A 134,450-nucleotide genomic window follows, 5' to 3' on the forward strand; every position below is an offset into this window, starting at 1 on the left:
TAGTACAACTTTGCGGCGTGAGAAATAGGGAGCTAGCTTCGGTGTTCTTTATTTATTTAGTTTGTTCGTTTTAATCCTGATTTACGAGTATGCAAACCAGCACCAACCCTGTGCGCACACACGCAGAGCCTCCGGAACTTGCGGCCGAAGACATCGAAATCATGGATGACAGCGACAAAGTTGAAAGGCCAGAGCAGATGCGCATCAAGTGGAACCCAAACAAGCTCGTAAACAACAACAACACCAACGTCCAGCTTCACCTGTGGGGTTACAAGTGAGTCTGTTTGCTTCATCAAGCAGCAGGACAGACTGCAAGCTCGCATTCTCTGCAGATGCAAAAACCTGCTTGCACGGCTCGCTCTGATGCCATAGGCGCCCTGAATTGCATATCGCGCTAATCAGATGTTGAAATAAGTTGATTCTAGGCTCACTCGGCTGCCTTTCGAAGGTGTTTGAAGTGCTGTCCACCATATGGCGTCCCCCACAACCTTCCGACTTAGAAAGAAATAAGACAAGAAAGGAAGGTACCCTGCTGCTAACATCAAGTGCCTCACAACATTTGCATTAATCAGGAAGTAGCCTAGGAAACCGAGAGCACTTCACGTGTCACTGCGCAATGTGCACATTCGGGACTTGGCTTTGCAAAACTACCAGCGCGACAACACAAGGGACAGCACGCATACAAGGAAGCACAGCACACCAGTGGCGCAGCCAGGAATGTTTTTCCGGAGGGGGGGGGGGGGGGGCACGCACTTGACTGAGGAGGAGTGGGGAGGGGGCTGGGCACATGGGTGTTGTAAGTTGTGTTACGCCAGGTTCCTGGTACAAAGAAATTTCAAGGGTGAAGGGGGGGGGGGGCACATGCTTGGAGCGCCCCCCCCCCGCCCCTTTCCCCTGGCTACGCCCCTGCCCAGCACCGCTATAACGTCCAATGTGTCGTCACCAAAAGCAATAAAAACAAGGAAAAGAGAAGATCTCATAAAGAAGTGCATGGTGCATTGTGTGTGTGCAGTCTCTTCCTCGTCTTCGTCTTTCTGCGCAATGCAATTTCTGCACTACATTGCCCCAGTAACGCTGTACTAACTTGCTAGGAGTGCCAGACTCACACAGGCGCAGCACACTGCATTTGCACGCATTTGACTCTTACACTACTAGTAGTGCATGCCCATACTGTTTTTCTCATTGCAGCGATGACCTGGAGTACCCGCAGCTGATGTACATCGACACACTGGCGAGCGGCATGCGGAACGGTGAGATGCGCTACACGCTGAACATGGAGATGTACCGCGAGCGGTACAACTGGGACAAGCTGCACTTCAAGTTTGGCTTCCTCAGCATAAACCTCACCGATGGCAGCGCCATCGCCAAGGACTACAAGGCCTCGCCGTAAGCTTACGGGAACACTTTGCTTGGCGCACCACTGTATCATCGCTTCCTGAAGAAACGTCATAATGCATGAAACATCTCTCACTCTCAGGCTGTGATAGTGCCGGAATGGAAACGAACTATGAATAGTCTTGTTATGCGAGAAAAAGAAAAAAAAAGAACTAACAAACAAAAACAGACCATGACCATTTCTTGCGCTATGACGCTGAAGGTACACCGAAGAGAAACAATGAAAATTTAGTAGATCGACATGATATACAAAATTCTTATTTTCTTGTCTCTGGCAAAAAACCAAAATAAAAAATAGCACAGGAGATCAATGCAAAACATAAATGTGTTGAATTTTGTACCCAAACCCCAGCGTCGATGACGTCATAGCGACATCACACATTTCATGGTATTTTAGTGTATATACTGGACATTTCCAAAAGGATTACAGAGGCTGGGTCATCACATACTTATTGCAATATGTGATCCTCTATTACTGATAAACATGTAAATACACCGAGTAGATGCTGCAAAAATTTGTGACGCTTCCAGGTGGTGTCGCGCGCGCCACCAGTCTTTCGATCGTTTTGGCCTTCTCTCTAGCTGACCAAGTAATCAGTCACGACAAGGCTGACGCATTTTATGTTTCAAGGGTGTAATCGACCAATTTAGCATAATATTACTCTACTCAATGAACGTTTGTGTCTTCGCCGTCAGTCGCCGCCGTGCTGCTCCGAGTGCATATGCAGCCCGCGGGCTCTGTATTGGAGGTCACATGATCTGTGGTGGGTGCCAGTGGGAAGGGTGAGCTGAGAACGCTGGAGGCCTTCTGGCTTGATGCTTGATGCCTAGTGTTGGTGGTCATGTGATCATCTGCTGAAGTCTGGAGGCGTGGGAAGTTTGAAATGGTGAACAGAGCGGCAGCACGATACATTCACTTTGGCACAAGCACACGTACGCACTCGCCCCTACCGGCGTGACTCGTATCACGCCGAATGTTGGCGTGCGTTTCCTTTTCTAGCATGCAGTCCGCGCGCCATGTTTTCGAGCTAATCTGCTCAGTGTCCAAAGAGTGGGCTTGCCGAGATAGCTTGGCATCACGTGTGCTGTCTTCCCATGCATTTAGTACTGGAGGTTGCCTAATCTGTAGTTTTGGAGGTGCATTGAAGCGAAAGGCAAACGAAGCATTCGCTCCCTGAAGTCATCGCTTTTCATGATAGTGTCGTCCCACAGTGGGCGACACCATCAGTCGTGGGGCCGGAGTGGATGTGAAAGTGTGGCTGGCTTCGCTTTGTACCAATGTGAAGATATCGTTAACACGGCATGAAACTATATCTTTCGTCGCCGACTTACAAGTTCAATAAATGCATTTTTTTCTTATTGAAAGTTGCTTTTTCCGAATGTCCGATAATTCGGAAAATTTTGCGGCCACTTCTGTGTAAGAAAAATCCATCGGCGACTGTACTGATTTGCATAAAAGGTAAAATTTAATAGAATAAAATTTCAATATAACGAAGCGAGTTTATGAATTTACCAATTTTGTTATATCGAGGTTAAACTGTACTTCGCTATCGCTGTCAAGATGCTTCGCCTTTTCGGGCGAAACTGCGATTTTCTGCATTTTCACGGTGGCTTTTCGAGCACTTGTCTGTCAATATTTTGGAGGAGACTCTCTCACATCTCTCTATATATATGTATCTATGTCCCAGGACCATCTGGAGCCGGCCAATGCCGCTGGCCTGGTACTTTGCGCACCAGTGGGACCGTGCGTACGGCTCCAACTGGAAGGACCGCTTCTGCAACGAGTGGTTCGAGCGTGAAAGCAACTCGGACCGGTTCGCGCTGACGCTGTGGCGATGTCCATGCACCATGAAGCAGTCTGACTTTGACCGGGGCCGTTTCGCACCCGACACCAGCTGTAACACGTACACCAAGAAGTGCGACCCGCTGCACAAGGGGGCCCAGCACTGCGTGAGAACTGGAAGGCCCTCGTGAGTGTGTACCAGCACCCTTGGTGACATTCTCGTTGCTAATGATCGACTTGACTTGAAAGTTTATGACTATTAGCAGCCTGAAAGTCGCGCGAGAACGTCACTTACACATCTATGACCACAATGCATGGAAGTTATCAGAGCTCACTGAAAAAGGCTTTACAAGGCTTTATCTTAAATTTTGGGATAAAAGACGGTGATTGTATAACCACTGCAAATTGTCGCGGATGGTCGCGTCACAGGAAATCGTAGTATGTTGTCTTGCTCATTAAGTGTTGACGGCCTGTTGTGTCTTGTGTAGGGTGGGTGGCTCTGGACAGACCTGCTGCTACGACATGGAGGGCGAGCTGATGCTCACAGCTGATACCATGTACGGAGGCCGACCGTCACGAATCTTCAGCTATGGCATCCTGCCCTTCAACAGTCGCATGAAGGTGATGACACTATCGATTGTTAGTACACCAGTGACGCAGATTACGGTGCAGATAAGTTAACACGGAAGAACCATAAATTCCTTGCATTTCCCGTAATCCAGTAAACAGTACAACTGGCATTGAAGTATCACCAGCCTGCAGTCATTATGCAAAATAAGAGACCACCTAAAACCAGTGGAGTACATTAGTCATGCAAGCCGTTTCCACTGATTTAATGGCAAATCATAGTCCAAACATACTTGCACTGAGTAAGTACAGGCGATGCAAATGTTGGTATAGAATGTTTACCTCGGCCTTCTGCGATGCATCTTCTGGGCTGCGGCACGCATCTAACTGTGGTTGTGCTAAGGCTCTGTATGGATGAAGTCGGAATAACTATTCCCCAAATCCGTTTTACAAGGTTACCATATTAATGTGCATGCTAGCTGCGAGCTGTCTGAGTAGTAAAATATGAACGGCACCAAAAGTATGTAGGTGTCTTAGTGCATACAAATACGTTTGTAGCTTTTACAACTTCCATGCAAGTGTTATTTAACAAAATATAGTTCGGGGCGAGTAGGTCTCGTATTATGGTTAAACCACAGGGCAGGAGGAAATGTGCTGTTTTATACGTCACGTCATCCTCACATCAGCTGATTTTGGCTGTACGTGCTCGTAGTACGTGACCACGACTTGTTCGTTGTTTGCTGAACCAGTGGGGCATCTGCTACTTTCTCGGAGCATGGATGGAGGCAGAGAGCAAGTGTAACACACCTTTGTAACAGGAACCTCACTTGCCAGAAGCATAACAAGTGGGAGGGGGGCACACCGATCACGTGCCTGCCCCCGTCAAAATAATTCCTGGCTACACCACTGTCGCTTGCATTCTTGACCTGTCACAGCCAATATAGTGTGGTGAGAATGAGTACAATTATCTGGGTGTGCACGTGTAGGTGCCGTCGCTGTCCAACTGGAACATCGACACGATGCCTTTCTTCTACTGCTGCCACTGGCAGCACACCAAGGACGACTCGACCTCGTGCCAGCAGTACAAGTACTGGCGCACCTCGCAGGACTGCACTGCCTACCAGTCGCCGGGATACGGTACGTCAATACTGCACCTCTCGATGCTGAAGAGGAAGAAGTGACGCAAAATGACTCCGCTTGTTTCCTCAAAGCGTACGTCCTGTTACTCTGTGTTCCTGTTCTTGGCGTGTTGCGCCACTTGTTCCCTTTTGTCATGAATGACCAACTATAGCTCAAAACAAGATTCTGCTCTCGACGCTCTGCATTATATTGGCTGCACCACAAGCAGAAAACTGGGTGACCAGAAGCAAAATCTGCCACTAGAATACGCCACACGAAACTTCGTGCCATTTATTCTCCAAGCAATAGCGAATAACTTCCTTTCGTGAGTGTGTTTACACAACAAGCGAGAGCAATGCCATAACGAACATAACTCAGCTGGATGCTATATACTAGGAGCTAAGGGTAACAGTGCGGCCTCAACACTAGGCGTTCCCAGGTGGTTGCCTGGAAACACTAACCAATCACAATGCTGTTTAGCGTTGGAAATCTGGCAAACACTGGCGCATTCAGCACAGCATGGCCGATGGCCACATTGCTACCCTTCGTTCCGAATTACGTGTGTACTTAGTCTTAACATCCACGATTCTGACTCGAGATTTTAGATGTCCTCTCAATTGATTAAACGTCACATTTACATCCCTTGCATACAAAGTTCGGATGAGCAATCTTCACGTGAATACAGCGCACTGTCTATTAGAATGCATTCTAAGACCTTCAAGCTAAATTTAATTGTTTCTAGTAGAAAAGAGGAAAGGCAATGGAAGCACCTCATTAGCATTTATGAATAGCCTCAGCTACGTGCTTTGGCAGTGTTCAGTTCACAAAGCGCAAGCAGCAGCGAATGCATTTGGTGACAGTCAACTACAGTCGCGTGCAAAAGTATGAAAACTAAATCTTCCAAAGAATTTTTTTTTTTAATCGCAGCCTTAACATGCAGCCTGAAATCAAGTGGTACAGCCTAAGTGCGCCTGTTTGTCTAATGTAAATTCCACATTGCACGGTTGTGCCAGAAGAAAATTAAACTTATTGTTGATGCCGTGGTCTTAGACTTTTGGACACCACTGTACGTGCTTCTTCATGCAGCTGCTGTGTTTGGCGACCCCCACTTCCTGACCTTTGATCGTGCCAACTACACCTTCACGGCGCGCGGTGAGTTCGTGCTGGTGCGGGTTAACGACCCCAAGGGCAAGCTGGAGATCCAGGGCCGCTTCGAGAGCGTGCGCCGGGCAATGCTCACAGGTGAGTTGCACGTTCTTATGCACCTCCCTCCGTATATGTATATGCATTGCGGAGATGAACTCGACTCTGCGCTTTGCTCACAGATAGAATAGACCATCTGCTTATGGTGGTGGTACCACAGCAGCCATCTTGTGAGTAGTTCAAGTTCCCCCACCAGGCAACACGACCCAGTCATCGCCTTTTGAGTACGTTGGAATACTACTCACCCGTTAGAAGGGGTACAGTCACAAGTTCAGTTCAGTTTAGTGAAAAAGAAATGCTCTTTGCCGATGCAGTACAGGCATGATACTTTTGGCGACAGGCAACCTGCCTTGGTTGAAAGGACGCCTCTTCCCGCACACCCACAACCTTTTGCGATGACTGCTGCCTCACACGCCAATTGTCATTTTGTTGCTTGACGCGGTTTCAATACGAATACAACTGAACAATAGCATGACAAATTCCTTGTCACTATGAAGCTTACTGCAGGTCGCCTTTGTAACGCCAGTCGATTAGTGTCTATTTAGGAATCAAAGTAGCATGAAGGAATACGACACAAAAGAAAAGCACGGTCATCTGTCCACCTGAGTGCCTATGCGACAATGGGACATACCCCGAAAAGACCAATGCGACCATGTCCTGTGTTCTTTTTCTCCTTTCCCTGTCTTTGTGGTCGTCTTCTTGACCGCCCTGACGCACTTACCACGTGCAGAGGTCAAGGTGTGGATTTTGTTCGTGGTTGCGAGAACAAAAGGCTCTGTGGTGTTCTGCTGGCCTGACCATGTGGATGGCTGACAGCAGAACGTCAGCCAGCAGGGGCATAGGGTAAATAATAGACAGGATGGCAAGTGATTGAGCAACATAGGGAATAGGGGCTGTTTACAGTGTTTGAATTATTCACAAACTATGTGCAAAGTTCCACACCCGCCAGTGCTATCATCACCAGGTTTTTTAATACATACGTGGGTACAGCTATGTGTGAAGCCACGACTGCTCCAGAAAGCTGCACAGGCTCTGATGAGCTGCGCGGACAGAGGTGTTTGCGGCAGTAACTCAGTGCACTCTCGCATTGCATGGCCAGAGCCATCTTGTTTCACGCGACATGCAATTTTGTCGGGCATGCAGGCCGTGGACACAAGCCCGCAAGTGCGCTTTCGTCTGCTGTTCATTAGCGGATGCTGTTCTTGCATATGTTGAAAATTTGAAGGCACCTCGTCAAAAAGGCACATTCTTGCAGAGCAAATTTTGCTATTTCAGCTTTCTTCCTTTTTTAAAAATTTTTGAAGGCTTTGCTAAAGCAGGCGTTTGTCTTTATTGATATGTGATGTATATGTTTTCACTCTATTTCATTCCTAGGTTACTTAAAGGACATAAAAGCTCACTACAATAAATAGCAGTACAGAAAAGTGACGATAACGGAAGCAAATAAGGACATTCTTTGTCACACTTTCTCGGACACGCATGGTATTGGGCAAAACAAACACATGGGTGGGACACTATACCTAATAACGCTGTATTTCAGTTTACGCCACTATTTAAATGATTTGGGAGGAGGGGGGGGGGTAAGCTACGCAACTATGAAATAGCTTGAAAAAACACAAAATAGATTGTACATTTGCAATAATGCTGAACATGAGGCTCTCTTTTCATTTTTCTTGTCCGCTGGTTTTGGGACCCTCGTCTGCATACTATCTGTGCCTAATCAATGCTTGTTGAATGAATAATAAACTGAAACTAAACCACACTGATATAGTTTTAGTATGTATTCATCATTATCAACATTTTAGCTGCTCTTTCTGTGCACTTCGCCACATGTTCCCTCCTTGGCCTTACTTTTGAGAATGGCAAAGCAATTTGCAAACATTTTTGCAATAGGTTTGTGCTCGACTCTATGCACGATGCGAATTGTGTAGTACTTTCTAGAAGACACGTGGGAACCAGCGACTACTCTGGAACCTTCGACGCGTCATGTATAAAAGACTACGATCAGATTTTCGACGATCGCCGACTGTGTTGCTGCTGTCGTTGTGCATAGAATGCCACTTGCTTTTAGGGGCACAAGTTCGCCCGATAAAGTTAGTTTTGTCATTTACAGTTATGCTACTGTGTTCTGTTCTTGACCATCAGTAAAACATGGCAATATAGCCCATGGTGGGTATGAGCCACGAGTTGAGGAGGAAACAACATATCTGAGAGCTCATATTAGTCTGACTATGTGTCCACTTCCTCTCACCGCCTCCTTTCAGGACTTGGACAGCTTCTATTGCACCGATGTTCGGCAGGGAAGAAGCATTAGCTTCTGAAACGCCGAGAAAATGTTGCTTTAATGGGATGGCGTGAGCACTTACGAGCGCCTTAACGGCACTGGGAGACGGCATGGGTAGTTCAAATAAACTAAAGAAATTAGGCATAACATTTCGCTAAAGCTAGAACGTAAACTTCCAGAAGAAAAGTATAATGAATAACACGACCATTCCCTCGATCATAATAAATCTGTGCATTTCAGTGTGCCAATATAAAAAATATACTTAAAAATCAGTTGACTTTTCATAACGATGGATGGGTGGATATTTTGAGTAACCTCTTTGAAGTGGGGTGGGTTTATGCCACAAAGTTCGTTATTTTTACCTTTCTTCGGTGCTTATTATAGGTCTTTAAGACCTATGGTTCATGTTAACCATTGAACCTGGTAAAAATTTCATGCCCTAAAAGCTATACTTCCTCCCTTTTCACCAGCAATATTCCAGCTATTCTAGCTAAGAACCACAGAGTTCTTACCATTTTTTTAATTTATTATCCTTAGGGCCCAGGGCCTTGCGCAGGGTTACTATGTCAATGCCCTCTAGTGGCCTTTAATCCTCCTTTCTGATTTCAACCACATTGCACACGTACGCTTTTAAGAGAATGGAAGTCATTTTCTTTCCATTATAACATGCACACCCATGCACACATGACTGGATGAACGTGACACGAGTTGCGACTCAAAAAAAAAAAAAAAAAGTTTAATGAGACAAAAAAAAAAAAAAAAAAAAAACTCTACACGCCACATCGAACACTATATCTGAAAAGAAGTGGTGTTCTGATATTCTGGGAGGTAGCCAAACATGGCTAACAATGAAATTAACCTAATGGAGTCTATAAGTGTGCATAACTTTGCAATACTTGCAAGCTTTCAACATGCATTCATCATTGTTTAAGTGCCATGCTGATGCTCACACGCAGACCGCATGGTGAACGGGACCTTCCTAAGTGCTGTTGCAGTCCGTGACAACACGTCCTCGACTGTGGAGATTCACCTGAGACCACTAGCGGCAAGGTTTATCTACCAGCTCTACCTGGTTGTCGACAACGAGTTCATCTACTTTTGGGACGACACCATGCGCATTCAGCAATTCAAGGGTAAGCACGCAATTGTCGCCTGCGAGCACTTTTGAGTCTGGCTGTCCCATTAAAATTGGAATAGAGTCACCAGATAACTCTTCTTTAATATAATGTTCAAAGTTAGGCCATACAGTTGGTTTAATTTGATGAATAGGTGCAAATGGTGGGAAAAAATGAGAAAGCGTGAAGTCAAACTTCATTATTGATGTACGTATCACTATATGCAAGTGCATCACATTAGTACATTACATTACACGAGCACAAATACAGGAAGAGGTCTGATAGAAAAAACACTAATAGTTGTTGTGGTACATGAGGAGTGAAAAAACAGGCACAATGGAAAAGATAATGGGAGATAGCCACTTCCCGTCTTATTCATTTCTCTATCTATATGACAGCTGCAATGCCTTTATAGGTGAGGTGATGTGACAGCAATGAGAAAAATTGAGCTAGGAAAACAAACACTCAAATGAGCAAGCAAGCAATGAAACAAAACAACTGAATGAACAAACAAACAAGGCATGTAAATAGGCTGGTCTGCTTCTGCCATGACTAGCAAGAAACAATGGTGTACACTGTACAGTGTTCACTGCATAATAAAAACGAAAGTATGAAAATGTATGAAAGATTTAAAACACTGTCTAAACATTCATACATTCTTAGGCACCATAGGCCTTTGAAATGCATCAGGGGCGCGATCGGAGATCTTTGTTCAAAACGCGTTCTATTCAGTTGCTGTGACGTCACAAAGTGGCAGTATGCCAAATTTTTTGAGAACAGGAGGGAGAGAGCAGCCAATCGGCAAGCGGTCTGCTCCTAGCAGACGAAGTGCTCGTTATTGAAATGATTGACAGGAGCGTGTTGTCGATTTGACGTCATAAAAACGACGAACTCCTGGACATTTGTTGTCCAGGGAGTCGACCGCTTGCCCATCGGCTGCTCTCTCCCTCCTGTTGTCACAAATTTTGCATACTGCCACTTTGAGACGTTGCAGCAACTGAACAGAATGTGAAACGAACAAAGATCTCCATTCGCACCCCAGCTGAGTACTGTGATTTCACCAGCATCCCTCACCTTCTTTTCAGCAATGCAACGACAGATAAATTGTGCTAGTTAGAAGACAGTATGGAGAAGCTATTGGTTCCCCTCGGAGCTTAACTCATCTATTGAGTTTAACATTGCAAAGCAATACTTGTGTCATGGGAGCCACTTTATTGGAGAGCTCCAGATTAACTTTGGTCACCCAGGGTTCTTTCAGGTGCACCCAAGTTTAGGTACATGGGCATTTTTGCATCTCACCATCATCAAACTTCACAATGGTCACTGATGCAACTTTTGCACTTAGATACTAACACTAACAGAGCAGCTAGTGTGCACAGATAATGGCATTCTATTTTTTCATTGCCGATTTTTTTTTTCTATAACTAGGTGTGACAATCTACCAACCAACTGGTTACTACAACATGTCCAAGATAGTGTGCATGTTTGACTCTGGAGCTGGGGTAGAAGTGTTGGTGAAGGACGAACAGCTGTCTATGAATGTTTTCCTACCTGTGGAGTTCATTGTGAGTACATGCCACGGCAAGGATATCAGTTCAGCATTTTTGGCTTTTATTTTCCAAAAATTTGGTCCATGTTTTTTGGTTATTATTTCCACCCAGAAATTCGTTTTCGGTGTTTAACTTTTCGCATCAAGCTTAGTATCTTTTTCCTTGCGGTGAATATTTGGTTTGCCAATTTTGTTGGTGCTAAAGAGGGCTGCGTCATCACAGATTCTGGTATTCTGCACGGCATTCGCACCTGATACAAAGGAATAACAAAGTTCTAAAGAAGCAATGGCACAACACCGTATAGCAACGTGACTATGCACTTAAGATTTTAACACAGATAGAATCAGACTTCATTCATAACATAATACGGGTACACTGCTCTGATGAAGAAAAAATTACTAATTTGAGACTTTGTCTTAATAGTCACTGCAGAAAAGCAACTAAACATTGAACATTAAAAAGCACAAGGAGAACCAAACTTTGAAATTTTTTTATGTTATGCAGTCCAAGCCTTAAATGTTTCATTAGTCTGGTGGCAGGTTGATGCATGATTTTAAGCCTCCCCAGGCTCTTTGTATCAGATAGCATGTATACTAGCAGCTGTGCACCGATTAGCACCTTAGCTTGCTAATGAATTCGCCTTCACTGACCCTTTTCGCTGAAAACCAAATTCTGAAAAAAAAAAAAAAAAGATTGCCTCTATAATTTTTTCTCGGTTTAAACTGGTAATGCTGAACACTAGATACTGCCAATTCAACTGTCGGTGAAAGTACTAGTCTAAATAGCACTCAGATGTGTATTGCACAAATAGTGGTAGAAAACCAACCAAGTAATTTGTGTTTTCACTGCGCAGGAGTGCTTTGCAATTAGTCCCGCGTTGCAATAATGATGCATATATATATACAAGCAAGGCAAAGGGTGCATCATGTAATAACATGTCATTCTATACTTGATTCAACTACTAGTTATTATTCACATCATTGAGCAAGTAAATAAACTACGAGGGAGCATTACATCATACAGCCAGCCTTCACAAGCCAACTCTCTATGAAGCCATCCACTTCGCCTTTTCTCTATCGAAACGTTGCCGCAAAACATGACCCTGTGCTCGGTTTTAATTACCGCGCATTTGTCAGGATGCCTTGCGAACCGTTCTGTGCACATTTTCTCCCAATATGGTTGTGCAATGTCGGTTATTTATAGCAACGTGTACATTTATTGTCTTCGTTGCAATGTGTGAGTGTGTCAGCCACACATTGCTGTCACACCCGTTGTCTTTTTGGAAGAGAGTGCGCACAGGAGGGCGGTGGTAGGAGACAGTAACACTTACTGCGACACGATCACGTGTTGGGCTGACTTTTCTTGGCTTCAATTTTCTTACGTAATGCTCCCCCCTCGATTTTTCCTCCCTCCATGAAGCACTACATGTATAATTCTCTGAAAGGCTACTGTTGGCAATTTTTTACCTCATCGATATCTGCCAGTGTGTGTACTTATGCTTAAATCTGCATGTCCTTAACCTTCCAGAACATCACAAGAGGATTGCTGGGATACTGGGACAAGCGAAAAGAGAACGATTTTATGCCTCCACATGGAAATGCCTTTGTACCAATTACAGCAACCTTAGAACAGATCTACCATCAGTTTGGCAACCTATGCAAGTATCCACATTGCAAATTTTTCTCACGTTATCGCCAGCATATCAAATTTTAACATACGCAGCAGAGCTTGACAATAACACTACAAAAATTTATTCACAGCTTTGCAACTGATATTAAGAGGAAGCATTACTTAGGAAGATCCTATCTAATACATGGGAAAAAAGAAACTCTTGTTCAGCATCCACTGAACCAATTTTGATGAGGCTTGTTGCATTTAGAAGCAAAAGTTATGATCTACTGACTTTTGAGAGCCACATTTTTTATTTAGGCCATAAAATTTTTTTACAGGACATGCCAAATATTAGAGAACTTCAAGAAAATGAGGCATCAAATTTACGAATATACCTCAGTAATATAGTTGCAATATTACAATTCTGTAAACTACATCTATTGGAATGTCTAAAATGTACAAAATTGACATATTACATCACAATAATATACCACTAAATTACAGTAGGTCTCTTGAAGAAGTTACATAAACAATTTAATAAAATCACGCAAGCACTGTAATTATATGGATCATACTTGTCTGCTTTAAAATATTTAATATAAAATGTTTACAAAAGAGTGATTTTTTTCTTTGGTTCAGAGTCTTGGAGTTGTAAACACTGTTTCATTTTTGTTTTATTTACAAATTTTCATAAATTTTCGTACAAGGTGCAAGTTCTGAAATGAAAATTTTGCTTCCAACAGTGAAGAGAATTCAGCCTTTTCTCCAAACTGTGACACATTTAATTCAAATGGGTTTGCTGGCTGCCTAGAGAAAGCATTTCTGCATTTCAAATGTATATTTGAATAGAGAAATTGGAGTTAGCTCCAAGCTAAAGCTCCTACTTAAGCAGTACTGAACAATAACGGTTTGTTCTTTAACATGCCTAATAACTAATAAATGCAGACAGTTCAATAACAAATGAAAATATTTTAGAATGGAGTGCTAATTCTGTGACATCATAACTATGCATGAGCCAATAGCTCAATTACAACCAGTAAACTAACCTGCAAATTAACTAGCGAGATGAGTTTGTGCATCAAAGAAGAAATGGGCACACACAAATTTAGATGACAGGTTGGCAATGGCTAGCTGGCTGATATTGCTGTGCTTGACTTTCTTACAGGGAGGTTAAATGAATCAAACTCTCTGTTCAACCATGATGTAATGGGCTACAAGTTTGGCCACTACGATGACCAGTCGTTCGTGCCGTACCTTGAAGACCCTCCACGAATACCACAGAATTTTACGTACCGGCCACAGGATGTTCAAGATGTAAGTCCAACAATTTAAATAGTCCTAGGAAAATATCAATGCTCTCAAGCAATGTCATCATGACATAGATATTCAATGTCCAATTGTAGATAAGTTTATGCTGAACACCTAAAAGGAATTCACTTTGTGTTAATGGTTACAATAACTCGCACAAAGTGCTGAGTCATATTGTGAAGACTGGTGCCGCTGTATGGTCACACTAGCCACCTAAAAGCACCAGAAGTGAGTGAGCTTACAAACACAGTCTTTGTACTTGTAATAAGCAACAGTCTTTAATGCCTTGCCTTGATAGAGAATCAGGAATTCCACGGCAATAAACCCTAGAGATGCTTAGAGCACACATTTGAATAAGCAAGCTATATGTGAGCTCAGCTTTATCAAACGAGGTGCTGTCTTTACATTTGAGAATAAAAAATTGAAGCTATTATTGTGTTTACTGTAGCTAGTAAAGTCTAATAATGAAACATGCTGAAGTGAAGGCTAGATGGCAAAAAAAACTAAACAAGGAGATATTATGCGGATCAAATGCACATACTGGAATCTATGTGAAGCGAAGCTTTCGTGGAGTGGTTAATTAAATGCTATAGAACTAAATGTGATGCGTACAATTGTTCTTATTGTCATCATATGCAGCTTGTAACCTCATGCAATGTTCATGCACTACATTGTTCACAAGCTATGCCGAAACGCAAACAGCAGTTTATGTGAATGCATACTGTGAGATGTCAACACAGTGATGCCATGAGGAAGAAGGGAATGTCTGTCGAGGGAAGAGTGGCGAGGATAGGTGTACGCAGACAGAAGTACGATGCGAAACACAGTGCTAAGGTTCAGCTATTTCATTCCTGCATCTGTGGCCTCATAGAAACTGGCACAACTCTTGCACATTATGTGTAAACGTGATTCACATGCGAATCATCTCAAAGAGCTTCTTTGCACTGGCATAAGAGAATTATGCATGCAATTGTGGCCTAATCATTAGAGAATCAGACTGTTACGTAAGGAGGCCGAGGTTCGATCCAACCATCAGACAGGTAACTTTTATTTTCTACGTGCAAATTATTTAGCAAAACAGTAACAGCAGCCGGCAGCAGAAACCATGGTCAGCAGAAGGCCGGGAAGGTTTAAAAAAAAAAAAAAAGCTTTGCTTTCAAAATTACGCAGACTTCACTGTCTTGAGTGCTAAACTGCAATGACTGCGAAACAACTGCAATGCCAATGTTACTGTGATGACAACTTTAAAAATTAAACCAGGTTTCTTTTCTGTTTCCTTTTCAGACGTGTTCGGGGTCAAAGGCCTGCATATACGACTTCATAGTAACAGGAGACAAGAGATATGCTGCCACGACAAAATCTAATGAGGCTGCGGTTTATGCTGCAGCTAACGAAGTCCGTGAGCAAGGTACAGACATTGCTAAGACCAAAATTCTCACATTTACCTGCCAACTTGCACGTCTCCCCTTTCCCAAGTCACTATAATTTACCATAAACACGGTGCCCCATTTTTCTCTGTTGGGTTGTGCTGTTAGTGCTACAAATTGGCACTGAATGTGAAAGTCACGTGATCTAGTAGTCCAACTCACACAGAGGCCATCACCGTGCGCAACCAATTTAGTGGCTGCGAGTTCCTTTAAAAGCTCACAGTGGATAGGGCTGCTTTTATCAGAAAAACTCACGCTGAGATGAGCGCAACCAGTGCGATTCGAGATATTGTTTTCAAACCCTTTGAAAACCACTTCTACCAGTACTGGTGAGTACACTATATGCATTTTTTGCTTATGACATGTTTTTCCTCTAACAAAAATGCAAGTGTAAAAAGGTTCAGCACAGTACATGTTACACTACAGTATCTTGACATTAACTGATGAGCTAGCAGCCAAACCCCATGCAAGCACCGTATTTACTTGTGTAAGGCTAGCACATCTTTTTCTGAATTTTTGCCGGGTGCGGGCTTTACACGAGGCAGGCTCATTGAAGCCTTGAACTGCGCTCAGACTGCTATGCAGACAAATGCAGCCACTGGCAGCTGACTATGAACACAATTACAGTTGCTAACTGATTAACTGGTTTTTTGGACATGGACTAGTGCCATCTTGTAGTGGCTTGAGGGAATTAACGAGCACATGAGTATGCATGCGACACCTAGTGAAACATTTTTTCCCAAATTTTTACACTTCAAAGTGTGAGTGCAAGCCTTACATGAGTGTGGGCCTTACACGAGTAAATGCAGTACTTCACATCAGTACATTTAATAATACAGTTAAACTTTGTTATGTTAATCCCAAGGAATGAGCATAATCGGTTTGAACTTTCTGATGTTCAGATTACAATAAGTGTTTAACACACATGGACACTATGAACTATAGAACAGAAGAAGTAGTTTATTGATAGTAAAATGTAGAGAGGTCGGCCGGAAAATGGAGTATCTGGCCTGCTACTATAGTAAAAGTGGAAGTAAAAGGCAGTGAAAGGCAGAGACCAAAAAAAAAAAAAAATGGAGGAACAGCAGCTGTAGCTGCATGTAAATGTTACGTACAGCTCCCCACAAAATGTTTCAAAATGTGTAAAATGAGAAAAATTTACAATACTTCGGGACCCGACCATGCATCCAGGAATTGTGTGGCATTATAATTTACTGCGCTCTTCAGCACTGAGCCTGCTCTATGCTCTGCAGGTTTTTAATTCCAGTCTTGATGCTTAGTCTGCCATGTATTAAGAGATTTTCAAAGTTTCCAAATGGCTTGCATACTATCGTGGACAAAGGAAATGAATCAAAGGTGGAAGAATTTTGTTCATGGAGCATGCATAAAGGTGCAAGTAGTGTTTATCCAACGAACAGTCAAGCACCATACACTTAAGTTCAGAATAAGCAGAGTACACGCACTGGCACAAGCAGTCTTCCGACTTCAGTGTCTCGATTTAAGATTTCTTGCACAGCTTTTATTTATCGATGACAATGCACCTTTCATCTGTGCATATATTGTCATTTTCTGATAGTACATTTTATGATCACATTTGTTATTGCTGGTGTATAAGAATTTATAAATCCACCTTCATTCCTTTGTTTCTCTAGTGATCCGTTGCCCTGCCATCGACAAGCCTGCCAATGGCCGCAAGAGTGAGATTCGAAACTTTGTGGGACGAACAGTGCGATTTACGTGCAATGAAGGATACCGTCTCGTTGGACATGAGGTGCGACAGTGCAAAGAGTATGGCCTATGGTCCTGGGGTGTCGATGTCATCTGCATCAGTGAGTACTCGGCACTTTGTGCACAGCTAAACACTTCTGCAGCGACACTCACGGTGAAACTGTGCATAATTAGGGATGAAGAGATAAATGTGCCTACTATATATCAGATACCCTGTCAAGCATCATTATGACCAGTAGGCCAGTGTTTTTATGTCAACAAGCATCATCAAGTGAATCTGTCAGCAAACATTTTCTTTACCCCTTATGGCCAAAACTATGCATTGAATGTTCTTGGTGTAACGTTTCCTTGTTTAATGTTTTGTGCAACTTATTAAATGGTTCAATGTAAGCCTACATGAAGCAGATCCATTGGTCTTGTAATATTCTGCAGCTTCCTTCTCTCCTTTCATAAAATTTGCTTCCCTGTCTCCATCTGTATCCCTTCCTTTAAAACCCCGTTTCATTGACATTGCCTAGTAATAAATTATGGTGCCTGCACCTTGTTTTTCTCCCCATATTGGTAATTGATTGTTTTATTGTAAATAAAAAAATGAGTAGTAAATAAACAAACTATTTACCAATCAGTCAATCCAGTTTTCTCCAGAGGTAAAATGATCTTATGTAAAGAACTAACACCTCAAGAGTTCACACGGTAAAATTAATTGGCAGGTAAAGCATGTCCCGCTAACAGTCTTGTTGCCAACAAGAAAATGGGCTAAGTAGGAAACTTCTGCTGTTGTCCATAACATGCATAATTATTAGGCTCTAGCTTAATTAATGGCTGCCAAACAACAGGCATGAGCAGAGTGTGTTCTTGACATTCCATTTTACTGGAACTGAGATGCATGAAACGGGCAGCTCTGGTTGAAGTAGTATGTACATCAACCATAGGAGAGTGATTCAATGATTGCTTTATTTTCCAGGCAATGCCAGCTATGCACGTAAGATAGCTGGCGTAACCCTTGGCATCCTGCTGCCAATTGCGGTCATCTTCTGCATCGTCTTCTTCTGCTTCTTCAAGCGCAACAGACACAAAAACAGCCACTACACAGGCTCCAATGGAGAGTGAGTTTTTATTCTGACAGCATACTCTCTGTGTAGAGCACTGGCAGCTGTGTTACTTCCAGAGGCCTGCAAGCATTAAAGGTGAACTGGCGTGCTAAACTATGTGCCAACTTTGTAAATGATAATGACCAGTTCATCTGGAATCAGTAATGCGAAACACCTTGGGTATCATGAGCTCGCATGTTTTTTAAAGGGGCACTGAAGGTAAATGTCAACTTAACTAAGGTTGATTGATTACACTACTGGAATTGCTAATAGGCCGGTCTTACCATGAGTGGAGGCTTGGTATGCCGGAGAGGACCCTTTTTATTTTCCAAAGAAAGGTTAATGTAGAGCTTTTAAAGAATGTTCTTCCATATTAAAACAACTGAGTCTCTCTTTAGAGTACCTTTCAATTACTCAGCTACTCAATATGTTACCAGACTAGGGCCATGCAGTGGAGCTTGAACTTCATCCCATGCTGTGGGAGGCAAAACATTTGATCCTCAAGCTTCAGTATTAGAGTGCTAAGGATGCCAAATTAGTTCAATCCCACAGGAGTGCAGCAGCTCTGCTCATGAACACAGTGAACGTTAACTTAAATAAGTTGTAGGCAGCTGCATGGTGCTCAACTATCAACTAAGTTCCTTTTGATAAGCACATTTTGTTGAGCTTTCACGGGTCATGTCTGTAACTGCTGTTTAATTGCATTAATTGAAAAGCAGGCTCTTCCATGTATATGTCAGCTTCAAACCAAGCAACTAAGAATGAAATTTCCTTTTTTTTCTTTCTCTCCTGCAAGTTTTAGTAAGTTTCCAGAGCGCAGGGCGAAGACATACCACGGTCCAGCACCAGAGAAAGTCAGCGAGACAGCAACCTGAGCACAGGAAAGCACCACTACTCGGGGACAAGAGAAGAAGAAATAGCATTTTGTACATAAGCACCCTCTCATTTCCCGGGTTGACAGATCATACTTCATGAACCATGCACCTATGCCGATGGTGAAGACTTGGTGACATGTGCTAGTTCATTATAGTTCATTACACACAATTCTAGAGCTGCCACATGGCACAAAGCACATCCAGGAAGATGATGCAGGCGTGTGCGTTAATGTAATCTTGGCTTCAGCTGATGACATTGGTACCTACATTAGCATAATGCATATGTACTCGTACTTAAAGCGAGCATGTGGCTGCTCGTTAACGAAATTATACCTAAAATGTCCAGCAAGCATGTTCATTATTATGTGGTTGCATGTGCACACTGCTACATTATGCATGACGCAAACATTCCTGTGGCCACGAAGACGAAAACACTTGCTGCAACAACCGTGTCAGCTGCAGGGCACCAATTAGTGGTTGTTAGCAACATAAACAGATGTTACAGCACACAAAAGAACGGCTCGTCTCGGTATCTGTAAAGGAACTTTCTCAGCACTAGTTCAAAGAAACAAGGTACTTTGCAGTACTACAAAATATAGAATCAATTGTGGTTATGTGCTGACATCTACAGTCAAGTTCAGTTAGTATTGTCGCTGTATGAACACACATGCCCAAGAACAACTCTTGCTAAGGCCAAGCATGTTTGGGAGACTGCCATGTAGTGTACATAAAAAATAACTGTACAACATAACATGCTAACTTTCACCACACATACACATACTTTTCTTTTTTTTCTTTTTAAATATGTGCATGTAGCCGCCTAAGTGGCAACAATTTTCGCGTGGAATGTCATGTAGTGTTTATGTATTGCAAAATGTCTTCACTTTTTATGACGATGAATAAAGTAGAACACACACCATTTGTTTCAGTTTTGCACGTACATGTACCATGTAAAGGTAAAAAAGACAAAACTAAGCTTAAATCACCATGAGAGGACTCAGCATAGTGAATGTTTGGCTTGTGAGTTTTTACATGAGCTTGCATAATTAATGAAGTGAATGATGAGAGGCTGAGATGCATTAATGAAGTATGTACCAGATTCAAGATAGAAGGTGCCTTACATTTCTACACAACTCTCTAGCTTTCTAAAGCACAAAGAAAGTGAAAAATAAGGGGTAAATTTATCACTTTCATACAAAAAGCAAAAATTTCAAAAGTATCGCATTTTATTTTTTCCAATAGCAGGCTACTTATGTTTATGTGAGCTTGGTATTGATTCAGCTTGAATTCCAGTTTTTAAACATGTGCATGTGACGCTATGAAGTAGCTTGCATCAATTACTGAGCTGTTCATAAATGCTGCATAAGAAATGTAACTGGGTCTGCATAAAGTAAGAGATTATGCAGATCTCAAGCACAGTGGGAATCCGTCAATGTGAAGCTTCTCGACAGCTTCCATCAATACTGAGGTGATGTTGGTCTCACGGTGAAGGTGGAACTGCAGTGTTGGTGCATGTACTGAGAAGTACGAAACATAACGTTTGATGTTTTATGAATCACAACCCTTCAAAAGCCACGATCAATTGTATCTGCCAATCGAGACGTCGGTAAATGGGCGTGAGGGTAATGCTGAACTACACAAAAACCATTTACAACATATGAACCAGTGTCACAATGCAAGTGCTTCCTTTACAAACACCTGCCTGCTAACATCACAGCTGTTCTTCATGCTTTCCCTCTCCTGACACTGACGTTAAACCTGGAGAAAGAGGCAAAGAAGCTAGGTCCACATACTACATTTTGGTACTGTAATGCCATAGCATTTTCAGCATCAACCCACCCATGCCTTTGATTGCGTTGTCGCCAGTTTCAGCCAACACTAAAACCCTTCCAAGGACACATACGGTCTACTGGTGTCAGGATCGACCCACCAAGTCACCACTTTTGATTACACAGTCTCCGGGATTGGCCCAGTTTACTAGGCGAGACAGCCAACATGTTGAACCCTAGGAACGTATGCAAAGAGAGCTTCACTTGTGCAGCAGGTGCACCAGTGCCGTGTCCCTTTCGCAACACTTGATTCATTGCAGTTTTGCACTCGACAGACATTTATATTTCAATTATGAAACAAGCATACTACTATATTTATTTTATTGCGGTAGCAATTCATAAATATGGACACTTCAAGCGGATTTCTGCCGTCGCCGTCGCCGTGAGGTTCCATATAAAGTCCAAGGGCGATAAAATCGTTGCGCTCGCCGTTTGCGTGAGCGAAAGCGCGCGGGGGATGCGCACTATCATGGAGAGCGAACGCACGGCAGAAAGCAAACGCAACCGTCGCGCAAAAGGACGTGGGGGTATGGGAGGGAGGGAGGTGGGGCGACGCTGTTCTGCGGCACCAAATGCGTATCTTGCAACTGGGTGCAAGAGCAACTGGCGACGCAATCTCCCACGCGAAAAGAGCAAAGCGGGAAGGCAGCGTGGGAGGGAGGTGGGGGGGGGGGAGGCTTGTACTCTGCCAACAAATGCGTTCTAGTACTTTGCGCCTGTGCCGGCTGTCGGTGTTGTCGCGCGCACCGTATCTTGAAAGCGATCTCCACATGGCTCTGACCTTTCTATGCGCTGTGCGTACGCCGTTCAGTTTCCGTTGAAGCGATAGACCGCATGTACCTTCGTTTGATGCGGCGGCCGCCCTTCCCGACGCCCGTGTTTTGACAGTGGCTGTCTGCGGTCATCGAGTCTATTCATGTTTGCTTGTGCGCGCTGACACCACGCTTGTTAATTCAGTTAGTAAGCGAATGTGTCTAAGTTTATGCAGCCGATAAAACTACTATCCCTACTCGGAATAGCTCTCTACTAATTTGCTATCGCAATTGATGCTTCGCCTTTCGGGCGAAACTGCAAAATTTTTTAAAGAGGAACTACAAGTACAGGGACACATATTTTTGTTTTGTGTTTTAGGCGTGGCTAAAAGCATAAACCAGTTACCAGCAGCGAGCGAAAGCTCGGGCCCCTGTGGTCAAACAGAAATAATACTGCGGCTAGACTAGACAGACGAAAGTGCTGAATGAAAATGGCACAGCAATGAATGAGACTGCTATATCTGATCACTCCACTTGTAACATACCATAAGACGGCTGTAAAGTTCAAAATCTGTGGAGTCTATGTGCTTGCCAGCCAGATGATACACGTATGCCTTTACTTCAACGCTCAGTTATCCTATTGCCAAGCATAGCTATTGGAATCATTGAATAGGCAAAAAAAAATAGATTTGATAGTTTCACCCAAAGGGCGACGCATTGACAGCAAAATCAAGATTTAGCATTGCGTTTGGACTCCTTGGATGATGCTCTAACTATATGCGGGTGTGACATGTTGGCGTGACGTAGCACGCAACGCAACTCCTGCTGGGTACTATGGGATGCACATTCAGCACAACAAGGAAAGAAAGACTTAGGAAGGAGAGTCATTAAGACTTTCTTTCCTTGTAGCGCTAATGTGCATTCCTTAGTATTCAACCAGTAACAAATTTCACTGTTCTGCGGGGTAGAAGGAACAGCACCCTGGCAGCTACCAGGTATCTCACAACGCTGGCAAGGAGTGCCACCAGTGGCATTGCAGGTGTCGAACCTCGATGGTGCACAAGATGCTTGTGCACCTCGAAGGTGCACAAGCACCTCGATGGCCAATATCGACCATTTTGCTCCAATACCAATATTCCCGATATTCCCGATCCCGATGAAGTAGTTCATCGGGATCGCCAGGAAAAGGGTCAACATAGGCCCCCCTCAGAAAATGCTAGTATATTATTAAAAGAGCTTGAATCCTTCTTGCGTACTGTTCAATCAGTTCCTCTCGTTTTAACTGGAGATTTTAACTTAGATGCTTTATCTCCAACGAGGCCTGCTGTAAATGAATACCTTAACATTATGTCAAGCTGGGGTATTCAACCCACAATACATACCTTTACGCGGGAAGAACATCTTGTTGATAAGCTGGTAGCGTCCTGTATCGATCATGTCAATGTGCGATTGTCATGCGCACGAGTCGTTTCAGCTGTCATCAAGAAAAAGTTTCAGACCACTATTTTATAGGTTGTCATACTTTATTTCTTGGGCATAGTGCATTCTGTTAATGAATCAAAAGTTAGTCGTTCTAGATATCCCAAAATTTGATGGCCTTGTGGTGAGATATGACTGGGGCAGTTTTATTGCGGATGCCATGACAACTAACGTTTATGATAAATTTGTAAAAGTATTTAAGAGGTTGAAAACAGGTGCTCAAAAAACAATAATTGTAAAACTACGCCAGACGAAAAAATCCTAGCGATTAAAGAGAAGCCATTTAAGAGAAGGATGCCCTTTGGTCACGTTGAAAATGATTTTCCAATAATATAGAGGCCTCAAAGATGCTTATAGAACTGTGCAGAACAAGGTAACGGCAATGATGCGGTCGGCGAAGCGTCGTTATTACAACAAATCTTTTTATGAGAACAGGCAATGTCCCAAGAAAACTTGGTCTTCATTTAATGTTTTGTTTGGGCGAAATTCTAAATTGACAGTAGGCAAAATACCCCACCAAAATTTTGGAGATTTAAAAACTGCTGTGTACAATTTCATTGTGCACTTGTCAAAAACCTCGCTACTCATTCAGCCCACTAAACCAGGCGCTCTTAAATACGTCAACAGTAGCTTCCAATCAGCATTCTTGTCTGACATCACTGCAGGAGACCTTTATTGTATTTTATTCAGTTTTAAGCCCCCAAAAAACACCATGCATAGACAACATACATATGCAAGACCTCCAACGCAATTTTCTTGCACTGAAAAATGTTCTTCTATACATGGTTAATGGTTTCATTGACCACAGCATCATGCCTGATAACCTTAAGGCAGCCATAGTTAAACAAACCACTGCACAAAAATATTGAGAACTACAGACCTATTTCCATTTTGCCGGCAATTTGCCTTATTTTATAAAAACACCTATTTTTAGTTATGACAAGTTTTCTTAACATGAACAACAAGCTGTGTAAAGCGCAATATGGTTATAGCTCTGGAAGGAGTACCACAACGCTACTGAAAGACTTCTGCGACCTTATTTACACAGCCTTAGAAAGTATCGAGGTGGCATGTGCTCTTTTTCTGAGCGTAACCAAGGCTTTTGACTCTTCTTCTTTCTGGGGTTTTACGTGCCACAACCAGTGCTGATTACGAGGCACGCCGTAGTGGAGGGCTCCGGATTAATTTTGACCACCTGGGGTTCACGTGCACTACAACGCAAGCACACGGGCGTTTTTGCATTTCGCCTCCATTGAAATGCGGCCGCCGTGGCCAAGGCTTTTGACTCTGTATAACATCAGTTACTGCTGAAAAAATTAGAACTGTTAGGATTTCGTGGTCCCGTTTTGACACTACTTACTTACTTCATTTCTTTCTAATGATACTCAAATTCTTTCTGTCAACAATTACTCCAGCAATAGCATAACTTTGAAGTCTGGAGTTCCACAAGGTTCCGTACTCTCTCCTCTTTTATTTAATCTATACGTTAATGATTTGAGTTCTGTTATAAACAGGTGCTATACATATCAATACGCGGATGATACTATTATTCTTGCTACTGACTCTGTACATCAGAATGCAATTGAAACGCTTTGAACTGATACCATATCAGTTATGGATTGGTTTCACAATAACCTATTATCGATTAACGAATCAAAAATAAAACTTGGTTGTTTTTGAAGCCTGCATAAAAAAGTTGATGAAACCACATCTTGTATTCTGCACAATTTGCGATGCAGTAATTGTTGCTGTACCAAAATACCTTACTTAAGAACAATTAAGTATTTAGGTCTTACTTTTGACCACCATATGACCTGGAATTCACTTATATGCAACAAGCTACATGGTACGTCATGCATTTTATACAACTTGCGTTAATACCATATCCTGTCCGTAAACTTATTGCGCATGCGCTCGTTTAGAGCTCGCTCAAATATAGCATCACTTTGTTCTATAAAATTAACTGCCTCTTGAAGGCTATACTTCGAAGTGTTGCATACAATGTTCACCTTTCCCAGAGTTCGAACCTGTTTTCTAGCACACACCTGCCATCATTTGATGCTCTCTTTTTGCAGACCGTTGTACGTTATCATTACTGGGATAGTGCCCTTTTAATTCAGCATGTGCCTGTTAGACTGTTTCAGTTGAATCTCTGCTTTTCTGTTCCGAGATGCTATACGAGGTATGGCCATTTTACAAGGAATTACTACATACCAAGGATTTTTAACTCGCTGCTGGATTCCCTAATTTTTCTGTCTTCAAAGTGTGAATTGATTCAATACCTTCGTGAAAGCTTTTCCGAAGTGCCCATGCAACATGTTTAATGTTTAGCTATGTAGTATACTCTTTCATGTAATCACATTTTTTCCCCCTCTCTTCTTCTCTTCGTTGCTTAGCGTTTTTGTTTTATAGAAGCAAAAACTGCAACTTGTGCCTGTGCCTGCAAAGTGCCTTGTGCCATGCAACTTGTGCCTTTTTACTGCTGGCTGCCGGGTACGGCCCAAAAAGTCTCCCCCTGACTTGGGCCGACCTGCCAAAATGATCTGCACATCTTAAGGTGAAATAAAATTATTATTATTATGATTACCATTGACAGGAACGCACATCTGGTTTAACCACACTGCGCAATTATGCTCCGACTATACTGTGATATTTTCGTTTCTGTTCAGGTTCTCTTCAACTTGAATGTGGGAATTCACTTCCCAAGTGGAAGTCAGAAGTCGTGTGGTGCAGAAAGATAGCCCTCACCGCATTTAGATAGTCACTGATTTCCAATCTCAACACGGTTTACAAATTCAAAAGTCATGAGGAGGTGGACGATGGCGCTAGGAGTTGCCCCCACACCCACATTCACAGACGTTGTAATGTGACTTTCGATACCTCATGTGGCTACTTCAATGAAAACTAAAAAACTACTACATGGAAACTAAAAAAAAGGTCTGTGAGTGTTTAAAAAGAGGCTGTTATTATTGAACATTTGACCCAAGCACCAGGTCGAAATCACAAGCTTAATTTAATAGTGTGAATTTATTAGTATTTAATTAGTCTAATTAAGTGCAATTCACGGCTACAAGTGCTCCAAAAAAAGTGTTTCTTATTGTCTCATCGCCTGGCAGCAATAACAAGCTTTATGAATAGGTTTTCGATATAATATGTTGGCTTCCTATTCAACATCAAATATGGGTTCATGTCAGAGCAGCTTTTTGCCTCATCTGTAGTGCTGCTGCAAGCGTTATCAGATGTTATGTCTTCCTGTATCATATATTCTTTTTCTGCGGTTCCCTAAAAAATGTGTTGATGAAGGTCTGCTGTACACAGGAAAACGTGTTTGTGGAATTTTGCATAACATCTATTTCTCTTTATGATGAGCAGGCTTGCATGTTAATAGTACTTATTGATGGACTAGCCAGTTCATCTTGAAAAAGAAATTAAAGTCTAGGGTTTGACGTGCCAGACCCACAATATGATTAAGAGCTACGCCGTAGTGGTGGACTCCGGATTAATTTTTACCACCTAGGGTTCTTAAATGTGTACCAAATGCACGGAACAGGAGCGTTTTTGCGTTACTCCTGCATCGGAATGCGGCTGCTGCGGCCAGGATTCAACCTGCTAACTTGTGCTCAGCAGCACAACGTCATAGCCACTGATCGGTGGATTACAGTTCCACCTTCAGGAAATGATGCAAACAACACATAAACACAAGAATATGGCGTTGGCGAAGGCTAGCTGCTACATTTCGAAGTTACAACAGTGCGAAGGATGGGCCAAATACGTAGGTAAGAAGCATGAATGACAATCTTAGATGGATGTCTACGTGTGCAGCTGGGCTACTATACAAACTCTCTTGCACTGAAGTCACCGATTCTTATTCCCTTTCTTGCATTTATATTCCAATCCATGCGCAGCATGAAATAAACTTAAGTTTAAGATCAGCGCCTTATTGCTCGTGCTTCATACCTATTTGTCCTGTCCATCGCGCTGTTGTAACTTCGAAACACAATAAGGACAGACGGAAAAAGTGCTGTGCTTTGACTAACTTTATTTGACGATTAGAGCCCTCAAAGTGCAAGTCAATAGGCATGTACAGTCGTGAAAAGCTTGTGGACTGTGGCATCTGAGAAAATTTGGAATTTCCGAGGAGTTTGCGACTGTAGCCAGTAAAACCATAAAACTTTGTTGTCTCCACATACCGGTAAAGGCTTTCGAAAACCTGAATACCAGGCTATGTGGCGAGGCTGCGTAAGTATCCAGCTTTTTCTCAGATCCTGTAGTCTGTAAACTTTTGATGCTGACTGGGCACCTAGCACAGGGCTAACTTAAAATTTGCTCTGAAGTTGCTTTCTGAGTTCCTTATATTGGGAATCGTTATCTTGCCAAGTTGGTCGCTCACACTTGACCGCATCGCAATGTGTAGGCCCCAAACAAGTTCCTCCATTATTTTTAGCGTCAGCTCAGCACTAACTACCACTTCTTGAACACTTACGTATACCATGACAGAAACATAAAAATGCATGCCTATTTACAGTCTATACAGATACACAAGAGCTGGACATGGTCACCTGCTGCGCAGTGGGGGTTCTGCGTATCGTGCATCTTCAACATTAAGCAGTCCAGCCATGTGTGCTATAAATGCTTGCAGAAAGGCAATCCCTTCACGGGTGACTGAACTGCAACAAATGAATGAAAGAAAAGGTTGTAACTTGTTTGTAGAAGCAGAAAAGACATTGTCTGACATGAGAAATACAGGGTGCTGAAATGTTTTAGGCTGGACTGATTTATGGTGTTTTGGGCAATATTCCTTCATCATATTCAGAAAAAGAACTCTTGTTGTGGCTGTATGCTGATGCATTAATATAAAATTTTTTGTTATCTTTTGAGAGAATTTATGCAGGTGTCACAGCAAAAAATGAACATTTTCGCCATTTTAAACTTTGGGCTATACAGAATTTTTGCAACTAAGTGCGATAAATACAAGTGATTTAGAGCACTTATCCAGTTCTAGACAATCCTGGAAAATATAGCTGCAGACGCAGCCATTGGGGACAGAGAGCATAGGGCACTGATCCTACAAGGAACAGCTTACTGAAGGACCCTGAATAGCTGCTTTGGATTCCTTTCTGTGTGTTACCTTGATTATTTTGCATTGGTTTTTCAAAAAGGAACACGGAAAAAGAGTCTAACAGTCTACTGGCCATAAGAGCAGAGTGCAGCTTTAGCAAAAGGACGAATCCCCAACCTTGCAATAGACATGCCGAGTACCTCAGTATGTTCAGTGTTGCGAGTGGTGAAGTTGCGGGACAATGTGTCAGCTTGCAAGTCTTCAAAAGTTGTTGACTACATTGAAAAAGCCCAGTGCATCAATCATCTGCTACATGATTAGATCTTACTCCATTGAAACAACTGCTTATTCCACATCAAGAAAACAGTAAAGAATGAATTATAACAGGCCATTTTGAGGGGGTTGCCATAGCAGAGCATACCCTGGCAATGACAGGCCTCACGCGAAACATTTTTTTTTCTAAAAATGTTTTTCTGTAGTCCTTATTGTGCTCCTACGTGAAAACATAGCAATGGATATAAGTTGAACTTCCAGTCATGTACACAAATATACAATACATAAGAGAAAATGCAATGTTATGATGTTATAGGAAGAATAGTTAGTACTATAACATTAAATGAACTATTAAAGTATGGTTATAGCATCTTTTAATTAATGAAATGAAAGAGAAAGGGAAGGTTAACAAGAATGAATGACCACTCATATTACCAAGTCCAGTATGATTTTCAGATAATTTTTAGCAGTAGCAACAGAGGTAATGTGATGTGAGGCCGCCTCAAGCCCTTGTCTGCTCACTGAGTTATGAACATAAAATGTTACAAATTGCTTCACTCACCTGACCAAGAATGGCTGAGGGAAGCAAAGCGTTGACATGTATTGGTCCCGCAGCTCTCTTACAAACATAAGGTTCTTGAGTATGGCGGAATTTTTGGCCTTGTCAATTTTGGTAAGGACCAGCTGTCAGAAAAGCACCAAGCATAATATTTAAATGAAGCTGTTATAACAGATAAACTTTTTAAAAAGCAAACCATTATATGCCTCTTATTTAAAAGGACACTAAGGAGTTTATATCAGTTTAAATGGATAAAGTAGTCTTAAAAACTCTATTTTTGTTAATTTCATGGTGATAGATTGATTATTAGAATAGGAGATGAAGGTAGAAGTTTAATTTATTGGATTTCGCTTGAGAACCCCAGCACCGGTACATCATTGTGATGTCACGGATTTCAATGCATTTTATATATTTGGGCCAGTGTGGCTCGGTGAAGGTTCTTGAAACTTGATAAATTCAGTGTTTAGCTCTCACAGAATTGTCAATACAATGCAATCCATTTGCACAGATAAAAATTTAATTAGGCTCTATCAGCTGCCGCCAAAATATGTGACGTCATGGCAGCCTGGTGTGCGAACTTGAAGGTAGTGTCGCCACTAGTCTCTCAATTTCCCATGTTTTCTGGCTTAGCGAGCCTCTTCTCACAGTAAGAGTGACCTTCTTAATAATGTAGAACAGTAATTTACTAATACAAATTAAATTATTTTTCTATTTAGAGTCTAATATCAGACACTCCAGATGTAGGGAAAAGAGGTCTTACAGCATACGGTGATCTTAGTGTTTCCAGCATCTCTATAGCATCTTGGTCATAATCTTGGAATCCTTGTTCAGCATCCATTACAAGAAATGTCCTCTTCAGGCTGTAACATACCACAGTGAATAAAGAAACACACACATCAAGAAAATTATACATATGAAACAAGTGCAGTGTTTGTGATGCAATAAGTGCAATCAAACACCGCATGAAAAGGCCTGTTCAATGTATGAACATCACTTAGCAAATAGGTTCATTGCTCATACAGATATTACAAGATTTAAGAAGCTTACTTTTTTCGACCTGAAAGAAACTGAGATGAAAAGAGGGCAAAGTCCTTTGGCTGTCTGAAACCGTAGCCAGGCATGTCGACCAAGCACAGCTTCTTGCCAACCGCAAAGAAATTCAATGTTTTTGTGTGTCCCTGAAACAGAAGAGTGCTGCTAATTTGAATATACAGATGGATGGTCATTGATGGGCATGAAAACATGAGCAGAACTAAAAAGCACAGGAAAAAAAATGAGATATTAAAGGAGTGAAGAAACAGATTAAGAGCTTTTACAGCAGTGTTGGCATGTTCCTGGAGTGGCATGTTTTGGCAGCTTTTCAGTGATAGGTATTATGGACTTTTTCCCCATTTCAAAATGATTTTGCCATTCTGGTCACTGCTGACATCGCCAACCTCTTCAAATATAAAATTGGATGTCAATGTTGGTGTGCAGGTGCAGAAGTGTAGGCTTCTGCAGTGGTGTCACAAAGTTTACAGTATTAATCAGTCATTACAAGGACACAAGACAAGAACGCAAGTTAAGGACCGCACAAAGAGCGATGGAACGAAAAATGTTTCGCCTAACGTTAAGAGACAGGAAGAGAGCGGTGTGGCTCAGAAAGCAAATGGGGATAACCGATATTCCAGTTGACATTAAGAGGAAAAAATGGAGCTCGACAGGCCATGTAATGCGTAGGATGGATAACCGGTGGACCATTAGAGCTACAGAATGGATACCAATAGAAGGGAAGCGCAGTCGAGGACGGCAGAAAACTAGGTGGGGTGACGAAGTTGGGAAATTTGCAGGCGCAAGTTGGAATCAGCTAGCCCAAGACAGGGGTAATTGGAGATCGCAGGGAGAGGCCTTCTCCTGCAGTGGACATAAATATAGGCTGATGATGATGACAATGACACTATAGCCGATCACAGGTTTATAACAAAATGGATGCAAGATTACACAAGGGTGTTTATTAGGGTGCCACAGTTACCGGTACCGCTGCAATATGGATTCATAGTGTTTTCATTTTTATATTGAGGATACAACTTCAAGAGTTGTAGTAAACAAATTCAGGTGCCATTTTTACATGATGCAATGCTTATTTACAGCTTCATGGAAAACCAGGTTATGAACCCTGTGGTTTCAGACACCTTAGGAACATAGATGCAATGTAGCACAGTTGACAGAAGCATGTAAAGGTTTAGTTGCAGAAATGCAAATGCCAAAAAGAGACAAAGTTCTTGCAAAACCAGAACCATTTTAATATAATCACTTAACAAAATGTACATCTGGATAATGTCTCACTCTCAGTCATGGCATCTGCTGTTAAATCTTACAGTTGTTACCATAACAGGGTTCTGCTTGACAGCATTTGTGGACATTGGCCCATCCTGTCAGTTGACCTGAAGTTACATAAATACTCAAAAAGACACTGTCATAAGCAAATTTTGGTATGTCAAGCACCCAGAATTATTGGGTGTGAGAGACACCGGCACTGGTATTTGGCGTCGTGTGAAAGATCTTATGATGTAAGCCTGCCAAGGCATGTTGAGCTGGACAACCTGGGCTCATATAAAGAAGCAATTCATTTAGCTCAATTCTATTCCTTTCGTATCATCCAATGTTCCTGACCGGCCAATCCTGGTGATGATGTAGATGAAGCACCATTATGAACATTGATGAAGTGTGAAAAGAAAAGGAATTGCAATAGAATAATTGCATTATCTCAGCCTTGGACCACGTCACCTACAAGACTTTAGCTATCTAGTCTAGTACTATAGTAAAAAAATGCGTCCCTGTCACTGAGAAGTGCCCCATGTTGCAGTCAGTAGTGAAAAATGGCTGATTATACCATAATTGGAAGACTGTGTTTATCACACGGTGCTAATGTTAAAAAAAAGTATTATATTGCTTGCCTTCTTTTAAAGTGCGCTTAGCATCTGTCGCCATGTGTTGGTACAAAACTTATATTTGGAGCTTTCTGGGTTGGCAGAGGGCAATGACCAGTTTTTTTTTCTTTTTTTTTTTGTTAGAAACCGTTCTGGATGTTTCGCCAATTTGATTCCACCATTGGCAGATTAAGAGCTGACTAGCTCCAAAGTGGATCATAAAGAAAAAAAAAAATAGAATGGGGAAGGAGGCAGCGGTTTTTAATACTCACAGGAGTTTTCGAGACCTTGACGGTAACTTCAGGCGCTTTAAAAAGATGGCTTTAAGCAGCGAGGACTTCCCCACGTTGCTTATTCCCATAATGGCCACCTGAAAATAAATATTGAGCAGAATGTCACGTGCAAGAGAAAAGGTCGACTCCGACGCTCCCACGCCACTGTCTGGTAATCACCGCGAGCTTAAATGCTTTGAGCGACGTTCTCCTTCTCCTTTGAACGGCATTTGGTGCCCGGCTACGTGAAAACGAGTTCAAGAATTCCTATCACACTGAAAGCAGGAAAGAAATAATAACGGTCTGGAAATATTGAGGAGCGTACAGAGTACGCCCAGTGTCGCGCAAACCTTAGATGAAATCGCAATGCACGCAAACAAAAGAGAAAATGGAAGTACATTTACAAATTGATTAATAATGTGTCACCTCCGGCACGTCGTGTTGAGGGTACTGCTCAGGACGTACAGCTGACGTTATGAAAGAGAGTGAATGTTTGGGCCGGCTGACGAAGAGGTCCTCGGCTGCCTTCATTTCGGTGATACTGGGGACGAAAGGCGCTTCGTTTTCATCAAACAACGGCACCTGCAAATGCTTTTGCAGTTCATTGCACCTGTTCATGTACGGAAGTTCTGTTTTCTTGAGAGCTTGCTTTCCAGAGAAAGACCGGCACAACTTGAAACTGGAGCGCACAAACATGTTGCAAAAATCTGCACGGGCGCAGCCATGTTGGAAAGGTTGCCAGGTGAGATCGCCTTCTGCACTAAACTTAGAGCGTCGTGCCTGGAACGTCGCTGTTTTTCCATGCCATGTGTTGTGACCAGGCGCCGTGCGAGCTAGAGCACTGCACGGGCCTGATTTTTCGGCCCGAGCCCTGCCCGGGCCCGCTTTACGAGGCCCGAGCCCAGCCCGAGCCCGTAATACAAAGCCCGAGCCCGGCCCGGGCCCGGGCGTACATGACCGAGACCAGCCCGGGCCCGGCCCGGGCCGGGCCCGGGCGTTCATTACTAAGCTTAGCTAGGGCCCGCGTGTGCATGACCAGGCCCGGCCTGTAAGAAAAAAATTCTTTTTTTTTTTACTTACAGATTGTACCGTATCTGTCAGCCTCACCTTCTCGAGGTTTAATCAGCTGCAGTATATAAGCAATAAAAGGCCGAAATCTTTGTTTCTCCCACGGGAACATCAGTAATCCGGCCCATTGCCTGTGCTACTATTTTTCTGGTGGTGCACATGCACTTACCTTGATTTGTACGATATGGTTCTATGATGTCATTTAGCATGCAAATATACAGGGCGTTTCATTTTAGCTGAACCAAATTTGTAAAGATTGCCTGTGGCAGATAGCACATTATAATCCTTGATCTAAACTACTCGATGAGGCGGCCATTACTTCCACGAGAAATCAAAACACCTAATTGAAGAATTAACATAATTACGCTAATTAACGTATTAAATAATTATTTTATGGCACATCTTTCAATCTACGAGTTATAGCCGCCGAGTTCGCAAGGCGTATCCACTCGGAACGAATTCTCAGGACTAAACCAGTTTCGAGATAATAATTTTCTAAGTGTCCGACGAAATCAATCAAATCAAATCAATTTATTGTCCAGTTTACATGCTGGACGGTCATTTTGGACTAAAAGTTTCATATGTAGCTTGACGTGACCCAAAAGACCAGGCAAAGCAATAGTACAGCAAACAGTGTGCACAAATGCACAATAATTCACATATTTTTCCAGCTATCGCTGGAATTCCTCTTAGACGAAATAGCTATGAACGGAAAGACAAAGAATATTTGCGTCACGGCGAGTTAACAGAATTGGAAAAAGTTTTAACAGACTGCATTTTAAACAACACTACAATAACAATACTAGCTATACAAAACAACGCAACACCAGCTCTACAACATAGCATGACACTGAATTTTACAAGATCAACATTTGCTAAGGAAACCGAAACATGATTAACATTATATACTCAGAACCGTACACAAAGACAGAATAATAATCACATCAGATGCATTACAAGCGACCAAACTGTCAGCTGAGTTCTTTCTTACTGAAATTACCGCCATTTTTGTATCTGTTCAAACTGAATGGTAAGTAATGTATTAACGACTGATGCTTATAGAGTGTTCTGAAGTATGGAATTGACCATATCTCAGGATTTCTTGTGTTCGCATTAATGCGACGACGCTCTAAGGAGGCTAATTGTTTTATGTAGTTCCAAGCTAATTCTGACATGGATAGCCTATTGGATGGTCAAAACGCCTGATTGAATATTTAACATAATTACACGAATGAACTTTTAAATTAATTATTTCACGGAACATCTTTCAATCTACGAATTATAGCCGCTGAGTTCGCAAGGCGTATCCACTTGGAACGATTTCTAAGGACTGAACTAGTTTCGAGATATTCATTTTCTATGTGTCCGACGAAATGCATGGGCGTTCCAGTTAACTTTTTGAGGAAAACGCTGTTTTATGCATTGAAGCACAAAAGTAACTGGCCTTAGCGATAAAATAATGCCATAGTATCGACAATGGTAATAGTGCGATCGCAAAAGCGGTAACATGGAAATGGTTTGAGGAGTGGTTCTTTGTATAATTTATTTTATTGCGAAGCAATTATATGGACACTCCAAAGCAGATTTCTGCCATCGGCGTCGCCGTCGCCGTCGCCGTTGCCGTGAGGTTCCGTATGACGTCAGTGGAGATGAAATCGTCGCCGCGCGCCGAACGCTGTATGTGCGAGTGAAAGGGCGCGAGGGACGCGCGCTTTCACGAGGAGTGAACGCACGGCGAAGAAAAAACGCGCGTTCTGCGCCGTGCTCCCTTAAGGGCTGCAGAAGTAGGCGTCTCTTTCCTACTTTACAATCACCATATATGTAGAACAAACGCGCCTTCTTCCGACGCGCGAAAGGCCGTGGCGGGGAGGGGGGGGGGGGGGGAGGGAGGCGACGTTTAGCTGCGGCCCCAAGTGCCTATTTATATCAGAGGCTCCGGCAACAGTCACCAACGCCGTACGTATTTTGTGCGAACGCGGGCAAAACGCCGACGGCGTCGACAACAGTTCTGCGTGTTGCCGGTGCTGCTGCATGTCCAAGGGTATACACCTGATAAAGCTACTATCATTACTCCGTATAGCTCTCTACAAATTTGCTATCGCAATTGATGCTTCGCCTTTCAGGTGAAACTGCGACAACTTTTTTCCTTACGCGGAAACAATGTTCGTTTTTGCGGGGAAAAAAAATTAGCGTAGCTTGCACTTGCGGCGCAATGCTAAAGAGACAGCGGAGATGATGGGCACCTAGCTAGTCCTGGCTTTTGGGCTAGGCTAAGCACTACCAAGTCATCCCCAGCATTTCCCGGAATTTATTTGTTATTGATTGATTATCGATTAGCTATTGATTGGCTATCGATTGTCTGTTACAAGATATTGGCCACGTACTTGGAATAGGCTAAGCACTACCAAGTTATCCGAATTTATTGATTATTGGTCCATTATCGACTAGCTATTGATTGGCTGTCGATTGGCTATCGTAAGGTATCGGCCACGTATTTGGGCTAGGCTAAGCACTACCAAGTAATCCCCAGCATTTTCGGAAATTTATTGATTATTGATCGATTATCGACTAGCTATTGAATGTTTATCAATTGCCTATCGATAGACAATTAGTCCCCACCATTCTTAGCTAGACTTATCCAGGCTCAGCTTCGCTAGTTCACAGGTGTTTGTGCCATTGCGCTTGGACCCTTTCTGCACTGCTGCCAGGATCGGCCCACATTTTTTGGATTCAGCGGACACATTAGGCCCGGCTGAAACAGCTCCGCTGTTAACAATGAGAACTTCATCTGTTTTACTATTTTCTTTGATAAGATATAGTCATCTGATAAAATATACAGTCAAGAGAGCGGTGTGGATCTAAGAACAAACGGGGATAACCGATATTCTAGTTGACATTAAGCGGAAAAAAATGGAGCTGGGCAGGCCATGTAATGCGTAGGATGGATAACCGGTGAACCATTATAGCTACAGAATGGATACCAAGAGAAGGGAAGCGCAGTCCAGGACGGCAGAAAAATAGGTGGGGTGATGAAGTTAGGGAATTCGCAGGCGCAAATTGGAATCAGCTACCGCAAGACAGGGTTAATTGGAGATCGCAGGGAGAGGCCGTCGTCCTGCAGTGGGCATAAATATAGGCTGATGATGATGATGACAGTCATCTTGCACGTGTCACTTCAGCTTGGCACAGAATGCATTGAACCATGCAATGCATAACGGTCGCGTGTACTCGAAGGCCTGCTTAGGCCCTTCAATGAGCGGGCCCGAGTCTGGCCCGGGCCCGTGGCTTCAAGCCCGAGTCCGGCCCGGGCCCGTGGCTTTCAGCCTGGGCCCGGCCCGAGCCCGCCGACAAACGCTTCGGACGGCCTGGCCCGTGGGCCGGGCCGGGCCCGGGCTTTCGGGCCGGCCCGGGCCCGTGCAGTGCTCTAGTGCGAGCTACCGCACTAAAGGGGCTTTATACCGCACGACCTACCAACGCCTCCTATAAGAACTATGCCTGTAACGTGAGCCGCGAACTCGCTGCCCTACCCTCGGATTTTTCTTGCGCCTGCCCAAGAGGCGTTCCAGCTCAGATGGCGGCTCTCTACGGAGCCGTCTGCAAAGAGACGAATAATGAACTAATACAAACGTACGCGATAAGCCACCAATGGTAATACAGTTCTTTTTCTGCGGCACAACTTATTTGCGCGAATGTTTGTTGAAAAAGTGTTTCGTGCAACCCATACCCCGCATGCGCGCAATGCAAATTTGACACTGGTGGCGGATGAATTCGGGAAATACCACGATGTGAAAATAAATGTATGTTACATCTTGGTAATCATAGGACACGTACGTATAAAAATTTAATGCACGTAGCTGCTATTTCGGCACACCAAATAACAAAAGGGCAGCATCACCCTTTCTAGAAACTGCATGCCTTGATTCAATTTTGTCACGCACGTGCGTAAACAGGGAACTCGATATAAAGCTTATGCTAGGCGTCTTACCTTGTCGTGATTTACATAAAGGCACGCAGCACTGAGACATTGTTGATTTTGCTCATTTTCTCAGTCGTACAAAGTGCATAGCCGCGCAAACATCGCGGCTTGGCGCGAGTACGGATCTAGCCATCGTAGCGCGAGCAGACGACAGCAAAAGTGCGGCGCAGATGGGGTAACTAGTAGCGCCATAAGGCTAGTAGTGGCAGAAATATGAGCTAGAACAGGCGCGCTGGCGTTTTGCTCACTGGTCAGGTCAGAAGTACAGTAGGTCGTGGGCAGGCGACAAGCAGTTGTAAAGGTTCTGTGGTGTAAACTGGTAAAAAATCGCACACATGGCTAAATCAATTGCTAAATATATTGTGTACAGCAGAGGACAACAACGTCTCAATAACATGGCGTTTAAGTACACAAGTTTTGGCCCAAGGAGGATGAAAAAATGCGTTCCCATCCATTCGCTCAAGTTCTTTAAACAAAATGCAGGCCCTAAATCGAAGTTGTGCTTCCAAGAATCACTAGAATTTAACTTTCTCTTTCAAATGACGGGGGCACCGTGGACCAACGTTTATAGATATACTTCTATAAACGTTGCCGTGGACGGGGGCTCCTATCTAAATACACGTGAAAGGAGAATACGTTTTTCTCGGCACCCACAGCACCAAATTTGACGAGGTTTGTTGCATAAAAAAAAAAAAAAAAACTATAGTGATTGTTGGCTTGGAATTTTGGATTTAGGTCGTCAATTATTTAGTAAAAATTGACAAAAATCGCGAATTTTCAGAAAACGAGACTATCAGGTTTACAACTCTGTAACTCAGTAATGAAAAATGATATCATAATTCTGTGAATTCCATCTAATAGTGCATCTAAAGCGGACAAAATTGATACATTACGCATCAATCTAAAAAAAAAATGTAATGTGGAAATACAGCTTTTCCAGAACTCTTGTACACAACGTAACATATTCATGTAAGATATAAATTGACATATCGAATTTGGCCGCTTGAATGATCTAATGGATGCCGTTTACAAAACCGCGATATCTGATCTTGATGCACATTTATTAATTTATAAACTTTGTGCTTCTATTTCTTTTTTCGAACTTTGGAATTTTTGAAAATTCTTTTAACACAATTCAGGCCCTAAATCGAAATTGCGCTTCCAAGAGTCACTAGAATTGAACTTTCTCTCTCAAATGCAACAAATTTGATTAAAATCGGTCCGCGGGTTATCTCAGATAAGCGTTTCTACGTTTTACATGTATTTGAATAGGACGCGTTGGAGTTGGGCCCGAGCTAAGTATGCGAAGCAGTGGGCGGGGAGCCTACCAAGTTAACGAAACGACCATGAGAACCATGACCCACACTACACGCATGTCATGACATTCATGTCATGAGTCTCATGACCCATCATTTATGTTCGGCATACACTCTTGTCATGCTATGCCAATTTTAGTAGATATCAAGTTAACGAAAGGACCATGAGAGCGCCTAGACGTAGGCGGCTAGATAGATATAGATACTTTCAAAGAGGGAAATGTTCATCAAGAAATGCTTCGCATTTAAAACTCATTGGACGACGGCTACTGATGGTACCACTGTGGAAAGTACAGTTTCCCTTCTCTAAAGTTGGTCTTTATTCTATGGCTATTGGACGACGCCTTATGTGTTTGCGAAAACGTTACCTGACGCACATCGAATGAAAGCAATGAATTAATTAGCGTTACTGGATCTCAATCCTTTACGTCCGTGCCGCAGTACTGTGTTGGGCAACTGACCTGAGTCTATGATTAACTATTTCTGCGTCGAAAACATGTTCAATCAAGGGACTTTGAAGTTCAAAGCTACGTCGTTCATGCACCGGATGCGACAACGAGGGTCTCACTATACCGAGTTAAGTTACACCACTTTTCTCGTTCCCTTTGAAATGCTCTTCCGTTCATGCGAAATTTCGACATTCGCATAAGCCCTCTAAAAAATGAACGGCGCACAGAGGCAGCAGGAGTACAAAGCGGGTTTTCAAAAGGTTGAGAAGCTACAGGATCGGAATACATTTGCGCCTAATGACAATCACTAACATTACGCGAGACGCGTCACAGGTACCGCATGCAGATAAATGAAAACCCCTTTGTCAAAGATGTAGATGCGAAAGGCCACAAACACGATCTGGTATACTCGCAGGAGGATGGTATTATTAGAAATCATTCCACGTTTGTATCAGCACATACTATGTAGTACGTGCTGATACAAACAGGCAGTGCAAGGGCATCATCTGCAGTGGTTAGCAAGATGGCCTACATAGGCCATCTTCAGGCGGACGGACTAAAAAAAAAAAAAAAAAAAAAAAAAAAAAAAAAAAAAAAAGAATTCTCTTTATTTAGTAAGAACGCTAATAATATTCTTACTTAATGTTCAGTAATATTCCAGTCATCGGAGCAGAGACACTCACAAAAGCGAGTTGTGGAAGAATAAGCTTATTTTTTCTTCGCTATAGAACTAAGGCAACAATCGCAAGAAGAGAAAGAAGGAACGAACGCGTTTTAACATGAGTTTGTGCTCTTACGGAGCTTTTGTACTCAAAGCATTCCGGGGGGGGGGGGGGGGGAGGAAATAAAGAAATAAAGAAAGAGTGAAATAACAGAAAACACCCCAAGAATGGTATTCCGATCCATTGCCACCAATGAATGTCAACAATTATGTACCTCTCGGACCGGGTTTTCTTCTGATTTTCTTTTTGTTCATTCCCACCAGTATGAAGACTCACAGGGTGAATAAACTTCATTCAAACGGTCCTTTTCTTTTTATCATTTTCATTTACGACTCGGCTCTTTTCGTTCTTCCTTGTGTTCTCCTGCTCGGATGACTCGTCGTTTTCGTTTCTTTGTCTACTTCTGCATTACAAGCCAATGCGCACGACTTAAGCAACCAATATTGGTTAAATTTCTTTTTTCGCTTGTCCCTCCTCAACTCTGAGGCTGTGAGGCACTCTTGTACCATTATTTAATGCTTTGTTAGAAAGAACACTGGCCACATTTCGTGCAGTCCACGTGTAACCATTGATAATACGTTACTTCAATTCCTTTTTTTTTTCTTGCGCGCGCGTGTATGTTGCGTGCCTGTCAGGGGCTCTGTGAGTGAGTGAAACAACTTTATTGAAACCAGCGGATTGAGACCTGGGCCCAGGCCGCCGCGCCAGGAGCGGTAGAGAGACCCTGTCTCCCAGCCGCCTCTCGAGCTCGCTGGATGGCCCATAGTTGATGTTCAAGATCTGAGCTGATCAGCGCAGCTTTCCACCGCACCCCAAGCTGTTTTGAGAAGACTGTATTTTTATCTTGTACATGTGCGCAATCCCATAGAATATGTTCTAGGGTGGCGTGTTCTGTCCTACCTAATTTACAGAAGTCATCTGGGTACAGTTCGGAGTATATACGATGTAGGTGGACCGGGTTGGGGAAGGTTCTGGTTTGAAGTCGCCTCCGGTCAATCGCCTGAGATCTGTCTAATTTGGAGCTAGGAGGTGGGAATATGCACCTCGACGTTTGGTAGAAGCGGGTAATGTCGCAGAATCTGAACATTCTGTCCCTCTCCTTCCAGGCCCCGTTCCTTCGGGGAAAGCTTCTTCGCGAGCGCGGTAAATGAGACCTCGTGCGACGCGGTGGGCTTCCTCGTTGAGGTTGGGAGCGGGGGACTCACAGGAGGTGTGGGCTAGGAACCAAATGATGTATCTCTCTTCGAATTCCTCTGATTATATGAGCTGGCTTTCCCGTGAAGTACGTTAGCAGCATCGGACGATATTCTTCCTCGCGCGTAGTTTTTTGATGGCTGACTGCGAGTCGCTGATGACATATTTACATTTCAGGGAAATTAAGACCTGAGCGATAGTTACTTCTTCTGCAATTTCAGCTTATTAGAGCTTATCGAGCACGCGCTTGTGGTCGGATCGAGCAAGACTCGTGCTCTGAGTTTATTACTCCGCGACGCAGGAATCATGATCGGGTACTCCGCTGCGTCCACGAACAGCGCCTCCTTGTCTCTACCGTATGCCTTGAGTAGAGCTTTAGCTCTGCTTTCCCTCCTTCCCTGGTGAAGTTCGGGGTGCATGTTTTTGGGCAGATTGGGGACCTGGATCTTTTCCCTGATTGCATTGGGAACCGACACTTTACATTCTTGTTGATTGTGATATATCTTATTCCCTAACTTGCCAAGGATACTCCTGCCCGTGCGCGAACCGGCTAGTCTCTCCAACTGATCGAGCAATCTGTTGAGCCTCTAACGTGTTGTGTATACCCAGTTGCAGTAGTCGCTCGGTGCTGGTACTATCTGGAAGGCCTAGAGCTTGCTTGTACGCCTTTTGTATGAGTGCGTTGATCTTAGCTTTTTCAGCTGAATACCAGTTGAAGTATGCCGCCACGTATATAATGGGACTTATGGCGAAGGAATAGATGAGTCTGACGACGTTAGCTTCCTTCATTCCCTGGTGTTTGTTTGTGACTCTCTTGATTAGCATTATTGCGTTGGTGACTTTAGTTACTAGCCTCTTGACGGTTTCTCCGTTAGTGCCCTTGTATTCGATGATGAGTCCTAGGATTCTGATCTGTTCCACTATGAAGATAGTCGTGCCGTTTTTGGTACGAATTTGGATTTCTTCATAGGCTCGGTCCCGGTTGTAACCATTGGGTGGTCTACCTGTAAGTGTGGGTCGACAGAGGAGGAGTTCTGTGCGTCCATAACTTTTTATCGTTTTCATCTGGAGTACCTATGCTTGGCAATTGACGCCAGGCAAACCTTTCCCGTTGTCTTCTCTCTACCCGTCAACAGGTGTAAGCGACACAAGACAATACATACAATATAATAGATACAAGATAACTGATGTAATCACATGCATAGTCTTGCAAAACTGCGCTGTCATTCAGTGTTATATGTCACAGATGCACGTTGAGTTATTTCTGTCCTTGGCTGCACGCACTGCCATACGGCAGATTACATTAAATGAACGCATGCGGCTCTTCGTGAAGAAACCTCCACGAATGGTCTATAAAATTTATTCAACTGTTCAAAGTTATTGAAGTGAAAAAATAAGCGTTCGTAATCTGTCATGGCGAACTGCCAATGTAGTCCTCATCCCCAAACCCGGAAAACCACTCCATGCAGAGAATCTGAGGCCCATCTCCCTTACGTCGTGCCTCGGGATGCCATCCACAATAGAATTGGAGAGCGCATTGAAGACAACGGCCTATTCCGCCTACAATCTCATAGGCTTCAGAAAATCCCTATCCACGCAAGACGCCATGCTACTCACCAGGAGCGCCGTCATAGACAACAAATACAGGGATGTAAAAGGCATCCTGGCGCTCGACCTAACAAAGGCCTGCGACACGGTCAGGCACGAACACATCCTCAACGAAATCTCCACTTTAGATCTCGGAGTAAATTTCCACAATTTTGTAAGATCGTTTTTGGATAACCGAACGGCCACCATAAACATCGGACAAATCAGAAGCAGAAAGCACATGCTAGGTAAGATCGGCACCCCGCAAGGGTCAGTGCTTTCGCCGCTTCTTTTCAACATCGCAATACACGATCTCGCAAACAAACTCTCGAAAGTCCCGGGGGTAGGGCACGCGATTTACGCGGACGACATCATCATTTGGTCCACGAGCGGCCCGCTAGGCACTCTGGAGCAGAACCTACAGCAAGCGCTGGACACCACGGAAGCTTTCCTTACAAACACGGGACTGAAGCTCTCCCCTAGCAAACCAGAGCTCCTCCTGTGCAAACAAGGCCCCAGGCAGAGACAGCCCCTTAGCTGCCGCCCCGTTCACCTACACACCAGGGACGGAGGAAACATCCCCAGGTGTAACACAATTAAGGTCCTGGGCATGGTCATTGGGGCTTACAGCAATGACAACGCGGAGGCACTAAAGCGCATCACAAAGAGCACCCACAACTTCACCAGGGTCATATCACGGGTCGCCAGCAAAAGGGACGGACTGAAAGAGGACAACCTCATGAAAGCATTTCACGCCTTCCTCATCAGCCACGTAACTTACGCCGCCCCCTTCCTCAACTGGAAGAAGACGGAGCTGAACAAAATCGACACACTAATCAGAACAGGATTGAAAAAGGTCCTAAGCCTACCTAGAAACACTAGCACAGAACGACTCCTCCAATTGGGGCTACACAACACGGCAACAGAACTCTTTGAAGCACAGCGAACCGCCCAAATTAGTCGGCTCTCACTCACAAAGGCGGGCATCGAGATATTACAAGAAGCAGACATACAGCCCCTCTTCATGCCACCAGAGAGGTCGCAACTATGCACAAATGCCAAGAGGTCAATAACCGTTGATCCAATGCCAAGAAACATACACCCGACCCACAACGAAGGGCGGAGAAAAGCGAGAGCGAAGAAAAGCGAGAGCGAAGGCAATCCTTGACAACATCAAGCGTAACGAAACGCAAGTCCTCTTCGTTGACGCGGCCAGATATTGGAATCGAGGCGCATACGCGGTCTCTGTGGTGGACGCCCATGGCTCACTCGTCAACGCAGCCACGGTGGTTATCAACTTCACTCACGAAGCAGAAGAAATGGCCATCGCGGTGGCCCTTCGAAGCTGCAAAGAAGCCTCCGTCATTTACTCGGACTCAAGAACAGCCATCAGAACCTTCTCGGCGGCCCTCGTCTCTAGGAAAGCAGCTACGGTTGTCAACAAAATCTTCCAAGAACCGGGAGGAGACAATCTCACGTCCCCAGACGTCACATGGTTCCCGGCCCACATGGGCAACATTTCCGGACCTCCTGACTGTAATCCGAACGAGCGGGCACACCAACTGGAAGCGAGAACTCACATTCCGCGTCTGCGGTCCGCCCCCTCGCTTCAACCCAGCCTGCAGGGATCTAGACAACAAAGACCCGCTCGTATCATACCACGAAATCACTTCAAATCATAGGTTAGCACGAAGAATTTTTCCTCCTCCTCACCAAAACCTCAAAAAAGCACAGGCCGTCACTTACAGACAGTTGCAGACTAGGACATACATTACACCAACAACACTAAGCAGGAGCAACCCTGACCTTCCTACTGCATGCCCACACTGCGGCCACGAATACAACTTCGAACACATGCTCTGGCTGTGCCCTGCCAACGCGGACACGGACTTTCCTGATCAGTCTTCCTGGGACTCAGCGCTCAGAAGTACAGAGCTCATCGCTCAGCTCAAGGCTGTCCAGAGGGCCCGGGCCGTCGCCGAAGGACTCTGTCTACCGGCCCCGACCTGGGTGGAGCTACCGGATTGATTATCGGGGCCTCCAGCTCCGCTTTAATTCTTTCTTCTCAGGACCTCAATAAAGTTCGTACTCACTCACTCGTAATCTGTGGGCTGGTCTGTCCGTATGCCGGTAATTCTGAGCACCTTTAATGCGCTAGCATTCATACGGTACTTCACGCACTTTCCGGGGGCTCTGTATGTATGTATGCACGGATGCATGTATGTATGTATGTATGTATGTATGTATGTATGTATGTATGTATGTATGTATGTATGTATGTATGTATGTATGTATGTATGTATGTATGTATGTATGTATGTATGTATGTATGTATGTATGTATGTATGTATGTATGTATGTATGTATGTATGTATGTATGTATGTATGTATGTATGTATGTATGTATGTATGTATGTATGTATGTATGTATGTATGTATGTATGTATGTATGTATGTATGTATGTATGTATGTATGTATGTATGTATGTATGTATGTATGTATGTATGTATGTATGTATGTATGTATGTATGTATGTATGTATGTATGTATGTATGTATGTATGTATGTATGTATGTATGCAACCGCTTTCCCGCCTACATATGGGTCACTGGGCAGTCAGTGATCGAATGGGCAGTGCATCGGGCTGCTGTGCTGAGGTAACAAGGTTCGAAACCAACCACCGGACCAACTTGGGTCACTAGTATGTACCAATGTTGTGTACATACGGGCCGCTCTTCAACGAACGTCTTTCACGCCGACATGGGTCACTGTAGACACGGGACCGGGTAGATACCGCAATTCGAAGAAACTCTTAGACGCCGATTTAGAATACTGGGTCATTCGGTCTGCGCTGGCCTCCAGTGAACCTGTTCGATGCCAGCTTGGGTCGCTGGGTATGTGCCAGTAGATGCGTGCCGCTCTTCGATGAATGTCTTGGAGGCCAACTTGGGTAATTAGGTATGTGCCACTTGGAATTGTGCCGCTCTACAATGACGAAAAAAGATCCCTTAAATTCTCTGATGCTGAGCGGAATCGAACATACGTCCCAACGATTCCTCAATGACAGCCACCCAACGCATTAGCAGGCTGCGGCCCAAAGCACTATGGATGCCTTTCACGCCAATGCTTTACCCGAGCTGCGCCGTGAATACACTGGGTATGTACCGCTCTCGAATGAACCTCGAACCAACTTGGCTCACAGTATGTCCCAATAAATGTGCGGCCAGCGAGGCAACAGTTCTCAGCGTCCGCAGGCACGGGCGCGCCCCGCGTCTCGTCTCGGAGGCGAGGCGCAGACTTTTCGGCAGTGCCACTAGACGGCGCAGCGGGTCGAGAAAAAATGCGCCAGAGAGGAGCCCGGTTGCCGCATGATGCGTTTCTCCGCGTTCGCACGCAGCGGCGCGCCATGCATTTCGTAGGCGAAGCGCAGGCTTTGCGGCGGCGGCGCTATAGATGGCGCCGAGTATTCTTAGGGAAGGCAACCAAGTACAGGGTAATTGAAAATGTATATAGACACCCATGAGTCCTCAAAAAGAAAGTGAGAGAAACAGAGACAGTGAATTGGAAGCAAAGAATGGAAACAAAAAAGATCGTGGAGATTTACAAGAATGGGAAGAAGGAAATTAGTAGGAAAAATCTGTACAACACAAAGAGAAGTGCCTTGCTGTTTGAGGATCTAGTTGATTGCTTGATGACAAAAACATACCGGAGCAAATGTTCACAACAAGGTGATTCATGTGTGTGCTGCAGCAAAAAACAGGAGACTACACTAGAGACATTCTAACGAAATGCAAAGATATTCACCCAGTAAGATCCGTAGGTAACGTAAACTTTCCAGAAGCGCTTGGACTTAAAGTGCACAGAAGTATCAACCGGTCAGCAGCCTGGATAAGCAAGAGACGTTTAGAGTATTGGTGAAAAAAAAAAAAAAGCAGGGAAGAGACTGGAACGACCCGATCCGTTATAGGCAGCGGTACAAGGTAGCTAGATAAGTTTTTAGGAAAACAAATTAAGGAGACGTTGCAAGAAATGCAACATGTATACCATAACTTCTTAGCTAAAGCAGGCTAGGGGACTCTTTGTCACCGCCCCGTTTCAAAGGGGATGCCAGTAGATCATCATCATCACCGAAGCGCGAAAGAGGAATCTCGCTGCAGTACATGCCTCATAACTCGTTTAGACGGTGGCAATACGTTGTGTCGCTATGTTAATTCAATGCTAAGCGCATTACACACAAACACACACACATACGCACACGTGCAACGCACACAGGCACGCACGCACATTGATGAAGAGGATGTCAAAACACGCTAGCATGGCAGCCGTTTGTGATACAGTACGAATAAATTTGTTTGTGAGCGCTTCATCAAAAAGAGCCATCTTAGCGGAATAAGCAAATCGCTGACAGGGCAAACACTACGAAGATACAAGAACAAAGAGAAAAATAAAGGGGAACCTTGCTTGACGAAGTTTTGTTTTCGAGTGAAAACGGCAAGAAACCCAGCCTTTTAGTTTCCAGGCAAACTTCCGGAATTTCTCACCAAACGCACATTTGTGCGTTTTACGACGGGGAGGAAAGCAACAAAAAAAGAAGTGAGAAGGGAAAGAGCCCATTTGCGTAACAACTCGCGTGTTTGTTCTGTCCGCTCTTCGCATCGCACAATTCGAGTTTGCCTGATTCGTTCCTTTCTGTGCTCCATCTGCTCCTATTGTTTTGAGCGTAGTGAGTGCCAGCTGCATTTGCTTCCGATAAAGCCCATATATTTTCAGGGGCGCAAACAGTTTCCGGCTTCCACGGCGCTATTGCTGAGTCACAGTTATATACTGCGGCTAGAAAAGCTTATTTTGCCTCCTCTTCTCGCCGAGTATTTGCGACGTCGGCAAATCACGCATCCGTGCTTCCATCGGCGGACGTGCTCGGCGGGCTGTGCGCAGTCGTGCGGAAACGGTAAGGAAGGCTGCTGGGGGCTGGCTGCCTCGAGCTTCGTGCGCTGTCCCGGGTGCCATCAACCTCCACCTCACCAACTAGCTGCAGTGCGGCGAAAACTACACGCAGGGGTCGCTTCAGCCAACCGAAAGAGATAAGCAAAGGCTACAATGCTTTTATCTCGTAAGTGCTGTTTTCTATTAGCCGGCTGCCTGAGTACCTTCGCTATAATAATGTGTCCGACATCTTGAATGGGTTACATCTGCTCTCACGCACATTTTTAGCGTAAGAACATGCATCCTAGGCTTCACTTCTCTGCATGGTGCCGCTGAGACGGAGTGAATTGTATATGATGATGCCTCTTTTTGTTTCTCGCGTTGACCGCAACGATCTCGAAGCGCAGCGTAGCTCTGCGTCACTCGGGCATTCGCCACTCGTTTAGTATTGCACGCCACTTGGGGCCTGACGGCCAAATGTGTTGCGCCCTACAGATGAAAATCGCGGAAAATCACGATGCGACCGGCCAGACGTATGTACAGGGTGTTCCAAATGTCATGCACCAAGATTTACAAATATGTAAATGCCACGTAGCTGGACAGAACCAAAGCAGTGTTGTTTGCCATCGCTTGGAGATACCCAGGTAATTTTTTTTTTTGCATTCCGCCTAATTCTATAATTAGTCGGTTAGGGTGCGCGCCGTCTTCTCACGCGCGCAAGGGGGGGGGGGGGGGGGGGAATAGCGAGTATATGTGCGTGCGCTGGGAGGGGGAGTGGGAATGAAGCAGGTTAGTGCGCATTTCTTCTACTCCAACTGCGGTGGCTGAGCGCACCCGCGCGTGTCCCATCTTGGAGGCAATGTGCGCTGGCTTCGAAGGCTAGCCGACCTGAGACAGCTGATGGCTCCGTGGGGGCTGTGTTCTCGAGTGCCTAGTTCGCATTGAAGCGAGAGGCAACACGAAGGGGAATTCGCTCGCTGCTGCTGCTTCTCTTCATCAGGTCAGCGTTCTGACAGCGAGTGTCTGCGGTCATCGAGTGAGATGTGTTCGTGTTGGTCTGTGGCGCGTGACAAAATGATTGTTAATTCAGTTACTTAGTGAATGTTTACAGCAGTTTTTGGAGCTTATAGAACGACTAACCTTACTTCGTATAGCTCTCTGCTAATTTGCTATCGCAATCAATGCTTCGCATATCGGGCGCAACTGCGACTTTTTCCAGATCCAAATGTTGATATGGCTTGTACGGAGATCTTGCTTCAATTTCCCAATTACGATGAGCCCCCTGAAAGTGTTTGAAAAGTAATTATTAATTAGCGACCAATTACCCCGTATCACCCGTCACCTCGTGGTCGCTGCTACTGACGGCATGTCTCCGAAGGAACCGCCCATTTATTTCAAAACAGCTATTTTTGAATAAAACTTAGACTCTTCGCAGTAACACCCTTTATAAGTACTAATTCGCATTCATAGGTCGACTAACGCTCACCAACGCTCACTCTCGTTTATGTCCACGCCTACTTATGAACCTGTGAGTATACGTGTCACAATATGGAAGTAATCATCATCATCAACACACGGTGATCATCTTGAAGGGGTAGTTATTGGCGCTGGCACGATAGAAGTATGCGTGCGATTGCGACCTAATGGTAAGGACAGTAGGCATAGAAATGTTAGAAAGGATTGCTTTATTAAAGAACTTGTGCTCTTGAATACGTTATTTGTTGCAATGAGGATATTTAAATATGGTTTGTTTTATCACCGAGTAATTCCGTAGAAAACAAGGCCAGCAGCCTGGACACCCATAAGGGTAGTAAATATGGTAGTGCGGTCCTGCGTGCGAGCTATTCGGCAAGACAGCAGCAGAAGCACCCCACCAGCCAGCAGCCACGATCAGAAACATTCGGGAGGGTTCGCAAAGAAAGCTTCGCTTTAATAATCAAACAATCAATCAATCAATCAATCATGTTTATTTAACGTGCCCAGGAACAACCCTAAGGTCTGAGTGCTGGCGCACGCATACATTACAAAGCAAAAACAAGACACTCAGGGAAAAATCATTAAAAAATAAATGAATAAAAATAAAAATTGTGAAAAGAAGAGAGTAAGGACAACAAAGCGCAAAGTAAATACAAAAGAAAAAGGAGGAGAAGGGCACTTGAACAATACATGATATTATAACACAAGGCAAAGCTCGGAAAAGAACGATGACAAGGAGTTATGAAAGATATCAAGTTCACGAAAGTAAGCGTTATAAAGATTCTGTATTCTGTGGACAGTTGAGTGTTCGTGACGACAGGCAGGAACATGGAAAGGTCTATGTTCTCTGGTGATCTTGCGTGGGATGCGGAACATGACACAGCTGAGAAGTTCGGGACACGTGAGGTTACCGTGAAGGAGTTTAAAGAGAAACAGAAGGTCAGCGCGATTACGTCGGTCGCGAAGCGAATGCAATGACAATCCAACAGTGCTAGTACAGGGTGCAATGTCCAGGTTTGCAAAGCGGTGATTATATATGCTTAGAAACTTTTTCTGGACACGATCTATAATGTCACTGTTGGATCTAGAAGAGCCATTCCAGACGACCGACGCATATTCGAGTTGAGGAAGGCAGATGGTTGTGTATAATTTGCGGAACGGTGTAGGAGACTTGAATTCCCTCGATAGTCTGCATACAGAACCAAGAGAGCGCATACCCCGCATTACAATACGTTTAGTGTGAGCCGAAAAGTGTAAGGTTGCATCAAAAAGTACACCAAGATCATTGATCTCGCAGACCTTACACAACGCCACAGAATCTACAGAATAAGAAAAATAAATACTTGCTGTTTTGCGTGTGAAAGTCATGACTTTGGTCTTAGCAGCATTCAAGGTAAGGTTATTATCCTTGCACCATTTAGAAAAGGAAAACAGGTCAGACTGCAGGGCGCGACAGTCATCAACAGTGTGAATTTTCTTAAAAATCTTGATGTCATCGGCATATAGAAGGAAAGAAGAGTTCCGAATAACAGAAAGAACGTCATTAATAAAAATTTAAAAAAAGGAGTGGTCCTAATACTGACCCTTGAGGGACGCCGCTAGTTACCAAGTAAGAAGAAGATGTTTGGCCATTGACGTTAATATAACACGATCTATCAAGAAGATAACTGCGCAAGAGATTCACAACTGACGAGTCAACATCAAGGTGCGTAAGCTTGATCAGAAGCAGCGAGTGGCTGACTACATCAAAAGCCTTGCTGAGATCACAGTAAATGGTGTCAACTTGCCCCCTTTGAAGTACCGGCGTGGAGATCTGTGTCATGAAACTTGCGAGATTTGTGATAGTGGAGCAGCCGGTGAGAAATCCATGCTGTTTCGGAATGAGCGAGTTCTTCACAGTATAAGACAATATGTTGTGAAGAGCAAGCTCAGCTAATAATAATAATAATAATAATAATAATAATAATAATAATAATAATAATAATAATAATAATAATAATAATAATAATAATAATAATAATAATAATAATAATAATAATAATAATAATAATAATAATAATAATAATAATAATAATAATAATGGCTTCAACACTTATGTACAACGAACAGAGAAGGTAATACGAAGCAGACTGGCGACTGCCACGGAAAGGGCCACAGCGCTTGCTTACTCTTTAGGAAAGAATGGATACAAATAGAAATTGAAGATATAAAGAAGGGAAGTAAATAGGAAAGGAAGAATAAGAAGACAGATTCGAAAGACTAAACTGACGCAACGACAAAAAGTAGAATGCAGCAGCAGGACCCCCCCCCCCCCCCAAAAAAAAAAAAAAAAAAAAGGAAAAAGGAAATCCCTGCAGGTAGCCCGAAAAACATGAATACAAAAAGACAAACTATATTAAGATAAGTAGTCACCATACTTGAGACGAACTGTATTTTTGTTCTTTTTACATAACAACAGTAACAACAACTACAATGACACCGACACCACCAACAACAACATACTTGGAATACAATTGGGGAAATTTGTCATTTGGCCAGTCTCATGATATGCTTGCAGTTCTTTAAGACAATGTTAAGTGCTGTATTTAGCACATCAAACTTATCTCCTTCAGTGAACAGAACACCCTGTACGTGCGTCTGTTGACGCGTTCTTCCTTTGTTTCATTACGGTCATTGACTCATCGTCATGGTGCACCAGGTAACTAAAGACCAGTTGTTTATCCTTTACAAACTCCGAAGTTGACAGTTTGTCCAGTTGTGAACGGTATTGCACGCATTTGTCGAATAATGTAAGTATAATTTTTTTTTTTACCGAACTGAGTGCAAGGTCCCGTGGTCCCGAGTAACTCATAGCCATGCTCTCGACAGAATTATCCGTGCTTTTCCTCGGGCGAACACTTCTAATACCTCGAAAAAAAGAATTATTACAGAAATAGGTGCCTTCACATAATACAATCTGGGTATCAAGGACGGCTCGAAAGGGTCGCGTATGAGCTTATATATTACTGATGGGAAATATACGCAGACGGTCGACATCAAAGATCCCCGTGGGATAAACGTGCATACAAAGTGTCGCCGGGCACGAGCAACAGTCCGTTGTTTCCACTTAATCCCTCGTCGGTGTGTAAACAATTGTAAAAATAATCCCAAAGTCCGTACGCTTCGATTCGCGAAATTGCCTGCATGCAAAGCAACGCGATTGCTTAATTGATTTCCGTTTGTACATACGAGAATCGCATGAGTATATATATATGCTTACCAGCTGCAATAAATCAATTGTTGAAAGTTAGCGCTAGTCCTGTGTTCTTCTTCGTCCGTGTGTCGTTTTAGCGCTATGTATCCTAGTTAAAATTACAATGGACTACCAACACGCCCAAACTTCTTCCCTGCTAGCATGCTAATCATCGTTACGAAATATGCAAATGATACAGTCACGTCACAGGCATTTTACTCGTCCCGGAAATGGCATACACCAAGACATCGTATCTGCGATGCCTTCAAAAAAGCTCGCCGCAGCGTCTGCAGTTTTATTTTTATTTAAATGTAATAAAAAATTATCAGCCTTGCAAGATGGCTGCGCATAACATTATCATCGCCGTGTTCCTCGATGTCAAGGGAGCGCTTGACAACGTAAATTACGAAGCTGCTTTGTAGGCTCTAAGGTCCATGGGAGTTGGTAGCCGCATGTATACCGCTGGATCTCCGACTACATCACCGGTTTTTCTGTCTAGCTACATGACCGCAATCGTGGGTGACACATGCCTGACATACAATGCATCGTGGAGTTTCTCAATGTCGTTTGTTAAGCCCGACCTTTTTTAACATTTCTCTCATTAGCCCGGAAAAGTGCATCCTCTGATCGGGTGAAGTCTCCTTATATGCTGATTACATCGGCATAGGGTACTCTGAATGCAACCTGCGTGTCCTACGCGCAAGGTCATCGAAGGATATTGACTCTATTGAAACCGTTATATCGAGACGAGGTCAGATAGAGTCTTCTGAAAAGTGCGCTGCAATAGCTTTTACAAAACATGATGTCTCACGCTATGAGTTTAAGTATGCTAGCTCTCCCATTCAATATGTATCAAGTCACAATTTCTAGTGTAACATTCAACAGGCCTATGGCTCGGACACCGCATGCTCGAAAACTAAAAGGAAAAAAAAAAAAGAAAGGGGCTCATACTGGAGCATCTTTCGTATGCTCTCAAGACACGCGGGGGGATGCTCCGTGAGTGCCCTTCGACCCATGTATACGGCACTCTGTGAAAAGCTTCTGCGATACAGCCTTCCTGTGGTACCGGGCCTTTCTCGGTCTAAAATGAAAGCAGTCACAAGCACGCAAGAAAAATCAAGGACGGTGTGTCTATAGGCTTGCCGAAAAACACCATGAGTGTAGGGTTGCAGCAACCAGACACTAATGTACTTTTGTCTGCAGGCACGGTAGCAGGAATGATAACTGCCTCGGAAGGTCTGAAGTTGATCTTGACACATGTTATGCCGTGAAGCGACATATGCTTTTCATAGCATGCTTTAGTTGAGTGGTACAAGCAAAGGTGCTACTTTCTTAGTCAACGTGGTGAGCTGCAAACAGCGCTCGTTCCTGCTATGGGGCGTTCGACCTTCGCACAGCGTCGCCATAGTTTGCTTTCTGACACTGCGCATAGAGCTAAATTCCATTTCAACTGGTCAATTCGCTCGTGGTTTTGGCACGTAAAACACCGTAATTTAAACAACTGGTTCAATTCGTCTCCAAGTTATGCATTTACACTAATAAGCATCATACGTATCAGCTATCTATAAAAAGAAGGTGCGCCCGAACTCACAAACAAAACTCTCGTTTGTTTTTTTACCAACACACACCAACCAGGTAACTTTACAGTTTTTATAACCGTTCTATCAGTGCAGGATATCCGTATATAGCTTCTGAAAGCACGGCAGACGTTATCTGCCTATATACGCGTATTGTGAGATGCTATATGTGATATACTGCAACACGAGTTGCAGTGTGGAGTTGCCTATGAAGGTCGAAAACAGTCAAGCATCGTACCTGTAGCAGTGGAACAACCCCGCGAACAAGTGGTTGCACCTTTAGGAGGCCCGATACGCACAAGCACTTCCTTTTTTTTTAATCTCCGGCCTTTGTCTTAAAAAAAAATCTGATGCAGCTCGCTGGGCAAGCCGAACGTTTGCACGCACAGCGCAACTATTTCCGGGATTTCTTCGCTCAAATATTTGAGACCGATCAAAATAAGGTGTTCAGCAGCAAGAACACTTTCGTCTTCCGCGAAAAACATCGATTCGACGCTACATAAGAGAAACGTGATCACAGCACCAATCGAAAGAGCCGCCGTGAACCTGGATGTCGTAGCCATCTTTGTTTATTTTGTCAGATCAACTAGCAGATTCTGCATTTGCCAATTAGTGGAGAAAAGTTCCTCGATATAGGTCAAAAGACAACTGATTGTTGAAGTAACTACTGTTAACTATATCACCTTTTCCAACAGCGGCACAATCACTTTTCTGAGAAAAGCAGTATTGAAGAAGGATCGCTGTTGCCCGCATACCCTTCTAGTGTGGCAAGGTTGAAAGGGCAAAAAAAAAAAAAAGAAGAAAAGAGCGGAACAAAATCGAAGTGACAGCTGGCTATATTGTACCGCCCAACACAAAGCTAGGGCGAAGCGTTGCTAAGCGACGCATGGTGACGTCATCGGCAGGCGGAGGCTTTGCGGCGTATACTCGACGGACCATCCCCGAGCTTAAACACCTTCGCTAGTTCACAGGGCTTGGACCCTTTCTGCACTACCCCCAGGATCGGCCCACATTTCGGCGTTACACCTGACGGCAAAAACCCAGGTTAAACAGCTGCGCTGTTAATAAATAATCGTAACTTTATTCCCATCGTAATATGACGGGGGAGGCAAGGAGAAAAATCTGAAAAACAAGCTCAGCTATCGTCTGCCTCCTCGAATAAAAATGCATTTTTCTCACAAACATATAAAACTACAAACAACACAACATGCCACGTCGGGAACAGAAATTAAACAAGCATAAAAATACACAGAAAGCTCAACCAGACGCAAATAATAAATATGTTTACACATTCTCAGCGGTGTCGCAAAAAACGGCACGTAAGATTTTTTTTGCTAGTCGTTCGCAAGAATATCTGATTTCTAGCAAAAAATTAAATACCTCTAGTGGCTTTCGTTTCATAGTTTGCTATCCATAGTTCATTTTACAAAATAGAATATGCCATTCATCAGTTTTACGCATTTTGTATGTAGGTGCTGCTCTCTTGGATATCAACCAAGTTAGCGAAACATTTTGTGTTGTTTTTATTTATTCCTTATAGGAGGAAACTAAGCAATATAAATATATGCAATGAACTGGCATTATATTATACTTGACAAAAAGTTGAGCTGATGGATAGTCATAGTCAATACAGTAAAAATAGGAAAGGAAACGACAACGACCGCCACACAACAGGGAGAGCCAAATGAAACTTCGCTTTGAAAAGGTGCCACGGGCGTTACGAGAAGATGACTGGAAGTATAGTGCCGAACTCTGTATCCAGGTGGGTAAATGTGATGCGCAGTACTCTAATTTCTCCGCTTTCTGTTCGAAAGAAAGAGCCAGGACAGATTGGGGAGTTCTCAGACTTCCCTATAGGAGTGAGCATCAGTGATAAAGAAAGACGTTGCAGCGTTCCTCACACAGTTCGACAGAGTTGTTTGTGCAAACGAAATACAGACAAATGTATTGGGTTGAACAGTACTGGACCCCTGAACACCTGAACAGTACTGAACAGTAGCCCTGGACAGTACTGGACAAAAATGTTGTCGCAGTTTCACCCGGAAGGCGAAGCATCAATTGCGATAGCAAATTAGTAGAGAGCTATACGGAGTAAGGATAGTAGTTTTATCAGCTGTATAAACTTGGACATGCAGCAGCACCAGCAGTGCGCAGAACTGTTGTCGACGCCGTCGGCGTTTTGCCCGCGTTCGCATCAAACGCGCGCGGCGTTGGTGACTGTTGCCGGTGCCTCTGGGGGCGGCTCGGAGGTTTTCGACGAGATCAAAACGGGACACTCGTCGAGCAGCGTCGGAAATCTTACCTACCTTTTCGCCTCACAACGGTTTTATTTTTTATTTACATATGCATTTGGTGCCTCAGCTAAACGTCTCCCCCCCCCCCCCCCCCCACACACACACACACACACACGGCCTTTCGCGCGTTGGAAGAAGTCGCGTGTGCTCTATAGTTATGGTGATTGTAAAGGAGGAAAGAAATGCTTAATTCTGCAGCTCTTTATGGAGCACGGCGCAGAACGTACGTTTTCTCTCCGCCGTGAGGTCGCTCCCCGTCGTGAAAGCGCGCGTCCCTCGTGACCTTTTCACTCGCACATACAGCATACGGCGCGCAGCGACGATTTCATCGCCATTGACGTCATACGGGGCCTCACGGCGACGGTGACGCCGACGGCAGAAATCCGCTTTGGAGTGTCCATATAATTGCTATCGCAATAAAATTCTATTTTACGACGAGATTGCTGTTCTTGTCGGAGGCTGTATTTACTGTGCTAAGACGTTGGATCGATGGTAGCGACGAAAAATCAGAGACCTCACGATGACTGCACCGCTTCTCTCTGAGGCTGTGCTTATTCTGCGAAGAGTTGCATGAACTGCAGTCCCAGAATACGTCACTCCATCAAGCATTCCCGAAGGTTCCATTGACTAGAGAGCAGTTTTATTGCTGAATTAGTTGAATACGAATGTGCAACTTTAAAACACTTGCTACTGGACTTTGTACATGCAGCCATGAACATGTTGGCAAACAAAAGCCGGGTAGACACAAACACGCACGCACGCACGCACGCACGCACGCACGCACGCACGCACGCACGCACGCACGCACGCACGCACGCACGCACGCACGCACACACACACACACACACACACACACACACACACACACACACACACACACACACACGCACGCACGCACGCACGCACGCACGCACGCACGCACGCACGCACGCACGCACGCACACACACACACACACACACACACACACACACACACACACGCACGCACGCACGCACGCACGCACGCACGCACAACACACACACGAACGCACACACTCTCGCACAAATTATGAACATGAAAGTAAGAACAAAGAAACGTTTATTACAAATCAGTCACTCATACCATTAGATTGCACGCACAGCAAGTTATCACATCAACAAAAACATGCTGGAAACAGGATACTGTATGACAAGCAAAAACACGCATTGTTTTTAGTTATAGCTATGTAAGGAAGTAGCACCACCACGGTTCAATGCTGTGATGTTGTGCAGGTGAATAATTGATTTATATGGCATAGCTGGCCTACCACTGCGAATGACAAAGCACAGGTTGATATTCTTGCATAAAGAGGGTGAAAGATAAGTACGCCACACAGGACGAGATACTAACGGAAAACAACCCAAAGTGCAGTGCAATGCCTAAACACTCTGAAAAGGAACGTAAAATGCTTTGCAATTAAAGAACAGAACTACAGAAAGATATACGCGTTTCTCCCTGGCCACCAGTTAACGATGATGCATATATGTTGCTGATATTGACAGGAAACCGGTTGCCAGTTTGAAATAATAATAATAATCATCATCATCATCATCAGCCTATATTTATGTCCACTGCAGGACGAAGGCCTCTCCCTGCGATCTCCAATTACCCCTGTCTTGCGCTAGCGTATTCCAACTTGCGCCTGCGAATTTCCCAACTTCATCATCCCACCTGGTTTTCTGCCGTCCTCGACTGTGCTTGCGTTCTCTTGATATCCATTCTGTAACCCTAATGGTCCACAGGTTATCCACCCTACGCATTACATGGCCTGCCCAGCTTCATTTCTTCCGCTTAATGTCAACTAGAATATCGTCTATCCCCGTTTGTTCTCTGATCCACACCGCTCTCTTCCTGTATCTTAACGTTACTCCTAAGATTTTTCGTTCCATCGCTCTTTGTGTGGTCCTTAACTTGTTCTCGAGCTTCTTTGTTAATTTGTGTTTAATTACTGGTGACCCGCGCCAAGGAGGATACTTGGGGGTGGTGGGTCGAATGTGTGACAACGTGGAGTTATGAGGAGACGCGCAGAATAATTTATTTGGTAGGACATGTTTTGATGATGATGACATGTTTGACATTTTGATCACTTCTAGTCTAACTCTTCCTGTGAAAATCTGTCTCGGCTGGGTTTATTTTTCAACAGTGTTCTTGGAGAAATACAGCGCGAGAAAAACGGTACAACACAGTCCAGACATGACGAGCGCTGCTTTTGCCATGAAGCCGCACCAACAAGCTCAGGTTCAGACTCTTTCGGTAGGGTTGTTTATAGCGACCGTTTAATTGGTCTCCGTTTCATCCATCCGGTTGTACAATCTATTTTTTTGTCTTGCTGCAAAGATAGTGTGCACTAATTCATGCAGCACGTATTGTTAACTTTGAGTAATCATCACTTTGTGAAATGATTGTATAGACTGCTTTATTTTCTCGCTTCAAAGAACTGCTGTCCATACACTCCAAGTTTCTTCTAGGGGGCACAGAGCCTCAAGTCAATCATTTCCACCTCTCGCCATTGATATGGTGCTCAACATCTCAATAAATTCTGATTGATCGATCGATCAATTGATTAAAACTATGTTTTATTAGATATGTATGGCACGTATGGCGGTTTCTCATCCTTCACGTCACTCTGTTTTCAAGCTCAAATGCGTATAGTATGGAGGTATAGTGCTGAATTTCCGCAACGTTATTCAAGAACAAAGTTAGGTTGGGAGATATTCGGACCATCGACTTTCTTCGGAGATTAGGAGCACTCTCGAAATTGTCCTACTGGTGGTCGGCTGCAGGGAATGGGCATCTTACTAGTAGCTGGGGGCCAACAGCAACGCTATCGGGGCACGAACCGCACTTTGTACTTGTTGAGCTCCACAAGCGGGATGTCGATAGAGTCCAGACCGTGTATCTTGTCACCTTCGGGGAGGACGAAATACTTTTGCAGCATGCTAGTGAGGTACAGGAATATCTCCACGGAGGCCAGGACCTCGCCGGGACACATACGTTTGCCTGCAAATAGAATACCTTCTTCAGAATGAAGAAAATAGAAAAGAGCTCCAAGTTCCCCGCGATAAGTGTAGAAAAATGGTTAATTGAGCAGTTATAAATTGTTCAGTACAAAAAAGATGTTGCACAGCGCAAAAAAAAAAGAAACATAGCAGCACAACACAACGGGCACACAACTTACTTGAAATAGATTAGAATAGAAATACAATTTGAAATAATCTGAGACACTGTACTGAAATAAAGAGGCGATAAGCCCTCGTCCGTAATAAGCCCTTCTCACCAGGAAAAAAATACGTGACAGACTGATTAACTAACTCACAAAGAAGAAATTCTCACACTAGCAAAACTTCCGATGTATGCTATTGACGTCGATAACGGTTTTAACAGCGAAGCTGTTTAAGCCAGACGTAATTTGTGGTGCGTAGCAAGGAACTACCAAGAAAGAAAATAAACTTTATTGCCGAGGCGGGATTCGAACCCGCGTACCCCCGGTCCCAAAGGGAGCGTCGTAACTACTAAACTATTGACCCTTTTCGAGGCGATCCCGTGGGCGCTGCCATGTTTGATCACGTGGTGACGCGTCCATTACTTGCCTCAACTGCCTCCTGCCTCCTTGTTTACAATGGAAATGTACGACGCCGGCGCGGCTTAGAAAACCTCTGTTTTCGGAGATATCGTAGATGGTGACTAGGTGGACGACACGAAGCTTTGATTACAGCTTTAGAGAACATGCAAAAGCGCTTTCGGAGCTGATTAAGCTATGTCCAAACGGCGCAAGCAGCATATATGGAGCTTGTTCTAAAAGCGGCGCTAAATATGTATTCCAAGCTTTCCGATTATGAATTCAGTCAGGATTAGTGTGTTTTGCTCTTTGTTCTTTATTCGGCAAGTAATCTTGAAGCAGTGGCTTGTCAGTTTCTGACTCAGTGAAGTTCCTCGGTGCGGCCACTATCTGATTATTTTCTGCCAAATCGCTCGCGAGTGTGCTCAGTTCCGATAGATTTGTTCTTGCTGCGCACAAGGCTTGAAACGTAGCTGTTTTGTACATTGTAATACCTTGTAGCAAATATATATTACAGATATAGTAACTCGCTTACTCTTGTGGACCGTCACGAAACATTCAGCTTCGACCATTCGTGCGCCATAGGCGTAGTGCGTCATTTATTGTGCGTATACAGTGCGCATATATTCAAGTGTGTGCCCATTCACTTATTCTTGATACGTTGGCGATAGAGTGGGCGTAAGTTTTCCTGCCATTTGGGACAGATGTGTATACATAACGTGCGCGAAACTTACTATGTCAGGAAGCGCGCCACTCCATTTGTCATTGTTTAACGAGTGGTACTCACTCTTGCCGACGTTCTTGGGATGAAGCCCTTTCTTTGAAGGTTAGCGATACAAGGCTGGCAGATGAGCAAATTTCTGTATCCTCGAGGAGAGCCGTACATCACGAAGTGCCGTTAACACGTTCGCACAGTTGCAGCAGCGGTCCTTGTCTCGGTCGAACTTGGCCACACAGATTCATTCTATTCCTTAACATGCATGTCACTATTTTTGCAGCCAATTACTGCACACGTCTTCAATCCACATGATTCAATCTAGCATGATCGGAGCACATTGTGTTAGCGAAAACTCAGTTGCGTTTCCGACAGCTGATCGCACAGAATCAAGGCAGAAGCGTAATGGTTTCGTATTCGTGCGCGGTCGCTGAGGAGAGGCATGGCGTGCCGCCGTGAGCGCCATCTCGTTTCTCTAAAACAAACTGCTCCGCGAAAAGGGTCAATACAGCCGCGCCTGCAGAGCATGCATTTATGGGAACCATATGATTGCGTTCTAGCGTCGTCGTCTTCGTCCACAGCTGGCGCGTTCGTACGCTCGTGCTCTGCGAGGTGAAGAGGTTTTGCGCGCTATGAGAGCGAGAGAGAGAGACGCATTCACGGAGCGGGTCTCCTGGAACGCGGTGTCGGTGTTGCAAGCAGCGCTATGCGACGCGCAGTAACGGCCGTAAGAACGAGACGCGCGAAAAGAAATTATCATCATCATGAGTATAAGATGAAAAGTTCGCGCGCACTTCCGGAAAATGCTGGGCTACGATCGCCCAGCTTCGCTGTTTCAAGCGTTGTTGAAGATGGCGGCACAAATTAGTGTCGACATGTTTTAGTAGACTGTACAACGGTGGGACGGAGACGACGGTGCCCCGACGATGGGGGATGATGACGGCGCGTTGACGAAGCTAACACAACCAAGAAGCCACGATGATAACGGAGTCACGGCAGCGTGACGATGATGGCAAGGCAACGACTGCGCACCTGCGCCACAGCGGCCAGCCAAGGTGGCGGAGAAACGCGACACAACGGCAGCACTGACCACAGCATCTAAACCTTGATAAAATATTTGTCGCGTGAACACATGCGTCTCAACAGCTAGTTGGCGTTGGGTGACGAACGCACCTAGTGCTAGGTTTCGCGAGAGCACGTGACCTTCGCATTGGCACCTTTGCATTGGCAGAGAAAGTCCAGCCAGCGACCACGAAAGCGGGCGACAGAGCGAAACCCAATTCGCTTTAGAAAACAACGATATGAGGTGATATAAAACCTAGATAAAGACAAAGCCCACGGATGCATTCACATTTTGCCCCTAGCAAGATGTGACGAGGTTAAACGCAGTTGCTGGAGCTGCTGAGGGACAGCACCCGAGCCGGACGCAACTATTTGAACATGCCCAATGCAGAAGTAATAGGTTTCAGAAAGTCTACACAGTGAAAACGCGTAACGCGGCGAGCGAGTGCCAGAAATATAAGAGTTCGAAGTCGTCTATATACAGGGTGTTTCAGTTAACTTGGGCCAAACTTTAAAAATATGTAAATGGTACGTAGCTGATCAGAACCAAGGTTATGTTGTTTGCCGTCGCTTGGAGATACTCAGATTATTTTTTTTAATTCCGCCTAATTAGATAACTAGCCTTAATTGATTATTCAACTTCCCAAATATTATAATTAGACGAAAGGTGTCAATGAGAACATTGTAGAGCAACATGAAGAACTACCGATAAAGAGAGAGAGAGAGAGAAACGTGGTGGGAAAGGCAAGGAGGTTAACCAGAAAAGATTCTGGTTTGCTACCCTGCACTGGGGGAAGGGGAAGGGGAAATGAAAGGCGGAAAGAATAGGGAAGAGAAAAAGCAGTCACGAAAAAAAAATTCAAGGAATTAAAAAAAAAAGAAAAGGAGGAGGTTGGAAACGTCTGCGAGAACTATAGTCTGTCTGATAGTCCACTCGATCGCAAAAACTTCAAGAATGCCTTGCCTGACTTGTGTGACGACTGTATAGGCCGGCGTTCCACGACTGTCTGCTCCGAAAGCGGCCGGTCGTCAAGACGTGCCAGAGCGGTCGCGAATTACTGCCTATGTGCGCTGTATTGGGGACAGTGACAAAGTACGTGCTCTATTGTTTCCTCGTCGCCGCAGTGGTCACACGCAGCAATATCCTCCCATCCAATGCGGAAAGCAAACGACTTTGTAAATGCGACAACAAGCCACAATCGGCAAAGTACCGTTGTTTCGGGTCGGGATAGTCCAGGTGGAGGTCGAAGTCGAAGGCAGGGGTCCAGTCGATGCAGACGTGTGTGTTGCAAACTAGGTGTGTTCCGCAACGATTGTGTGGCATCGTTTGCAAGCACTCGAAGTTTCGCTGCTGCATCTGTTCTTGACAGCGGGATTGGTTCCTGTGTGCCGTCTTCATGAGCAGATTGAGCAGCTTCATCAGCATATTCGTTGCCCATTACGCCACAGTGGCTAGGGAGCCACTGAAAGGTGACGTCGTGTCCTTGCTCGACGAGGCAATGAAGGAGCTCTCGGATTTCGAGGACTAGTTGTTCGTAGGGTCCACGGTGTAAGGCGGAAAGCAAGCAATGTAGCGCTGCCTTGGAGTCACTGAAAACACTCCATTTGTTAGGTGGTTCCTCACGAATTATGCGAAGTGCGCTACGAAGAGCAGCAAGCTCCGCGGCTGTCGATGTCGTGTGGTGTGAGTCTTGAACTTGAAGGTGGAGACTTTCGCAGGAAAAAAAAACACTGATCCTGCAGAACCGTCCATGGTAGTTGAACCATCAGTGTATAGATGGGTATGATCACTGTATTTTTCGTAGAGCATGATCAGCGAAAGTTGCTTGAGAGCTGGTGATGAGAGTTCGGCTTTCGTTCGAATTCCAGGCACTGTCAGTCGAACTTGTGGCTGAGCCAAGCACCAAGGAGGAAACAAAACTCTCGTTGCAGCTGTGTAACCAGATGGAAGGTATATACGATAAGGCAGTATCGTCTGACAAAAAGAGGCACGTGGTCGGTCTTCTGGCAGTGAGGCTAGATAGTGGGAAGGGGCGCGAGCAAGGTGCCTGACGTGTGCTCTGAGCGCTTCCATAATAATGTGGATCTTGGCTGGGTAGTCATGTGCAATTGCAATGGTTTCTGATGTTGATGTACATCGTGGCAACCCTAGACAGACCCTAAGTGCCTGTGCCTGAGCACTTTCGATTGTACGAATGTTAGTTTTACAGGTATTGGTCAGCACTGCCAAGCTGTACCTCAGATACCCGAGAAACAGCGTCCTGTAGAGTTGCATCATCGCGTGTACTGAAGTACCCCAGGATTTTCCTCCAAGAAACTTGAAGAGATCAGAGATGGCTGTCAGGCGCTTCTTTAGGTTGGTGACATGGGGACTCCAACAAAGGTCACGATCGATGATTACCCCTAAGAACCTGTGAGTTCTGACGTAAGGGATATTTTGTCCATCGATGGTTATGGTGTATGGTGTCATTCGTTTCCGGCTAAATGCGATCAATGCGCATTTTTCTGGGGAAATCTTGAGGCCTTGTTCATTAAGGTACGTCGCTATCAACGCCCCAGATTTTTGGAGCCTTGCACGTATTTGAGGACGCGTCACGCCAGATGCCCAGACGCATATGTCATGCGCATGTATTGACAACTTCACCGTATTTGGTAGGCATTCTACGAGGGCAATGAGCACAAGATTGATAAGTGTTGGGCTCAACACACCACCCTGCGGTACTCCACGGTGTGTATAGTGTTGAGAAGTTGGGCCGTCTTCAGTATTCACAAATAGAGACCGCATATGTAAATAACTGCGTGTCCAACGATAAAGCCTACCGCCGAGGCCAACCATTTCCAGAGCCTCTAATATAGCCTCATGAAGAACACTGTCATATGCTCCTTTGATGTCGAGGAACATGGTGACAGATAATCGCTTACACGTCTTTTGATGTTGAACGTAAGTAACCAAATCGATGACGTTGTCAATGGGACATCGGTGACGTCGAAAGCCAGCCATTGCGTCTGGATAAACTTCATAGCGTTCCAGGTACCATTCAAGTATGGCGAGGATCATTCGTTCCATCACCTTCCCAATGCAACTAGCCAGCGCGATTGGGCGGTAGGAAGTAATCTCTAGAGGAGACTTGTCAGGTTTGAGGAGTGGTACCAGGCGGCTGGTCTTCCATTCTTGAGGAACGTTTCCATTCTCCCAGGACTCATTGAAGATGTTCAGCAAGGCACTTCGCGCTAGTTCACCGAGGTGGCACAAGATACGGTAAGAAATACCATCTGGTCCAGGTGACGACGACCGATTACATAGGGCAAGTGCCGCGTCGAGCTCTTGAGTGTCACGTGAACGGCAGATCCATGCGTGAGTCCCGTGTGTCCGGAACGTAGTCAAAGGTAAGGGAACTTGATCCCACTGACTGGCCTGTAATCATGGCACAGAAATCTTCCGCTACGTCGAGGTCTTGTCGGCGTTGGAAAAGTGCTAGTGCCTTGAATGGAAAGCGTTGTTCCGGAACAGAACGTAGGCCTCTCACAGTTCTCCATATTTGAGACAGTGGCTTGCGGGGGTCAAGGGACTCACAATACTTTGTCCATCGCTGCGATTCCAGTTTATCTATGCGGCGTTGTATCTTCTTTTGAGTGCGCCGGGCTGTCCTTAGATCGTGAATGGACTTCGTGCGTCGGTATCTTCGTTCGGCGCGACGACGAATAGCACGAAGTCGCTCCAACTCCAGGTCGAATTGCGAGTACTTCGATGAGCACATGAGCGTGCACATAGCGGTCTGCGCCGCTTCTTTAATAGCTTCCTGCAGTCCAGATAAAAGACCTTTCTGACAAGCGTCCTCCAGGTGGTTTTTAAACACAGTCCAATCAATTCTTCGTAGTGTGCTTGGCGGGTGAGTGTTAGACATGCCGTCAATCTTGAGGTAGGTGGGGATGTGATCGCTGCCATGTGTCTCAACTACCGATAAAACTTTCTATTGATCAATACGTGCTACATAAAGGTGTCCTTTCGAGCGTAAAAGAAGCCCGCGAATACACGCGAAGTGCCTCGAGCGGCCAGTAACGCGGCAATTTTGCGTGTATTCGCGGGCTTCTTTTACGCTCGAAAAAAACATCTTTATGTAGCGCGTATTGAGCAACAGAAAGCTGTATCGGTAGTTTTTCATGTTGCTCTACAATGTTCTCATTGGCACCTTTCGTCTAATTATAATATTTGAGAAGTTGATTTATCAATTAAGGCTAGTTATCTAATTAGGCGGAATGAAAAAAAAATAATCTGAGTATCTCCAAGCGACGGCAAACAACGTAACCTTGGTTCTGACCAGCTACGTACCATTTGAATATTTTTAAAGTTTGGCCCAAGTCAACTGAAACACCCTGTATAGTGGCACACTCGCGAACGCGAAGTTGCTAGAAATGCGGCGAAGTTTAAGTTGCGTAAATGAAGCGTATCTTGCGGACGCACGTGCGAGCTCTCTCTTGCGAGATGCGCAGTCGTTTGTTGCACCACAGTGACTCTATGCGGCATGGCTCCACTGTGAGTTATGAGCACGCTTGATTGTGTATTTGTATGAAAACGCGTTTAGGCGGGCTTTAGCGGTTAATCGAAGAGGTTTGTTTAGCCGCATATAGGCTTGCATTGCATGGCAGCTAGTGCTGGCTTGAAGGATGAAAAATGACGAGAGAAACATGCGCACGAAGTAGGCAAGTATGCAATCTACGATACTTAAATTGACTATAAGTGTGAGGCAATATATAACGAGGGTATTGCAATGGTGCGTTGCATCGTATGTCGTCAGACTGCTTTCCGTCTGCTCTCGTGCGATACCGTTGCGTAGCATTTCTTCGAGCGACAGCATGTGGTGCAATTAGTCGCACCCTAAATTTCGCAGTCATTAAACTTTATCTAACGCCGGGTCCCAAACTATGGCCACATGGTTCATAAAATCTTGTCAACATGTTTTCTTTTTTGGTGTGTATGGAAAACTGAGCTGCTATATTGACTGTATAGGGCGCCGCTGTATAATTTTTGCCGAAAGACGCTGAAGGCCGACGCACGGGCAAGCTATCCCATTTCAATGTAACGGATAATGCGTGGGCGATGGGCTGCTGCTCAAATCCATGCTGTAAATAGGTGCTTTTTTCTTCTTCTTGTAAACCTCCCCGCAGAAGTTCGTGAATGTCATGTGTGCTGTTACAGTGCATGTATGTCGTAAATAGACTTCTCAAACTATATGCAAGTTGAATTGAATGTTGTGCGAAACATCATCAAAGTGAATGTTAACGTGGGCCCATGTTAGAACGGAACGCCTGTTAATTAAATTATGGGGTTTTACGTGCCAAAACCACGATCTGATTATGAGGCACGCCGCAGTGGGGGACTCCGGAAATTTGGACCACCTGGGGTTCTTTAACGTGCACTTCAATTTAAGTACACGGGTGTTTTCGCATTTCGCCCCCCATCGAAATGCGGCCGCCGTGGCCGGGATTCGATCCCGCGACCTCGTGCTCAGCAGCCCAACAACATAGCCACTGAGCAACCACGGCGGGTCAACCTTTCACATTTTTATATCTTCTTGCTGTTTGATCGTTGACTGTTCCAGCAATCCGATCCTGGCATAAAGCGTCGTCGGGTGCGGAAGCTCAAGCCAACGACGAGACGTAAGAATCGACATGAAATTTCAATTTCGTCACCGTATTAACATGGTTGTTCAATCTCTTTATTTCGAACCGGTTTCATAGTACTTCGACGCGCTCCTTTTGGCAATGTCTCTTAAAATGAGGATAATTTGTATTCATTTTCCACCCGTTTTCTTCCTTGGCACCATAGAGTTTCTCACTATATTACCTAGAGGGAAATCTGGCACCACCGTCTATGGGAATTTTCTAATACGAGCGCTGTGTCGTAATGGGAATGACGGTATATGGGTGCGCGAGGCTTGTGTTGGCTGCTTTTGTACGAGGCTTCGTCTAAAACGTGAATATGGCTACACAGATAATACATTCTTCAATTACCTCATTAAAGGTTTTCATGGACCGATATTACATCTTTCAATGAAGTTTACTCACCTACAATGCATAATGAAGCGAAGAAAAGCAAGAACAGACAACAAACTGTTTCAAAGCGAGCGCGAATCATGTCGTCTGTCCTCCAACTTTAGCAGCCTGCTGATAATTTTTACGTTTCATATAATTGTACATTAAACATCCAATAACAAATACTCATCATTAAACAAAAAAACATGTTTTTGTGTAATAATAAAGCTAAGACAGCTCTTTACGGGCTGGTTCAGTAGGAAATCAATAATGTGGCAGAAAGAACGGTGCTAGCAGGGTGCGTCTTTAAGGTGTCCTGGCTGTCCAAGCACGATGCCAATCCGAAGTCATCATATACCGGCTTCCCTTGCATACAACCATGGAGGAAATGAAAAGAAACGAGGGAGCATACCGGAACGCGATTGAAGCCGAGTGGGGTGGCCCAACACGTGGCTAAAACGTCAGAGCAAGAAGGATAAGTCAGAGCACGCGGTAGGTTTTAGTACTCCCAGTTGATTTTTTTTTCGATACCCATTCGAAACCATTTGAAGCTCTTAAAGTAAACGAAAAGAAAATCAAGAAAACAATCAAACAAAGAAGAAGCTATTTTTTCTTCCTGCATGTGAGGAGCTGCCGGCCAAGAGCACACCGAATAAAAACTACCGGTAACCAAACGTCTCGGCAAATCTCGATTACCCGTGATCTCGACGCAAGATGTCACGTGTTGGGCCCCCACTGCTGGCTACACGGAGCGTTCACTCGCCAAGGCTGGCTGCGTGACGTAATGCTCCCTCCACTATATGTATTTCCTTCTTCCGTCAATACAACAGAGCAGCAGTGCCAGATTTCCCTCTAGGTAATATAGTGAGAAACTCTATGCTTGGCACCTTGTCTCCTTGTCGGCTAACACCTGGGGCAGCCACGGCGGTGAGAAAAGACCACTTGCGGTAATACCATATATCTATGAAGTATGTGTCGCACCATTAAAAAAAAAAGAAAAAAAAGAAAAGAAAAGGTGGCCACCCTACACAATGTGGATGAGGTTTTTTCCAGCCTAGAATGCGCTTACGACTATCTGTCCAGCTTTGCCAAAGCGCCCGAGCAATTAGCGGCGAGAAGTTGGAGTGGCGCCCTCTACGAGTGACGTCACGGCCAGGACGGCGCTCGCTCGCTCGGCTGCTGCGCGCGCTCGTTCCCTTCGTGCATGCTTGTGGTATTGGTGGCTCGAGCCGTACTTTTTGAAGGATATGTCGGCTTCTTTTTACTGTCATGCCTGAGCGGCAGTTTCTTCTTCAAAATCGCGAAAATTTTCGACGTGAATATCGCAAGCTATGTAGCATTGAAGGGTTCTACTGGTTTTGCAATGCGTATATGCGCAGTGTCTGTCCATAAACTTTGCGTAAAAAGAATGTCTGTAATTTCAACACAAGACGTTGTGTATGATGCTCCACAACACACTTAACATTCCCGTAGTACTTAGCTATGAGAGACATTGCATTGTATAAGGAAGAAAAATCTTGGTATTTCATGTCAATATTATAAATGCGTGTTCGAAAGAAACTGCTCAGCGAATCTTTTATGGTAATTCTTATTACTATGGTGAGTTGTTCTAGTAAAATATGGCTACTTTATTAATGCGTAAAAGGAAGAGTTAGGCGCGCATTTTGCATGAAAACGCTTGCTAATACTTTCACCATTCTCTGAAACAGGCACCCAGAAAACGCATTGCTCACGGCTGTTAACATCACGGCACGTCACGTATAGTATGTATATAATTCACGAATACCATAACAGCAATCACCTGAAGGAACAGTTTTATGGTTAAGATCGAGAGCCTATCAATTGCAAGCGAGAAAATGTTTTATAGTGACCCTCAGATCCCTTTATCGACATCATGGCACAGCCGGCCCTTGCGCAAATAAATCTACTGACTGTCGTTATAGCGAGGCACGCATTATTCGCGAAACCCATCAGTTCACTAGAACTTGGAATTGAAACGATGAAGCAGTTCTTTAAGCGCCAATTGCAATGCCTAAGGTATACTCGAGGCTATACAGCGCAGCTTAGGCTGCGCTGAAGAGGAAAATTCAAACGCCTTCTGCCTCACCATGTCTCGATCCTGCGTTAACCACACCCAAACTGAGAACTATTCGCTTCGTGAGCATAAAAGAGAACCTCACATACCCGCCTCATGGAGAAGACACCACAGGCTTCAAATGAATTGACTTGATTTTTGACCTCCACATGGGAATAACGATATCTTCAATAAGCCCCATATTTCTAATGAATGAGGTTTCGGCTTTTCTTTCTAGCTGCAGCCATACCGTCCAAAAGGCATATTTCACTAAAAAATTTGGACCGAGCAGCCTGTGTCAGTTCGCCAAACAGATTCGTGATGTCTGTTACTTAAGAAACAAGCAGCAGTAAATTGCACAAGTGAGTTGAACGTGTAGCACGTACGGAACAGTCGAATAATTATTGGTTCATTCCTTTGCGTATTCTGCAAATAGCTGTAAGCCTCAATTAGCTTTACTTCAAATTACCACTACTTAAAGTTAACTGGTGAAGAACGGACTAATTTTGAGAAGCAGTTAAAGAAACAAGTGGTGCTGGTTGAATCTAAACTGGAGTGTCAGGTCTTCGGGTTACTGCCGAGCGTTTCTGAGAAGAAATGAAAAATGAGATATTATAGCATGAGCTACTCGTCATAAGCAAGCACGTGTTAATGGGTTAAAATCAAGGTAAATGTAGCAGTCATAGTGACATGCTCGTTGCACCACTGCAGGTATGGTATTATTATGTGCCATGTTTATGCGTTTATGCTTTTGTTAGTCACGTGCTATTTATACTTTTTTATTGGTCCCTCAATATGCAAAGTCTAGATCCGCGCATGCAAAACACGCAATGGGCTGGTCTGAGCTCCTTCGGCTGGCACTGCAGCGTTGCCCTTGAGAAATAAATTCTCGTCTAGGAAATGAGCTTTTTGAATAAGTTTGCGCGAATGAAGACGTCGTAAAAATGTATTTGAAATGACCGTCATAAGTATACAAGCACAGAGAACGACAGTGAACAAACGGACACACTGCAGAATGCGCCCGGACAGCGCCCGAACGGCAGCAGACGACAAGCGCGAGTCCGTGCCCTGACGTCATCACGCGAGCGGCGCTCGCAGCGCCCCCGTAGGTCGTTCTTGGGGCTAATAAGGGACAGCCGACAGGCATCATTAAGCATGAAATGCAAATTTTATTCAATGCACCCCTAAGCATGGAATGAAATTTGTATTTTTTCCTGAGGCCCATGAACAGAGAGTGTGCGAAGAAGGAAAAGGTACTGAGGTTAACCGAACGCGTGCCCGGTTAGCTACCCTGCGCTGGGGAAGAAGTATAAACCTGTGAAAAGGGAGAGGGGGACAGGGAAGAAGTAGAGCGCTAGCTGCTTATATACGCGGGGATTGCACATCAGGTCTATAAATGGCGAATCAGTTCTGTCACATGTCATGTTTCGTTTGTTTGGTGGGCTGATTGCTATAGCGGATAAAAATGTAGGCCTACGTCGATTCCCATCTTTGAAACTTCGAAATTCGAGCGTAAGCCCCTGCGCGAATCTTTGCAATTTACCGGTACTAATAGATGGAGCAGAAACTTGGAGGTTAACTGAGAAGCTTGAGAAGCAGTTAACGGCCTTGATAAGAGATGGAACGAAACATGACATGTGTTACGTTAAGAGTCAGGAAGGCAGTGCTGTGCATTAGAGAACAGACGGCGGGAGCCAAAAAAGCCGCAGTTTCGCCCGAAAGGCGAAGCAACGATTGCGATAGCAAATTAGTAGACAGCTATGCGAAGTAAGGCTAGTAGTTTTATCGGCCGTATAAAGTTGTAAATATTCGCTTACTAACTAAATAAACAAGCACGGTGTCACGCACGCACAGGTAAACATGAACACATCTCGCTCGATGACCGCGGAAACTGTTTGAAACGATGGAATGAGAAAACGCGCCAGCAGCAGCGGCCAAATTGACCTTCGCGGGGTGTCGCGTCTCGCTTCAACGCGAACTAAACGTCGAAAGCACAGCGCATACGAGGCTACTGGCACTCGGCGCATGCACTTTTGCACTTTGTACCCATGGCAGATCGCTTTGAAGATGAGGTCCCCGCGGGCGCACACTTCGGCCACATCGCAGATCGCTTTCAAGATAGGAGCCGGCGCGGCAGCTTCCTGAGAAGCAGCCGCCAAGAGCAGAACGCCCCCCCCCCCCCCCCCCCTACGTCTCCGTCGCCTCCTCCCCGTGCCTCGCGCGCGAACGAAGACCGCGCGCGCTTCCGGCTGCCTTCCTCTCTCGCATGCGCGAGATACGGCTGCGGTTGCCGGCTCACCCTCGCACGCTGGCACTCGCACATACGGCGCGCGTTTTATCGCCGGTGTACTTTATACAGAACCTCACGGCGACGACGACGGCGACGGCAAAATGCGCATGGAGTGTCCATATAATTGCTATCGCAATAAAAAATGTTTGTTGACGTTAAGGAGAACTGGGCTTGGGAAGGATATGCAATGCGTGGGGCAGACAGCCAGTTGTTTATTCCAGTTACAGAATGAGTGCGAAGAAAAGGAAAGCGTGGTCGGCGACGGCAGAGAACTAGGTGGTGTGACAAATTCAGGAAATTTGCTGGCATAATATAGCATCAGCTGGCACAAGACAGGGTTAATTAGAGGTCGCTTGGAGGGGCGTTCATCCTGCAAGGAACATAAATAGGCTGCTACAGCTGCTGCTGCTGCTGTAGCTGCGGATAATGATGATACATTTGTATGCATCTTAAGTGCCCTTTTAACGCTGTCTAAAGAGCCAGGCGCTGGACGTCGTAACGGCAATAAATTAAGCTGCCCCCCCCCCCCTCCCTCCCTTCCCCCTCTCGGGAGTTCAAGAAGAACTGCATTAGAATTGAAAACTGAGCTAGTCAGTAAGCATTATTCCTTCAGTTCGTGGAGCTTTCAGAAAAGTGAAGGCTAATAGACGAAATGTATGTCGTGTGTATTTCTTCTCTCAGTCACCGTTTTTGTGAACGCTGCACATACAGAAAGATGGATTCAAGGAGAACGTCTGGCGAAAAGCGATGCCTTAAAAAGGAGAAGACAGACCTGCAGCAGTGGGCAGCATAAATCGAGCCTTAGTGAGTACTGAGAAGCATATGCAGGAGCGTTGGTCTTACCGATGGAAAATGGGATCAGGTACTCTGGTTTCGGTTGAATCAAAGAGCCGTCCTCTCTCAAGAAGCGGCCCGGGTCGAACTTGAAAGGCTCCTTCCAGAACGCAGGGTCGTTGTGCACCGCCCACACGTTGGGACAAACGGTGGTTCCTTTCGGTATGTAATATTCGTCGAAGAACGTGTCTTCACCGGCGCTGAAAGGGTCATTGACAAAGGAAAGTCATGTGAAGTGACTCTGTTAATCAAAACTGCTAAGGGCTTCGCTTTTTACGGCAAATATTATGTGCTTTATAAGAATTTACCCCCCGAGTATCAGCTTACGCAAAATGAGCGGTGAAATGATGCTACGTAGACTCATAAACATCGTGAACTAAGAGCAGTAATATCTACCAGAGCGTACTGTTTGCGGCACCAATGATGAATAGTGGTTTCAGTCCTTGGACGGCGCTCATCCGCAGATGCGAAGATATTCGTACACAATCATACACACACTCAGTGCTTTAGCGCGTGGGTACGCGTGGAGTCTTATTTGCTGCTTTAATATTGCAGACATACAAAAGTTGTAATAATAAGAATAATCATCCTCATAATTATTGTCATTACCATCATTATATTTTATGTCTAGGGGACCATTGCATTACAAAGGCCTCTGCCAGCGATATTCAATAATCCCTATTTTCTGTCAGACAAATTCGCGCTATGCGTCTGCAAATTTCTTTAACTCACCACACCACGTGATTCTCTGCCGCACTATAATGCGTTTCCCTTCCCTCGGTATTCATTATGTTTCTATAATGAAGCACCGGTTACCTAAACTACGCAATAGACAACCAGATTAAACATTTATTCTTCTTAATGATAACTAGAATATCAGGCAGCAGGCTGGCTCCTTAATATAACCGACAGTGCCATCCTTCTGCCTATTGAAATTAGACAAATAATTCTCCATTACGTCGCCCGTGGCGCAGTCCTTAGCTTCTCGAGTTTCTTTTGTATCTCCAGTTTCAGCTCCATATGTTAGCAGTAGTAGATGCATTTATCGTAACACTTTTCTTATGTAAACGTTTCCTTTACCTTCTGGGCACACCGAGAGGCGACACGGTCTTCCAGCGGTACATCTCCCAGATGCAGGCCATCGTGTAAGGCATCTTGTTCCTGTCCTCCCACGCGGGCTGCCTCTCTTTGCCCACCACTTCGTCGATCTCGCGGCGAATCCTGGCCTGCACCGTGTCCGGCTTGTCGGCCAAGTTCAAGACGTGCCACTGGAGGGTGACTGCCACGGTGTTCGAGCCGGCGATGAAGAAGCTCAGCAGGTTGCCCAGGAGATACCGCTCTGCGCGACATTCAGCTATATCTTACCAACGGCGTTAAGACCCCACTAGAACAAGAGTTCGCACCCTTTAGGCTTAGCTTGCCCCCCAAACGCCAAACGTAATTTATCTTGCCTGCCTTCCCTTTCATTAACGCTGAGTGCCCGGTACTTTCAGGTCACGAACGGCATGTGCGTATCTGCGAGACACAGCGTTCTTGACATGAAAGCAGCGAGCGCAGAGTTTCAAAGAAAGAAAAGGCAAGTAAGACGCAAGACAATTTTTTCTTGGGGGCATGATATGCCCGAAAGCCCGAAAGGGTGTCATTTTTTTTAGTGCCCACTCTTACAGAAGTTTGCTCCTTTTGGAGCTTATCTTGTCCCACAACGATAATCGTCATCTATCTAAATAGCATTTCCTTTTTTTAACGCTGCGAGCTCAGTACTTCAGGCCACGAACGACATGCTTGTTATTAGCGTGACAGAGCATTATCGACAGGAAAGAAGCGAGCGCAGAGTTTCATGAAAAGAAACGCAAGCAAGGCAGATGACGATTATTTTTGTCGGACAAGATAAGCACCAAAGGTTGGAATCTTTTTTTAAGAGTGTACCGTATAAGGTTATTGGCACTTACAGTCCCAATAAACTAGCTGTTAGCATACATCCAACGTATTCTGTTACAAAACCCATCTTAAGCCTCCTGAGAAGGACTCCTTCGAGCACCAGGGATCCAAGAAGCACCAATCAAGACTATATAATGACATTTTGGCCCACAATTGATGCATTATCCGGCCCTGGGTCAGCTCCTGCAGCTGAAGAATGAATATTTGCAACGTTTTGTTCTCTATTGCCGTAAAAATATAACGAGCCTTTAACTCTCTCTGGGAAAGAGGGAGTAAAGAAAGTCGCAGTTTCTCCCGTAAGGCGAAGCATCGATTGCGATAGCAAATTAGTGGACAGCTATACAAAGTAAGGATAGTAGTTTTATCGGCCGTATAAACTTGTAAACGTAGTCATACTAACTAAATTAACAAGCATGGTCTCACGCGCGCACAAGCAAACAAGAACGCATTCTCACTCGATGACCGCAGAAACTCGCTGTCAAAACGCTGGAGTGAGTAAGCGCGGCTAAGCCTCGGCCGAATTGAATTTCGTGATACCGCTCGATCAACGCGAACTAAGCCTCGAAAATAGAGCTTAGGGCGGACTCTGACCCCGCCGCAGACGGCTGTCAAGATACAGCGGCCCGAGCCGCTGTATCTTGCTGATCCTTAATCCTTTAATTAATCCTTGCTGAGCAAGTTGGTGGTATGGGAGACTCGGATTAGCTAGCACGTGCGCGAAGGTTGGCAGATGTCACGCGTGGTAGCCGCAGTTAGCGGTAGCGACATGTTAAACTTGTCGGTCCCAGTGCTATAACGCACACCTATAGCTTCATCCTAAGATAGCAGAGAAAGTCCTCGGGGCATGATGTGAAATTTAATGTTTTTTTTTGCTAACAAACTTCACATATAGGGACACGTCACACACGGACACAGTTGGTACGTAACAAAAATGTTGTCTCCATTTCAGCTGAGCGGTGCAGGCGCAAGAACACCTGGCGTGACGTAATCACGCCAAGTGTGGAGAAGCCGCGCAAAAGTTCAGGTGGCGGGATCGCAAGTGACGCATGCGCTGGCATAATTCCAATTCTCGCCGCCGCCACTCCTCGCTGGTCCGCAGCTCTCCTCCTCTTTACGTCACGTGATATAAGCTTCTCAGCTTCGCGATGCACCCGTGTGTTCCTCCTTACGGTGCCTTCGCCCTCTCCCAATCGTGTCGCTCTCTCCAGCCTCGCACGCTCTGCTGCTATTCGGTCACATCGACGACCACGAAACTCCACGGAAGTGACAAAGAAAGCCATGACTTTTAATATGATTGTACAGCGCCGGTTTTGATGATGTTTGTGACCGTGTGCATCAGTGCTAGCGACCGATAGCTTGCACGAACTTTGACCGTTCGGTGGATTTCATCATCATCGTCATCATCATCATCATCGTCGTCGTCGTCGTCATCATCATCATCAGCCTATTCATGTCCACTGCAGGACGAAGGCCTCTCCCTGCGATCTCCACTTACCCCTGTCTTGCGCTAGATGATTCCAACTAGCGCCTGCAAATTTTCTAACTTCATCACCCCACCTAATTTTCTGCCATCCTCGACTGCGCTTCCCTTCTCGTGGTATCCATTCTGTGACTCTAATGGTCCGCCGGTTATCCATAGGTCGCGAGAAAAAGTCGACTCACCCTGAAAATTTAAATCTGGATCAGCGTCGTGCTCCTTGGTCTTCTTTAGATATCCGTCGATGAAGTCACGATTGAAATGCTCGTCGAGGGTTGCCCTGTGCTCCTCGATCTGTTTTCTGAAATCACCAGGAAAGGCGGCTTTCCGTTGGAGCAGTGAACATGTATGACCATTTTATCGAAGCGTCTGAAAAGAAGCTCGGGGCTACCTTCTATTACCGCATTAAGAGGAAGCTTCAGCTCAGGGGTAACTCCTATGTTCCCATTAAAATACTATAAAACGCTGAAATGCTTTTGAGAAGACCGCTCCACCAATTCGAATGATATTTGTTGCCTTTGAGAGAGAAATTTCACAAGCTGTATAAGCGGGAGACTTTTGATTTCTAACAAACAAAAAAAATTTCGACAATTGTTCATTAAAAATAATTAAGCACAAAGTTAGGAAATCCATAACACCGTAGCAAATACAGATATGACAGTTCTGTAAACTGAAACTGTTCGAGTATTTAAAACAGATAAGTTTGATGATAAATTCCAGCTTAGATGAAATTATTACAACGTTTAACAGGGTTTTCTAAAAGTCTCACTCACATATAAGAGCTATGCATTTCAGAGTGGTGTATAATAAATTGATTTTGTCTGCTGTGGATGTCAATAGTTACCATTTCCAGAATTTTGATGCCATTATTTATTACTGAGTCACAGAGTTAAAAACGTGGCACTTGAAATTTTGTATTTAGAACATTTACTAAGAATATTACGGTCTAAAAACACACACACACACACACACACACACACACACACACACACACACACACACACACACACACACCACACACACACACACACACACACACACACACACACACACACACACACACACACACACACACACCACACACACACACACACACACACACACACACACACACACACACACACACACACCACACACACACACACACACACACACACACACACACACACACACACACACACACACACACGCACGCACACGCGCGCGCACACACGCACGCACGCACACACACACACACACACACACACACACACACACACACACACACACACACACACACACACACACACACACACACACACCACACACACACACACGCACGCACGCACGCGCGCACGCACGCACGCACACACACACGCGCGCACACCGCACGCACGCACGCACCACGCACGCACAGCACGCACGCACGCACACACACACCACACACACACCACCACACCCACACACACACACACACACACACACACACACACACACACACACACACCACACACACACGCACGCACACGCACACACGCACGCACGCACACACACACCACACACACACACACCACACACACACACACACACACACACACACACACACACACACACACACACACACACACACACACACACACACACACACACACACACACACACGCACACACACGCACACACGCACACGCACGCACGCACACACAGGGCTGGTGTTTACCTTTTCTATGATCGTCCCTCGTCTGTTGGCCCTTAGTCCTGAAGATGAACTCACCGAACTTGTATTTTGTACCCAAACCGGAGGTTTCTATATTTTAGGAATGGTGTTTCTCTGTTATGTGTGTGTCTATTTTAGTGCGAAGGGCGTCTCAGGATAAGAAATCCAAAACTCTTACTAAGCGAATTAAAGCTTTCTCCAGAAACAGTTTTCGAGAAAACCCAGTGTAGTTTAGCTATGTTTGAGCATGAGCAGTTTAAAGCACGTATCATTTGCCGCAAATTGCTAGCGAAAAGGTACTTAAGAAGTGCAGTGCTTGCAGAAAAAAAAAAGAAAAACAAGAAAGGAAACGTCTGCTCGACCGACCCTATCAATATTCTCATGAGGTTGTTCACCTCCCCTCCAGTGCCGCTCAATCTTGATTAAATCACACTGACGTCGCTAAGTACATTATAATAAGTGTTAAAATCGACTCCATGCTGACCGACATGTTTGCGGCCGTCAGCCAGTCAAGTTCGAACGACTGACAGTTCGCTGACCAGTTCACTGAACTTCAATGAGGAACGCAAGGATGCTTAATTTACTGGTTTAACGACCCAGCAATGACACTGCTCCTGTTGCACAAAAACAGCAGCGTAAACCGCAGACGCAGGCTGACGCGTTTCATTTTAATATAATACAAGACCATGAATAGCCAGCGCTAACCGAGCAACTGCAGCATTAATGAAGCGGGCTCAGGTAAAAGCGGTCAATTGACGCGGTTCTTCACACCATTAGCGCCGATGATTAACGCACCGTTATTAAAACTTCTGCGATGGTGTGCGGTTATGATAATGTTGGTTTTAGACGTTTTTAGACGTTTATAAACTTTATTGCATTAGTTATAAACATTTAACTTGCCCAACATTATTATCATAATGTTGGGCAAGTTAAAAAATTACTTGCTTCAAAGGGTACTTTTGCGGAAAGGTTGATACAACACTGATAGGATGAATGTTTAATTGCTCGACTAAGATACATTAGTATACCGGGTGTTTCAGCGAACTCTTTCAAAAACTTTTACAAGTTGCCTGTGGCAGATAGCACAATTCTAGTTCATGAGGTGGGTTCCTCGAAGAGGCGGACATTAGTTGCACAAAAAATTTAAATGCATAGTAGACTCATTCACAACAATTCACCAATAAAGTTTATGATTAATTAAGTCTTATGAACCATACTGCAATTTACAAATTCTAGCCATGCAGTTCGCAAGGAGGATCCACTTAGAGATATCCACCAGTTTAGAGATATTAATTACCGAACTTTGCGGAGGAATGCATTGGCGTTCCAGTTACATTTGTGCTTCAGTGCATAAAACGACGCTTGTGTTCGCTGCAGTGATCGACGAAATGTTCGCTGAAACACCCTGTATATGTGGGCAATTATGCAATTCTTTTGCATTTACTGATTCAATGCTGAATTATTATTCGTTACAAAACTTGTGTATGTGAAATTATATGGTTACGGTTGTATTTGTTGAGTATGCTTACATTGATTGTTGCGCCTTATTTTGAGTACAACTGCATCATGTTGAGAAATGTTTGATATTCGTTGTCCTAACTGTAATGCGGAGCGGATACCTTTGTCAGATATGTTTAGTCACCCGCCGTGGTTGCTTAGTGGCTATGGTGCACGTTAAAGAACCCCAGGTGGTCCAAATTTTCCGGAGTCCCCCTCTACGGCGTGCTTCATAATCAGATCGTGGTTTTGGCACGTAAAACCCCATAATTGAATTTTTTAGAAGTTTAGTACTAGGCTCCGTCTAAACTTTGAAGAAAACAAAAGTTCAATCAATCAATCAATCAATCAATCAATCAATCAATCAATCAATCAATCAATCAATCAATCAATCAATCAATCAATCAATCAATCAATCAATCAGTTAAACTATCAATACGTCAATCGAGAAATCGTCAGAGTATACCATACTGCCCCCTTTCACACACATGTCATCGAAACCACTCGTGACATAACATATTACCCTGCGTCTGTGCACGTGTCACATAAAACGCAATCATTGATGGCCAACTTTATTTCACGTCCGCATTTGCTCGTAGTTTGTGCAATTATTATTTGAAAAAGTAACAGCAACGATAATGTAGTGCTTGTTCCCACTGGCAGCCCAGAGGGAGAGAGATAGATAGACAGATTGAAAGCGATACAGGACAGATATATGACAGATGGGTAGGTTAGTCGTGCCACACGCCCGGTGGTTGGATACCGCATGCGAAAAACTCACTTGCTGTCCTCAATGAACTCCAAGAGTTTAGGAGACAATGGCCGTCTGGCGCGTTGAAGGCAGTTTGGAAACGACGTTCAGGAGGAAGGGAGGCACGAATTCGACCAGGCTACCGGCCCGGATAGCCCTGAACAGGTCGTTGAGGAGGTCGTCGAGAAAACGGCGACGCGGGTGGTCGAACGGGTACCCGCGGCCGTAGACCAGTGCCGAAATGTTATTTGACGTGCTGGTTAGCAGGTAGTCCTGGAAGGCGATGGGTGCTCCCTTCGCCTCGGCCACTTTCTCTATTAGGCTCTGACACTCGTCCTGCGTTGTACCAGTGGTTCAGGACATTCAGCGACTATCCTTAGAACATTTCGTTTTCACACAAAAACATGCACAGTAACACAGCGGTCAGGCCTAAAGGTACACGAAAGAGCAACATTGAAAAATTTGCACAAAAAATTCCGCATCAGTATGTACCGTAACCTCCCTCAATGAGAGGTTACGGTACATACCTAAAGGAAGAGACGGCGTCGGCAGATGTTTAGCTTCCTTAAAAATAAAATAAAAACACGGCAAGGTGACACAAATACTAGAAGAGAATAATGAAATGCGTTGAAAGAATTAAAAAAAAAATATTCTTGCGATGCTTTCTCCGCGTCGCCGTTCTATGTACAACTTGTGATTATGAAGGTACCGGTGGTGACTTGGATGTGGAGGATGTGTGAGGCGAGGACAGAGCGTTAACCGAGTTTCCCGTGAAAACTTCATCAAACTTTCCCAAGTAGCGGTGCGCATGGTGGGATAGAATGGTCGGGATAGAACTTGCCCAGGCCCAGTATGTGCGAGGAGGGTCGGGGAAATCCCACGCACATGGCAGGATGGGCGGCGGTGGCGCTGATTCAATGCGGCTGTGGATGGCGTCATTCGAGAAGGGTCAGTGTCTATAGGTCTGCCTGATGAGGGACGCATTATGGCGGGACACGGAAGGGCGTGGGGGAGGGAGGGTACGCGCACCCTGGTTCAGGGCTTTGAGAGCGTGCTCGACGCTGCTTTTGGTGCTCGGCCCACTGCGCCCTTGGGCAAGGAAAGTGTTCTTTGAAACTACTTCCATTCGTTTGGCGAAAAAAGGTTGATCGCCAATGCAGAAAGTTCTTTAAATTTCCACGCTGAAGCTTCAGTGAGGGTACGCCAAGCTGACGTCCGGGATTTCAAAGTGTTTCCTCGCACTTGACCACTTTTGGCGGATGAGGGATTCTCGGAACCTGCCAGGTTGGTTCTTCGGTTCCTTCAGAACGTAACCCTTCCCCTAGTGCAGGGTAGCAAACCAGAATATTGTCCGCTTAATCTCCCTGCCTTTCCCATCCCGTTTATCTCTGTAGGGGCAAACAGGACCCGAGTTGGCGCTCAGTGGGAATCCATAATTGTCAGGATTGGCCGCCGTGAGAACTTCAGGGTGAATAAGCCACCACTTTCTTGCTCATAATTGAAGCTTGAAGGGCCGCCACGCTTTTATTTAATTATACGCTACATCTACGTCGCAGGACGAGCGTCCCGAAAGAAAGTGTCCTCTCAAGGTAAAATTACTCGCTTTGCTATCGCAGGAGCAGAATCTACTTATACTGCTGAAACGTAGCCTCCCCTAGCTGAACCTAATGTTCTTCCTTGGAGAAATTAGGTTATTAACAGCTAAAATGATTTTATATGCAGGCGCCTGATTGGCCTTCAGTGATTTGTGTGAAATTTTCGTTCTCAATGTGAGAAGCTTTATCCGTGTCAGGACACAGAAGTGAGGACACAGACGCAAGTTGAAAGCGAAAGTAGTCGAAGCAGCAAGTATAGCGTGGATGGATGGATGGATGCTATGAGCGTCCCCTTTGAAGCAGGGTGGTGGGTTGCGCCACCAAGCTCTCGTTATTATTTTGCCTAATGTCCTACCTTTATTTTTGAGAAACACACAATACAAAGAATTTCAGGCATCAACCTTTTTGAACCATTACTGGGAACTCTGTTTCTGTACGTCTCCGTTGTTTGTGGTCTCCCTACTTTTCTGCCACCAAACCTCCAACCGCCTCTTACTAATATTTACAGCTGACAAGTTTACTTTGCCCGTGCTATCCCTGAACCCAAGGAATTCAAGGAGGTCAGAGGAGCCTAGACTTGCAGCTGGGTAGAGTTCTTCACATTCCAATAAAACATGCTCCACCGTTTCTCTAGCTTTACCACAGCGGTGTACTTCCTTGGTGTACTTCGCTTTACAACTGCGCGTTCTAAGGCATCCTGATCTCGCTTCTAAATGTAAGGAGCTTCCCTTTGAGTTTTCCTAGATTGTTTCTTCCCTGATTTCCTTTTTTCCTTTGAGGTAGTTAGTCATAGCAGGTTTCTTTTCCATTGGCCGCCAACCATAACCTTGTATCAGCCTCTCTCACTTTGCGTTTGACGTTCTTTGTTGCCGTGTTGCTGGCCATACCGGTCGCATATTCGTTGGTAAGCTTCCTAGTTCAGCAAACATCCTTGACAGACGCCCTCTATGAGCGGACGGTGGCCACGTCCTCATAAGCAGACTTGCATCAGCTCTCTTCGTGACTTCTTAGCGGACACAAATCTCACGGACTGCCTATTAGTGATATTATATGATTTGTCGGCTGTGCACTTTACGCCTCTTTTCTTAACGCCCTTATGTCTCGGCCATGGTGATGTTCTTGTGGTCAGGTATATATATATATATATATATTGTGCGTGTGTGTGTGTGTGCATAAAACGACTTATGTGGACTTGCTTTCTTTTTCTTCTTCACTTTTGCCAGAGTATATAGCGTACTTGGAATTTTCGGTCAGCTATAAAGAAGCTTAGCCTTCCATTTTTCTAAACTAAAAAAAAATGCAACAGAACTTATTTCACGATGACTGTGGACGCTAATGCGATTAGAATTTGAGAAGTGTGGCGTCACACTGAATTTCTGAAGTTACGTTTATTTGTTGCTACCGCTGCTTCGGCTATATGCGAAACACCCTGGTTTCGCCTCACTTTACAATGGCCGACAATGGCATGACCACAACGGTATTATTACGATGGTATGACAACGAATGCGTAATGACGACTGTCTGACGACGACGCAGTGAAGACGATGGTGTGACAACAGCGCATAATCACGATTGAATGACGACAGCACAATTGCAATAGAATGTAGAAAGGGGATTGACGCCGATGGATTAACGAATGTGTTTCGACGATTAAGGCACGGCGACAATAAGATAACATTACTGAAGTGATGACACCGATAAAACGACTACGTGACGACGACGGTGTGACAACGATGGACCGGAGTCGATGGTATGACGATAGTAGGATGACGATGTTAGAATGTCGACGATGGAACGATCGCGATGGTATGACAACGAATGCATGACGACGACTGCATGCGAGGACGACGCAGTGGCAACGATGGCACGAAAATGGTGTGAGAACAACGAAATGAAGACGAGTGTATGGCGATAATGGTGCGTCACGATGACTGTATGACGACGAAGCTGGAGAGACGACGGCGGCATGATGAGAGTTGGACGACGAAGCTGGAGAGACGACCCCGACGGCGTCGCGACGGCGGTGTGGCAGCGAATGCATGACGACTGTACGGCGACTATGGGCTGATGAGGACGGCATGAAAAGAGTCGGATGCCAAAGCTGGAATGACGACGATGCAATGGCCATGACGGCATTACGACCACGAGCCCATACCTTGTGGCCCAAGGCTATTAGACAATTTGAGCCACTGGGTCGGCGTAGAAGGCGCGACGGCGACGGCATGGCGAGAGTCAGATCCCGAAGCTGGAATGACGACTATAGGGTACGACCACGATGGCACCCCAACCAGGAGCACATACGCAGTGGCCCAAGCTGGTAGACAACATGAACCAATAGGGTCGGCGTAAGAGACAAGATAGATAGACTCGTAACGCCTGAAGTAAGGAGGACGAAACAACTTTATTTTGTTAATTTGGCTTACTGAGGGGTGCCTATCAGGTGATGCCTTACAGCCACCTACTCGGCTCTTTTGATGGCCCGAAGTTGAACCTCCAGGCTCGGGTTCGGGTTTGCTGAAGCAAGCAAAGCATGCCCATCGCAATAAAAAATTAGCAGTGGCTTAGCTCGGCCATGCCAGGATATACGTAGCGTGAGGTAAGTCGGTCACATCTTTCAGAACCGGTACACCTGGTGGCTTGGGCGGGTAACGATACCCATTGGTAACTAACGCTAAAGAGTGGAATCTTTTGCTTAACGAGAAAGTTCTTGCACGTTGTACAAACCCCCGCCACGGTTTCACCCCACTCAGGCGGCGTCGCTAAACTCAACGTTTCACGCATGGCACTACTTACCGGCGTCAAGTCTTTCCCGTGCCACAGTCTTACACACACGTCGCACACATATCCAAACGGATTGTTTACGAAGTCCGTCTCGAAGGTCCGAGTCGCACTGGCGCTTTCGCTAAGTTTCACCGTATAGTCAGTCAATCGGCGAGCCTTGACGTCATCGACGGCGTCTTGTTGTTGCTGCTGCTGAGATGGTCGGGCACGTGGTTCAGCCTCCTGGCGACACCGCTTTGCTAGACGTTTCTCCCTTTTCCCCGGTGTCTCCGCAGCACTGTTTAGCCTTCTTCTGTTCATTATTCCTACGCTAAATCGCTAATTACCAGGCAACTACTTCGGGATCTGATGAGTTAAGCTTCTCTGCTCTTCTACGCCGCTGAGCAGCAATTTAGCGCTCCTTCTCCATGGCTATACCACATTGGCAAACGCCCAGCGCAAACGCCCGGCAAACGTCCGGCGCGCCAGCTGTGCGCCGTGTGACGTCACTGCTCCTCGCGCATGCGCAGGACGGCTCTCCAGGAGCCACGCGAAACTGCTCAACCTCGGCCAGTGTAGCTCACGCTACAAAAAATATGACATAACGACGCACAATGGGGAGATACAAGATTTTGGCTATAGCGGTCGCTTTAAAAGCGATCATGAACTCTATAGCCACTATTACCAGCCGTGTTTTTTCAGTACCACACCCCAAGCACGTTGGAAGCCGGCGTCTCCGCAAGAGATACTTGCCTTTACGTGTTCTTCCATGGAAGTCTTGCCATAACCAAGATTCCGGAGGACGTGAAGACAAAATCTCCGGTTGTGTTCCCACACTTCGCCGTTCATCGTTGCTACACCTAGGGGGGAAAATTGGATGAACGAACTGTAATGTAGACATTGTTTTAATGTGTGGTCATTTGAGTTTCGGGGATTCTGCACTTGACACTGTTCTTGGAAATAAATTCGACTAGATCAATAATGAACGCCTCTTGTGCCTAAGAATGTGTGATCTTGTACGGTTAGTTATTCGAAAGCATCAAATGGCCTATTGAGCGCGAAACGGCACCTAAATTCCCATTGGCTGCGATGCCACGTCACGTGCTCGCCTAGACGGAGCAGGGTGGGTGAAAGTGAAGACCTGCTGCCGTGCTGGCGCACCAAGTGTTGCGTGAGGAGAGGGCATCGCCGCGACGCCACGTCATCCTCGCCCTCTCAAGTCTGTGTTATTCGCGCGTGCTTTGTCCGCGCAAGCTCTCACCTGCGTATTAACTTCGCCTTCACGTTCCGAAGGACCTCAATAAAGTTGTTATTTTTCCTTGGTAATCGTTAAGAAGAGATTAATGTTTAAAAAAGAGAATAAATTCGAACGGAAAGACGTTGACGGTTGTGAGTTTCAAACCTACAACCCCACGCTCAGAAGCCGAGTGTCTTACCCACGGGACTAAATCAGCGCCTCCGAGATTGCACACCTGTACACTCTGCTTTATGACATCATGCTACTTGGAGCGAAATTTACATTTCCAAGCCAGGCGTGACGAAAGCGGTGACGTCACAATCGCTGCTGCTTACTTGGGAGCGTCCCCATTAGATTCTATGGCAGTCGGGCAAAGTAGCACCACGTCACGGATCGAAGTGCACCGGCCTTGCGCTATCTAATAGGCGTTGGCCAAGCGTCTCAATGCGCTCGCTTGCCCACGAGGCGTTCATAACTCTAAGGACCCCCCAGCGGCGTTCAATTGGAGGTTAATGCTTTCACATTCACAACTATAGAATAAGTGCTTAGGTGTCCTGGGATTTCTGTTGATAAACATTCAGAAATGCCATCCATGGAGCAACTACCGGGTTTCAGATCTTGTCACTCGTTCAAATCAACCTTCAGGTAAAGGCGCTAAGACGAAGCTGGTGTGTGGGCTTCTCCTACGTCATCTTTCTATCTTTGTATTGCATCTTATACTGAGAGGTGCTTAAAAAGTAAGTTGAATTGTTGCTATTTTTGTTTGTTATGTTAATTATGGTCAGCATGCTTGTGTTACCAATGTCGAACTATATAGGGGGAAGGGACCTTTGGCAGGCAATTGTATGCCTTTATTCCTTGTCTCTTGATTCTATGGGAAATCACTCAATCAAATCAAAGCAAATAAAAAAAATGGTGTGTTTTAGCTTTGGTTAACCCTGGTTGATAGCGAAAGCTTCACTGCCCTGGCTAGGCCCATTGTCGAGCTGTGGCCGAGGTGTGGTTTCGCAATGATATACAGACATGTTTACAATGAATACAGTGTTCATTCATCATGTTTGTATGCCTATGAAGACACTGCGGTGATCAGTAAAGTAGTAAGACTTGGTTGCAATTCGCAGCCGGGCCCAACTCTACTCGGGCAACGGCGGCAATGTCTCCTTTCAGGGCTCCGTAAAGGCCTAAATAGAGTCCGACGTAGCGTGAACGCACGCACACAATATGTCACGTTGGCGAGAACAACAGCGGCTATAGTTCGACCGATGGTTCGACGTACTGGCGCCGCCAACGTAACCGGACGAGCGGCCAATGCGTTCCGACGCGCCCGGCGTCTGTTGACGCTCGCCCGCGTGCCGATAACGTCGGACTATAAACGCGCCTTAATGCTCTCTTGTGGTTTGACCTCTAGCTCTCAAGGTGAAAACTGTTGAGTTACCGACGGCTGCCCGAGGTAGCGTAATGAAGCTTTCGTTTCAAAGAACAAGAAAACAAGCGTGCCCGTCAAGCCCCCTGGAAAGCGCGAAGTTGGTTCGCAATGTTCTTTTTGCGTGCAAGTAGTCTATACAAACATTTGGACTTGCGCTCATTATAGAATACACCGCAATCCTTTTTCCTGGTTAATGACCGTCTTACTACCCTCGGTCAGATGCTAAAGCTGGAAAAAAGAGTCATCCACTTGAATGTAGCATAATAGAAATCTTACAAGGGAAATTCATACAGATTTCTCAGAAAGAAAGCTTCAGAGTTAAACAAAAATTCATCGTTGTCCGGGGATAGAATCAGGGATCAAAGCCTTCCCTAGACGGTTGCTCTACCATCTGAGCTAACCACCAGGCTAGCAGATCGCCGAGCGAGGTCGAATTAATCGATAACTTGGTGCTCAGGTTACATTGGGTATGGCACTGAAGTTTTGCGGAAGCCCACAAGGTGTAGGAAGGTTCTTAGAAGGGGAAAACTGGCATCCACCCAGTTGTACGACTAGCCCCAAGGAGGTTACATACTTGAGCAGCACGAATCGACAAAGGAAACCTACCACAACCTACTGGGCTTCCGCGGAACTAATTTGCCATATGCAGTGTCCCTGGGCTTCGATTTGTCTGCTAGCATCATGGTTAGCGCATGTGGTAGAGCGACCACTCTGGAAAAGCATTGGCCCTGGAAATACTCGTTTCGATCTCTGGACAGGATACATTATTCTTGAACTGTGAAGAGAAAGCCTTATGGGTTTCCTTTGCAACTTCGTGCTGCACTCAGATGGATGACATTTCCCTTCCACGATCTTTCCTCCCCCTTGAGGGATTCCGCATAACTAATCTGACAGATGCAATATCTGCGACATTGCATGACGCTGCTTGAACTGGGGCATAAATGTCAATGTGGCATTGTCACCCTGATTGATTTTACCTCGTTTTATTGCATGTCTTACCCAATCTTAGTAAAGTTGCCCGTTCTGTACTATAAAGCTGTAATCCAGAAATATCATCATCGTCATAAGCAGCCTGTATTTATGCCCCCTGCAGGACGAAGGCCTCTCCCTGCGATCTCCAATTACCCCTGTCTTGCGCTATCTGATTCCAACTTGCGCCTGAAAATTTCCTAACTTCATCACCCCTCCTAATTTTCTGCCGTTCGCGACTGCGCTTCCCTTCTCTTGGTATGTATTCTGTAATCCAGAAATATAGCTCAAATGATTTTGATGCGAAAGCATCAAATGGACCATTGAGAAAAAACACCGGCCTCTGTAGCAGCGAAACCACACCTAAATTACCATTGGCTGCGACACCACGAAGAAATGCATTGCGAAGAAATGCATTGGCGTTCCAGTTAAGTTCTTAACAAAACGTCGCTTTATGCATTGAAGCACAATATTAACTGGAACGCCAATGCATTTCTTTGCAAAGTTCGGGAATTAATATCTCGAAACTGGTGTCATCCCGAGAATTCGTTCCAAGTGGATCCACCTTGCGAACTCCACGGCTACAATTTGTAAATTGCAATATGGGCCATCGGGCAATTAGTTAAAAAGTTAATTAATAAATTTTTGCTAATTATTCGATTATGCAGTTCAATTTCTTGTGCAAGTAATGTCCGCCTCTTCAAGTAGACCAGCTCAATGAACTATAATTGTGCTATCTCCCACAGGCAACCTTTAAGAATTTTTGAAAGTGTTCGTTGAAACACTCTGTATATATATACACTTACTGACGCGTCACCACGCTTTCATATATAAAAGGGAGACCCGTCTAGCAACTCATTCAGTTCATTCTAAGACTGCCATGGGTAGGCCACGGAAATTACAGACGTAAACAGAACAGCGTGAATACAATGCTCGACCATATGTATGGTGTTTCATACAGCTTCGCTGGACATTCCCTTCGCAGGGCAGGATGGCGGCCAATTTTTTTCTTCGGCGTGTGACGCACTGCGTGTGGTGCTTGTGCGTCTAACCGAGAAAATAGGACTCCTAGGCCAGTAGGTATTGAAGCAGGAAGAAAATAACAGAATGACATAGCTCAGGTAGAACGTGGAAGAAAAGAAAGCTCAGCTTGACGGCTTGTTCAGAAATGTTTAGCTTTAGGGCTGCTTGTTACCTCTTTACCCAATAGTTATGTTCGTGCCACTTCTCTTGCACAGTCGTCTACCGTTATTGCTGTGCCTAACTAGCAACAATTAACTTCTCAACTAACATTTTCTTTAAAATTAAAAAGAAGTTTACTGATGCGGCGCATTAGGCGAAAATATGGCACGATAACGCAGTAGGAAAGGCCTCAATACAAAATGTCACCTGTAACTTAAAAATTCATAACCCTTCTCCTGACGAGAAAATGGGGTTAAGCGAAGCTTGCGGCAAGATGAAACTGTCGCAGGCGTTCCGCTTCGTTCGCCCTAACCTCAGGGTCCGCGACTCTTCGCTGACGTTTCGCCTGGGCTTTGGAAGCCCTCGCGCAAGAATCGAACGACAAGCTTTACTTACCCCCATTTTCTCGACAGGAGAAGGGCTGGTGATTTTGTCTCTCTTGGTCCCACGTGTGACAAGGGTAGTTAAAGGGCGCGTTACAGGTCCCCGAGACAACAGGTGTATGTACCATTGAGCTTGGACCATTTCTGCACTATCACCAGGACCGGCCCACATGACAGGGGAATTTGCCATTGAGCTTGAACCCTTTCTGCACTATCACCAGGATCAACCAACTTTTCAACGTGACACCACCACCACCACAATCGAAACTTGTGAGCCTATAAAGCTTCGCTTAAAAAGAATAACAACTACGTGCTCCCTTTAATTGTGAACCGCGCTGCACATGTTCCCGTGATTTGTGCTGGAGGCGACCGGGCCAGAGTTAAGCACAACGCATACGAAAACCGCGCTCTTACCTCCGTACACTGTTCCCTTAAACAACCAGTTGACTGGACGGTATAGGACTTCTCGTTTAGTGAGGAACTTCTTTATCGACTGGAAGTCGTTTAGCAGAACCATGGCTGTAGGGCCTGTCTTTATTCTGTTGGGAACAAGGGGGGGGGGGGGGGGGGGAGGAGGGTCAAATCAGACAATGCAAGGAAGATAGTATAGGTGCTTGCGTCTATTTCATCTTTCTATAACTATTGTTGCACTTTAACACGTTGAGAGCCATGTTCTTAGCAGAACACTTTGTCTGAACGTTTCACCAATGCTACAGATACAAAAGTGCAGTTTGTGTCAATATTGCGATACATTGCAGCTTTGTTGGAGCATATACCTCACGCCACGTTTTCAGAACTTGTACCTCATGATGACTACCTTCCGTCGGATTTTACACCAGCAGCAATACTTTTGTCACCGCTGTGGTGCCTACGACAGCCACAAGTACGCCGCACACTGCCTGGAACTGCGAAAAAGACCAGTCATTCAACAGTGGCCCCACGACAAACGACTGTTATTATCGATCGAGGCTAATAGGTAAGAAACGCACATTTACACCGATGGTCCCCGCCACCAGCTCCACAGGTGCTGTTGTCATACATGCCTTACTAGTCACAACCGAGTTAAATTTATCTCGTGTGTCGACGTGTACGGTAACAGAACTTTGCGCTCTGCGTGCCGCTGCTAATTATGTCCTGCAAGCATGACCTTGGAACTTGGTAGTTTTTTTTTTGTGAATGCAATACGACATCTCTTGAGAGTTTTTAGTCAGCTTACGACGCCGGACTCATTACCAATTGGTATCTGACATAAGAGCAGTTATACATCAAGTTCCTTCGATGGACTTGGCATCATCTTCTAATGGCTACCGGGCAATTGCGTCATCGTAGGTAATAACCACGCTAATTATGCTGCCCGGTCAGCCCATAAAGGATATCCGACAGTTCCCATACTATTGTCCAGAACAGACGCTGCGAGGGGTCTTGGTTTGCTTCTTCGCATGAAGGGGCAAACTTCTTGGAACGCCCTTATAGTGTCTCGGACTGACGTCTCCACAGACTAGATCCTTAGTTGAAGCGGCAAATACAATGACACTCTTGTCACTGTGATGAAACTTTGTTGTGCTTGGATGCCTCCGGTTAAGGGTATATTTTAGGAAATCCTATTCATTCCTTATTGTAATGACAGACATACAATGTGTGACGCGTGCAACTCTGACGGGACAATCGAACACATACTGTACTTTTTTCATCGTTTTAACGTCGAACGTGAAGTTCTTCGCACTGCGCTAGACAAATAAATCGTTGACCGTATTCTGCGACAAACATTCTTGGACCATGTTCATATGCGTCGATCGTTCCAAAGCAACGCGCGGATTCTTACATATGAAATGAAGGATTGCAGCGTTGTGAAGGATTGCAGACGTGTACGCATTGCTAGACTCGAAAAGTAGAAGTTCATTTATACGCAATACGTTTTTAATTTTAGCTGGAAAGAGTAAAAAAATTAAAACATTGTTTACCTTCATTTAATATTCTTTTTTTCTTCCGCTGCTCGCGCCAGCCAAGCTCGCATCAGTACTGGCGTGATGAATTTCCTATTGCCAGTTTTCGTCGGGTGCCCCCTCTTATTTAATTTTATTTTTATGCCCAAGGGGTCAAAATTAAACTAGAGCTCACCATCCCGTCGTCTCTCAATCAATCAATCGTCCTAAACACTGTTCAGACAATTTTTCTTGCGCTCTGTCCCGACGCCTTCCTTCCTTCGTACATTTTGCACACTAAGGAAGACATTTCCTTGTCTAGAGAATGTTCCACCAACCAGCCCAAGCAGCCACACTTTCGCAGACATGACTGTCCTCTTCGTCATTAACGGTAAATTGGTCAGTAGCTTGCAGTGTTGTACGGAACGGCGTTCCAAGGAACGGCGTTCCTGGAACTAGTTCCTTCTGGGAGGAACGGGAGGAACGGGAGGAACGTATGTGTTCCTCCGTTCCTCCCAGAAAGTATGTGTTCGATTGTCCCGTCAGAGTTGCACGCGTCACACCTTGTATGTCTGTCATTACAATAAGGAATGAATAGGATTTCCTAAAATATACCCTTAACCGGAGGCATCAAAGCACAACAAAGTTTCATCACAGCGACAGGAGTGTCATTGTCCCATTAAGGGGAGGTGGAACTGTAACGGTAACTCGTTACGTTTACGAAGGAACGGCAGAAGCAACAGCGTTCGTTCTCTAAACGTTCCACGGCATTGACTAGACGCACGCGCGTACGTAGCACATCATGCAGGGCAGATGGGCGACCGCGTGAGGCGCAATGAACTACTGCTTGCGTGTCACTTGACTATGGTGCATGTTTTTTTTCGCGAGTTCTCCGCTATATTTTTTATGACTAGGCTTCAAGATTGTCACTTGACACTCCCTCCTGTAGAACATAAACATAAAGACAGAGTTGGCTGTGGTGACCAAACCAGCCAGCGCAGATGTTTTCACCTCGTCCACGCCCGAAGATTTCTTCTCGTTCGGGCACCAAACCCTCCCAGCCAAGGAACAGGATGAGCTGTCGCGGTACCTGCTGGTACCAGTTGACTACCAACTGTCACAGATGAAGAACTTCGAGGGAATGAACCAACTTTTCCTCAAGTACAGCACGGCAGTACCCTCAAGCGCTTCGGTGGAACGGCTCTTCAACGTTGCCAACGAAGTGCTGACGAAGAAAAAGGGTTCCCCTGTCGGACACCAACATCGAGATGCAACTCTTGCTGAGTTCAAACAAGGGACTTTCCAAAGTTGCGAATATATATTCTGGACATTTTTTCCCCAATCATACTGCAATATTGAATCAGTATTCAATAAATGCCTATGTATGCGGTTTCTTGGGCAATTATGTTGGTGCATGTGAGTAACTTTCTATTTGCACATATGAAGCGCAGTATCCTGACTGCGCATTTGAAGACCGAAGTGGAAGGTGCCATATGTATTGCACTTGTAATCGATGAGCACCAAAGTTGCAGTTGGACATGCCTGGAGTATGTGCGGTGCTCCCTGAACAAATCCGTCTAGGAGCGTTTCTTTAGATTCTTTTTATCGCCAGATAATCTCCTGCCGGCGATCTTCAAATTCGTATAATATACGTATTTCGATGTGAGTTTTACATTGCTCACTTTATTTCTCCTCAGGATTATCCGACACTATATTTTAATTAAAAAAATTAAATGTAACGTTAATGTAACGACACGTTCCAATGTTCCAAGTGTAACTGGAATGCGTTCCTTTCGCATTAAGGGAACTTGTAACGCGAACTCATTTCAATATTGGGAAGGAACGAGGAACGAACTTTAGTTCCTGTTTTTGAGGAACGTGTGCAACACTGGTAGTATGATACATACCGTGGGGCCGAGAGGGAAAAGGTGAAAGGAAGAGGCAATCATCGTGATTACCAAATAATGGAGGTGACTATGACACTAAACGACGAAGACATAAAATTCAGAAACGGTGGTATGGTGAGGCAGAGCACGAGGTTACGTGTTCTAACAGCGCGTAAAGGATTGCAACTATGACACGCACAAATAAATGAACGCTGATCAGGATTGTAACATTTTTCCTGTGCGAGAGAAAGAATGAACTTCATTTTGGAAGTCTGGGTTCTTGGTCTCTTCATTAAGCCGTGTCTAGCATCCTGATGAGCTCGTATTTGTCTTGTATTCGTTTCGCTGAGGGGATTGTTAGCCACTTAATTCTTCTGGGATCTTAGTGAATCTTCTATAGTGCTAACAGCTCCTACGCCACAATAGGGCCTTTAGGAGGCAACATATAGAAGACGAAGAAGTATATCTACTTATTCGTCTCCTATGTGCTGTCTCATGACACCAGGTGGCAATATCTTGCTCTGTGCAGAATATAGAGGATGCTTATTTTTAGGTTTTACGCAATTTTTAAAAATTCCCTGCGATAGGTAGCATAATTCTTATCGTTGAGCTGGCTTATTCGAAGAGGTGGATATTAGTAGCACAAGAAATCAAAACAAATATTCAACTAATTAACAAAAATTGACTAATGAACTTTTTAGTTAATTACTTTAGGACACATATTGCAATTTATGAATTGTAGCCGGTGAGCTTGCAAGACGCATCCACTTGAAATTAATTTCCAGGATGACACCAGTTTCGAGATATTATTTCCCAAAGTGTGGGACCAAATACATGGGCGTTCCAGTTACATTTGAGCTTCAATGTATACAACAGCATTTTGATAAAAAAGTGGAACAACGGAACAACAGTGCATTTTTACGGCGAGTTTGATGGCGCCTATCTCCAAACTGCTATCATTCTGGAAATTAATTCCAAGTGTATTCTCCTGACAAGCTCACCGGCTACAATTTGTAAATTGCAATATGTGTTGTAAAGTAATTAACCAAGAAGTTAATTAGTGAATTTCTGTTAATTAGTTAAATATGTGTTTCGATTTCTCGTACTACTAATTTCCGCCTGATTGAATAACCCAGCTCAATGATAAGAATTATGCTACCTGCCACAGGCGATTTCTAAAAATTCCGTAAAGCTTAATTTTGAACGCCCGGTAGAAGACAGCAGACTTCAGAATCACAGCCCAATTTCCAGCGACGCTCTTTCTTTCGATCAGTTGCGTAAGAATTTCAGTTGCGTGCAGTTTAACCACATATTTTAAAACGCTGCCCGCATATGAAACACCCATACGAAATACTGGTTCCATATAATGCTTTCAATCACGTACCTACTTAAGAAACATCCAGCAAAGGCTGGACGTCAGCCCCACAGTTCTAACTTCGCAAGCGGATCAGCCATAATGCCCCCCCCCCCCCCCCCCCTACCCCCATTTTCACTAAATTTGACCTTGGTGTTTGTTAGTGTTCTTCCAATACAGCTAACTAAATTCCACGCCGTTCGTAAAACATACTTATAATGCTCTGAGGGTATCGCTTAAGTAATTCACTCGAAAATCTATATTAAACTCACACACTTCTAACTTTGCCTAAACTTACCTATAATCTGCCCTTTATTTTCACGTAGCACAAAGGACGCGTCTCATTTACTTCACCATGAACACCTGGGAAACATACTAATTGCCTCGTGGAATGCTATGGAACAGCGACAAAATATGTATTCAGTAATTTTTGCAACGCGCTTAATTAGGCCAGAAATGTTAAAATTTATCCACACATTACCGCTGCCTACCAGGGCCTCCGTTTACACGAAATGTAAATTCGGTACCACGTACAATTATCCTACGACAGCGGGAAACATCGTGAATAACGGCCGTGCAACGCTTTCGTACACTTGATGAAAATAAATTTTTGCAGCAAGCATAAATTATCCACACACATGCTTTTACAGAGGCATCACACATACCGTAAAAGCCGGAATATAGGTCGAACTTTTTTTCAAAAAAAAACATTGTCAAAAGTCGACCCTCGTCTTATATACCGGACATTGGCGGAAAACTACGGAAGTCTTGCAACAAAGGGCAGATGAAGTAAACAGCGGCCTTCCGCCATCACATTCAGGCTGCTTTTTCACATTTTGTTTCAAAATGAGCGGAAGCCGACGGTAATTCACCGTGGCCTTGAAGAAAAAGGCGATTGAGTACGCGGAAGCCCACGGTAACCCACGAGGTTGCCGTGGGCTTCGTATTGTGTGACCATCTACCCGCGTGTTTGTCAGCACCTTATCATCACGGTACGGAGCAGCATTTAAATAAATACTGTCACCATTGTGCAACCGGCTGAGTCGCATTTGTTTAAAGGTAAGGGTGTCTTTTGGTACCTTTGCCATTGAAAAAGAGTTTTTTGATTTTTAGAATCGGTTAGTTGGGGGGTCGACCTATATTCCGGTTCGACCTATAGTCCGGTTTTTACGGTAATATTTCTCCCCTTTCCCCCAAATTTAATCGTGGTGGCCAGGACGGCATACCTCTCCTAAGACAGTAGGATAATTTCAAATGAGTTTCTAAAACACGCTTCTAACGCTCAGGAAACTCGATTGAGTAATTTTCCACAAGGACTGTAATTAGCCTACACAGTTAAGACTTCAATCACTTATCGCACAAAACGTTCTCCATATTATTTTACGAAATTCAAACAACGTGCTTAGTTTAACTCGTTGAGGTGACCGGAAAAAACAACTACGCGCCTCTTGTAACAAATAAAAATAGAGAGAAAACTATATTTAACCTACACACTTCGAGTTTCGGTACACGTCGCCCTCATATACGTTCTCCAAATAAAAACATGCTGCCTCCTTTGATTCTCGCAGGGCAGTGGCGAAGCTTTGTAAGCGTTTGATAATGTTTGATATGCAAGCGTCTAAACACTAGCTTAGCTATTTTCGTTTAGCCACAAATTAACCCACATCCTAAGGATTTGCCAGCGCACCAAGCCTAACACGACCCCATTTGCCTCTAAACATGAACTCGGCGAATAACGTAGTTGTCTCACGGTACTGTCAAACCAAACAAATTAGGTTTTCGGGCGCTTCTAGTCCCACTACCAGCTTCGCTGTAAAACCTTCAGTTGTCACTCAGCGCTTGTGCTGTATTCTGACTCATCCGTATCTTTTGCGCTATTTTCAATATGGAACCTAACGAACTATTCCAATTATTCCAATATTTTACTGGTCTCAAGTTCATCGACATGGTCTCGCTTACGTGAATGATTTTGCAACGTTCGATCAAACTGTCTTGTAGGGAGGAGAAGGAAGAGAGGAAATTTAGGAAGGTCAATCAGATGGAGATTCGGTTTGCTAGCTTTGGTAGTGCGAAGAGGGTAAAGTTATGAAATGAAAGAAAAATAATTACCCAGAAACCACCAACCATGATGGTCAATGTAAGTGAACAGCTCGAACGAACGAACGAACGAACGAACGAACGAACGAACGAACGAACGAACGAACGAACGAACGAACGAACGAACGAACGAACGAACGAAGGAAGGAAGGAAGGAAGGAAGGAAGGAAGGAAGGAAGGAAGGAAGGAAGGAAGGAAGAAACGAACAAAACGAACGAACGAACGAACGAACGACCGAACGAAAGAATGAGCGAGCGAGTGAGCGAGCGAATGAGCGAACAAATGTTTTTTTTTTTTTTTTTTTTTTTTTTTTGCCGAGACCAATCATTCACCTACCAGGAAAATGGTCGAAAGAGCCAAAGAAAGCTATCCGCCGAGTAAATGAGAAGGTGGAAGGAAGTCATGAATGGAGTAGCAAGGCAGGAGAGAGTAGCAATTTCGACTTACTTTTCTTGCGTTACCTAGCGACAAGCCAATGACACGACAGACGCGCCAGATACAGGGACCATGCGCTAGACTTTCCCACCGAAGTGAGCGAGGCCGGCAGCGCATGTGAGCGTTTGCGTGTTCGGCGACCCGTCTGTCGTTTCTTTTATTGCGATAGCAATTATATGGACACTTCAAGCTGATTTCTGCCGTCGCCGTGTAGTTCCGTATAAAGTCCAAGGGCGATAACATTGTCTCCGCGCGCCGTATGCGCGAGCCGTACAGATGGTTAACCAGCGAAACTGAAAGTGCGACCCCGTTGTTTAGCAGTGGGTTAATCCCGACGCTGTATTGAAGCGTTTCTAAATTTTTTGGTTACTTGTTTGTGTTTCTAGTGGAACGCAAGCGCCAATGGCAGGCGGATGCGGCTAACCACGACGCCGAGCTAACTCGAAATATCGAATGCATGCGACAACGGCGAGCTGAGGAAGCGGCATTGCGGGCAGAGCAGCGTCAACGTGGCAATGGTGGGAACGCGTTCGCTAGCGACGTCACAAACGGCGCTGTCAATGGCGCGCGCGCTTGAGTGCAACGTAGAGAACGACGTTACTGACGGCGCATCCACTGGAGACGTTTATCGAAACATATGGCGAACGGTTTTTCGTTTCGGCTAGCCATATACAACTTTCGCTGTAAAAGCAGTTCGGCCGTTGTGACGCAGTAAGTTTCGCCAGTACTGAATCTTACAGGGCGAAGTTTGTGACGCTTTTTATATGCCCCCAAAAGCATATACCTTCTCTCGCTACTTACGCTTGTCGAAAACGAGACGAGCAATTGTCAAGAGTGATAACACAGGAGTATGTTGCTTGCACCGGCAGAACGCGCAAAAGATAACGCTGAGGAGCTAGCTCAAACACCAGCAAATATTAACGAGAAAATTGAGTCTTCTGAACGACTAAAAATGGGCTTTGCACCCACGCCTTTGTCTTAAGTGCGAGTAGAAGGCCTGCTGCAAGCGTCTAGCATGGTCTGGCTGGGAGCCTTTGTGGCGAGCTCTGTGCACGTGGCGTACCATGGCGTCGGCTGAAGCCAAGTTGCGTCGAAAATGCACCGTTGCCCGTGTATTTAAATGCGAAGCAATTCTTGTTGCCACCCTGACAGTATCTATCTATCTATCTATCTATCTATCTATCTATCTATCTATCTATCTATCTATCTATCTATCTATCTATCTATCTATCTATCTATCTATCTATCTATCTATCTATCTATCTATCTATCTATCTATCTATCTATCTATCTATCTATCTATCTATCTATCTATCTATCTATCTATCTATCTATCTATCTATCTATCTATCTATCTATCTATCTATCTAGCCGCCTACGTCTTGGTGCTCTCATGGTCGTTTCGTTAATTTAGTATGTACCAAAATTGGCATAGTATGACAAGAGTGTATGAGGAAATTAAAGGCTATAGTCATGACATGCGTGTCATGTAGGTCATGAAACAGCCGCCTACGTCTTGATGCTCTCAAGGTCGTTTCGTTAACTTGTTGGTACCAAAATTGACATAGTATGACAAGAATGCATGACGAACATAAATGACAGGTCATAACACGAATGCCATGACATGCGTGTCATGTAGGTAATGAAACAGCCGCCTAAAATGACAATGACCCAGCGAAAAAAGATGAACGCTCAAAAAGCACTGAAATGGGTTCTTACGTGGGTACTAAGTAAAGGAAACACTAAGGGATGATGGTATAAGTCATAGTCAAGTACATGACTCAGCATAAATGACAATGACTCTGCGAAAAAAGATTAACACTAAAAAACTAATGGGAATGAGTTCGGATGTAATACTAACTAATGCCCTCTCAAACTAATGCTATATAAAACACTCATTCGTCCTAAGTTAGAATATGACGCTTCGGTTTGGGATCCGCATCATAATAATTTGGTACATTCGCTAGAAATGGTGCAAAATAATTCGGTCCGTTTTATACTCTCTAATTACAATCGAATCTCGAGGATCACGGTAATGAAAGCTAACCTTAAACTACCTACGCTTGCTTCTCGGCGTGCGATGCTTCGCTTAAGCCTTTTTCACAAACTGTATCATCATCCTTTCCTGCGCGATTTACTAATACTTCCTCCCCATTACGTTTCGCACCGTCTGGATCATGCTCATAAAGTTGGCATTCCGTTCTGTAAAACAGAATCATTCCTACAGCCATACATACCACGCACATCAAATGATTGGAATTGCCTTCCCAAATTGGTAGTAACAATCTCAGATCATAAAAAATTTGTGACTTCATTAACGAATGCATTGTAACATCTTGTTGTATTTTGCCTCTTTATAGCAATTATTGTATAATTAGAAACACTGGACTGCTTATTTGTATTTATTGTATTTATAGTATTTTTGTAACATGTATTCTGCCTCTTCATAACTATTATCGTATAACTAGAAACACTGTGCTGCTTTTTGTAGTTAAAATTTTGTTGTTCTGTATTTTATACCACTCCCCTCTGTGATGTCTGTTGACCCTGAGGGTATCGTAAATAAATAAAAGTAAACAAAAAGGCTAAAGGCTGATGGTTGAAGTTATAGTCATGACCATGACTCAGCAAAATGACAATGACTCAGCGAAAAAAGATTGACGCTCAAAAATCAATGGAATGGGTTCGGATGTGGTACTAAGGTAAGGAAAAGGCTAAAGGTTGATAATCGAAGTCATAGTCATGAGCATGACACAGAAAAAATGTCAATGACTCAGCGAAAAGAGATTAACACTCAAAAAGCAATGGAATGGGAAAGGAAAAGGCTAAAGGTTAATGGTAGAAGTCATAATAATGAACATGATTAAGGCCTTAAGGTCTCTTAGACATAGCTAAAGGGACTCCTAAGGACTCACGACATGAATGTCATGACATGGGTGTCCTGTAGTTCATGAAACAGCCGTTTGTGTCTTGGTGCTTCATGGTCGTTTTTTTGTGCTCTTAATGTGCAAGAAATAAGGGCGGGGAATGGGGGAATGCTCGGAAATCCGATGTTTTGTTCATATTTTATGGTATTATTTGGTATGAGTCGGGTATTTTCTACATGTGTGTAAAAGCGAATTGCTTTTGTTTGTAATGTCGCCGATTCACCACTTTCACACCTTTCGCGTCTACCCGTAGTATTTCTATAAGGTCTACATACCAAAATGACACATGCTTGTAATTTACATGTTTCACCTGATGCCGTCCGGTGGAGCTTTGTACGGGAACTACTGTTGCTTACCTGGTGCCACAACATTGGATTAACGCACAAAAAGCCCGGAACGAGCATTTATATAAAGCACAATAGACATTTCCTCATTTCACAAGGGGTCCTGCATCTACTTTATGAAATTTCACGTCGCACAAATTCGTTGGCGGATTGTAAAGATCGTACGCAATCATCTCTACTAATTAATAAAACGATTACGCACCATGACCGCACGCGGTTGAGCAGTAGAAGCAAAAAAAGTCGCAGTTTCTCCCGATAGGCGAAGCATCGATTGTGATAGCAAATTAGTGGACAGCTATACAAAGTAAGGATAGTAGTTTTATCGACTGCATAAGCATGTAAACATAGGCATACCAACTGAATTAGCAAGCATGGTGTCACGCGCGGACAAGCAAACATGAACGCATCTCACTCGATGACCGCAGAAACGCGCTGTCCAAATGCTGGAGTGAGTAAGTGCGGAAGCAGCAGTGACCGAGTTGACCTTCGGCTGCCGCTCGCATCAAAGCTAAGCAAGCCGCGAAAACACAGCGCAAGGCGGACTTGCGCTGTGTTGTGACCCCAGCGCAAATGGCTTTCAACATGCAGCGGCCGGGCGGTCGTGCGCGGCGTGTTGTCTGACGGTTTTAACGTCTTATAAACGTTTAACACATGGTAAACTTTTTGCGGAGTCTATCTCCCGGTGCCATCGTAGGCGGAGCCACCGACTTGACCTGAGGGAGCCTTCGGTTCCCTCGGGCCACAGTTTCTCAGGACCAAATAAAGTTCTTGTCACCGTCACCATCACACATATTCTGTCGACGGGGACTGCTACCTTGATTGCCACATTCAAGTACATGTCTATATATATATATATATATATATATATATATATATATATATAAGTGTACACACTGCCAAGAAATGCCTCATACAGTCAAAGCTGAGAGCTGAGGGTTCGCGCAGGTAATTCATCCTAAAGAAACACAGCAGCGCCAGTGCCTTTAATGCCTCGTAGGACAACAAGCGGTGCCACCGAAGTTCGAATACTTACGCTAAATGGACAAATTGTGCATCTACCAGCTGCCTTATTACTAGAGACCGGATTTTAGGCAAATGCATTTTTTGTTCTTTGCGCTCCTATTGCCCCATTTTGATATATGAGCATGAAATAGAGGTTAAGAAGGGCTTTTACGGTGTTTTTGTAGTGTCTATAAATGCCTATTTTGGCGTTTGTGCCTAAATGCCTATAAATGACTATTTTCAATATCGGCGCCTATATGAACACTATTTAGCCTCAAGTTTCGCTTTCGAGTGCAGTTAGAGACCATTATTCATGTTACCGGGCAACATTGACTGTTCGGAACTCTATGGGGTTCATCCTAGTCATCTAGTTCAAGCAACTTTCGGAAAACAACCTCTAGCAGCTGTGAAATGGGACGCGCCGCGGTTGGCGAATGCGAAACCGCGGAGAGCCGTCAGGGGAAAGGAGAGTAAAGAGCAAAAGAAGAAAGAAAAAAAATGTAATGTGCACGCGGCTTTTGTTTTGTTTGTGATTTACTTTTTAATGTGTTCACTGCCGTCGAGCGTTCCTTCTCAGCGTACAAGATCATTCTCAGTGACAAGAGGAACAATTTTGAATCCAAAAATCTGGAGATGGTGGTAGTTTGCAATTGTTTCCACAATCTTCACAGTGATTCTTAGACTACGTTCCGCATGCTCTCCAAACAGATTTCTTCAAACACGTGCACTTCAAATGGGCGGAAGTGTATTTGGCAGTGTTGGGGCGTTTTGCCTGTACAGTTCCGATAATGTCTTGTATATGAGAAAATTGCCAGAGTTGTACCTAACAGTCCTCATGTAAGAACATGTTAATTGCTTAATAAATTGTAGTCTCTCTTGCACTTATTATTTGTCTGTTTTTGTTGTGTCTTAATTTAATTGCGTCAGGCAGACATAAAGTAGCGCTTTTTTAATCAGTATTCCCAGCTTTCAAGTATTATTTTTCATGCTTGTTTCATTTTATGCAACGCTCGAGTACAGTGGCCATTGAACATGAATATGAGCAGTGTGCTTGTTGAATTACGCCAAATGATCGTCATTAGACCAGCAGTATTATGGGACAATTACACGGCTATGTTCAACTGTTGGCGCCTTTGTGCCATCATAAACAATAACATTTCTTGTTTTCCTGTCGTATATACAGGTCGCGCACGTCTTCGTTTGAAATTATTTGCATTTATGTAAAAATTTACTGTGCCTATATTTACGACGTTGTAGGCCTAAAACGTTGCTTTGCCTGCCTATTTTTGGCGCCTAAAACGCACTTTTTTAATGCCTAAAGATCCGGCCTGTACTTATTACATTCGACAGGTATTTCTTGGCAAGTCAAACCAGGTACATTGATTTGCCCAATAGGTTGTCGATGTTCCTTTTATGCGGCTTGTTTCAATATCAGCTATTCTGATGAGTAATGAAAGCGCTTTAGGGCAGGCATCCCCGAGCCAAAGCCAAGGGCGAATGGCGCAGATACAAATGCCTCAGAAAGTTCACTCCTGTTGTACGTGGACTATTCCACCCGTATAATGCGGCCACTTGCGTGCAAGTATAGGTGAGATTGCCTCACCGCGTGTATCCCTGAAGGGAAAGTTGGAAGGTAGTGTGTTTCTTCGTGTGCTCATCGATCATCCTTTTCTGCAGCCTTGACTTTTGTGAGATTAAACTGCTTCGGAAACAACGTGAATATCATTCGTTCCACTTATGATAAAAAGTAAATTATTAGTGACTGTTGAAAGGAGGGTTGGGATAATGAAACAACTAAGTTGTGATTCCGGTCGCTTGGCGGGTTGGTTAAAGAGAGTTGACTACCAGGTTTGAACCATTACTTGGTAACTCTAGTCTATGACAACCCCTGTATAAATGGTTAAGAGGCGTGGGCTAGAAAACAGCCACGGAAGCGAAAATGACACTGCACGTTCAAACAGAAGCTAATCTCAAATCGAGTGACGTTGAGACTATACTCCGCGATGCTATTGTGGCTTGAGCTCGAGCTTGAGCCAGGCTACCTGTATATGCTTGACTCAGCCTACCTGTATATGGGCCCGTACCGCTTGGCCCACTTCATGGCCTGGTTGCAGTGGAAGTCCTTGCGCATGAACTGCGGGTGACCCACGAGTGGATACCCCGGAGGACCCGGAGGCAGGCGGGACCAGTGCGGTGGTCTGTTTCCCCGCAGCCATCGCTGCAGTACTAAATAAAGAAGTGAGGCCGCCAACAGGCTGCCTGCTACTGCTAGACTGTCCATGGTCGTAGCCTGCGTGAGAAGAAATTTTTGCTGTCAGTTTGGCTGATGATATAGACAAGAGAAGCATTCACCTCGAACACACAAATGTACGTCAGATGATGAAGTGTTCTGAACAGCCAACCATCGAAACGAATCGATTGACATTAATGACCGTTACAGCACATTGGTTGGCAATTCAGGTGAACCGATATAAAGAGTGCGACAGTTACACTGTGAGGACATAAAGTGGCGCTATGCGTTTTCGCGAACAGTTTGCGAGAGAAACAAGCAAACACACTGTCAAGTCCACTGTCAAGTCAGTCAGTCAGTCAGTCATTCAGTCAGTCGGTTGGTCGGTCGCTCGGTCGGTCAGTAAATAAATAAATAAATAAATAAATAAATAAATAAATAAATAAATAAATAAATAAATAAATAAATAAATAAATAAATAAATAAATAAATAAATAAATAAATAAATAAATAAATAAATAAAAATTGCTTTTGTGGATTAAAAATGCAGCTAAAATACAGATAGAGAAGGTTAATACTTTGTCCCGAAAGGAAAGAAGATAGTGAGCACCAGAGAGTAGTACAGGAACGCAAGAGAAACACGAGAAGGCGCACGCTTGACAAAATTTTGCTATCTTTTTATAAGCATCGCATAAAATATTCGAATTCTGAGAGTCCTCAAAATTTCTTTGCCGTATGCCACCTGAGTTTCAAGTACACGGCAGTGGGCACCTTTCACTGCCTCTAAGGACACCATCATAGTCACCGCCACCACCATCATTATCGCCATCATTATCATCAGTATAATAATAATTATTTTCGCTACCACCGCGAACCATCCTGAAAATTGCATCACGAAAATAAATTATGCTGATCCCACACACTGAGCGACTGAATGTTATGTGAAGAATTTTGTAGATAGCTGGATATCTTAGCACCATTTCGGGTACTGCAAAGCTTTAGCAGATGAAGCAGAATGTTTGTGCAAGGGGGTGTTGGGCTGCTGAGCGCGAGGTAGCGGGATCGGATACCGACCACGGCGGAGGCATTTCGATGGGGGCGAAATGCGAAAACACCCGTGTACGCACAAGGGCACGGTCATGTCATTTTGTTTATGTTCAATCTTTCAGTGGCTTTTGTCAAAGCTCGGGCAACGAACCATGCAATAAATCAGTTATTTTTATGGGATAAGCTTCATCAGGTGATTTCGAGGCTTTTGAGCTCACTGTACAACTTCAAGCAAGAGCTTTTCCTCTGAGGGGAATGCTTCAGATTGTGTAACTAATTTTAAAGTAGTTAGCTAATTAAGGTCGCTACAACAATCCCTATAAAAAATCTCATATATGAGACATATGCCACATATCCAATAACCGCGTATAATCATATGAGAACAGAAATGAAACACATATGAAACATATGTGTCCTCACATGGTCAAACGAGATGATTGGATATGTGGCATAGGTATCATACAAAATTGCTGATATAGAGTATGTTCTCAATTGCTCAAGTCTTCTGCGAAGAGTACGTGTACTGTGTCATTATTCTACTAACTGTTACATTAAGGAAAATATTTCTACATACGAAATCAGGCCTAATACAGTGAGAGCGGCGACATCGATCACACTGAAGTCACCGACGCTTTTCGGTTAAATAGACTGCTCAAACACACGCAGACAAGACAAGATGGGTATCGTCAAGCTGACGTGGGCCAACTATAAAATGAAGTAGGCTTCAATGCTGTCATTTTTTCCAAGAATTCTTGGAAACATGATATGACGCTCTCTTAAGTCAACGTATGTGTTTATCAAATAATTTTGTTTAAAAAAACACTCCATGTTTTATGATGGGAAATGCACTGGAATTATGTTTGACGCGCGTGTTATATTTATGTCGAGTACATCACGAGTGTCAAATATATCACTGCAAATGAACGTCACTCTTTTTTCTTCGACACGCTCCTCTAAAGAAACATTATATATCCATTCGAATACGGAAGGTGTTGTCGTGAGTCATGAAAGAAAGGAAAAAAAAAAGAAAAAATCCTATGAACTTCACTGAAGAGCCTGCTGACTGTTACAAGCAATTTTTCACTTTACCGAAACAAGCCTTCAATCCGCTGTATTTGACTGTAGATCTGCAAATCTGGTAATTTGGCAACAATGGCAGGCTTCCGGCGCCGCTCGCCTTTATAGCATGGTTATATCGTCAGCTTCCGTTGCCTTTAATTTTGCAAGCCAACTTAAAGCGCTGATTGACACCAGAGTTCTTAACGTCCCAAAACAACACAAGGCCTATTTAGAGGCCGTAGTTGAAGACTCCCACTTGATTTTGTTCTTTGACGCCGTATACAGCGAGCTCGTTAGACGAAGTTTTTCGCGCACGGCACCCATCAAAATGAAGCTGCGGTGGCAGGTGATCGGACCAGTGACTTGGCGCTTAGCAGGAGAACGCTATATAAGCCACATGCATGCAACGAGTAACTTACTTAGCGGGACTGGAAGACTGAAGTACTGGGATTCGTCGCAGTGTGTCTGCGTGGATATTGCTGGTGAACAAAATGTTCAAGTGGCTTGTTTAAGAGGAAAGCAGTGAAGGCCAACGCTCGCTTAGAATGCGTTCAGCTGACGGATTTCCGGCATGTGCAATTTTATTTAGCTCGCAGCGGATGTGGCTGACTTTTACTCCTGCACTTTTCTCTCGACCTATCGCGTTTAGCCAATTTCCATAATCGAAGTTGTTATGCTCTTCTGTGCCAAGGGCTTTTCGGATAAATAAATAAATTCAAGTTCTTAAAGATAAAAGTTTACAACGCCGTTATTGTTTGATTGTGAGTATACGTGCCGACTTGGACTAAAAAAATGCCCATGCCCTTTCTAAAATATAATTTATATACGGCCAGAAAAAAGGTGTTGTGAGTCTATTGGTTCTCAGGTAATGTTTTTTTTTTCAGGGTACTACGACGGCTCGTAGCACTGGACACGTTGGCCTAACTAGAAGTAGCTGGCATGCTTAGTATTGCAATGACTGCAACAAAATATTAGATAAAGGTACAAATTGTATTTCTATACAAGTGCCTTATGGAGCTCCACATTTTTGCCGAGGTCAAATTAAATTATGCGCATGCCCTTAGTTTGCAGGTACAGTCTGTTACGGTTTATGTACAGTCCCACGGGCCTGCAGCCAAAAAAAGAAAACAAAAAAAAAAAACAACATTGAATGCAGTTTTGCATTTTGAAACACGACTCGCATACTACTTGAAAAAAGTGTTTTCGCTTGCTACGTCACGTCATTGAAGTTGACAGTTAAAAAGAACTTTATTGAAAGGTCCTGAGGAAAAAGATTGGGGGGAGCCGAAGGCACCCCAATCAAGTTGGTGGCTCCGCCCATGACGGAACCGGGAGGTGGTGACTCTCGGCGACCTCGCGGGCCCTTTGGACGGCCTGTCGTGGATGCGTAAAGTCCGTGCTTTGAAGTATTCCTTTTTTTGCGCCGAGTTCTAAAGTCGGGTACAACTTTAGAAGACAGGAGAGGACCCGCCCAGTTGACCGAAGCGCAGCAGCCAATTCCTCCGCGACTAAAGAAATAGTCCCGCTCAAAAACTCGTGACTGCTTCTAAAACGCGTATTTGTCGGTATAAATAAGATTTGTGTATCTTGACGAGTGGTTTGGTAAAACTATCATGATGGAAATGCTCGATCGCGAGAGAAAAATAACTCCGTGCCTTCTACAACGCTGTGCGTCGTCTGCTACGGAGCAAGATCGACGGCAGCGGGCGTGTAATTTTAAAGCAGTCGCTGGCTTAATAGCATAAGGTTCATATACTTTTTGTGTGTTTGCACAAGCTTATTTTTTAATGTGTTAGGCTTATTTTTTAATTAATAGTTTTTCTTTTTTTTTCGCGGCTGCGAACCTGCGATCTTGTGAGTTCGCGCACGATCGCGCGCGGCATTCCGTGCCAGTTTTCTGCCATGGAGCCCAGCGAGGTGACATCGGAACGCGATCCTTTGTTGCCGAACGAGCCTTGTGTCGCCTCGGTGACCAAACCACCAAGGAGCCTCGGCAAGAACAAGAGCGGCCACATCCTGAACAGCGATTCACGCAACATCATCTTCCACTGCTACACGTTTTGGCGTATAACAGGCAGCCTGAACGCAGCGTGGAGGACGCGAGCAAGTTTGTCGCCGACATGCTCGGTGTCAGCGAAAGGGCTGTGTTCAGGTGAGGGAGTAAGTTAAAGCTTCGGATTTTTCGGGTAGCAAACTGACGACGCCCTCGCGAAAGCGCCCACGCAATGCGGTGAAGAGAAGACGCAGCGCGAAGTTTGACAGCGTCACGTTGTGCGCGCTGAGGGCATGTGTGCACGATTTCTTTCGCCGCAACGAGATACCGGTGGTCGAGAAGAAAACTACCGAGATCTCGGAGCGTATGGAACTCACATCACTAAGGTGGTGTACTGTGCGTCGCCTGCTTGCCGAGATCGGCTTCAAGCACGAAAAGAGAAGCCGCAACTCGCTGCTTATCGACCGGGATGACATCACCGATTGGCGGAATCGCTACCTCCGTGACGTGGAGCGCTACCAGGCGGAAGGCCGAAAGATCTTCTACCTGGACGAGACATGGGTGACGGCGGGACACACTCGGTCGATCGTGTGGACAGACACCGTGGTCAGCAAATGTAGATATTCTTGTACTTCAGGAAACATATGTCCACAGGTTAGGTCAGATCAGCCACTTTGACAGGACTTTTGGCACGAGGTCTTTCTGGAGTTATGGCGGGTCAGGCTGCCGAGGCACGGCCATCATTTTGATGCCGCGCTTCACGGGCCTGGTTCTACGCCATGCCAGGGATGCCGAGGGCCGCATTCTGTCAGTGGATCTTGATTCTGGCATTCGAATTGTTAATGTTTATGCTCCAAATAGAGATAAAGGTCAAAAAGAGTTTTTCGCTACATTGGATCCCTACTTAGTGGGCCCTTCCAGGCTTATTCTTGTAGGTGACTTCAATTGTGTGTTAGAGCAGGTAGATCGTGTAACTAAACGAGGTATTGCGAAATTCAGGGATAGGGCTGGAGATATTGTACTACGGGGGCTCGTTGATGAGCTGGGACTGGTTGATGCTTGGCGCACGCTTCGCCCTGCGAAGTCAGGAATGACTTGGACGGGGAGAGGGGTGAAGAGCCGCATCGATCGGTTTTATGTCTCGTCATCACTGGCTCCCAGTATGCATTCCTCCAAGGTAATTCATTCTGCTCTTAGCGACCACCGCTTCCTGACACTGCGGTTTGCCGACTCGAGTTTAGTGCCGCAGGGGAAGAGACCGTGGCGTCTAAACCCACGGCTCCTTAAAGACAGGCAGGCAACCGCAGAGGTATCGTCCATTCTGTTTCGCTCGCTGCACAACAGAGCGGATCTAGAAGGTAGAGAATGGGACGAAGTGAAGGCCAGTGTCCGCGAGTGCTTCAGGTCCTGGGGCAAGCGTCGGGCGCGGGAGGAGCGCGAGGAGATAAAAATCGTCTCCGACGCGATCCTTCTGCTCTCGAGGCCACTGTCTAGTGGGCCTGGGGTTGGTCCGGCGCTGGCCTCACTCCGAAAGGAACTTCGGATTCTCCTACAGCGACGCTGGGATAGCTTGAGAGCTATAACCCGAGCGGAGCGGTGGGAAATGGAAGCGTGGTGCAGCAGAAACATTCTCCGCAGGCATCTTTCAAGGAAGAGCACAACTCTCTCTTCCGTAGTAGATCCAAGTGATGGTAGCTTAGTCGACTCACCAGAAGGAGTACTTGCACTGGCAAGGCAGTTCTACATGAACCTTTATGCTGAGCCAGCTGCCACTCCGGCTGTTTTTCCTTTCGTTCCACCAACCGAACCGCCGGTGGTTGGTGACACAGCCATAGTTGAAGACGAGCTCTTGGAAGCAGTGAAGTCTATGAAGCACAATCGCAGTCCAGGATCCGATGGTTTGACAGTTGAATTTTATGTGAAGTTTTGGAGACTGTTAGGGAAGCCTTTCACATCATTGGTGAACAGGCTGCTCAGTGAAGGGACTTTGTCAGCGTCTCAAAGAGAGGGGCTAATCACTCTCCTGTGCAAGGATGAGTCGAGAAGCACCGATCTAAGAGCCTGGCGGCCCATCACACTTCTGAACTGCGATTACAAGCTCATAGCAAAGTGTCTGTGTATGCGACTCACTCCAGTTCTCGACACTGTTTTGGGTCCATACCAGGCATGCTGCGTTCAGGGACGTTCCACTCAGCTTCACGGTTTAGCAGTTAGAGACCTTCTCCTGTGGGCAAATGCCAGGAAACTTCCCGGTATTTTCTGCTCCTTTGATCAGGAGAAGGCTTTCGATATCATTAGCCACAGGTACCTTTTTCGGGTTTTGAAGGAGGCCGGCTTTAGCGTGGGTTTTCAGCGTATGGTCCAAGCTTTGTACTCTCGACCGACTTCTGCTGTTCTCATACAGGATCGCGTCTCGGAGGCTTTCGTTGTGGGTCGTGGTGTACGGCAGGGAGATCCGCTCTCACCTGCTCTCTACGTACTCGCAATCGAACCCCTTCTGCAGAGGCTATCCTGTGACAGTAGAATTGGCAAGTTCCTACTTCCACCAGGTTCCCCTCCAGTTGCACTTTTCGCCTATGCAGACGACTTGTCTATTGTCGTCCCGGACGAGGCATCAGCATGCACCGTGCTGGACGTCATGGACAGTTACTGCAAGGCGAGCGGTGCGAGGTTGAATAGGTCGAAAAGTGCAGCCATGTACTTGAACTCCACTCCGTCCAGCCCGCAGCCCGTTCATGGTCTACCCGTGAAAACGCGGTTGCGAATTCTCGGTTTCCATTTCGATCCAGATGGCCTGTCTTCTGAAAACTGGCAGCAAGCTAAAGAGAGGCTTGAAACCAGGATTCAGGAGTTCAGTGCGTTGTCGTGTCCATTGACAGCTAGAGCGAACATTCTTAGGTCTCTTCTTTTTTCTTTCCTCACGTATGTAGCATGTGTGTCCCCTGTTCCAACCCGAACCAAGCTTATCTTGGAGAGGGTTCTCTTTCGGTTTCTCTGGAAAGGGACAACTGGCTGTGTAGCTAGGCAGGTTCTTAAGCTGCCCAAGGATAAGGGAGGACTCGGAATTCCCGACTTGGGCATCGTAGCTGCTGCACTGCACGTCAGGTGGACCCAGGTTGCCCTTAGCTCAGATATGCTCCTGACTCGAAGCTTTACTTCCTTCTTCCTTAGCACTAGACTCCGTTTGTTTTCCCAGAGCACATTTTCTCACTGTGTGCCTCGCTCAGGAACCCCGTCCCCATTCTATGCGATGGCTGCCAATTCGTTGGCACGCCTTCGCAAGGTCCACTCCGACATCGATGTAATTTCTACTCCGCTCCAAGAATTAGTTGACATCCTTACCCCCGGTCTTCCCCCGCATTGTCAAAGGTATGACCTGTCTTTTCACAGACCAAGTTGGAAGCTCATTACGGCAAGCTTCCTTGACGCCAGGCGAGCTACATTCATGTACCGCCTGGCGCGAGGCTGTTTGCCGATTAGCTTCCGACCCTTCACAGCCATCCCGGCTCGTGGAGTGTGCCCCTTTTGTCGCGGTCGAGAAGATACAGTTCACATCTTTTCGCAGTGTTTACTTTCTGCTGCTCTCCTCCAACGGATAGCTAGTTTGTTTAGTCTCCCAGGCGTTCCATTTCAGACAGTCCGTTTCTTGCACCCTTTGCCCAGCCATGCGATCAACCAGTTCGTGCTTCTTCTTGTCGAGTGCTCATACCAAGTTTGGTTAGCACGCTGTGATGCGGTTTTCGGGGGAGCGGCGCCGGGTCTTCACGAAGTGCTTGGAAAAGCACGGAAGGAAGTCTGGTTTCATCTCACCCGGGAGCGGCATCACCTAGGCGAGAAGAAGTTTCTCGAAGTGTGGGCTCGCCCAGCTGTGATTTTTGAAGAGTCAGGTGGAAAGCTTTCCATTAAGTTATGATGCATGCTTCTAAGGTCACTCGACTGGACAGCATGCGCCAGTCGATCCACGTATTTCCGTTCGCCCCAGTGGAACACAGAGTTGGAACCGGTGCTGGCGCAACAGAGTGCGCTGCGCCGCGGACGGCTTCTGTTGTCTCCATGGTTGTTTGCCTTGACACCTTTTCCGTCGAGGCAATCCAGGGATCTGATGGGCTTGTGTCCCTGACGACCGACATGGCTGTTTGTGTGAAGCGTGAAATAGCACGGTGTGCGCCGCTCCACAGCGGCCCCCTTGTCCGGGAAGGACCGTTGGCCCGAATCAAAGCCCCCCACCCAGTGAGCCCGGGTAGGGGGGGGTGCCGGGGTCAATGTACCGAATGATGCTGGGTTGTTGAGTACATGAACGCTCTGGGGCGCGGTACCTACGGGTGCCAAGTCCTCTTCCCATCTGACAACGGCACCGTGGTGCAGAAGCGCGGACGCCTGTTCGCTCGAGCAAATGGCGTGACGACGGGTCTAAAACAACCTTCTGGGAAAGGTCAGCGCCTGATCGTGACGCACATCGGCAGCGAGGATGTTTTCGTCGACGGCTGCTTGGATGTATTCAGAGGCCAAAAGACAGGCGACTACCACGAAGAAATGGACGGCATTCGCTTTGAGTGCTGGTTCAAGGACGTTCTGCAGAAGTTGCCAGCTGGTAGCGTCATTGTTTTAGACAATGCACCTTACCATAGCCGGCGAGAAGATAAATTGCCGACGACGGCCTGGAAGAAGGAAAAGATACAGGAGTGGCTCACAAGCAAGAACATCACCTACGGTGAAAGGATGATAAAGAAGCAGCTGCTTGAGCTGGTGGAATCTGTAAAGTCACGCTTTCTGAGCTACATCGTAGAAAACACAGCTGTAAGGGCCGGTTGCATTGTACTCAGGCTCCCGCCGTATCACTGCGAATTTAATCCCATTGAGCTTGTGTGGGCCAAGGTCAGAAATGGCATCGCTGCGGACAACAGAGACTTCAAGCTGTCCACGGTCGACGTCATCTTGAGGGAGAAAATCAAGCAGGTAACGGCGGAACACTGGAGGAAGAGCATTCAGCATGTGATGGACTTGGAGGCAAAGTTCAGACTTGACACGTCTGGGAGTGAGCACATTCAACTCATCATCATCCAGCTGGGTGAAGATGACACTGAAGAAAGCGACTCCGACTGTGAACTGTCTGGCATTGAGCCACTCGACGAAGCATAAAGACTTCTTATTAACGAAAGAACAGCCCTTATTAGGGCTACAAAAATTTTGCCGGTGGGTTCGCAACAGACAACCATCCATTATGTGACCTCTCAAATAAATAAGCAGTTCCATTTATGGCATATTCCTAATAATAGAAGCTCAATTATGATAAACAACGTCCTGCACACATTCTGCTCGATTTAAGAAGTGGCGTAGAAACACATTTAAATGCTGGCATAGCTGAATTTAAACACCATTGTTAACCCTGATTATCGTTGGTGGGCTAAAAATGCTCATTCGGGCAGCCACCGTCGAGTTTTACGCACCCCATAGTGAAATAGCAGTAGTCAGAGCACGCTTTATGGTTCAGTTAGCAGCCTGCACTGGAAATCAGTCATGTCATAGCGAGTGGTGGTGAAATAGCAGCAGACAACACGAAACTGACAGCCACAGTCAGCTGCTTGAATGCCAAAGCACATTCATGTGATTGCATTGTTTATTTTGTTATCTGGCTCACACAAGTAATGCAAATAAGAGAACAAATATAAGACATCGTTAGCTTAGTGAGGCCCAAAATGCTCATTCAGGCAGCCACCGTTGAGTTTGACGCGCCCCATAGTGAAATAGCAGCAGTCAGAGCACGCTTTATGGTTCTGTTAGCAGTCTGCACTGGAAATTGAAGCGTTGTCATAGTCAATTTTCAATTTATTATTCTGACTCGAGCAAGTAATGCGAATGCAAGCACAATTATTAACGTGATTAACTTTGCTAGCATTTTTTGTCATATTTACGTACCGGAAAAATGCTCAGCAAAATTGAACGTGTTTTAGTGAGTCACTTTGTTCATTACAAGCCGTAGGCAAAGTGACGGACATATTAGGACAGTGATATTGGTGAAGTAATAAATGGTGAAAGTTGCAAAAGCTCTCACAGCACTCCTTTGCTGGACTCCATTCACTAGAAAACTGCATTTGTAATGATGAAAGCGTCAAGACAGGAAATGATACCCCACTGCCCAATGTTATATATGTGTACCACCACATGTTACGGGCAGCAAATCCATCTGTTTATTAAGACTGAATGCAACAACATAGCAAGGTGCTGTTTCACAATATGGCACCTTTTCATGTGCACTTCTGGCAAGCTACCGTATGCACTGATGCATAAGCACATTAACAGGGGTAAGAGACGAAGTAACTGTGCAAGCCACGTGATGCTTTTAACATTTCGTATCTGTCAATGTTTCTGTTGTCACAGCTGATAAAACTTTCTTTGGTGCAAGTTGGTTAATCATGTTGCGGCAGCAGCACAAGAAGCAAGGTCAGAATAGTAGGAGAAAACAAAGCAAGGTGGCAGACTTAGGAGGCAAGGTAGACAAGAGAGAATGGCTTTAATGACATCGAAGATGCCAGCCCTGCTATTCACTGGACTTGGTGCTTTGAATGAGACGAGTTAATGAAATTGTAAAGAAAGAGGTGGCTGCAGCATCCTTACAAGAACAAATGCAAAAATAAAAGGATAGAAATAGGAATAAATACATACACGCACGGAAGAACTCACATATTCACACACATGAACACAAACGCGAGCGCGAAAACTAAGATCTAAAATTCAAAAAGGGCAAAATAACAAATATAAACAAACACACAAGAAAACACGCACGCACATTTAACGCAGACGCGAGTCATTAGGAGTCACTTCACAAGCAGCTGTGCCTACTTTGTCGTACTTTTTTTTAAATTTACATATTGGCTCTGTTGCCTTCACTGTCATAGGAATTTTTTAGTAGCGACATATCACGACAAAGCGCAAAGCTGTGTTGTGGGAAAGCAAGTCGAGCGCTGGCAGCACAACTTATGCGCGATTGTGTCACAGCAGGCTTTCTACAGCTGGCGCGTGCAGTGAGCGAAGCGTTCTAAGCCACACAGCGACGCGAATTCATGCCAAGCTCCCTTGTAACGGCACCAGTGTATCAGTAATAATTTTATATTAGCAATGAGGCTGACATTAAGGAAACAAACACTGCTTCCAAACGCCTGACCGCTAGCAATCCAACGAGATTCGCTCAAGCAGCGCGTGTTAGTCACTGATTGTTAGAATTTGTGGAAAGCAATCAATCGACGGTGCTACACAACACTCGAACGACGCTGCTAGACGCTTGGCTATCTTATCACACGGCTGCCAATGATCAGTCGTTTGCACGCTGAGCTGGCAACAACGAATCTTTGCGTTGGAGGTTGCTTTCAGAAATCTTTTCTGTTGAGAAACTCGCAGGTTGGTTTCATCCGCGCACGCTTTTCTCATTTATCCTGATAATGGTTTTGCTCCATCACTTCACCACGTCCGACGAGAAACGTAGGGGCACAGTACACAAACACACCCGCCGCTCACAGTAGGTACCAGAGTTTGGCGAACTCTCCTCGTCGTAACTTCACTTAGGAGCAAAACAAAACACCACGGAACAAACACTCACGATGTTTGTTTGCATCGGTATGTCGCCGCGGGATCCTGTTTCCACACGAAGCGCAGCGCAGCGTCACCGATGTTCGCTGCAATCTTTCTTCGCCGGCTCACGGCTCAGAACAAACGCACGCGGCACAAATTGTGCATCGTAAGCTCACAATAATATTTCCGGCATGACAGACCACCACAAACAATTCGAATTCACTCTGACGAAGGGAGACGCACAGAGCTGACGCGACTCGGCCCAGTTCGAAGCAAGGGCGGCCATGTTAGGCATGTTCTCCGTCGGCGAGGACACCGGCCGTCCGGCTCATGGCGTCCCCTGAAGTGCGCGCCTATTGGTGGAGGCTGGTGTGCATCCGCCTTTGAGGGGCAAATGCCGCTGCCTTCAAAAGTTGTATCCGACTATAGTTATGTGCATGGGGCACCTGAGGAGGAGGAGGAATAAACGTTTAATTTCGAAACAGTATCCCGGGTGGGATACTTTAGGTGGGAGGTCTCCTCATTTCAGGAACCCTCTGGCCTTCACTGCCTCCTTGGCCCTGGCGACGAGGTGTCGTTGTTGTTCCAGGTCCTCGGAGACGAGCTTGGCCTCCCACGTTTCGTGGGAGGCCAAGACCTGACTTGGCCGGATGTTTCGTGTATTTGTTTCTTGCAGTGCTATTAGGTCGGGCGGGTCTTGTTTGTCAAATTCTTGTAAGGTAAAATGCCGCGGTCGGTAGGAACGATTCCATTGCCATATGTGGAGAGTCGAGAGCGCATTTGTCGTCCTATGATTAGGAACCGCCATCTTGGGTTAGTTCTGTTCCCTGCCGGCGCTCGCGGGTAGGTGAAACTGAGTGAGAGGTACTTCGGCCGTATGCTCCGCCCGCTTTCTGTCAGGACTGAATGTCATTTAGTGAGATGTTGAGGTTCATTTTGGTTACGTAGGTCTTCTTCACCTGGGCCATGAAATTGTTTTGCTGCGCTGCAAGTCCATCGACCTTGGCATCTAGCATACGAATATTGTTTGCCATACTTGCGGCGAAATTTGCTATTGCTGCCTGAACGAATTTCTCAGTTGTGGCGTGGGTGCTTATGAGAGTTTCTTGGAGGGCTTGGAATCTTGCGTCAACTACGAATTCCACATCTGCGCTGGGAAGGGATGGTCGCGGCTGTCCAATGTACTCTTGGACTTTCGTACATTTCTGATGCCAGCTTGTCAATGATGTCCCTTTGCTCCTCGCACTTCTGTAGAAGCCTGTTTATGTTGTCTTGCTGTTTCTGTTGGCTTTAGGTTCAGCTTGTCGATGAGGGCATGTTGGCTTTCTAGTTGACTGCTTTGAACTTGCACCCTATTTTCGAGAGCCCGGAACGCCGCGGTTTCGGCCGATGACATTTTTGAGCTGCTCGTGGTTCTCGATCCACTCGAACCGCGTGCCACATCCGAGTAGCTCACGCATTTGGCCGAGTGCGAGCGTGAGCGTGATCGGGAGGGCGATTGGAGTATAGATCTAGATTTACTTTGTTTCGGGGTGCTACCAGCACTATTGCTGAAGCTGGTGGTTGGGCTTCCTAATTCCGGCAATTCTTCGCCGCCTGAGCTCCAGCGACTGTCCCTCGCTTTGAGCCTGTCTATGCGTTGCTGTTGTATGTTGAATGGCGGTGGGTTGGCTTTTAGTCTTTTTTGGCAATCTTTGCTTGCCGTTTGATGCCCTTCTACATATAACTTACAGGCGAGTTTGCCCTCATGGTCAGGTATGTTGATCGGTTTTGCCACATTCATAGCAGAAGGCTGGCAGTGGTCTTGGGCAGACATCCTGGTGGTGTCCCGTGTTGCCGCAGGTCCTGCAGTACTGCACCGACTTGCGGTAGGGTCGGCATCGAAAGTCGAGACACCGGAAGCGGACGTAATAAGGAACGTGCGGTCCTTGAAAAAGATCACGGCCGCGCACGATTGCCCGAGCAAACGGGCGTGGAGGACTATGTACCTTGCCGGTGCGCGAAGCCTTGCCTTGAGTTCTTCGTCACTCGTGCCGGGCAAGAGTGCGCTTATTACACCTCTGGTTACATCGTCCGGGGTTCTCGTGTTGCCTTTTACAGCGAAGTAAGTGCCGCCAAGTTGTATTCTGCTGATATTTTTGAGTTTCTTGGCGTTTTCTGAGCCGGGCGTGCTTGCACTAATCAGGTTCTCGATTCTCTGCACTTGAACGCACACTTTTTCGCCGAAGTCTCGCTGCGAGAAACCACTGGCTCTTCCGATGGCATGCATGATGGCGACATTGTTCCACTTTGCAAGTTCAAGGCCTGCTTGTGGGGGGTATACGACCTTGTAGTCGAGGACTGGTAGAGGCGGCATCTCGGAGCTTTCGCTGTTGTGGTGGTGGCTTTCTAGTCGATTGTTCCTTGGTTGGGTTCCTTTCTTGTGTCGTTTTATACTCTGCGTCCTTGCCTATTCTGCCCCTCGTGATCCAGATGTTGTCACGTTTAATTGTTCTTCCGCTGTTTGCGTCATATTTCCAGGTAGTTTCTACGTTGTTTACTTCAGTCGGGTCCATCTGCATTGTGTTTGTATCTTCAAGCTGTTCTCTTGGTATTTCGATTGTATTTGCTGCTGTTTGGCTCATCTCGAGAGCTTAGTCGCCATGTGGGTGGGCGCCCGTGCTGCGCTCACACATATGTTCGAGTGGCGAGAGCGCGCGCCGCGCGCCACATGTGCAATGGCGCGTTACCTGGACTGGGTTGCGGCAGCTCGTTCAGCGTTGGGCTTAGCCAGGCGGGTGAGCGGCCGTGGCAGAACTCAGGAAACAGGGCACTCACTTGGTGGTCGTTAGTGTCCGCCGATTCCTCTCGTCTTGCCGGTTAAGCAGTTAGCAAAATTAGGTTGGTCGCTGGCCGTGATCCTGGTTGGGAGGCACGAGAAGCGGGAGCCCATGTGAAGCACGTCTGCTCTTCACGGCCCCATAGCGGGAATCCGCGGCACCTGAAAAAGAAAAGTATGCGGGAAAGTGCGTGTTTGCGGTCAGTAAAAGGTCACTGAGGACAGATTTGTTTCCTGTAAGAAGTTGGTTAGCTAGAGTACCGCAGCGTTGTGCATATAAAGTTTACGGGGGAAGTTGTATCTAGTTGAAGAGCGGGCGTTCCTGCATACCGCAATCACGAGAACATTTGTTGAGTGTGTATCAAGAGCTAATAATTACGATTGGAGAGCCTATTGACTTTCAGCAAAAAATTGCACGCGCGGGAGGGATCATATTCCCACGTATGCCATGATCAGGCAACTGTCCCCTTCCAAGTTCAGTGATACAATCGAAAGAGTGGACTGACCCAAATTCCAGTCTGTTATGGAAGACCAATGTCAAGGTAATTTATTACATAATTTGGTAGGCACAATCAAGAGCCTAGTGCAAGACAATACGCGAACTCTAATGTGCTCTTCGAAATTTACCGAATTTGATATCGAATTAGAGTGACTTCGAGCAATCTGGCTACGTGCCGAACGTAGATACCGACTCACGAAGTCAATGGATGATCTACGGACTGCTAGACGCCTACAAAAGAAGATCCAGTGTCGGTTAGATAAGCTGGAGTCGCAACGCTGGACTGCTTTCTGTGAATCGCTAGACCCTCGCAACCCCCTATCGCACTTATGGAGGACGGTGCGAGGGCTCAGGACACCACCCGTACAGCGGTCTCCCATTCAAGGATCTGCCCCTCTTCCAACAACGACCAGATATTGATGTCACAGAAGACTTCTGCGCCAGATTATCCGGGAAACTCACAGCTTCCAACAACTTACCACGTTCCATCGGCTTCCCGCCACCACGTGACCCTCGCATGGATCTACCATTTTCCATCCATGAACTCAAGACGGCGCTAGCTTTGTGCAGAAGTATGTCACCACCAGAACCTGACGGAATTTCTTATAGAGCTCTGTGTCATCTGGGATGAGCGGGCGAGGAGTGCTCTGCTTAAAATGTATAATGAATCCTGGCGAGCTGGCACACTTCCCACAAGCTGGAAGACCAGTCACGTATTTCCGTTACTGAAGCCTGGCAAGTCTTCGTTGGAGCTTTCATCATATAGTCTGATCGCATATTGGCCAGCCGTGTGGGAAAGTGATGGAGAGGATGATCCTCGGACGCCTGGACGGGCACTTGGAATACCACAACGTCTACCCAGATGCCATGGCAGGATTCCGACCGGGCTGCTCGCCGAATGATAATGTCGTCGACCTGGTTACCTATGTTCCGCACCAAAAAGGGTGTAAACGTCTGTGCGCTTATTTGTTCATCGAAGTCAAAGGGGCGTACGACAACGTTATACATGAAGCCATCCTCGCCGCTCTCGAAGAGGTAGGACTCGGCGGTCGGATGTTCCGATGGATACATAGCTATCTTTCTATGCGATCTCTCTTTGTGAGCAGTGAGGACGGCCGCACTTCTTTACATTAGACCTCATTGGATCTTGCCCTTGAGTGCGGGAGTTGGGCGAATACTTATTTACATCATGTACATGATTATAACAAAGCAGACAACAGTAAAAGAGTCATCGTTACGGCCGGCAGCAAATCGGACGCTGCGGCCCGTGGCAAGAACGTCTCTGTTCTTCATATTTCTCCGGCTTTTAACCCCTTCGCTCTCTCGGGGTCAGGTCATTTTCAGCCAATCGTTGAGTCCGCTCAGGTGTCGTCATTTTCCTCCAATCGTAGGGGCCCACGCAAGTGGCGTCATATTCGGCCAATGGGGACGCTCCAAGGGCTCTATTGTCCGATGGCGGCCTTCGTCCGGCGTTTCCTCCTCGCCTGGTAGGCGCTCAGCTGGCTGTAGGTCCCGGGTGGTTGTCGAACGACATTGCAGAGTAGCAAAGCAACCTTTCTCGGAGCTGGGTCAACCACCTTGAACCGTGGCAGCTATCCGTTGCACTTTCGGGAAGAGTAAAGCAGGGGGGCAGACAAAAGCTCCACGCGCGGCACACGAGGTCGGGATAACCAACCGGTTTGGCGAAACCGATATCACGGTCGACGCGCCTCTGCGCACCAAGATTGACAGGTGACGGCGAGTGGTTGAGCTCTGAGAACTTGACGAATGTTAGCTAATGGTCCGTATCTAACGAGCTTCTGTGGCGTCCCCCAGGGCGGCGTACTGAGCCCTACGTTTTTGTTTAACCTTACGCTGATTTGTCTCCTTGATCGTCGTCCAAGCACAGTTAAATTATCAAAGTACCCGGACGACAAATGCGTCTGGGCGTCCGGAGTGATCACTCCGGACGCCCAGACGCATACAGCTTACAGCTGCGCGCCAGGCTACAAAAAGCTGCCACTCAGACTGCACTCTACCTCCGCAATCAAGGCCTGGAGATTTCATCTGATAAATATGCACTTGTGACATTTACGTTTAAGTCCATGACGCAGTACAATGCATCAATCAATGGACAGATGATACCATTTCTACGGTCACACAAATTCTTGGGTGTCAAAATTGACAGAGACATCTCATGGAGCCGCCATATACTGTACATGAAAAAGCGGTTGACAGGCATCTGTCACCATTTGAAGTTCCTCGCTGGAAATACCTGGGGAATGTCAACAAGCGCTATGCTTCAAATAATAAAGAGTACTTTTTCTCAGCTTCTTGCGGCACAGCTTGCCAGCATTGACTAATGCGCGTAAAACAAGCCTACGTGCAATAGAGAGTGTACAAGCCCAGGCGCTCCGGATTTGTAGTGCATTCCACTCTGATGTAGTGCATTGGCGTGCAAGTAGGCGGAGCATCCAACACGTCCAAAAATGCTCGGATTGAGGTCACATTTCTCAGGGGGGTTCCTGTAAACAAAGTAAATTGATGGCTTTAGCAGTCATTACAGTAAACGGGAAGGTCCACTCTCCACAACTGACAGGATTAAGGAAATGTAATTGCTAATTATGTCCAGTGCTACCCGGTTGTACGCCAAGTATCATAGATGTAACATCATCAGCATCATCATCTTTTAACAGCGGAGCTGTTTAAGCCGGCCGTAATTTGTGCCGCGAGCCGCAAAACCATGAGCCGATCCTGGCGGCAGTACAGAAAGGGTCCAAGGCAATGGCACATACACCTGTGAACTAGCAAAGCTGAGCCTGGTTAAGTCTAGCTAAGCATGGTTGGGAGTGACTACTTAAGCTAACTGAGTCATCAATAGCCAATCGATAGCCAATCTATAGCTAATCGGTAATCAATAAATAATCAATAAATTCCGGGAAATGCTGGGGATGACTTGGTAGTGCTTCGCCTAGCCCAAATACGTCACCAATACCTTGCGATAGCCAATCGATAGCCAATCAATAGCTAATAGATAATAGTCCAAGCAGAAGCATTGACGACTCTTATAGGTTGTACATTAAGCCTACCAAACAGCGAATCTTGGCAAGTGTGATCATTTGCTCCTGAATTGTACTAATTCTTGTCCATATGGCGCTGTGATAGCACGTCAGATTCCGCTGACAAGTGCAAAGAGTTCACCGCTCGAGCCGGAGAGGGAATATTATTACAGTGGAATGGATGATAGGGAGTCTAATCTGGGGAAAATGCAGCCGCTGGACTCAATATTGTACAAGGATGCAAAAGTAAAGAGACAAAAAATCGGAGGTAGATTGCAACTCGGATATGATTATGGCACTGTTGAATCCGTGTGCAAAACGCTTGTGAAAAGAACAGCAGAGCGGTACAGTGTGCCTGAGTGCGTACGCGCGTGCGCGCGTGTGCATGTTTGCGTGTGCGTGCGTGTGTTTGCGTGTGTGCGTGTGTGTTTGTTTTGCGAGGAGGCGTTGATGCGACGATAAGATGCTGTAATGTAACTAAGTAAGCAGACACACAAGGGGCCAGCAGAGATTTTCTCTTATATCCCTCGTCGTGGGACTACTCTGGGCCTAAATTTATTGCCTTTTGGTTGTATCAGACAGCACTGCAGGACGGCTTTTGTAATGACTTCCGCTGTGCCAGCGGATATCATGCAGGTGGTGTATCAAAAAGAAGCATTATAGAGAATTTCATGTTGAGAACCTCGTATGGGTAACGATTGTCTCGGCGCACTTCCTGTCTCTATATTTATTTTATTTTAAATTTTTTTTCCGACTGGCGGCGTGGGACCATGGCATCCTAGACTGCGGAAACTACCCACCTGGGGACAATCGCGTGCGCCTGCTCACTTTAACGCGATAGCATTAAAAGCCCCATACCGCATAAAATCCGTCGTCGGATTTCATCTTCCTTCCTTTACGTACTATAAACCCCGATGAGTAGCAGGCACAATGAATTTAGGAACAAATGGTAACCGCGAACAACGGGGTTAATCGCACTGCGCGTGTAGCACACGTGCGCTCACAGTTATGCTCTTTTTGCAACGTGCAGCGCCACAGGACAAGCGATCAGCTCGTACTAAGCGATGCTCTTTTATTGCGACAGCAATTATATGGACTCTCCAAGCGCATTTCTGCCCTCCGCGTCGCCGTCGTCGCCGTCGACCTGAGGTTGCGTATAAAATACAATGGTGATAAAATCGTGGCCGCTCGCCGTACGCTGTGTGTGCGAGTGAAAGCGTACGAGGGTGAGTCAGCAATTCCGGTTCAATGTTACGCACGCGAGGGAGGAAGGCAGGCCAGAATCGCGCGGCTTTCTATCGCGCGCGAGGCACGGGGGCGAGGCGACGGAGGGGAGAGTGAGGGGGGGGGGGGGGGGGGGCGTTCTGCTCCGTCGGCGGCTGCTCACCGCGCGGCCGCCGTTTCTTGAAAGTAGAGTGTACTAGAATATGGTCTCTTGTCTAGTACACTCTACTTGAAAGGGATCTGCAATGGGGACAAAGTGCATGCACCGAGTGACGGTAGCTTCGTATGCGCTCTGCTTTCGACGTTTAGTTCGCGTTGAAGCGAGACGAGAGACAGCGCGAAGGTCAATTTGCCAGCTGCTGCATGGCGCGCTTTCTTAATTCGGCGTTTTCACAGCGAGTTTCCGCGGTCATCGAGTGAGATGTGTGCATGTGCGCGCGTGAAACCGTGCTTGTCTATTTAGTTAGTAAGCGAATGTTTACAACTTTATACAGCCCATTAAAGGGACCCTGAACCACTCTTTATCGAAGTGGAGAAATACATTTGAAGTTAAAATAGGCTATTTCAGAATCACTTTGCCGCAAAAAGTACTTCAATGCGTTCAGCAGAAGCGTAGTTATTGTCAAATACGGCCTCCGCTGTGCTCCCCTTCCTCCTGCAATGCCTTGCACTGTGAAGGCTACGGCGGAGTGGGGCGGGGCCACAACGCTTTGCGTCGAAAACGTCACCATGGCGCGCAGTTCAAATTTCCTTTTGGACTTCCGATTTTGGCGCCTACGAAGCGCTAAACGTAAGGTGATTTTCCTCAGCGAGCCGCAGTGCACGTAGCCACTTCATTCGTGGCGGCACCTCGCGGCGGCCGCGGTGTAGCGGACCGCAGCGACCAATAGCAGCCGTGTATTGAAGTGTGTTAATTTAATTGTCGGAGTCGTGGGGGACGAGGAATTATCAGGCATTGCCTGGGATATTATTGGCCTTAGTGAGGTTGGAAGAACTGGTGAGACTTCCACAGTGCTGACTAACGGCCATGTCCTCTGCTATAGAGGTCTTCCAGATAAGAGAGAATCCGGGGTAGGATTTCTAGTCCATAACAACATAGCGGGCAACATTGATGAAATTCTACAGCATTAATGAGAGGGTAGCAGTCATCGTAATAAAGCTGAATAGGAGGTACAAAATGAAGGTAGTACAAGCCTACGCCCCAACCTCTAGTCACGATGATGAAGAAATAGAACAGTTTTATGAAGATATTGAATTAGCAATGAGAAAGGTGCAAACTCAGTATACTGTAGTCATGGACGACTTCAATGCAAAAGTGGGGAAAAAGCAGGTTGGTGAGCAAGCAATTGGCAACTATGGCATCGATTCTAGGAATGCAAGAGGAGAGATGTTAGTAGAATTCTCGGAAAGGAATAGGCTCCGAATAATGAATACCTTCTTCAGAAAGTGCAGCAACAGGAAGTGGACCTGGAAAAGTCCTAATGGAGAAACAAGGAATGAAATAGATTTCATGCTCTCTGCCGATCCAAGCATAGTGCAGGATGTAGAAGTGTTAGGTAAGGTTAAGTGCAGTGACCATAGGTTAGTGAGGTCTAGGATGTCTTTCAATTTGAAGAGAGAAAGAGTGAAATTAGTCAAGAGGAAACAGGCCAACCTAGAGGCAGTAAGGGTAAAAGCAGACCAATTCAGGCTGGTGCTCGCAAACAAATATGCAGCTTTAGAAAAAGAAGATAAAGACAACATAGAGGTAATGAATGAAACCGTAACTAGGTTGATCTCAGAAGCAGCAATTGAAGTGGAAGGTAAGGCACCAAGGCAACCAGTAGGTAAACTCTCCCAAGAAACAAAGGACCTAATAAAGAAACGACAAAACATGAAAATGTCCAACTCAAGAGATCAGATAGAATTCGCTGAACTGTCAAAACTGATCAACAAGAAGAAAGTAAGGGATATTCGAAATTATAACGTGGGAAAGCTTGAGGAAGCCGTAAAATATGGACGCAGCATTAAATCAGTAAGAAGAAAGCTTGGCATAGGACAAGGCAAGATGTATGCACTGAAAGATAAGCATGGCAATATCATCAGCAATTTCGATGACATAGTAAAGGCAGCGGAAGAATTCTATACTGACCTCTACAGTGCCCAAAACAGCCAAGCTACTTTCATTCGAAATAGTGATGAAGCGGATACAGAGGCTCCTTCTATAACTAACGATGAAGTTAGAAGGGCCTTGAAAGACATGACCAGGGGAAAATCTGCTGGAGAAGATGGAATAACAGTAGATTTAATCAAAGATGGAGGTGATATCATGCTTGTAAAGCTTGCCGCCCTTTATACGCAATGCCTCACAACCTCAAGTGTACCAGAGAGCTGGAAGAACGCCAACATTATACTAATCCATAAGAAAGGAGACGTTTAAGAATGGAAGAATTATAGACCCATTAGCTTGCTTTCAGTATTGTATAAAATATTCACCAAGATAATTTCCAATAGAATCAGGGCAACACTTGACTTCAACGAACCAAGGGGACAGGCTGGCTTCAGGAAGGGATATTCTACGATGAATCATATCCATGTCATCAATCAGGTAATCGAGAAATCTGCGGAGTTCAATCAACCTCTCTATATGGCTTTCATAGATTATGAAAAGGCATTTGATTCAGTAGAGGTACCAGCAGTCATAGAGGCATTGCGTAATCAAGGGGTACAGGAGGCACACGTGAATATCTTAGCAAACATCTACAAGGATTCCACAGCTACCTTGGTTCTCCACAAGAAAAGTAGAAAGTTACCTATCAAGAAAGGGTTCAGGCAAGGAGACACAATCTCTCCAATGCTATTCACTGCATGCTTAGAAGAAGTATTCAAGCCCTTAGACTGGGAAGGCTTAGGAGTGAGGATCAACGGCGAATATCTCAGCAACCTTCAGTTTGCAGATGACATTGTCCTATTCAGCAACAATGGAGACGAATTACAGCAAATGATTGAGGACCTTAATCAAGAAAGTGTAAGAATTGGGTTGAAGATGAATATGCAGAAGACAAAGATAATGTTCAATAGCCTGGCAAGAGAACAAGGATTCAGGATCGCCAGTCAACCTCTAGAGTCTGTAAAAGAGTACATTTATCTAGGTCAATTACTCACAGGAGACCCTGATCACGAGAAAGAAATTCACAGAAGAATAAAATTGGGTTGGAGTGCATACGGCAGGCATTGCCAAATCCTGACTGGGAGCTTACCACTCTCATTGAAGAGAAAAGTGTACAATCATTGCATACTACCGGTGCTAACATATGGGGCAGAAACTTGGAGGTTAACAAAGAAGCTCGAGAACAAGTTAAGGACCGCACAAAGAGCGATGGAACGAAAAATCTTAGGACTAACGTTAAGAGGCAGGAAGAGAGCGGTGTGGATCAGAGAACAAACGGGGATAGCCGATATTCTAGTTGACATTAAGCGGAAGAAATGGAGCTGGGCAGGCCATGTAATGTGTAGGATGGATAACCGGTGGACCATTAGGGTTACAGAATGGATACCAAGAGAAGGGAAGCGCAGTCGAGGTCAGCAGACAACCATATGGGATGATGAAGTTAGGAAATTTGCAGGCGCAAGTTGGAGTATGCTAGCGCAAGAAAGGTCAAGAAAGGGGTAATTGGAGATCGCAGGGAGAGGCCTTCGTCCTGCAGTGGACATAAAATATAGGCTGATGATGATGATGATTGAAGTGTGTTTTATTACGAGATAAAGCACACAGAATAGAGCGAGGATCACGGGGCTTTCGAAACGAGAGCGCTTAAGAGAAAGGTGACTTTGCGTTCCGCTTGCGAGCTCCACGAACCGCGTATGACAGCAGAACTTGGCTGAGATGTTCGCAACAGCGTATACTACCCGCGGACTGTTATTTCACGAAGCCCGAGGGGTGATTCAGGGCCCCTTTAAACTACTATCCTTGCTTCGTATAGCTCTCCACTAATTTGCTATCGCAATCGATGCTGTGCCTTTCGGGCGATACTGTGACGTTATATATATATATATATATATATATATATATATATATACATATATATATATATATATATACTTTCGGGCGAAACTGGGACGTTAAATGACTATATATATATATGTATATAACGTCCCAGTTTCGCCCGAAAGGCGCGGGATCGATTGCGATAGCAAATTAGATTTATTTCCTTCTAGGATTGATTGGGAGTGTAAGAACAAAAGGAGGAGGTGGAGGAGTAGATTTTAATGAAGAGAGCGGAGGAGAGGTCGGCCTGGAGATCGTGTCTTTAGCCTGCTACTCCTGACTGGGGTAAAGGGAAGTGGGAGATACAGGGAGAGGTAGGTGGCAGGTGATTATGATATCGTACAATGAGCTACTATTTACACACGTTGTCCAATACGCAGTTGTGCACTTTTCACACACTACACGCAGGAGTAGTGTTGTTCACACAAAACGTCATCGCGCAAACCCATGGCGCACTTTCTTCACTTCTGAAGTCCTGACTTCACAGGTCCCAGAGACGACCGTCTAAGCCCGTCTCACACATAAAGTTCAAAAGTTATCTTATGGTCCGCTGGGCATGATCAACTCTTCTCCACGTGCCTAAAACCTTTGCATCAGAAAAGGGGCGGGAGTACAAACAATCAACACTACGCTTTAGTGCCCTTCGCTCGGCCGCATATTGAGGTCACACGCAAAGTATGTGGTCTATTGTCTCGGGTCTGTGACAGGACGCTACAATCAGGGTCCCGTTCTCGTCCAATCTTGTGAAGGTATTTGCGAGTGTACGCCACACCAAGCCGTAATCGATGGATTAGTGTTTCCTGGCCTCTCCGCATCCGAAGTGGAAGTCGGAATCGCAAACCGGCGTCTAGTCTATAGAGGCGCTCTTGCCGATGTTCGGGGTTGTCCCATTGTCGCGCCATAGATGTTTTGATGCAGTTGTGTAGCAAGGTGCTGATGTCATATCGGGAAAAGGGAAGCCTTATAATCTTCCCGTCAGTGTGCGTCATTTTTGCTTCCGCGTCAACCTGCTCATCTCCGGCTATTCCATAGTGGCTGGGAATCCACTGCAGCGCAATGGTATGTCCAGATTGAGAAGCCTCAGTAAGCAGAGCCATGATGTCGTAAATTAGAGGACTATATGCGCTTCTGTGATTCATATAATTTCTGATGAGTTGCAGCGCCGGTTTTGAGTCGCAGAACACTGTCCAGTTAGCGAGGTGTACAAGTACGGTTACTTCCTGACATCTTTCTCGGAGGCCCACAATGTCCTCACGGCGCGTTTGCCACGATACAATAAATGTATCTCCCCCCACCCTCAAAAAAAAAAAAAATACACAGCGTGTACAAACATGCTTCTGCTGTATTACATCATCGATCATTCTTATAGAGCAGGTCTCGCGCTATAGGGCCGTACATTTGTATCAATACCTTGTAGTTGTGCAGTTTTCCCGACGGAAAGATTTGCTGCGCCAACACCGGCATTTTCCCTTTACTGTAAGAAATTCCTTCTTCACACGTGAAGGCTCCCTATTTGCGCAAGGGTGAGCGTGTTCAAGGCTAAGCTATGTTCAAGACAAGCTCGTAACTTCCATATACCGGCATTCTTGTGGTGTTATTTCACCATTTAGCGAATTTTTCTCTGAAACTTTATTGCTACAACAGACCGTGACAGAAACTTTACTCGGCGCGACGGCGCACTGTGCGTAAACACGCTGGTAAGAATTTCCAGCAAAGAAGCGTTGCCGTCTTGGTTTGCTTCCTTACGACTTGACTTTTGCAGGGCTGAAGAATAAAGCAAGTTTATCAAACCAAGCAAACAGTGAATAAAATAAAGGAACGGGTTTGAAATTCCCTCACGCACGTTCTGCCGCTGTCCGCGCGAATATCCCTAGGTGCTAAAATCTTGCGCAAGACTTCAGTCAACCTCGTATCTTAAGTTACGTTTTCGAGAAACAGTAAGAATTTTCCATCTCTCTTGCGCGAAAGGAAAACTCACTTCACCAGACTCAACGTGCTAGTCGTAAGTTTTCAGAAATTTAAATAAAGTATTGAGATTTCTGACACTCCGCGTAAAGATATAAAAATAAGGGAAATATCCATGCTATTGCCCCGTGCTCGGCTCAGTGACCTTTCCATTCCTATCTCACGTACTTGACTTTCTGTGCCCCTGTCCGAATACAAGGCAAGCTACCTTATCGTGAAAACATTTGCGAGTCCTTGACACAAATCCTGAATAACGAGATGGCACAGGTGTTCGGTACCACGACTGCTATCAGAATACCTTCTCCGACTACTGAGTGTCCATGGCCGTCAAGTGCAGAAGTATCTATAGCTCCTAATGTCACCTCTCAGGATGTTCAAGTCGCAGGTCCTTCTATCGATGCCAATGAGAGTCTCAGCGAAGGCATCAGTGATGACGTATAGGGATCAGGTGAAATGGAATAGGTCCACGATCGCTAAAATAATCTCGATCCCCTTTGCCAAAGAAAGCTACTGCTCTTATTCACTCAAAGACAAAAAAATACTTGAAACATAGCCTTATAAAGGAAGGCTCATTAAAAGAAAACATGTTAATCAAGGTAGCTTCTGAGTCAATTCTTTCGCAACAATAGGAATCCTCAAATTCTTCATTGGAATTGGCGATCAATTCACTCTGCAGTAACAGATTTATTATACTTGCCATCGAAATTCTCCCCAGATATAATGACATTGCAAGAAACCTAGCTTTCAGCGCCTCAATATTTTCAGTTACATAACTACAGATCTTCCCGACTGGACCGTCCATCGAAAGGTGGACGTTCAGCATTCTTTGTCACTAAGAAAATTAGTCTCAGGGCAATTATTATTATTATTTGGTTTGTGTACATATAGGGCAAAGATTTCATATAAACATACTTCTCTTGAATGTGATTTTTTTTTTGCCTTAGATATAGCCTTACCAGGGTGCCAACCTTTCAATTTAATAAATTTATACTTTCCTGCGGGTGTTCAAAACACTCAATGTTTGGATTCCGCTGTGACCTCATGGTGTAAAGACAAAAGTCTTGTCGAAGATTTCAACTCCCATCATAGGTGTCGGGATTTTCGAACTGACCTATGCGGCAAACGATTGTGGGATTGGTCAATAGACAACAATCTCTCTTGTCACAATACTAGAACCCCTACATTTATTTGTGATCGGTCCCACTCAGACTTGGATATAAGTTTCGAAAGTTCGGCTAGCACTAGTTCATCCTGGACAGCCTTGGACTGTTCCACAAACAGTGCCCCCTTTACAATAATGTTTGAAATTGCTTGCCCAATAATTCCATCATGCACTCAGGTCCGAATATTGGTGAATTATAATAAATTTAAAACCGGAAGAGAGTGAAGGCACCAAAGCTATTAAGCTTTGTGCTGGATTCAAAAGGACATACAAAAACGCTGAATTTATTGTTGAAATTTATAGCCCTTGGTGGAATTCAGACTTTACGCTAGACCACCGACGACGAAAAGCAGCTTGGAAGCAGCTTTTTTATAATCAGTCCCTGAAAAATTGGTCGGATTACAAATTGCACGCTGCTGTATTTAAACGCACAGTTGCTCAAGCTACAGAAAAATACGATAGGAATCACTACGATTTCCTCTCAAATCCTAAAAACAAAAAAGCGCTGTTTAGATATATGAGATATCGCAAAATTCTGCCATCACCAATAATATCGACTATGCAAATCTGTTGTCTGGTGAAATGACAAGATCTCTAGAACTTATTGCTAAAGGCTTGGAGAGTAGATTCACTTCATCTATGTCACATAATTTGCAAAACCCAGTTTCAACATGAAACTTTACTGAAGTTACATTACCTGAATTAGCTCAAGTGATTAGAAACTTACCCTTCTCAGCTCCTGGTCCTGATGTAATTATTGTTCATCTGATAAAAATTTTCTTCTATCTCTTTGTCATCTCGTAAACACTTTAAACTATTCATTAAACAACGCCTGGATACCATACGATTGGAAAGTAGCTAAAGTAATCCCGATATCTAAAAAGCAAGGAGTAGGCTATACCAAAGAAAATATCAGACCTATTTCTCTAACTTCTAATATGGTCAAGCTCATAGAAAGGGTATTACATTGCAGACTTACTATCTGGATGACGGATAATTTAATATTAAATCAAATCAAATAGGCTTCAGAGTTGATCGCTAAATGTGGTGTGCCCATGCTAATTTAGAAAGCCGAATACAACTTGCTCGAAAAAGGAGACAATATTCAGCTTTAGTGACATTAGATATAGCTAAAGCATATGACAGCGTTAAAAATTCAATTTTTTACTGAATATCTTACTAAATCAGAATTTCTAAAAAAGATATTATTGCTGGGTTATCGACATTTTTGAGCTGAAGGGAATTTTATTGCTTTAAGGATGGCTGCTCCTCGTCTAAATACAAACAGACTCGCGGGGTTCCCCAAGGAGCAGTCCTGTCTCCAATATTATTTAATATATTAAAGAGCTCCATGCTAACTTGTCAGGACGTTCAAGATTATGTTTATGCAGATGATATTGCATTCTTCGCGGCCGACAGTGACATTTACGCTTTATACCAAAAATTGCAAAGTATTCCTGAGTTGTGGCTACAGACAATCTGCATGTCACTAAATGTAAATAAAAGCGCAATCTTGGTCTTCCCGCTCACGGATCCGATTTCAATTTGTATGTATATCTTATAAACAAGAACCCATTCCCCTGGTTGAGTCCCTGAAATGTTTGGGAGTCATCTATGATAAAAAAAAAAACTCAACTGGAGTCCACACATAGAAAATGTAGCATCTAAGGCACAACGTGCTTTAGGTCTACAGCGCAGACTAAGCAACTGACAATATGGGTTACGTAGGGATTCTCTGCTAATGATATACAAAATGCACCTGCGTTCAATATTGGAATTCGGGTGTGTATTGTTATCTGGCGGCATTGCGTATAAAGCTAAGCATCTGGTTACTTTGGAGCGTGAAGCCCTGCACCTGTGTCTGGGACTCCTCAGGTTTGTTGCTAATTATGTTATCTATCAAGAAGCGCGCCTACCACCATTGCCCAGCAGATTTCGCATATTAACGATCCAGACATTTCTAAAAATCTACAGCTTTCCGCTTAGACGATCTGAATACGCCTTTATTGGTGATCCAGACTCCTTTCTTGCTCATTGGCCACGTTTTCAAATTCCACAGATCGTTTTTGTTAAAAAGCAATTAGATAGTTTAAATGTAAAAAATCGAGAGGTAATTCCATCAACTGAATCAAATCTGAATATTAAGATTGAATTCGATTACATTTCTCCAGAAACCCTAAGCTTCAATCAGGTTCTTAAATAACCGGTTGCAAGATTACCTTGCACACACCATCAAATAAAAAAAAAAAAATAGCCAGATACGCTTTAGTGAACAATGATAAGGCGGGCGTAGGCGTTTTTTCGCTTTCGCTGGGCTGGTCATTCTCTTTGAGACTGCCAGATTATACTCCCATTTTTGAAGCCGAGCTTTTGGCAATGATTTCAGCACTGTGGAAACTCCCTTTGATCGAAATGAGAGCGGTTATTATAACAGATTCGCTTTCTGTCTGTTGCTCGCTTACAGCTTCATCCAATTCACCAGCTCTAAAGACGTTTTTAGCGTTAGTTCCTCCACAGTTAAATTTTGTAAAACTATTATGGGTACTAGGCCACTGTGGATTGCATTTTAACGAAATGACAATCTTCAAAACATTAATGAAAAGTTCAGGCAGCGAATTCTTGGCCAATCCCCCAGTGTGGGTACATCATCATAGTGTGAGTCATCATCATCATCATCATCATCATCATCATCATCATCATCATCATCATCATCATCATCATCATCATCATAATCCCTTCTCGAGAGCCAGCCCCGACGGACCCGTTTTCCAGGAGCTGCTTTGCGATTTATTAAACCCGAAGAGCACTTCTCAAGGCTCGTGACAAACTGGTGAATGTGCTGGGTACACGCCCTCACGGATGTTGCAGACCCCTCCAAGGATCCGCCTTACGAATCAGGTGCCAGTCTACACTCCCGTGCATCAAGCCAGCCGCAGGATCAGAAGACTGTCCCTGGAAGTCGTCGATACTCCCGTGCATTGGGCCAGCCGCAGAATCAGAAGACTGTCCCCGGAAGTCGTTGATGCTACGGTTCCCACCACATCAACCGGTACGACCAGCGCTTCTGTTCAAACCACCCCAACCGGTACGGGAAGCACGATGTCAAACTGGTACACACTTGAGAGCTCACGGGTCCCGACGACGTTTAATGGCACAGTGTTTGAAGACGTCGAAGACTGGACGGTCGACTTCGAGCGCATGGCTGCCTTGAACGAATGGGACGACGCGGCAAAATTGAGACACGTCTACTTCTACATGGAGGATGGCGCGCGTACGTGGTTTCAGAACCGTGAGGAGCAACTGACGTCGTGGCGCGAATTTTGCCGTCGGCTTCTGGAGACCTACACCAGTGCTGATCGCCACGAACTAGCGGAACGAGCTGATTGAGGCCCGCGTCCAGTTGCCAAACGAAACTGTGACCACATATATGACGGAGGAGAATAAGTTACGTCATCTGATGCGCGAGGTCAAGTAGCAGCTCTTTGCTGGTCTCGTGCGGAACCCTCCGAAGACGGTCGCAGAGTTCTTGTCCGAGGCCGTGACCATGGAAAAGATGATTCTGCATCAGTCGAATCTGTATGAGCGGCAAGTGAACAGCACGTTTGCTGCTGACATTTTCGCGGCCATCGGAAGCAACGGTGACTGTCTTCGAGTACTCATCCGCTCTGTAGTGCGTAAAGAGTTGCAAAATGCTTCTGTAACACCGCACCCTACGGTAAGCTCCATTGCAAGTATTATCAAGGACGAACTGCACCAGGCGCTTCATGACACCTTGCCTTCTGATAACGCTGCGGCAGTGCCTCCTGAATACCACCGTGCGACCTACGCGGAAGGCCTTAAAGCACCCTGCTTCCTCTCCGCCGCTGTTCGTTCGTGCTCCTCCTTCAGTGCCACTTCAGTCGGCGTAGCCGATATCGTGCTAAGACACTGGGTACACGCCGCCGCCCTTTGCTCATGCCGCTCCAGTTTCCCATCGTTCGGAGCAACCGGTTCTCTATGTCGAGGATAGACGCACGCCCCCTCGGAAGTCGTATGTTTGGCGCACCCGCGATCACCGGCCTCTGTGCTTCCACTGCGGTGAAGCTGACCACTTGTACCGCCAGTGCCCATACCGGCACCTTGGGCTTCGCGGCTCTTCCGCATACACGCCGCCGCCCCGATACGGCTAGCGACCCCGGGACATTGAGGACTACCTCTCTCAGCAGCGCTTGCCACCGCCCGCCGGGCGGTAGTTGCAATCGCAGTCTCCGAGGGATTTTCCCCTCCGCCCCAGCGGTCTTCTCCCGAGCGGTCACCCAATCCCCGCCGGGGAAACTAACTAAAGCGATCTTTGGGGGCGAGGTCGCTGACGGTCGAAA

At 45.2% G+C, this 134,450-nt stretch overlaps 3 protein-coding genes across 5 annotated transcripts in view; 1 reads left to right on the top strand and 2 right to left on the bottom strand.

Moving 5' to 3' along the window:
- Positions 1-19,975, top strand: part of LOC119449661 (protein mesh-like) — a 39,377-nt gene extending 19,402 nt beyond the window's left edge. For 2 of the 3 annotated variants that reach the window (XM_049665357.1, XM_049665355.1), the window contains exons 8-21: positions 127-274; positions 1,189-1,386; positions 3,084-3,365; positions 3,667-3,799; positions 4,732-4,882; positions 5,951-6,106; positions 9,308-9,484; positions 10,895-11,031; positions 12,544-12,677; positions 13,797-13,941; positions 15,220-15,343; positions 17,015-17,191; positions 18,055-18,196; positions 18,978-19,975. In XM_049665357.1, the coding sequence (XP_049521314.1) occupies positions 127-274; positions 1,189-1,386; positions 3,084-3,365; positions 3,667-3,799; positions 4,732-4,882; positions 5,951-6,106; positions 9,308-9,484; positions 10,895-11,031; positions 12,544-12,677; positions 13,797-13,941; positions 15,220-15,343; positions 17,015-17,191; positions 18,055-18,196; positions 18,978-19,056 (2,183 nt within the window). In that variant the 3' untranslated portion in view covers positions 19,057-19,975. The remainder of the gene's footprint in view (positions 1-126; positions 275-1,188; positions 1,387-3,083; positions 3,366-3,666; positions 3,800-4,731; positions 4,883-5,950; positions 6,107-9,307; positions 9,485-10,894; positions 11,032-12,543; positions 12,678-13,796; positions 13,942-15,219; positions 15,344-17,014; positions 17,192-18,054; positions 18,197-18,977) is intronic. The other variant, XM_049665358.1, reaches the window with a different exon arrangement.
- On the bottom strand, positions 13,921-32,965 carry LOC119449662 (GTP-binding protein 8-like). The gene is given in 8 exon segments (XM_037712886.2): positions 13,921-14,049; positions 27,676-27,783; positions 29,011-29,132; positions 29,768-29,867; positions 30,055-30,185; positions 32,189-32,229; positions 32,232-32,286; positions 32,615-32,965. Coding segments are annotated over 8 exon segments (840 nt in total). The 5' UTR covers positions 32,885-32,965; the 3' UTR covers positions 13,921-14,036.
- Positions 32,966-57,936: 24,971 nt separating this feature from the next.
- Positions 57,937-106,301, bottom strand: LOC119448409 (cytochrome P450 2A3). Its single transcript, XM_049665164.1, has 9 exons — positions 106,220-106,301; positions 103,531-103,754; positions 89,912-90,036; positions 85,054-85,160; positions 80,007-80,281; positions 76,190-76,305; positions 73,670-73,928; positions 72,599-72,789; positions 57,937-59,022 (listed from the first exon to the last, which is right to left on the bottom strand). Exons 2-9 carry the CDS (start codon positions 103,743-103,745, stop codon positions 58,847-58,849), a joined length of 1,464 nt encoding a protein of 487 aa, XP_049521121.1. The 5' UTR covers positions 103,746-103,754; positions 106,220-106,301; the 3' UTR covers positions 57,937-58,846.
- Between the last annotated feature and the right edge of the window lie 28,149 nt (positions 106,302-134,450).

The sequence above is a fragment of the Dermacentor silvarum genome, chromosome 4 (assembly GCF_013339745.2).
Source record: "Dermacentor silvarum isolate Dsil-2018 chromosome 4, BIME_Dsil_1.4, whole genome shotgun sequence".
NCBI lineage: Eukaryota > Metazoa > Arthropoda > Arachnida > Ixodida > Ixodidae > Dermacentor > Dermacentor silvarum.

Bases quoted from the DNA above. Each gene is read 5' to 3' on its own strand.
- LOC119448409 (XM_049665164.1), bottom strand. From the start codon at position 103,745: ATGGACAGTCTAGCAGTAGCAGGCAGCCTGTTGGCGGCCTCACTTCTT. The intron at 73,929-76,189 runs GTGAGTCGACTT...AATGTCGCGCAG, and splicing joins TCCAGATTTAAATTTTCAGG to AGCGGTATCTCCTGGGCAAC. The intron at 59,023-72,598 runs GTAAGACCAACG...TTCTATTTGCAG, and splicing joins CCTGATCCCATTTTCCATCG to GCAAACGTATGTGTCCCGGC.